Source organism: Uloborus diversus, chromosome 2, assembly GCF_026930045.1.
Source record: "Uloborus diversus isolate 005 chromosome 2, Udiv.v.3.1, whole genome shotgun sequence".
NCBI classification, from domain to species: Eukaryota; Metazoa; Arthropoda; class Arachnida; order Araneae; family Uloboridae; genus Uloborus; species Uloborus diversus.
This window is the reverse complement of record NC_072732.1, coordinates 156,662,821-156,806,999: the sequence shown is the minus strand read 5'-3', so window position 1 is coordinate 156,806,999 and position 144,179 is coordinate 156,662,821. Positions and strand designations below refer to the sequence as shown.

General features: G+C 33.6%; 1 protein-coding gene across 1 annotated transcript; it reads right to left on the bottom strand.

Annotated features, from left to right (window-relative positions):
* Positions 1–25,347: 25,347 nt before the first annotated feature.
* On the bottom strand, positions 25,348–103,837 carry LOC129216615 (tolloid-like protein 2). Its single transcript, XM_054850831.1, has 6 exons — positions 103,703–103,837; positions 56,537–56,567; positions 55,394–55,645; positions 52,403–52,555; positions 42,106–42,369; positions 25,348–25,595 (listed from the first exon to the last, which is right to left on the bottom strand). Exons 1-6 carry the CDS (start codon positions 103,799–103,801, stop codon positions 25,348–25,350), a joined length of 1,047 nt encoding a protein of 348 aa, XP_054706806.1. The 5' UTR covers positions 103,802–103,837.
* Positions 103,838–144,179: the final 40,342 nt, after the last annotated feature.

Sequence of the window (144,179 nt, the reverse complement as noted above, 5' to 3'; positions counted from 1 at the left end):
AGAAACAATAGTAAGTTGCTTTAATCGCGTTGGATTCAAAAAGGATCTGCCACAGAGGAAATTGACAACGAAGTTGATTGTGACAATGATGGATCCGATTTGCAGTCGCTTAATGCAACAAGCAGGGTTCACAAATGTGACCGCTGAAGACTATGCTCCCATCGACGACCAAGTTTTCACTGAAGAAAGCGAAACAGAAATTGCAAGCATAGTGCGCGAAATTAACGAAGATCATACAGTTGAGGATGACGATATTGATGAAGATGAACTGTCCGTAAAAGAAGACGTTAAAACAATTAAAAATGTTAACGAAGCTTTAAGCGTATTAGATGGACTCAGGGAATTTTCAATTAAACACAACGATCCCTAAAGGACTAGATTTGGTACAAGAACTTAAGATATATTTCGAAAATGAAAGACTTTCATCGATCAAAACATATCAACAGACATCAATCGAACAATTTTTTAAAAGTATAAATTAGGTATGTAATTTTTATGCGAACCTGTTATTTAAATCTCTTTGAGTGTGCAAAACTGTAATATTTGAATTTAACCTGATAAAATAATTGTTTATTATGTATATGTTGGTAAAAACTAGTAAATTAAAAAAAATCTATGCATATGAAAGAGTAGAATTCACACATATTTCATTTAAGATTTCAAAAAACAAACAAATAACTAAAGTTAATTAAATTAAAAAAACCTCTGTAAAGCGGACACCCCTCTCTTACGGACAAAAAAGTTTGTCCCGTTAGTGTCCGTAATAGAGGGGTTTCACTGTATTTGGAAACACTCATGGGCGGATTTATGGGGGGCAGAGGGGGGGCAGTGCCCTCCCAATTTCGGGATGACTTCTTGTCGTAACAACACATCTTCCAAAAATTAAAAAAAATATATTATTATTTTCTTTTATGAATAGTTCAGAAGGGCATGGGTGGATTTATAGGGGCATAGGGGGAAATGCCCCCCCAGTTTTGGGAGGACTTTATATAGTATCAACACATCTTCCAAAATCTTAAAACAAAAAAATCATGACTTTTTCTTTTTTGAATAGTTCAATGAAAATGAAGAGAAAAGCGAATGTCCTTTTCTGATGGGAGAAAAGAAAAGGAAAAAAAAACAAACATTAAATATACAAATAGTACAGCTGTCACTGGGGTGCTGAAAATGTGTCTAAATTCACTATTTTGGACTGAAAACCATTTGGGCAAGTATGTGAATGAAAATATAGGCTAAACGAGCTATACATTAAGCTGCAACACTTATAATAATTGACGATTATTTTAACAAATTGGAACCTAAAACAAAGGAGAAAAAACTCCCCACCCCATTTGCGCTAACAGAACGATATACTCGATCTACTCGTTATGATTTGTGTCCACATTTAAAGCATATTTGTGCATAATATTTATGTTCTTAGTAGATTAATTGGCCTTTTGAGAAATTCTAAAAAACACAGTTTTTTTCCTTCTCCCCCCTAGCTCTCCCTCCTCTCCCTCTCAAAAAGAGAGAGAGAGAAAATAAATACTATCGCAAACTGAATAAATTTCACTTATCAGAGTGTTTTGATTAAATGAATCTTTTTACTTAGAGGGAGAGTACAATTTTACCTACTTTATAAATACTGTTTAAAAAAGTAAGGTAAGTCATAATCATCTAAGTCTAAGTGAATCAGTCCTTGTCATTATGGAAACATAAATAATTGAGTCATCAAAAGTTTTGGAAAAATTTACTGAAATTTTATAAAAGTCTATAAAAGCCTAACAAAGATTGGTAAAATCGTAAAAATCCTTTAACCGTAAAAACTGACGAAATTTCGTAAAAATTACAAAAAAAATCAAGCAGAAATTCGCAGGTAAGAGTTACAAATGGGACCGAATTTGCCTATAAGATAAATAAGCTATTGCTTAGGTCCTCTGCTTTGAAGTGGGTCCCTAACTCCCAAAAAATTTCATGATTCGTTCCTTAAAAAATGGAAATTGCTTGAAAAAATTAATTTCATTTTTAAGTGCTTGAAAACCTTGAATATTTGGAAACGTGTGGCTACAAACCTTAAATTTTAAAATTTCAAACAAATGGTAGAGGGGGGAGGAATGCCAAAATATGTCAAATTCAGCTCATTGCCACATCCAGTATTAAAAATGTAAAAATCATGGTCATCATGTTATGGTAACATATTATTTCAAGTAAATTTTTGTGACTCACATATTTCATATCTTGCTATTGATTCAATCCCGAATGCAGTATTTTGGAAATTCTTTTGTATTGATTGCTTTTATCTTACTTCTTCTGCATATTGTCTATCTGTTTAGAACGGAAAAAAAGACACACACCTTCTATTTCTATTCGTTTTCCACTTGCAACTGAAGAAAAGTTGTTATGAGAAATCTATGGTTTCTTTTTTCTTTTAAATTTAAAATAGCTATTTCTCACAAAGTTAGAACAGGATTGTAAAAATTTACAATCAAGTACTAAAATATCAGAGACTGGAAAGTACAAATGAAGTGCATTAAATAATTTTATTTATTCTAAAGTCCTTGAAAATAATTAGATAAGTCTTTGAAAATCCTAAGCAAAATGGGCTCCAATTACTTCTACTGCATATTGTTAATCTGTTTAGCCAGGAAAAAAAAATGTTACACTACTTCTATTCCTTTTCGTTTTCTGCACTACTTATAATTAAAAAAAGGTTGTTGTAATGAGAAATCTGTAATTTATTTCTTCTTTCAAACTTAAAATGGCTGTTTCTTACAAAGTTTGAACAATACTGTACAACTGTATAATCTAGTTATCAATTGCTATGTCGATCCAGTTAACCTTTATAAATCTTCAAAATGCAGAATTTTATATCCATTTTACAAAATTTTCTCCGGGGAAGAAGCCCCTGGCCCCTTAAAATTGGAGATATTCTATTTCCCACTTAAAAGGGATCCCTGCTTCAATCTCTTGATACCAACTCCCTCTCTTAAGGTCAATTCAAAAAGGACAGCATGAAAACACACATTAATGAAAACGACACACAAAAAAAGTAAAAACATGGACTTATGCAGCACACGAAACAGACAAAAACATGGGAGTGGGGGGGCAATAAAAATGTTGCTAAAAAAAAATCCTGCCCCCCCAGGAACTCAGTCCTAAATCCGCCTATGGAAACACTACTTTTTGCACCCTTAAAGAAACATAGTCGAGAGCTTTTTTTCTTTTGTGTGTGTGCTATTTAATTAAATAAAGCGCACGGTTCTTTTTAGTGCTCTTTGCTTTTGTTAGTTCTTATTTTGAAAATTCTTCAAATTTTTATGTGCTTAATTCGTGCTTCCGTTTCTAAATGAATATTCGTTCGTTCTTTATACTTATTGCTATTTATCTTTTATGGGTAAGGAAGAAGCTCTATTTTTAATCATGTCAAAGCGGTGTGTTTTGAGTTCTTTCAGTTAAAACAGAAAACGAAAGAAAGTAACGATTGTTTCTTACAATGGGGTGGTTTCCTTCAGTCAAAAGTAGTACTTTTAGTCACTAAAATTGATAGAATAAGCAAAAATAAATAAATAAATAAATAAATAAATAAAATAACTTGGACCTGGAAATAATTTCATTTTCTCAACGGTTATTTTTTAATTAATTTTTTAAATTGTCAGATTTTTCAAACAAGGCGTGTTCTTAATGACGTCACAAATGATGCACTTTGCCGCATCTTTCACCACGTTTCCACGTTATGATAAGCAAGAAGCGAATTAAAATTGCGCTCTACGCTTGCAATTAACCATATCGTTGCCAATACACGTGAGTAAAGATGCGAATTGAATATTTAGCTCTGTGAGAGTGGCAACACTAAATGACATTTCATCATTTGTGATGTCATCCGGCAGAAGTATAAACCATGAAAGCGCACCGATCTAAGTAATTTTTTAAAAGCATTAAACGTGAACAAATTATTTAAAAAATGTTCGGATCTTATGTTTTTAAGCATGCTCTTTCAGAAAAAAATACTTTCAAAATTTTGTAAACGACCCCATTATTACTGACCCAGGCAACGCCGGGTATTTTTGCTAGTATATTAGATATGAGGATGGCAAAACTAATTTGCCATATTTATATTGTTTATTGCTTTAGGATATTTAATTCTAATTTGTGCGAGAACTTTTTTCGTCCTCATATTAGAGGATTTTTGTAAAAGTGTTGATTAAAATTGGAATAAAATAATAATTAATGTTTAATTAATTAATTTTATTATAGAACATTGCGTACAAAATTTCAAAAGAATCAATCACATGGAAGTGAATGAAAATCGAGTTGCAAGATTCCACCCGCACATACACCAAACCAAGTTAATAAATTTTGAATAAACAAATAATTAATCAAATTGGTTAACTAATTAATTTGATTGTAGGATATTGCATTGCCTTTAAGTTTGAGGGCGCATACTAAGTTTTAAAAGAATCCGATCACAGGAAGTGGGTGAGAATTTAGTTGCAAAATTCCACCCGAACAGACATAATAAAAACATGGTAACAAAATAAATCGTAACCATCACGTTCTTCCAATTTTTATTTCAAATGAATTTTTTTTAAAGCTTTTAAGCATAAAGAGAGACATCATTGAATTGAATCGTTCTAAAGTGCAGGAGACCCAACTCCGCGCAGTTGAACAAAATGTAATTACTTTATTTATTTATTTAATGGGGTTGTTTTCAAAATTTTAAAAGTATTTTTTTTCTGAAAAAACATGCTTAAAAACATAGGATTTGACCAAAATAATTTGGCAAAGTTTAATATTTAAAAAATTATTTTAACCGGTGCGAAGATTCAAGTTCCTTTTCTGCGCTTCTGCACATGACATCACAAGTTATGAAGTCACTCATTGATGCCATTAGCGCAGAGCGAAAAATGTTAATGCGCTTCTTTACTCACATTTACTGGCAACGATATGATTGATAGCAAGCGTAGAGCGCAACATTTAATTCGCTTCTGAATTATCATAATATGAAAATGTGGTAGAGAGCAAGCGTAGGCATTCAGCGCGCCAGTGGAAATGCGCCAAAGTACATCACTTTCGACTACGCCTTATTTTCAAAATCGAACATTAAAAAGAAAAATAAAATAAAAATTAAGCGTTGGGAAAATGAAGATTTTTTCTCGCTCCATGTTAGTTTTTTTTGTTGCTTATTTTATCAATTTCAGTGACTAAAAGTAGAACTTTTGAATGAAGGAAACAACCTCATTTGTGATGTCTGGTTTTTAACGTAGCTGGTAGAATTTAAATTAAAAAAAAAAAAAAAATACGAAAGCGAAAAAGAAATATTTTCTCAGAAAAGCAGTACCGGAACCTGCCTAATTGGCATTCAAGGCTTGTTGTTCAGCAAAAATTTTGCCACTAGGAAAAGTCTTAAGAATTCAGAAGATCAAAATCTTTCCGAAGATGTAAGCGAAAACATTACCAAATTTTTGAGAAATATTACGTAATCAGTGCAAAGATGGAAAGTGAAACATTGAAGTGAAACCTAAGCTGTTCGGGCACTTTCGAATCAGCTCTTAGCAATGAACCCTGAAGCGATGTTTTGTGAGAAATCGCGGTTTTGCTTGAACTAACTTGTAAACAAGTCTTCATCTCCGCTTATCTTTTGTCACAAATGATTTCCGAAAAGTTTAAAGCAAAGTTTGTTTTTATTGTTAGAGGCTGAGCAAATTGGTAGTTTCTATTCAAATCTATTATCTATTCAAATCTATATTGGTAGTTTCTAATTCAGCGGGGGATAGGGGGTGTATTCGTTATTTTTCACGCAATAGATTCACGTAAGTAAGATCTAATCTCGGGCTTTTAAGAGCCATAAAATAAAATGCAATGTAATAAGCATAAAATTCAATAATAAAAACTAAATACAGATGCTTCTATGTTTCAGGAACCCATTTTGCTTTTTTTTACGAAGTAAAGAAAGTTTTGTTGTAAAAAAAAAAAAAAATCGCAAAAGCATTGGTCAAAATTTCATACTTACTCCATCCCCAAATTAATGCTCTTCAGCAGGGCCAAGGAGAAGCCATGTCAGCCTAGTCGGAAACTAGGAGCCCAGCTCTTGTGAGGCCCTGCTCAGAAACGGAGTAATATGAATTTGATCATTTTAATGGGAGGAGGGGGGTCAGGGTGATCAAACTGACAAGGGACACGCCATGGCTCTCGGAGGCCCTGCTCTTTAGTTTTTTTCGGCGCGTCTGTTTGAAAATGCACCTTCGAATATAATGAACAGCCGAAATATCCATTTTGTCCATCCCGTTCCCCGAGATAACTATCAAGAATTTTCAAGTGACGTCTATATGTGTGCAAATCAGGGTTTGCAAAACCCCGGGTTTTTTTAAAAAAAAGCCCATGGACCCAGGGTTTTTTTTTTTTTTTTTTTTTTTAAATAACCCCCCCCCCCCCAAAAAAAACCCAACTAAAGATGGGTTTTCAAAAAAGAAATGTTTTTTTTGTCTTTTTTTTAGGGAAAATGTGGGGTACTTGTAGCACATTGTAGCGTAAGTATATGGACAAAGCGCAAAAATTGTCTTGGGGTAAAAAAAGTTGAAAAACTAGTTAAAATTCAGCATTTTCTGAAGAAAAGTATAAAAGACGACGGAACCCAAGAATGGTGAAGTTTCAGATTTTTTTAGTTTCCATGATTACCAACAGTTAAGGTAAAGTTACTTCCCGAGTGATAAAATCTATTGTTTGTTTCTAATTACTACATTTTTATTTTATTCATTTATTTTATTTTATTTATTTATTTATTTATTTATTTATTTATTTTTATTTTTTGCATTTTACTTTATATTTCATTTTGTTATGCAAAACTACTGTAGAACCTGAAGTAGTTTAAATCCCTTTTTACTGAATTCCAGCTTAAGAGATTTCTTTGAATTTTATGTTGCATGTTTTTCTATTTCTGTGTACAGAGTAAGAAATATTAAACTTTTTCGTAAGATAATGAAAATACTGTACTCCTATTCTATTTTCTGTCCAACCGTTTGTAAAACCTGTTAATTTCTAAAAAAATACCTTGTTTATTCGAGATTTGTGACGTGTTGGTTTGCAGAAAATAACTCACATGAAAGCCTTTTTAGCTAGAGTTTTCTCTGTACAATCTACAAATATTAAGAAAATCAGACGTGACAGGGCTTAGTCAAGATAATTTGAGTTATTTATTGATAGTTAAAGAAAAAAGTTAAATATATTTATTTAAAATCTTTGAAGTATTTTTTTAATGCCGTTAAAAGTTAAGAAATACTATTAAAGTTCAAAATTCATTTTTTATGTCCATTTTCTGTGGTGAAGAACAAATAAAAAAGAAGTTTAAATTGTGAAAGTATTTAAATTAATTAATTTTTTTAAAAACTTCTCAGAAAATTTAAAAAAAAAACCAAAAGTGGGATAAGTAATGGGTTTTTTTAAAATGGGGTTTTTCAAAAAAAAAAAAAAAAAACCCGTTGGGTCCAACCCAATTGGGTCCAATCCGGCCAACCCTGGTGCAAATGCTTGTTTTTTTTTATGTAGGGTCTGTATGGGGTCTAATTTTGCATCTTTCTCTCTGCAATCGCATGATCTAAAAGGATAGTTAACTTGCTTTTTTTTTTTTTTTTTTTTTTTTTTCGCAGTAAATTAATGTGTTTTTGCAGTAAGTCAATTTCGTTGCAAAGTGAAGTAACGCCATAGATTGGCCGCCACTTGACGATATATCGCCGAATTTGCCGTGTAACGGGTGATATATCGCTAAGTTCGTGATAAATTTGGCGACAAAACTGGAATGGTGAATCCTGTGTTATATAGTTTGTCGATATTTCTGTAGAACCAACGTTGAAATTGCCGGTAGTGTAGTAATGTGAATCTACACTAATCGCATCTATACTACATCTAATGTGTAAAATAGTCTTTTCTGCATCGGATCTCAGCAAATCTATATATATAAAAATGGATGTATGTTTGAGGGTATGTGTGTATGTTCCTTATACAAATCCACAGTTTTCGTTGGATTTCTTCCAAATTTGGCACAAAGGTAAATTGTTGCTCAGGAATTCATATAGGCGGGTTTTTGGAATTTTAAAACGACCCAAAAAGGTCTAATTTCATATTTTGAGTCATAAAATTACTCTTTTCTGCACGAACGAATTTTTGTATAGTTATAAAGTTAGTCTAAATGAAAAGCCAGTAAAAAACTGCCCTGGATGATGTTTTTTCAATGATTAACTTTAATCGTTAAATTTGTGAACCTTGGTTCAAAGCAAATGAAAACGGTTGTCAACATCTAACCACCAGGAGCTATTTTAAATGCAATCAACACAAAATGTATCCTGAACGATTGCCGTCAATGCTCTTTAGCGAGAGCGTTAAAGCATGTTTGGTGAGAAAGCCGTAGATATAGGAAATGATGCTGTACATCGTTTCTTAAACTGCGACCTACGAAGCCCCAGGGGTCCATTGGTGCTACTTGATTTGAATGCTACCGTTAAATTATAATTTTTAAATATTGTTTTACTATAAAATCCACAACAGTAAGGGTTGCGTGTAATTTTTGAATAGTGTTTTTCCCGTTAATAGCAGAGAAAATACGAACATGAGTAAGGTAGTAATATTGCATTCAATATTGACGTATAATCTTCGAATGTTTCAGCATTAGACTACTTCTATTAAAACCACATCTATTTCATCCTTACAACAGAAATTTAATTTAATCTTCTATATATATAAAAATGGATGTATGTTTGTGGGTATGTGTGTATGTTCCTTATACAAATCCACAGTTTTTGTCGGATTTCTTCCAAATTTGACACAAAGGTAAATTGTTGCTCAAGAATTTATACAGGCGGGTTTTTGGAATTTTAAAAAGACCCAAAGAGGTCTAATTTTATATTTTGAGTCATAAAATTGCTCTTTTCTGTACGAACGAATTTGTGTGTAGTTATAAATTTAGTCTAAATGAAAAGCCCGTAAATAACTGCCCTAGATGAAGTTTCTTCGAAGATTAACTTTAATTGTTAAATTTGCGAACCATGGTTCAAAGCAAATGAAAACGGTTATCAACATATAACCACCAGGAGCTATTTTAAATGCAATCAACACAAAATGTATCCTGAACGATTGCCGTCAATGCTATTTAGCGAGAGCGTTAAAGCATGTTTGGCGAGAAAGCCGTAGATATAAGAAATGATGATGTACATCGTTTCTTAAACTGCGACCTGCGAAGCCCCAGGGATCCATTGGTGCTACTTGATTTGAATGCTACCGTTAAATTATAATTTTTAAATATTGTTTTACTATAAAATCCACAACAGTAAGGGTTGCGTGTAATTTTTGAATAGTGTTTTTCCCGTTAATAGCAGAGAAAATGCGAACATGAGTAAGGTAGTAATATTGCATTCAATATTGACGTACAATCTTCGAATGTTTCAGCATTAGACTACTTCTATTAAAACCACATCTATTTCATCCTTACCACAGAAAATTAATTTAATGTTCTATAATCTTTATGAAACCAATTTGCAATATATAAATTTTCTTTATACTATTCCTTGATTTACGTCGAATCTTTAAGTAATTCGGTTCAACTATAACCGATAACTTAATTCGGTTTAATAGATGTCACTCCAGCCGGTCAAAGAACAGGGGTACCAATAAAGCAAATAAGTTGCAAAATAATCATAGTAAGGCACAATAGCACATTCCGAATTTATCTTTCAAAGGAGAGGGATGTGGTCGTGGTCAAGGCTTTCCTTACATGCATCTATATATATATAAATGGATGTATGTTTGTGGGTGTGTGTGTGTCCTTATACAAATCCACAGTTTTAGTCGAATTTCTTCCAAATTCGGCGCAGAGGTAAATTATTGTTGAGGACTTCATATAGGCTGGTTTTTGGAATTTAAACGAGCTGATGTGTGCCTCACATGACTTCCTTTTACTCCATTTTAATGTCATTTTCCCATTATTGGCAATTTTAATGTGATTCAATAGTTTAATCTCTAAATATTAAAAACGATGGCCAAATTAAAACCAGATAAAAAAAATCGCCAAATTTTCCGCCAAGTTGGCGACAAAACTTGGCGACCAAAAGACTGGCGATATATCGCCAAGTGTCCGCCAAATTGTAACACCACTTAAGTTTGCATTGATATTAACAATGATTTCCCCCCAAAAAGGTGCAAAAGACCCCCTTAGGAACATCCGAAAGCAACCAAAAGGGGAGGTGCACAACTAGACCCCACTACGAGTCTATGTACCAAATTTCAACTTTCTAGGACATACCATTTTTGAGTTATGCGAGATACATACGCACATATACGCACATACGCACATACACACATACGCACATACATACAGACGTCACGAGAAAAGTCGTTGTAATTACCTCGGTGATGGTCAAAATGGATATTTCGCGTGTCTATACATTCTTAGGCACTTTTCCGCATGTGGTCGAATCGAAAAAAAAACTCAACATTCATTTGGGGGTGAGCAAAATGGAAATTAAGGGCGATTTTTGAGTGAAAATTTTTTCGCGAATACAATACTTCCTTTTTTGTAAAAGGAAGTTAAAAGATCCAAAGAGGTTAAAGTTTATATTTTTAATCATAAAAAGGCTGTTTTTGATGCAACGAATTTTCATATCTTTATGAGTTTGGTCTGAATGAAAAGCCTGTAAAAAATGCCCTAAATGAAGTCTCTTCAAAGATTAACTGTAATCTTTAAGCTCGTGAACCTTGGCTCAAATCAAATGAAAATGTTCAGCAACATATAACCACCAGGAGATATTTTAAATGCAATCAACACAAAAGGTATACTTAACAGTGGCCGTTAAGTCGATCAGCGACAAGCGCAAAGCATGTTTGGCAAGAAAGCCGAACGGAAAAGAAATGCTGCTGTTAAGTGTTTTTTTAATAGCATCCTGCAAAGCAGGAATGCATTGCGATCTCCGACGGTTCTACTTGCTTTGGTATTTCCGTAGCAGTAATGGTGGAGCGAAATTATAGATCAGTATTTTCCACAAGAACAGCCCAGAAAATACCAAAATTAGTTCGGTATCAACAATTCATTCATTATCTATGTACAAGCTTCAACAATTTAATGTTGGATGGTCCTTAAAATTAATATGCATTTGTGCTTTATACTATTCCATGATTTACGTCGGATCTTTACATAATTCGGTTCAACTAAGTTTAATCGCTGCAGGCTAACAAAGAACAGAGGTAAAAAATACTAATTTCTCAAATAAATTGCAAAATAATCATATTTGTGCGTAGTAGCGTATCTGGAATTTGTTTTTCAAGGAGGAGGGGGGATGGTCATAACGTTTCTTACATGCACATAAACTACCATACTAGGATTGCCAATGTGTGCTAAAACTAAAGGTTGTGCACCTTTTTTATCCGCAAAACCACGCGGAAATATAATTCGGCGGAATTCTTACAGTTTGGGAGGGTTGGAGTTTTAAGTTTGGAAAAAATGCAAATAATTATTAATTTAAATTTAAACTGTATTAAACTGCAAAAAATTGCTACGTTTTTATGTAAACAAATTTCTTCATTTGAAATTTTATATTACCTTAACGCTCGAGTAATAATACACCTGATGAAGCATCTTCGCCGACTAGCAATAATTTTAAATCTGTTAGCTGGTATGATGCAACTTTTGACAGAGGTTACTATTGAAAAAGGCATGATGAAATATTGCTCCACAATATGAAGTTTTTTCTTCGTGAAATAAACTGAACAAAGCTACATTCGCAATTACAAAGCTCAGTTCGATAACTGCTATTGTAAACAATCGAAAAATATTGGAAGTTTGTAGCTACCTCTAAGCATTTCAACCGTCTTTGAAAAAGTGCTGTGAGATATGAATGGAAAATTATCACTGTAATAGCTTAAATTCTCTTTAACAATATAGGGATAAGGTGAAACACTTTGTATCTCACGTGTAACCACAATGAACCTTTTTTAAACTTCAAGAGATTGTAATCTTCAGTTAGACTTTCGTTTTCTATCATGAACAACAAGTCATAAGAGTAGTCGATTAAGTGCTGTAGATGCATTTGAGATGTAACTATTTTCGATATAGATAGCTTTATGTTACTTGCTCGGTTGGTTTCACTCACAAATGTAATTCTTCTTGCTGTTTGGGAGGGGGGACTAAGAACAATATTTAGGAGAAAGTTTTGAGTTAAATTTATGGATCAGAACAAATTTGAATCATTTAAGTTTTAAATCTTTAGACTACGTTTCAAAACAGAAAATACATTTCGTTTACTTTTAAGCTGTAGATAAGGGGAACAAAATATGCAACAAGATTCTGTAAAATATAAACAAAAGATTTGTCTATTAGGCAGTTATAAGTACAAACAAGACGTTTCTTTTTAATTTCATGGACTGCACATAATATTTTTAAAAAAAATCTAACAAGGATATTGACCAAAAAGCGTACGCCTACTTCTTTCTCTATAACGCAGTTTAATTAACGGTTTTTAAATAGTTGGTTCAATAAGTTCACGTCCACTTACTTCTATTTTTATTGTTTTAAATACTTAAAATAATAACTGTAATGTAGTTAATGGACCCATTCCCACCTCTCACGACCACTGTCTCTCAATAAATTAAAATTATGGTGTTCTCTAAGGAATACTCTGTCTAAAGCAACAAAACTTAAACACGTGCTCTCTCTACCTGCATCAGTGTGAGATATCATGTATAACATTTACGGCAAGTATTAGGTTTTAAAAATTTGAACAAGAACTTATATCTTGACAAATTTCAAATCGTTACAAGACATTAATATTACTGTCTAACTATCATTTTTACTTACGAAAATAGAAATTTGACGTCAATATAAGAAAATAAAATGTAGCTGACGTGCGTCTTTTTAGGCAAGTTACACCTATCCAATTTTACTCTAATGCATGGCACTAAATCACCATGGAAAGAGCGAGCATACACATTTTGTAAGCAGACTTTTTCTGCGAAATGTGCTTGCCTGAAAACATACAAAATAACCTATCACTTGGTCGCTTCATTCGAAAAACATCGCCAAAAAATCCGTGAAAGGGAGTGTTATCGTCTTTTAACAACACAGACTGAATTCTTAATTTTGGACATTGAGGATGATTTTAAATTAATCTGAAAATATTGTAACTGTGTCCAAGAAGACTATTTTGTATATATTTGTGCCTGATAATAGGGATTGACTTTTTTTTTCAAGCTCACGATTCTTTCTAAGGAAACATTTAATGATTTATTTCCGAAAAAAATGTATGTGAAAAGAACTGTTGTATTTTTTGATGTATTGGGGAAAACAAAACCTACAAAGGCAGCACAACGCTTTTCTTTCGAAGCATCACGTAAAAGATTTTTCCACAAGATGTGCGAAAGACAATCATTTGTCTTTGCATTAAGACAATTTATGTACCGCCCGTCTGATTTAACATCAGACAACGTACCAGTGGACAACTACAGAGCCCAAAAAATATTCCTCATACTTTTTTGCTTTAAGTTGATGTTACTTTTTCGGCAAATGCTTAATATTCTGTGTTATTTAAAGTATTTTAAAGATTTGAACCTAGAAAGCGGTGTGAATGTAATTTTTTACGTTCATTCAGAAAGAATTCATTCATTTGATTATCCAAAAGATATGTTGCATTGAAAAACACCCGGGCAACGCCGGGTAATAAGCTAGTTATGAAATAAGTAATAATTTTAAATGTTATCCTTATATATTATTTCTGTAGCCTGTTTTTGGTTTCTACGCGAGATTTTCCTCAATTCTTGATCGATTTCTTTGATTTACACCTTATTTTAAAGCTTATCGTGCAGGCTACTGACGAAAAATAGACCCACGGTTTAAAAATTGTTTTTTCTCCCAAAAAGACCTATTTTAAAGAACCAGAATGAGGTTTTCGGTTAAATTTATAATTTTAACTTGCACTGTTATCGACAGAGCTGAATTGCTTGATCGGCACAGCGTTCGCCAGGTAATCAGGAGAACGCGTGTTCGGGCCCACGTCCGGACAATCTGCATCAAAAAATCAGAAAAATATAGCGTTACATGAAATGAATAACAAATATGAGGGAATACATGAGGTAGAAACGCTCCTAGCTGTTATGAAAACTTGATGCAACTCGGAGCTGAATTGATACTGAATTGCAAGGTTTTTTTTTTTTTTTTAAGCTTTGGCTCCAGGAATCAAATTAAAGCATAATGTAAGCGAAAATATAAGTATCAGGTTTAAGATTTCAGACTACATTGGAATTGTTTTTTGTTTAGTAAAATATAATAAATTATATGTTGAAATATAGATTCTTCTAATGAGTTTTTGACTCTTTGTACAAATAAAAAAAATACTACCTCAATTTAAAGGGTATATATATTTTTCTTCTTTTTGCAAAAAAACAAATAGCGTATTACATTTTTACTACATTTGAAAAGTTACGCTTAAAAAAGAACTTAGTTCAAATTATTTTGTATTTTGACCGTGCTGTTAAATGATGAACACGTGCTGCCATCTAAGTCATAACGGTTCAAACAGCCTGCGGTAAAAAATTGTAAAAATTTTTAAAAATAAAAACGCTTGTCGGCAAGAAAAAAATTTAAAACTACCTGTGGTTTTTTTTTTTCGGTAGAGCGTTCGGCTATAAACTGTTTGAACTTCGGGCGAGTTCGAGTTATCAGACATAATGGCAAATTTACAGTAATATTACGCATTACATGTACTCATAACATACAACAGATAACACACGTAATAAATGCAGTGGGAATGCTATTTGGTGTTCCGACTCCTTTATGCAGGCTACAGTTATCATTCAGATAAGTTGACTGCTAATCGAAGGTTGTTCATCCCCTTTTTTACGCTTTGACTCCGTCCAGACCACTGAGCATAATGTAAGCATAAAAAAAAGTATTAGATATACCTCAAGGGAATCCTTTTTGTGCAGAAAAATATTTTCATTGTATGCTGAAATGTAGATTTTTCTAATAGCAGTGTTCGAACTTTTGCACAAATGAAAAAATACTACGCCAAATTAAAACTACGAGTTTCAACCAGTAAATCTTTAATTATTTATTCGAATAAGATATAAAACATTAAACTTATTATCAACTTCATTTGTAAGAAATCATTTTCTTCTCCTCTGCTTTCGGCTGAAAAAAAAAACGAAAAATTACACTTAAAAAACGGACTCAGTTCAACTGGTTTTGGTTTTGAGTTTTAAGTGTTCGATTAAAAGAAAAACAAGTGCGGGCTTTTAAGCCGTACAGGTTAAAGAAGCCTGCTATGGAAAATTGTTGAATATTCAAAAATAAAAACACTTATTTTTTCAACCGAATTTATTACTTCTCTAGAATGTTTGTTTCAATCGCTACGTGAGATCTTCCTCATTCTTTAATCAAATTCCATGTCTTACGAATAATTTTAAATCGTATCATGCTGGCTAATGACAAAACATAGACGCATGATCTTATTATAATTTTTTTTTTGGCGAAAATTTTTTTACTGTGTTTTATTACGCATTCCTTCAATGAATAGCATTCGAAAAGAAAGACACAGTTGCTAGGTTTGTTGGAGCGTCGTACTGTTAGTCAGTACGGCGCCAGTTCGAATCCGTGCCACTAAATATCTCTTTAATGTTTCTATTTTTTCCGTCAGATTCTCACATGGGCTGGACTGTATTTGCCACAACCTGTTTTTTCACATGCAAAATTACTGATTTTTCACGTGTCACTCAGCCACACTTTAATGATATTTATATTTGCATTGAAAATACGTACAACCAAAAGGGGAGCGTGTATTTAACGAGGTTTTGTTACTGATGTCTTCAAATTACATGCCTTCTCTTGTGCGTTTACTTTTTTCCGTTTACTTTTTTCGGTTTTTCTTCATAATATTCTTTCTTTGAAATTTTTAAAGAGCGAAATGCCTTATGAAACGATTCGAAGTACAGTGCGGAGTTCCGCACGGGTCGACTAGTTCTGCTTATTTTAAAACACTAATGTGATAATTTTTTGTCCTTCTTACACGTTCCATTTTGTTTTTGTTGTTGCAATTTCACATCTCTAATGCCAAAAACATCAAATTTCTTTGAATTTAAAAGAGACATTCTAAATGTTTACTTTCTTTTCTTTTATAGGTTTCAAAATTATATTCCAAGAAATTTTAAGATCCAATAGATGGCGCTCTCCCCTCCTCTGAATTAAAATTTCTATGTTTTAGTTCTAACCAGGGAATCACACGAATAAAAAACTATTTAACTAGGTAGCAACCAAAAGGGCATATTGAGACATTAAATGAAAAATTATCATATAAGCTTTGTGCTACAATATGATTAAGGTGAAAAAACAACGTAAATAAAGCACAAATATTCGAGAAAAATGCAGCATATAGCATTTCAAGGCTACAATGGAGCCTCTTCATCAGTGCAAAAAGCTCACCAACACAACCAGAAGTTGCGAGAGAACAGCATTCTGCATTCGAGAAAATGCAGCTATATGCTGCATTTTCTCGAACATTTGTGATTTATTTACGTTATTTTTTCACCTTAATCATATTGAGACATTACTTTGATACAAAAATTATTTGCTCTCGTCCCCTAGTCGAGGTCTGAAAGTCTGTCGAAATTTTAAGAAAAGCGTTAAATTTAAAGACTTGGCGGGAAATTAAAAGCACCATGCGATTTCACCGATTGCATGTGGCAATACATCCGTATGCAAAGCGTGTGAAAGATGCTTTATATTACTAACCGAAATTTGCTAAATTTGGCAACTTTTCTTAAAATTTCGGCAGACTTTAATACCTCTTATTTCGATAACAGGGGGATGGGGGACGAGAGCAAATAATATTATGCGCAAAACATGTTTTGCTATGCTTTTTTGATTGCTACTTACTTATATTTTTTTCTGTTTTACCCAATCGTACGATTTCTGGTAAGCAGTATGGATTCTGCTTTTTGTACTTTATCGTCTGCTGTGTTTTACATTGAATTTTGCTGCTAGAAAATTGTCTGCAATATTTATAATGCTTTTTATGTATTTTATTCTTTTATGATTTGCGCTATCTATTTTTTTTTTTTTTTTGTAATGGCAACGGCAAAAGAAATGAGATGGAACAGTAGAAATATGTATTATAATGGAATATGAATGTTGTGTTTTTTCTCGCCCTTTTGTTGGCGGAGAACATAATTTAAGTCTTCTTTTAGTAAAAAAAAAGAAAGAAAGAAAGAAAAAAAGATGAAGGATTTGATTTATTTTTTGAAGTGCAGAAATACATTTCTTATTTAAATTTCCTAAGAAGTGAAAAGGAAGAAACACAGTTCTGTCGTGCATGTAATGTATAGTTTCATGTATTAAATGTGAATGTCTTAATTATATGTTTGTGATATTTCTCGATGGATTGTTATTATTATTATTTTTTTTTTTTTCATTATTGAAGTTTTATCTCAGACGCTCCAAACCGAAAATTCAGGTAGGCATATTCAAGTTTTATTAATTTATTGATTCCTATTGAAACAGTAATAATGATGTATGAATTATATTCACCATAGATTCAGGAAAGTTTCTGAAATTGATGCAGTTAAAATGTACTATTACTTTTAAAAATACATGCATATTCTTTTGAACAATTTTTAAAAATCATCGATTTTTTAATAGCCGAATCGGGAAATAGTGTGATGTCTTTATCAGATTTTTTTCGTGCAAAATGATGTGAGCTTACAGATGAATACATATCCGACAAAATCCCAAAAGTTCCCGATAAACATTTTTACAGGATGGTTTTTTAACTACAGTGGCTCCCAAAAGTGTTCGTACACCTACGACTTTCAATGAAATTGGCCATTATCCATTGCTTAGAATTAATATTTCGGAATAATTATTTTATTATAAGATCTATGATCTATTTTTAACAAAACTGCATGAAAATTTTTAATAAAACATTAAAACATAATTTTTAAAAAATCAAAAACCAAAAATTGCCGGAAATTTTATCTCACAAAAGTCTTCGTACACTTTAAAAAATGTCTATATATTATCGAATAATCTAACTTTTTATTAAGTTATTATTTAGCAGAATATCATGCAGTATCAACAACACCTTTTAAACGTCTTGGAATAGATTTCATTGTTTTTTCTTTCTTTTTTTATGCAATTTCTGAGTAAGTGTTCAGCCGCTCTTCGAGTCTTACTCTTTCTAGTTCGCTTTTCGTTTCAATGGTGTATTTTCGTAATCTAGCCGCCAGATATCTCCAAATATGCTCCATTAAGTTTAAATCTGGCGATTTAGAAGATATTTCTAAGTTTAAGGACAATTTTTGAGGCATCAATCGCAAACGTGTACTTCTTATCGTTATATTGATAAAAAGAAAGTTGTTTCCGATTACCAAATTTTGGACTAATAGTTTAAAATTGTTTTTTTAAATATTAAAATGAACAGCATGATTCATTATTTCCTCAAAAATTCCAAACATCCAAGTCCTGATGCTGATATGCACCCTCACACAAAAACACCTTCACCGTCCTGATTAACTGATCCAGCTAAGTTCTTAAGATTAAATTCCTCATTTTTTCTTCTATTAACAATTCTACAACAATTGAACCCAAAATATTGAATATATTTTCATCTATAAGTAAGACATTGTTCCAAACGTTTTGAGCTTATTTATCATTGATTTTAAGACGAAAAGCGTATGCTTACTATTTTTCGCACGAAAAAGAAAAAAAAAGGTTCCCTTTAATCCAGCTAATCATAAAACTTGGCGAACAATTTTAGGTGAATTTTAAAAGTAAAATGTTTCATTCAATTCTGCAGAAACTTTTTCAGCGCTCAAATGTGTATTTTTCATAATTTTTTTAACTGTAAACCTCCGATCACGCTTTGTTAATTTTACCAGTTGACCTTTTCTTACCTTGTTTTCGATCCGATTCTTGTCTTTAAATCATTTTATCAAGCACTTCACTATAGAATGGTATAAATTAACTAATTTAGAGACATTTTAAACCAATTTATGTCTACTTCGATGGGAAAAACTCAAATTTCGAATCGTGTTTGTTGTTTTCTACGCATACCTGCCATTTAAAAATAATAAGCAGAATATTAGGGAATAAATAAACAAAAAATTAAAGGCAAATGACTTTACAGTGTCATTAGAATGCAAAAACAATAAAATAACCACATATAATAATTTTAATCATGAATTTATTAGAAAATATTTCAGTGTACGATGACTTTTGTGGCGTATTTTTTCTCTGTCTCTTCGTTTTTTGACAAATTTCTGAAATAAAATCTGGCAATATTTTGAAAAAAACTGCTGGTTTTTATTCAGAATGGCATAGGAATGATGTGAAAAAAAACTGGACTTCATATTCTAATTCAGTTTTGCGTTATTTTGGTTTTACTACAAAATTTCATGGTGTACGAACACTTTTGGGAGCCACTGTATAAGCTCACAAAATTTTGTATTGAAAAAATGGTTCTTTGTAATATACAGTCAATTCGCGATAACTCGAATCTCAAGGGACCGATGAAAAACTTCGACTTTTCAGAAGTTCAACTTACCGCTAGTTTGGTTTTCGACATTTTAATATTAAAAACCATCGAATATTTTAATTAATATGTACTATAAGACAAAATTACAGAACTTAAAAGTTTTTAAGCACAATATGTGCAGTTTAAACAAAAATATTAAGAAAAAAAATCAAAAGCATGGCTTTGATTACGATACTGCTGGAACCACTTGACTAGAGCTGATTCTACTTCATTAAAGGTGAACATATTCATTCGTTTCAAATTCGGATTCTTGGATTCTACCGCTTTAGAAGTTTCTCTTTTTCTTTTTATATCATTGACAGATTACGTGCTTAGATATCTGTAATAGTAAAGAAAACTCACTCTGTCTCTCAGGAACTTATCAGCAAATCATCAAACTAAAGAATGAAGGGGAACGCATCTTAACTTAGGTCAGCCTTTGAATGAAGGTACAGTCAGTTGACTTGACAATTTGAGAGCTTAAAAGCAAATTCGCAGTCCAGTAACATGTCAAAGTGTAAACAGTACAGTACAACAAAAGAAAACAAGCTAACTCATTTCCGCACGTGTTACTCCTTTATCGCACATTGGTTGGTCAGGTGCTCTTCTTGCTTTAGAGGCCTATTTTGCAGGAATTGCAAGTGAAAGTGAATTGATTTTTCTCTCATAGTCACTTGTTTCTTTCCTTTTTTTTTTGTTCTTTCGAAATAAATTTCGTGTCATCTTTGAAAAAACTTCGAGTTAAAGGAAGTTAACTTCGAAATATTGAGAAGAATTAGCATGGAATTAAAGACAAAGGGATCGGAACTTGATAAAAACTTCGAGTTATTGTAATATTCGAGTTATCGGATTTCGAGTGATTGCGAATTGACTGTATGTAGTTTTCTATCGCTATTTTGTGCTTTTAAAGTTAAACAACATTAAATTAGCATAAATATGACCAAAAAAACTTGAACATTAATGTTTCCTTGAAAAATAGCTGTTTTGAAACTCCTGACAGGCCATATCCTTTCAGTGTATGTATATCACACTTACCGCACCGGAAAAAGCATGCGAAATTATCAAAGGTCGAAATCCAACAATATCCCTCGTTGTCAGACAGGGATATTGACATCCTGATCTTGCAAAACCAACAATGTTTTTTTGTAAGAATATGTTTATGACAGGGGACATCCTGATCTTGCCAAACCTACAATGTCTCAAAAACGAACATATTTGAGGGTGATCTCGTTGCGTAGTCGTTTGACATTCGCATTTCCTCTTGATTAATTCAAAGTTCGTCGCTTATGCAATATACATTGTTGTAATGGCTTCTACTGCAAAATAATGGTTCAGATGCGATAGGTATTAGAGAATGTAAAAAGAATAGTATATTTTTCGTGTTTTAGCTTTGAGTTCTCCCTCCTCCCACCTCTTCTATTCCTAGCGGCAGCAAGAATTTTCCCCGCGATTTGGCGGGGAAAATTCTTGTGATTCTTGTGAAATTTTTGTGACTACCTTGTGATATGAATTTTCGATACTTCCCCTTGTGATCTGATTTTGGGAATTTTTCTCTGTAATCGATGCAAATTCATAAGCTGGCTGTCTATAAATATGTCACAATTTTTTTTACAAACATTTTACCCCTCTCATCCCTTTTTGTCTCAAAGTGTCAAACTTCACCATACTCTCTCTCTCTCCACCCTTTGTCACATGTCAGGCTATTTTTCATTAACATATTCTTACAAAAAAGGCGGGATGTCGCACTTTTTGTTAATTCATCCTTCCTCCTTGTAACAAACTGTCCCAATTCACCCCCCCCCCATTCATCAAAGGACCATCTTTCATCATTTGTGGATAGCCGCAAATCTTTTTTAACGCTGTAATATTACATGCATAAATTTCTGATGTCTAAACTGAAATATAGATCATTTTTAAAACACTGTTTTTAAAGTAAAGCTCTTAACTTTTTCATGAGAGTCTTATACTATTTAAAATTCTGAACTGTTTAATAAAATTTCATTGCATAAAATTATAAACCGTTGTAATATTTTAAATTCTTTTTTCAATCCTCAGAAACTATTTTCTTGTTTTCCCTTGTATAATTTTTTTATTTCGTATTGAGTGCTTTTAACAGCGGTTTTTATACATTCTTAATTATCTTGTTTAATTTTAATGAGCTAATTAAAACTTGAGCGCTTATCGTGAGCTTGCTAATGAATTAATAATATGCTTTTTGATTTTAAGTATTTCGCATTCCTGCTGCAATGTTGTCGTAAATCCAAAAATATGAATAGTGAATTACCAACTTCAGTTAGAAACAGCATCGCTTCCATGGGGTATAGAAATTTCCACATCCGGTATTGTAACGGAGAGTTTTCATCACAGTTTGTAAGAGAAGAACAAATGAAACAAGAAGAGAAGAGAAGAATAGAAGTTTATTACAGCAAGAAAAGAATTTATATTTCATAACAGAATGACTTGAATTTATCAATGACAACCTGTTGGTGATTTATTTACACAGAAGTAGGAAAACCAATTGATTTCCCGATTTCTCGTGAGTTAATGACACAATGAGTTATGGTGCTTAGCAGTAGTAGTTGAAATATATTATACAATTTACATTAGGATTTTTAAAGCAAACAAACAACTTTTTCTGATTCAGTCTTGAGTTAAGTACTTTGCTTGCAATTTTCAAACCTAAATTTTCTTGGAGTTCATTTACTTTTTTTCCTAAAATTATTCACTTACTTTTAAACGTATTTTTTACGCTAATTTTCTAAATTTAGGGCTAGGTGATAAAATAATGGCCATATTCAGAAAAGGGAAAAGAAAGAATGAAGTATGTATATATGTTACCGTGAAAGATTGAAATAGGCGAAAATGGACTTTGATCCGGTAAACATCGGTGGTTCACCGAAAATATTCATTTCTTCATCGATGTCTTTAATGTGTGAATGTTGATATTCACCGGTTAATATCGATGTTTACCAGACTTCCGATTTTCACAGTGTATTTTATTTAATACTGTTTCAATAGTACAAACTAGAAATTGTAGTTTTATAATTCTATTAATTTCTTGATCATCTTTTTTCCTTATTCGGTCGGGAAATTTGCCTACTTTGAGCATACATCTTTTTCCATCATGATGTGGACAGTTGACATGCTGAACATATGCTAGGAGCGGACAATAACATTTGGGATGGAAAAAAAATCGATGTTTAAAAAGCTTAACCAGAGAAATGAAACAAAAAAAGGGGGGGGAGGGTTCAGTGATACCAGCTCATTTTGTTGATAAGTAAATTTCGTTCTTTTGTCAATCCATAAGCAAGAAAACTAAGCATTCCAAATAGCACTTCAATTACGTCGATTAGTGCGAAGACATTGTCGTTTAACGTCGTTGACAAGACTATTGATTTAATATAAACACAGCTTCTTGGACTGGAACGTTGGTTCATCGACAACTGAATGAATACATAGTTAGGTTTGTCGTTCGCCGACCTCGTTATCTATTTTATGTAGCAAAACATTTCTTCGACTGTACATTGGATCGTCAACATAGCAAATCAACTTCGTCGGCAAATACTTTGTTTGTTAACTTTGTAAACAAACTCATTTAATTCTTGTTCGTACAGTTTTCTCGATCAGCGAACAATGATCTTATTTATAGATTGACTACTTTTTCTGACATTTCTGATCATTGGTAAGATTTAAAACATTTTCAGAATGATTAAAATGATTTAAAGAATGAGCTAGTTGACTAGAAGCAGTTACCAAACCAGAAGTGGTTACTTATCACAATTTACACATCGGTTACAGAATGAACTTGGTAGCCAGAAGCAGAATTTGATAGTCACTGAACCAATATGTAATTTTTCAAAAAAATATTTCATGGATGCACTAGCTTAGACTCTATTTGTTTTTCTTTTTCTTTAAAGTGTTCTGATTTTCATAAATTTTTCGACTTTTGATTTTCTTTTCGTAAATTAGATGGGCATTTTTATCTAACTCTGATATCAGATTTGAGCCGCTGACCAAACATTACAACTTTATTACGGCATAGCAACCAGATTAGCAGACACGACACTAGGCCGTTAAAATGGCTCTCCTTAACCGGCAAAGTAAAAAAAAAAGAAAATCTTTGCCAATATGTTCTTTTGCTCATCAGATTAACTCAAAAATAGAATATGTGTTTGAACAGCTTTTTCGGCGATAGCAGTTTTTTTCGTGGTTGGATTATTTCATTGAGAGATATGCCATTTACTTGACACCTGGCCTATTTTTATCAAAAAAGAAGCTATACTTCTGTAGAGAGTTTTGTAAATTGTACAACATATTTTAAAGTTGCAATTATATCATATCCTGGGAAGATTAAATAATTGTCTTAATTTGCATTTGGATCTTGAAAAATCATAAGCCAAATGTTTCTGTTAAATGCAACGATGTTGTCTGTCAGTGAAATGCAACTTTTAGTAAAATGGTCTGTAAGTAAAAAAAAAAAGTTTCGACGAAACGATATCTATACAAAAAAAAAAAAAAAAAAAGTCTCCTACAAAGGTTTTGGCTACAAAACTATTCAGTCGATGAAATATTTTGTAATCAAATGTATAAAAAGCAAAAGAACTGACGTAATGATTTTTTAGCTTTTTGGCACAAAATGATCTGTCAACGGAATGTTTCATCTTATGGAATGATTAGTAAACGAAAATTAACTATCGCCGAAATGATCAGTTATTTGTTGTTGCATTCAACTTTTTAGGAATGAGGAAACGAGCTGATGGTGAAATGCGTTTGAAGACAAATAGAGCTGGCGACGAAAAGATCAGTCAATAGAACATATCTGGCAGTGAAAATGATTAGTAGACCAATACTGCTGTGCTAAGCACCAAAGTCGTACCTACAGCTGAGCTCAAAATGAGAAAGTCCTCTTTAAAGATTTACGTCTCCATATATTATGTTCAAATTTCACTTTTTAAGATTTTTTTTAAAAATATTTCCCATTCACAAAAACCATAAAAAAATGCATTTCGGTAAAATACGTTACAAAGAAGCACCTCGTGACAATAACTCAATTTTGGTAAAAGGTACAGGTATGACTTTTGTGCTTAGCACGGCAGAATAGTACTAATCGAGAAAATGTTCACTTCAGTGGCTGTGTATCTTTGAGGAAATGATTGATTTGACGAAGATACATAAATTCAGGACAGAATGAAGAGTTGAAGAAACATATGTCTTGTTGATAACGGGGACATAGTGATTTGAAGCCCAAATAAATAACGAAGCTTTTCAGTTGATGGAAATATCATGCAGCGTCCTGACTAGTCGATGAAATTATTCAACAGTGAAGTAATCAGTTGACGAAGCATACATGTATACGCAGCGCTCAATCGACGTATGCAATCCATCGACAAAACTATTGGTGGATGAAAAGTAAAAACTCTTAAAAGAGGACAAAACAGACTATCAAGAAGCCATCATGTATACTAAGCTATCACCAACCCACCAACTGATTTAGTTTTTTGTTCGAAAAGAACAAGTAAGTCAATGCTATGATAATTAATTTGTCTTTGAGAATCTTAGGAATTTTTTCATCAGATGAACGATATCGTACTACACTTCAATTCAGTTAAAATACTATTCAAATCATGAAAATGAAATTTTTATGTATTATTCAATCATTATGTATTATTCAACCATGTGGTTATCCTTCACATGTCAATCAGGAAATGCTTTGCGATGACGGAACAGCTTGACGACATCCTAAATTTGTTGTTGGCAAGTCCAAGAAATTCAGGAATATGCATGATATAAAATACAAAACAACAAAAGGCACATTTTTATGAATTCACATTTAAGTGGTCAATAAATGAGAATCAAATTTTTCGATGGTGTTTAACTCATCTTTGTTATCGTGAATTTCTGTTGCATTTGCATTCAAAGTCAAGTTTTGGTCATAAGTACCTGTTGCATTCAGTCCGAGAAAATTGTCGCACGGACCAGGCAGTTGCACCACTTGTATGTCGAACGAATTTAAATTACCCTTTGTTGAGGTAAAAGTGATCACAATTTCGTTTTGTCCAGCTGGATACTGAAAAGTTTCTGGAAAAGAAAAGTTTAAAACAAACTTGTCAAATATGTAATTAAAGATATAAATCAAATATAATAAATAGATAAATAAATAATTGAATCAAACCAATTAAATTTTTTAACGCTTTTTTGTTAAAAAATTTTTTAAAAAAAATATATATACATCAAGCAAATATTCCTGGCATTTATTTGAATTTTGGAGTCCTGAATTCTCTCAATTTATGTTTTTCGCCATCACGAACTGCAATGGGACCCAACTCGTCGTGTTTCTTCTGTCTACAAATGGAATGAAATGGAGACGAAATTCGCACCCAACATATCATGACTTGTTACTTTCTAGATAAAGTAATAAGAGTTTGTTCTACTTGATAGTTTGAAATTTTATATTTCTTATGGCAATGGTTAAGGCAACTTACTCAATAATAGTAGACTTTTTATGAGGAATGTTATTTATAAAGCAGTTTTGCTTACAAATTGGTTTCTGCTTTATCATTTCATTCATTCATTTTGAGAATTACATACAAAAAGCAAAATTTGAATAAATTATTACTGTTTTGTACTGTAAGTAGGGGAGATTGGGGATACTTGATTCCCACTTTAGTTTTCAATTTTTTTCTCTGCTGTAGAAAGGTAATTTTTTCCTCTTTCTGACAGTATTTTTTTTAGTTGAAATTAAACAGATAGTCTTGGTAAAAAAAATTTTTTTTTCAATAATTTCATAAAGGAGTCATATATCCCCACATCAAGGGATACATGATCCCTTCATGGGGGATACTTGATCCCACTGAGAAAATACATAGACTTTTCATTAGCTCAGTAATTTATCTATGCATTTTAGTTTTCTACATAATGCTTCTAAAAAATAGCACAATTTCTAATTTGCTTTATTAAATTATAATAAGGTGAACACAGAATATCATTGTTTTAAATTTCACTAGGAGCGACATTTGTAAAAAAAAATGTACACAACTTTAGTGAACTTATGATGTTTTTGATCAGTTACTTATTCTCCAATACAGTTATGAACAATATATTTAATATATTTTATAAATAAAACTAACATTTTTTTAAAAGTAGAGTAATGAAACTAAAATTACAACAAATAAAATTATTAAATAAAAACAAAAAACCCTACTGCGTAAAAGCCAAAAATACTAAAAAGAAAAATGTATAAGCCCAGTAGTTTAGAATGCTATTAAGTACTACTGAATAACTGCACCATTGAAATAGTTTTATATTCGTACACAAATAAGAGAAATTATAAATTCAAAAGCAGAATAGAAGGATCAACAGTCGGGGCCCATTCAAATTTTATAGGGTTCCTTGATTGAAAAAGGAATGGGCCCCGACTGTTGATCCTTCTATTCTGTTTTTGAATTTATGATATGTCTTATTTATGTACGAATATAAAACTATTTCAATGGTGCAGTTATTCAGTAGTACTTAATAGCATTCTAAACTACTGGGCTTATACATTTTTCTTTTTAGTTTTTTTGGTTTTTACGCAGTCGGGTTTTTTGTTTTTATTTAATAATTGTTTTTATTTTACACTTTTTAGTTAATTTTCATTGACTTAGTCATTATGATTATAAGACTCGCAATCTTGTCATTTCATTGAGAGAGTTTGTATCGTGAGGTTAATTAAGTAACTTGCGGTGGTTTAAACTACAGATAATTAGTCCCTCTAGGGACCTAACTCGGCTTAAAGCTACGTGTGCTTGAAATACATGAAATACACCGCCAGCTCAGTCACTTCCAGCCGATTACTGCAGTTTCGTGCTTATTAGCACTCATCAGCCCGGCATAGGAAAGTGACTGAGCTGGAGATGGAAAACCTCTTAAGGAAGCCAAGAGTGCGAAACAAACTGTACAAGTATTTTTGTGCGATTTTCACAATTGAACTTGTTCCACTATTAACAATAAGTGGCAATTTACTAAAAATATGCCTCAAATATTTAAGACTGTCTATACTTTAACATAACACTTAGGTATTTTTTGTTTAATTGTATATAAACGGACAGTGTAAACTTCAGAATGCTTTCCTAAAAAAAAAAAGTTTCCCTTGACACATTCAGACAATCATTTCTTGAGCTAAAATAAAATGTTTGGGGAAAAACAAAGTGTTGCCAGTTTTTATGTACAAGTACAACTTTAACATATTGTCAGGTTTCAAATCTCTACTTAAGGATTTTGGTACATTTTTGACTGTGGGATCATGTATCCCCAGGGATCAAGAATCCCCAGTCTCCCCTACATTTTGAATTATAAAATCCTAGATGTACAATAAAATAGGACTCGACCGATGCACAGGGCCCGACTAACTAAATGTGAGGCCCAACGCCCACAATGCTTTGGAGGCCCTCCTCTTTATTCTATTACAATTAGTCAATGCAGAATAATATTTAACAATATTTTAGAGGTATGTTTTCAATCGTTAATTTTCATTATTTTCACACAAATGCATGATTTTTTAATGCTATGTATAAGTTTTTTAAAAAATCGGGGCCCCTGAGGAAGATGGGGCCCCAGGCCCAGGCCTAGTTGGCCTGTGCGGTAACCAGGCCCTGCCGATGCATCGGCGCCGATGGTTCAGCAATTTAGCCATCGGCATCGATTGGAGGAAACATCGGCCCATCGGACTTAAAATACTTCAAAAAGCCGATGGAATTGGCCGATGTTTAAAAAAAAAAAAAAAGACCTTTGCTGTTTCACTTTTTAATACAAAGTAAAGGGAGCTATTGTTTTCATATAAAATTGCGTTTACTTAAATTTTAGTATGAATTTCTATTTTAGTCACCCCTGAAAGAGTTTTTAATACTGCATTCATGTACCAAACAAGTTAATTATTGCGTTGTTTCTTGCAACTGGATGTACGTATATCTCTCTCATAGTCATCTCAAGTCATAACCCAACTAGTATGTTGTGGCCATCACGAAACTTTCTTCTATACTTTTCCTTTTTCTGATCCCTCCCCATGCTTGACGAGGAAGCAATATTCCTAACAAAAACAAAATTACACATGCAAAAACTTGACGACCATCCCAATGTCTGAATTATTCGCAACTCCAACGAACTATAGGGGGCACTGAAGTCACTGTCTAATGGCGGAATTGAAAACTAAAACAAACGCACATAGAAACGAATAAAATGCTAAAAATGTTGTGATTTTTGTTCGTACGTATGATTTTTTCGCTTTATTCTTTTAAAATTAATTTTCAAAGTCTTGTGCATATTCTGAATCACTCTGAAAATGATTCTGAGCTTTGAAAGGCGTCGTGAAATTTTGTTCTATGTACATATGATTTTTCTTCACCCGCTAGTGTTAAAACCTAGTTTCATTTATTTTTTAAGTTCACAGGAAGTTATTTTAGTATTGTGACTCCTAATCCTATGAGAGTTAAGAATGAGTAACGTTGGTGAAAATCATTCTGAAATTTTGAAGCCTGAAAATGAACAGATGGATGCAACGAACATGAAAATGAACATTGAGGCTTCTCCACAACCTGATGATATGATACACTTGGGTGATTGTATTTTCACTTTAGTGAATACTTTTCGAAAACGTACACGCGTGCATATTAGAAGATATACGTGTGGGAAAGATGGTATTCTTCGACCAACTAAGGATGGTATTTCCTTAGAACCAGATGTGTGGGGATCACTTATTTCAAGCCTACGTAAAAATATAAATAAAAAATTAATCGAAGACCGTGATTTCGCTTTTGTTATAAAAAAGGACTTATGTGTATTCGTCGAGAGTGCGAATGGTAGCATCTGTGTTAGTGTGCAATGATTGTTCAAACTGAAACGAGAAGTGTTCCAGTTGATGCCTGATAGAGTTCTACTTTTGGAAAGCCAGATTGACAAATTGTGCTACGCGTCCCCTTGTATCTCACGTAGTGTCAAAGACAAACTTATGACTTATACTCTAAAAGAGTACATCCTTTCGGAAATTAAGAAAAAATATCCCTGTGATTGTCGATGTGATAAAATCAGCACATATACATCACAAGAAGTTGGTAAATTGGCTGATTCTCTACGTAAGTGTCTATTTGATGAGCTCATATGCAACATAAACTACCTTTCTAAAAAAGAATGTGTGGATTGTAAAAATGGATTCATTTTTTACATGAGAGTGCATGAATGTGAATCATTAACAAGGGGTCGAAAGTTCGACACTTTTTTCGAACAGACTCTTTTTAATGTTAATTGGGAAAACTTGACTCGTGACTTCGTTACATTGAATGTTGATAGTCCATGTTTAAAATGTCATGTGTCTGATTTATTTGATGCAATCGATGTTAAAAATATGCTTGAAAGTTTTGAAGTTTTACTTAAAGATGTAAGTTTATTTAATTGTCTTTTACTGTGTGTGTGAATAAATTGTGTTTATCATTTTAAAAGAGACTTGTGTTTTTATTGAGTTGTTGAATATGGTTGATAGATTATACTTTGAAATCACTCTTACATATATTTTTTATATGCACTTTCTTGTAAGTAATCTTTATACTATCGGTGTTGTCTTCATCTTATTGTATGGTTTTGTAATTAAGACTGAATGAAAATATAATTTTTGTGATATTTCTATAGTTTAATACATGCGAAGGACTTCGACTAATGCTAAGTGGAAAGTCAAAATTAGAATCGTAAAGCTTAAACATGTCAATGGTTTGAAAACAATACACAGTTATATTCACATACACAAACTCGTACTTATCAATACACTTACATTAAAGAGAAATATTAAAGACTTATAAATTCTCATATGAGATAAGAACGCTCTTTCTTAACTTAGTTGGTCACATTATCGATAAAAGACTCTCACCTATTTGTGATTTGTCATGAAATAATATACATCGATAGATATATTACTAAGTGTGTAATAGTTTTTATTTTTCTTAAATTCAAAGTTAAAACCAATTTGTTAATTGTAGGATTATATTAAGTGCTAAAAATGTGATATTTTCGCGCATAATTTCGGTTGATGAGTAAAGTTTAATTACAAGTTCCCTCACACGAATGAACAATAACATGCTAGATGGATATTTGAAAGCTTGAGTGGATGATTTCTAAGTATCATAAACATTATTATTATTATTATTTGTAATGCGTGTCTGTTAATTAATACTTAGAGTTATTAATACTAAGAGTAAAGTGTTATTGAGTTTTAAATTTAATTAAATCATTGTGCTTGAAGATTCAGTTGAGGAAATTTATTTTATTTTTTTTAAATTATGAAAAAAAAAATTGATTTTATTTTTTATTAGTAGAAAAATATTAGAAGTATGAGAAATTATTTCTTTAAAACATTTAATATGATTGAAGGAAAAAAAAATTGATTTCATATTTATAAGTAGAAAAATATTACCAGTTTGAAAAAATACTGTTTTGAATCAAAAATCTGTTTTTGAAAGAAATATTCTTACAAGCTGGATTTTTTTTTTTTTTTTTTCTTTTTATAAGTTTGAAATGAAAAAGAAATTAATTCGAAACTACGAATTAAAATCTAAAATTCTGTTTGGAAAACCTGACATCAGGCTATTGTCAATCTATGTGCTTGATATTTGAGAAACGTGAACTAATTTTAATGGATCAGAAACAGTGACGACACTTGAAAGACGTAGGCTAGGGGGGTGAAGAATACTCGCACGTGGGGTTTGTTATCTGTTATCGGTAAAGGGGTAGATAGCAATATTGATAAAGTCATTTTCTCAATTCGAATCGGTGTGGGTGGACGATCCGAAGTGCTGTAGGATGAGGGAAGCTTTTTTCAACAACCGCGTTGATTCGCCGATGGGCAGCCAGCCGTATGCAGCGATTTCAAATAAAACATGCGTGTAGTTGTAATTTGTGAGATTGAGTTATAATTAACAATCCACTTATTACAATTTCATTCATTGTTTTTAAATAACTTCGCGATAGCTGGTACTTGAGGGATTTCACCCCAAAAAGGTTAGTCTTTTGTACTTAATTTTAGTCAGTATTTAGCTATAACTTAATTTGTCAAATTTTAGATTAAGTTTCTTAATTTAACATATAGCTGTCCATTTGAATGTATCGTTCGAAAAGGATAAAGACTAAAATAAATGATATCGATTTTGTTAAAGAAATTAGTTGTTAAAGTAAAATATTATTGGGAAAATGAAATAGTCAAAGTGATTCTAATTCATGAAGGTTGAAAATTTTTGTTTTATTCTAACAAGAGTGCTTGTATGAAAAAAAAATAATAATAAAGTAAAATACTATGCGATAAAATGACTAAGTTAAATACTAATAAAAAAAATAATTAATAGAGTTGATTAAATAAAATGTGATAAATTAAATGAAACTCTTGAAAAGCATATAAAGTGATGAAATGTAACTTGAGTGCGAAATTTGCTTACTGGAAAAAAATTAAATAAGTTGATTTTTTAAAATTCGTGAAAATTTGTTAATGATAAGTGTTAATTACTACTTAGAGTAAATTGATTGCAAGTTTTTAAATTAAATTAGTTGGATGAAAATTGTAGACCTGATAATGTTTCGAAAAATTTGTGGGTTCGATTCCTGTCACTAATTGTGAAAAATTTCTAAGTTTAAAAATATCGGGGGAAAAAAAACGATAAAGTAAAAACAAGCAAGAAAATGATTAAGTTAAATACTAAGCGATAAAATGACTAAGTTTAATACTAATCAAAAATAATTAAATAAAATGTGATAAATTCAATAAAACTCTTGAAAAGCATATGTAGTGATAAAATGTAACTTGAGCGCGAAATTTGCTTACATGAAAAAATTATTTAAGATGATTTTTAAAATCCATGAAAATTTCTTAATGATAAGTGTTTATTAATGCTAAGAGTAAATTGATTGTAAGTTTTGAAATGAATTTCAGTAGAAGTTATTTTTCGGTGAGTCTATTTTTAAAATTTGCTGACATGAAGTTTTGATACTCGACTTATAATTTTAACATTTCTTGGGTTCTTCATTGATGTTTAACATTTTTATGTGATGTGTTTTATTTTACCGTAGGTAAAAATAATTAAATAAAACTGAAATTTATAAATTGTAATGAAAATTCTGTTAATGAAATTAGTTGGTTGTAAAGTAATATTTTGGAAAAGCTGTAATGAATGATAAATAGTAAAACGCAGTAAGTAAAATAGTAAAGTATGGTAAAATAAAATAAAATATTATTGGGAAAATGAAATAGTCAAAGTGAATCTACTTCGTGAAAATTTTGTTTTATTCTAACAAGAGTGCTTGTATGAAAAAAAAAAAAATAAATAAAGTAAAGTAAAATACTATACGATGAAATGACTAAGTTAAATACTAATCAAAAAAGAATTATTAGAGTTGATTAAATAAAATGTGATAAATAAAATGAAACTCTTGAAAAGCATATAAAGTGATGAAATGTAACTTGAGTGCAAAATTTGCTTACATGAAAAAATTATTTAAGATGATTTTTAAAATCCATGAAAATTTGATAATGATAAGTGTTAATTACTACTAAGAGTAAATTGATTGCAAGTTTTTAAATTAAAATAGTTGGATGAAAATTGTAGACCTGATAATGTTTCGAAAAATTTGAAGGTTCGATTCCTGTCACTAATTGTGAAAAATTTCTAAGTTTAAAAATATCGGGGAAAAAAAACGATAAAGGTAAAACAGGCGAGAAAATGATCAAACTCTAAAATATACTAAAAAAAAAAAAATCAAAATCATGAAAAAAATAATCTAAGCCTGAAATGCTTGAAATTAGTTAAAGACTAAAATGTAAAAAAAATAGTTAAAGACTGAAAATAATTGAAAAACGCTAAAATAGTGAAAAAAAAAATCAAAGTGGTAAATGACAGGAAAAAACGTTAAAGTTCAAAATGTATGAAAGAATATTTAAGTTAATTATTTCTTCGAAAATTTAACAAGTAAGAAAAAATATTTTGTTGTATGAAAGTAAAAAAAAAAAAAAATTAGTTAAGAAAATTATTTCTTGGAAATTTTTACAAGTTAGAAAAATTATTTTTTAAATTTGACAAAGAAAAAAAAATAGTTAAGAAAATTTAACAAGTTAGAAAAAATATTTTGCTGTATAAAATTAAAAAAAGAAAAAAAAAACATATTTAAGATGATTTTTAAAAAAAATTCCGTGAAAATTTGTTAATGATAAGTGTTAATTAATGCTAAGAGTAAATTGATTGCAAGTTTTGAAATTCATGCAAAGAATCAATGTTGTAAAAAAAAAAAAAATGATAAAGTTTGAAATGCATGAAAAAGAAAATCAAAGTTTAAAATATATTTCAAGTCCACAAAGCATTGAAATAAATCTAAAATCTCGAATGGGTTGTATTTAAATAAATCTTAACTTAAGTGAAAAACTGTGTTATTATGAAAAATAATAATAATGATGAGTTTCAATTATGAGCTGAAATTTAGTTAATGATGCGTCTTGATTAGTACTAAAGAGTAAATTAATTGATGGTTTTAAAATTAATTTAATTGTAATATTCGTTGTCATGGTACAGATTCAAATTAAGACTGAAAGAGTAATGGAAAATATAGCATAGTGGTTATCATACGTTTTTGCTAACTCAAAGTTTGGGTGTTCGATTCCTGACACTCTAAAAATAAAAATAATTAAATTCAGGGAAATATTCTAAGTCCGGAAAAAAATACTCAAAGTCACGATAGATGGCGCCATGTGCATTTACCTCATGTGAAAATTATATTGAGTTTCATTTTAACTTCCTCTAGATAGAAAGCATTGGTGGCTTAATTGGCATGCGCGCGTCAATTAAAGCGTCAATGCTTTTTGGTGGACGCGTGTTCGATTCCCGGCCGCGACATTCTGTAAAAATAAAAATAATTAAATTCGCAGAAATATTCAAAGTCCGGAAATAAAAAATCAACCTCTCAATAGATGGCGCCAGGAGCATTGCAAAAATAAAATCTTCAAAGTTCGCGTAAAAATATTCACATCCGAAACTTCTACGTTGAGTGTTGCCAACTTAAAACTCTGCACAACCAAAACGTGTTGCCATCCCAAAACTCGTAAAAGGTTACGAAAAACAAGTGTTGCCATCCGAAAACTTCTACGAAGTGTTGCCATCCCAAAACTCTGGTTGTCATGACAACCAGAAACCTCGTAATCTTTCACGAACAACTCAACTCACGCGGCGAGGGAAGGAACGGCTGGGGGAGGGAAGGAATGGCTGGGGGAGCGGCTCCCCACCTCCCCCGGCTGCAGCAGAACTCTCAATTTCTATCTACTGACGTTTTGAATGGTGACATAATTTGGAAATAAAGGGACTTATGAATTTTTTCTTCGGAAGTGCTGAAGTAGATTTAGAAACTCTTCCGAGGCGTTGGTGGTAGCGGTTCTGTACTAAAAAAATGAAGCCGAAGTTGGGGCCTAAGTATGATTTAATCCAAAATCAGAGGGTGACCCCCCCCCCCCTAACCCTCCTTCGTCGTTTGAAGCATTTCTTAAATATTTACCAATTATTTATTTTGGTCGAGAAATGTCATTTTGCATATTTCTCATACTTGTTTCACCTATATTTCGTAATGTACCTTTTTTTTTTTGCATCATTAATAGCAATCGATTTTTTTTTTCTGTTGTAAGTAACTATTTTTATGTATTTATATAAAATCAATGAATAAGTTATTTTCGTTTTTTATAGAAAAGTTTCAAGGATTTTCTATTATGCAATTTTTTAAATTTCAGAAAATTATTGTTAAATTGAAAAATTTAATTCGAACTTGTTTGTAAAGCTTCATAAAAGATTAAATAATCAAATTATTCAATATTATATGTGCAAACATCAGATCAAGTAGTATATGTATTCAGTTATTAACTTGGTGTAAGTATTGAGTTTGTTTATTGTAGCTGCGTTTTAAGAACCTCGCTCTTTTCATGGCTATTTCTTTTTTCAGCAAAATTTATGTCACTGTTATAGTTTTTATGAAAAATGCAAACTTTTCTATTCATAAATTTTAAATAAGCACAAAAATATTCCTATTATGATTTAATATTGTAATTTATCTGTTACATTTTTTGTTTAATTTGATGACTAAAAAATGTCTACGTGCAATCTTTCCATTTTAATTGCGTAATTTGTTGACGGTTTCATAGTTCTATTCTTATTTTTTTTTTCAATGATTAAACAACGTAATTTAATTTTTTTTAATTATGTTTAGTGTACCTAAATCCATACATTATTATAATATTACTGAAATCTTAGTTATATGTTCAATTAAAAAAAAATCAAAAACAAAACAAATCAATTGGTTATTAAAGTCTCTTTTTTTTCCACTTTTTTTTTCTTTCTGACTGTTGTTCTTTATCTTTCATCGTACAGCACTCAAAAAAGGAGAAGCATAACTACACCTATACCAGGGCTGTGGAGTCGGAGTCGGAATCGAAGAGTCGGAGTTGGACTGATTTTGGGGTAAAGGAGTCGGAATCGGAGTTGTTAGAAAACATGCCGACTCCGACTCCGGGCTTCTTTTTTTCTTTCCTTTTCACTGACTCTCCTTGAATTTTTTAAAAACTGACTACCTATTTGTTCGATTACATGTATTAAAAGATACTAATGAGAAAGTAACTGCCATTATGGCAATCAGCTAGCTTGAGTGCTTAGCGAACTTTCTGTAGCCGTCCATTAGTTTGATTGCTTTTCGACTTAACTAATAGCAACTGTCAGCAAACGGTTTTGTTGCCTAACGTTTTCAAGTAATTACTTTCAAATAAAAATAGAAATATAGTGTTTTGTTAGATCTCAGTTATAAAATAGAAAAGAAACGTAACAAATTAGTAAGTCGAGGCCCGTAGCTAAGGTTGAAACGTTTAAGGGTGATCGGCAATTCTGGCGCGAAAGCACGAATCCAAATGATCCGATGAAATAATCTAATGTTTTTCTATTTCTGTAAGCTTGGTTCTCACTAAAAAGTGTGGAACAAATTAAGTGTAAATGATTTCTTGATTACAACACTTAATAATTGCAGTTAATCTTAAAATCTTCATATTAAGGTTAATTCTAAAGCAGCCAACAAAATTTAAATTAAAAATTTAGCGAAGAAGAAATATAGGTATTGTAAAGGCCATTCGTACAAATTTGTATACCTACGCATTTTGTGTAAAATTAGCTCTTGACGTATATGTGCCCGATTTTCGTTGAAATTTTATTGATGAAATATAATTTAAAATATATTCGCAAAAATTTTCTGAATTAAAATATTTATATTTTTTATAACTCTGAAATTAACTTTGGGTGTCATCTACCAGATGGGTGTCACCCGGAGCAAACCACTCCCTCTCAATAACTTGGATTTAGAAAAAATGCTTTTTTTTCCCCACATGTTACAGTTTTCAAAAATTGAAAGCACACGATTTGATCAATATCTATTTGTTAAACATTAAACGGGGGCAAATTACAGATAATCCTTTTTAAATTTTTTAAAAGGGATGTTTAAGTCATCTCACTTTTTAACTCGTAACTATTGTTAAATTTGATTTTTAAATTGAATTTCTAACGTTGTATGCGTCTTGGGTTTACAATAAAAAACAAAATGCGAAATTGTCATAAAAAGGAATTAATATTTCAATCTCTGTTTAGAGGTTTTCCCCCTTCCCCTGAAGGGAGAGAGGGAGTTGAAAAAATACAATTAAAAAAAATCTGGAGTCGAAGTCGGAGTTGGAGTCGGGCGTTTCAAAATCCAGGAGTCGGGATCGGAGTCGGCCATTTTCCTTCCGACTCCGCAGCCCTGCCCTTTACAGATTGTACGTAGTACGATCCAAAAGTTCGGGGACAAGCTGTATAAAACCTTACCCGGAATAGTTCACATTACCGAAGCATATCCATCTTCAAAAGGTCACCTTGAGGGACTATGTACGTCTGCCAATGTTCAATTAACTTCTGGAAGTGTTGTTTGGTCAATTACTTTATATACTTGTCATCCAAAGGTTATTTTAAACTTTTTAGTTCATTTTGCTACTAATGCTTGTTTTTTTAGTTTTTAAACTATTATTTAATTTTATTTAAATTTTAGGAATTTTAACGTAAATTTTATACACAAGCTGAAGGCGGGCGAAAAGAGGTTGAGAAACGCTAATTCGTCTTAAGATCAGCTCCTGCAGAACACGGCTCCGTAGCTTAGGTCCGACAAAGAAAATTGCCTCAAACTCTAACACATACGCACTCACACACACACACACACACACACACACACACACAAAAAAAAAAAAAAAAAAAAAAACTACAAATATCTACTAATGTTTGACATGATTTTAAGCCAACAACAACAATTAAAGAAAAAAGTCATTAATGTGCTTGTTGTTGACAAAGCTCTACGAATCCTTACTTACACGAGAGCTCCACTGTTAGAAAAAGATGAGACATAAATCCGTTCATTACCTGGAGGGTACAAGAACTTTGGTAGCCATTTTTAAGTATCGTAGTCAAACGATGTTTATCGATATCATACGCGAAAAACAAAGGATAACGTGAAAAAAAAAGAAAGAAAAAGAAAAAGTCTCAGGAATCAAGACGATTCACTTTCAAAGTCGAGCAACTATGCGCGACGGAAAGACATAATCGTACGAGGACAGCACGAACTGTCGTTAGAAGGTGGTTGATCGATTCGGCGGATTTGGTTGGTGGGCCAAGGCCAAATGATTCGATGATGAACTGGAATACAAAGAGCATTAACCGACTACTTAATCAAAGTGAAAATTCCTTTCAATAAGTGCGAGCCCTTGAATTTTAGCAATATTTTAAGAGCTATTGGCAGGCCCGTCATTTCGAATTTTCCCGATTTCCCAACAACAAGCAGGGCCGTCGACAGGATTTGTGGGCCCCTATGCAACTTTCTACAGGGCCCCTAACTTTTCATTTTAACCTTTAGCCTCCTCCTTCTAGGCTCCATTTTCACATAAATATCCCCCCCCCCCCAAATTTTTTTTTTAATTAATCTAATAAAAAGGTGTTTTTTCTCAGTTAAAATTCATTTGCGATTTCATATATGGGGAACCCTTCTTGGAGCTCGGACAACTTTATGTCAATAGCAAAACAGACCATTTTATAATTGTTTTTCCCTCACGACGTGTTTTTTCCTCCGCGTGTGTGTGCTTAACGAAAAAAATAAAAAATAAAATAAACAATTCTGCAGTGCTCTTTTTTTTTTTACCTTGGAGGAGGAGGGATATCAGAAGAGTGATGTAGCGACCTCCTTTGGGTTTAGAGTAGAATATCTCCAATTTTAGAGGGTCCGGGGGGTTTCTCCCCCGGGAAAATTTTTGAAGAATACATTAAAAAAAATCTGCATTTTGATGCCCTATACGGGATAATAGAAACTGCAAAAACATCAGGGGGGAAAAAAAGAAAAAAAAATCTTAAACTTTATACTATTTTGCAGACTAAGACAATACAAAATACCAATTGCTCTTGGTTCGACAGTGAGGGAGGAGAAACGATGACGCATTGCCACTTGCTCACATCGACTCTCGGTGTTATTAGTTTTTGATCATCCCTTCAACTCATCAACAAACAGAACACTGAATTTACTGAAAAACGATCAAGATTTTAAAATGCTTTAAAAGAAATTGTGGACTTATTTAAAAATTAGGTAATGAGAAAATAACACCCTAACCATTCGGACAGTTCCTACTTTATGCACATGATAGGAAATAAAATTGAAGCACTTTTCAAGCAGTTTCAGAAACTTTTTAAGTTATTTTCAAAGCCTCTAGAACAATTAAAGTTTTTCAAAGCAGTTCATTTGTACTTTCTTATCTCTGATATTTTAATATGATTGTATAGTTTTACATTCTAACTTAGTAAGAAACCCCTATTATTCTGCACTACTTGTAGTTTTCAATAACAAGATAAATAGCAAATGTGAACATGCCAGTCACGAAAATATATCTCAAGTTATCAATGTGTAACAGGAACGTCATAACTAGTCTTGCCAGACGTTCCAGTTTGACCGGGACAATCCCGGTTTTTAGACAAAATTCCGGTGTCCCGGCCGGTTTACTTCACGTCCCGGAAAATGATAAATTTGACTTTAGATGACCAAAACAGTCTGTGAAGGATAATTTAGAATAATTATTTTGTCATTGGCAACATTAATATGTAAAGTTGATATTGAATTAGCTTGTGAAGGTTTTTAGAACAATATTAAAAAAAAAGAATTCTAGCTAATGAAAAGTACATGTAAATAGTGTTTATTTTTTTTTTATTTAAAGTGTTTCTCCTTTCTTAAGTAACTTTAAAATATTAACATGTAGAAAATAAAATGTTTAAATTTTTCTGCTGAGGTCGTGTATTATTACTCCTGGTTTTAGTTCACAATTTAGTAACCATTTATTTATAGCATTAAGAATGAACTACCGTCTAAAATACTCTAAACCAGCCAAGGGTGTGAACCCTTTTCAATACCCGCGAACACTGGGTGAGGGGGGAGGCAGGTTTCTCTTCCAGTGTTCCGGTTAAACATTTCAGAAATCTGGCAAGCCTAGTCATAACCTTTTTTTTTACAGTTTTAATGCAGAATGTAGCAAGGAGATGAATTTGGCACATTTTGGCATCCCCTCCCCCCTCCTCGCATTTGAAGAAGTTTAAAATGTCCCTAGTTGACAAGATCTCAATGTTTTCAAGCACGTGAAAATGAAATTAACATTTTAAAGTATTTTTCCTTGTTTTAGGATCGAATCATGCAATGTTTTCTAGAGTTGGGAGCCACCAAAGAAGCGGGGGACCTAATTTATTTTAGCTTGTTTAGCTTATAAGTGAATCCAGCACTGATTCTAATTAATGGTGACATAACTGTGCCCCTTTTAGACATGTAAAGGCGTTCTATACACTTAGATGAGGAATGCTTTTTCAAAAGGCCCCCTCCCCGCATGTTTTTTGTTCTAGAAACAACACTAGAAATAGTTTCAATTTGTATCACTGCACCCAAAATTCAGATCAACTCATATTTTAAAATCTTTTCATCAAACTGCGTCTCCTGCCTTGTTTTGAGTTTCGAACGCTAAAAATGCAAGCGCTTATTTAAAAATCTTTTTTTTTTTTTTTGCCTCTTGTCCATTTCAGTAAAGTTCTGTTTATCTTTCAAAAAAAAGCGATTTCTTTTTGCTTTGAATTCACACAAAAAATAAATAGATAATAAATAAAAATAATAATAATTCTTTTTGGTTAATGGCGTCGATAGGGGGACTCACTTCGAACATGATCACTTTCACTAAACTTACTTCGATTCGCAACTCCAATAAACTATAGGGGGCGCTGCAGCCACTCTCTAATGGCGGATGAAAAAGGTAAAACAAACACATGTCGTAACTTATAACTTGCTTTGACGCTTTGTGAATGACAGTAATTTTTCATCGTGCTTGTAGGAAGCTTTCTTTTCTATTCTGAAATTACATTACACCACAAACTGTCTGAAGCTTGTAATTTACCCCCAAAAAACACGTGGAATGGAATGTTTTACCTTTTTCGGTAGTATTGTTAATTACCGTAAGGTAGCGTATTCGAACTCTGGAGTCGCGAATTGAAAACTTTTAATCTTAACTCTAGGAGAATAACTACTTTCAAACTAAAGTTTTCCAAAAAAAAAAGAGGGGGGGGGGGGTGGGCTGGTATCTTTTCTTAGGCCCGCTTCGCGGGCCCCCCAATTTCTCACGGGCCCCTGTGCAATGCATAGGCTTGCCCCCCCCCCCCTCTCGACGGCCTTGACAACAAGAACCTCGCCCATTGAAAGGAAAAAACATTTTTTCGAAGCCAGGGGGACGGAGGGCTATTGATACCCCATGAGCATCTAGGTTGACGGGCCTGCTTTTTGTGTTACTGGAAGTCTTCAGTTCGCTTCGAATTTTTCTGTTAATGCACAAATGCACTAACAAACATTAGGGGATTTTTATCATTTGCAATTTATGCATTGAAAAATATTGCTACGTCCCGAACTTAAATTTTCAAGAAGGGAAAATCTTCAATTTACCGAATTACTTAGCCTCGATTTTTCCCCAGTGATAAAATACAAATATGCACAAATACATCGCATAGAAATATTAGGATTCAAAAAGAAGAACAAAAATTGCAACCTTGCAATAATGTCTCCGAATTTGCCGAATCGCCAGGTAAAATTTGCACAATGAGGAATTGTTTAGGAGATCACAATGTCCTTCTCTAGGGGCGCCCTTGGAGGGGCAGATCAGTCAAATTATGTAGAATCAATAACATGTGTCGTAGATTGCGTCGCTGTCGCAATCGAAGGGTGACCGCCATAAAGTTCTCACATGAACCAACATACTTCAGCAAGCAATGCTCTAAATTTATTCATACTTTAGCCAGCAGTTTGTTTTGCACTATCAGCTTCAATGAGAGGACATTTGCTCCCAGCTCGGTTATTATCAATTCCAGACTGATGAGTCAATAACAAGGACGAAACTGCAGTCTCTGGAGGGCGCAATCGGACTGTTTGTATATTGCTGCCTTAACCCTGGCTTAAGGGTGGTAACTTACTGCTTTAAACAACTTACTTCTGCTTCCGCCCAGAGTCCCGCACAGTCTGCGACCACTGGGTATGAGGAGATAGTCCGTCGTGCAGTCCAGGCTCCGGTACACGTCGAAGGCGGCGAAGTCCAGTTGTACCACGCAGGCTCGGGGCTCAGACTTCCGGATGCGGTACGTGCAGGTCTTGGAATCGGCGCCTTTGCCCTCCTGAAAGGACAGGCGGCCTATGCGACTGTCGATAACCTTGTCGCAGGAAGGGGGTGCGGGCGGCGTCACTGCGACACGGAAAACTGCAAAGGGAAGAAAAAAAATTTCTGTAATGCAAGGTGTTGTCCATAAATGTCACACTTTTTCTCGCTTGATTCCCTCTCCCCTCACTCTGTCTTTTTCCACAAAGCATCACTTTACCTCCCCTCCCCCCCCCCATCTCCTTGTCGCATGTTACGTTCTTTTTCATCTTTTTTAAAAAATGTAATGTTTCACTTCTTGGTACCTTTCTCTCCCTCGTCACAAACTGCCATAATGTTTCGAACCCCCCTCCCCATCCTTATTCTCTCAATGTGTGCCATAATTTGTGGACGACCTCTAACGAAATAAGTCATATCATAAAAAACTTTTCATACTCTGAAATTTTTTCGACTTGGAGGAAAAAAATTAATAAGTTTCAATGATTCGTGAACATTTGTACACCATGTGAGGAAAAAAGTGCCGCTGACTACCGACTCCAGTTGTAATCTTACAGCATGTAGAATTTCCCCTATCTATACCATTGAAGCCTGATCACGCCTGTCTATGTATCTCCTCTGGACTGTCAATGTCGACCAGATCAATATTGGTACCGTTGGATTCTAGACTTTCAGGGAAAGCTATTCCACACTGTCTCATCCCTCCAATATTCTTTGCCGTAAGGAGCAGGAGATATTAATTGATAAAACGGTTTACAGGACACGCAAGAAATCTACCGGACACACTGGGGAAAAAGCATTTAAATTTTCTATTGTTACCCGCCGCTAGAGGTATTAAGCCAATGCAGGTGGTAAACGGGATTTGTGAGTAAAACGAGCAGGGGGCGGAGCACCCTAGTTGTAATGAAGCTTTACTAATGAGACAACTCAGTAACACGCTGCCTGATTCTCTACGTATTACCTTAGATTTTTCGCTATCGTTTTCGACTCAGTCACTTGATGAATCAGATTAATGAATCGGATGCGCTTTAGTTCACGTGATTGGTCGAAAACGACGCAGGAAGTAGTTCAGGCGAGATAAACCAAGGCCTTGGATAAACTATGTGAACATAAAGTTTAGTTGCGCACTTCACCTTTTGGTTGTATTTGGATGTTCCGAAAGGGATCATTTACACGCTTTTGGAGGCAAATCAATGTTAATTTTGATGTTGACTGAAGTGGCGTCGTAAAAGTGGCGACCATTTGGCAACATATCGCTAAACTCCCTCCGAATTGCTTCTGCTTATTGCGAGAATGCACTAAATTCATATAAAAAAACGCATAAAGGTGTAATTCACACAAAAATTTAGTGTTCCAAAAACCGGAAAATGAAAAACTAACTTGCTTCCATTTTTCCTATGGTATAGGATTTATAGGGTAAATGGAAACACCTAATGTGCATATCAAAAATTGCTGAGAAAATGAAGGTCATAAATAACTAAAAGTTCGTAATAACCGGTTACTTCGCATTATTTGTAAACCTCCTGGAGAGAAAAATGTAAGATCAGTCAACTTTAAAAAATAACTTTTTCCGTTGCATTATCTTCAAACAATGAGGACGACTACACAATTCGTCGCTAAAAAGACGAATGGACGTATCTCAAAAAAAAAAAAAAAAATCGAAAAATGAGTTATGACCCCACAGAAATACAGTGGCTCCCAAAAGTGTTCGTACACCTTGAAATTTTGCAGTAAAACCAAAATAACGCAAAACTGAATTTGAATATGAAGTCCAATTTTTTTCACACCATTCTTATGCCATTTTGAATAAAACCCAGTAGTTTTTTCAAAATATTGCCAGATTTTATTTTTGAAATTTGTCAAAAAATGAAGAGACGGAGAAATAATACGCCACAAAAGTCATCGTACACTCAAATTTTTTCGAATAAATTCATGATTAAAACTATCATATGTCATTTTTTTATTATTTTTGCATTGTTTCGACCCTTAAAAGTCATTTGGCTTAAATGTTTTGTTTATTTATTCATTAATATTGTGCTTATTACTTTAAAATGACTGGTATTTGAAAAGCACCGCACACTGAAATTTGAATTGTTTCCTCACAGTAGCGGTAAAATGGTTTGAAATGTCTCTAAATTAGGTAATTTATACCATTCTATAGTGAAGTGCTTGATAAAATGCTTTAAAGACAAGAATCGGATCGAAAACACGGTAAGAAAAGGTCAACTGGCAAAGTTAACAATGCGTGATCGGAGGTTTGCAGTTAAAAACAATTATGAAAAATACACATTTGAGTGCTGAAAAAATTTCTGCAGAATTGAATGAAACATTTTACGTTTAATTTTCACATAAAATTGTTCGCCAAGTTCTCTGATTAGCTGAATTAAATGGGACCTCTTCCTGCAGAAATTTCCTTATTCGTGCGAATAACAGTAAGCTTACACTTTCCGTCGCAAAATCAATGATAAAAAAGCTCAAAACGTTTTGGAACAACGTCTTACTTATAGATGAAAATAAATTCAACATTTTGGGTTAAATTGTTGTATAATTGTAAATAGAAGAAAAAATGGGGAATTTAATCTGAAGAACTTAGTTGGATCAGTTAATCAGGACGGTGAAGGTGTTTTAGTGTGAGGGTGCATTACAGCATCAGGACTTGGAAATTTGGAATTTTTTGATTAAATAATGAATCATGCTGTTCATTTAAATATTTTAAAAAGCAATTTTAAACTATTAGCCCCGAATTTGGTAATCGGAAACAACTTTGATTTTTATCGAGAGAACGATAAGAAGCACACGTTTGTGTTTGGTGCGTCAAAAATTGTCCTTAAGCTTAGAAATACCCCCTCAATCTCCAGATTTGAACTTAATGTAACATATTTAGAGATATCTGGGGGCTAGATTACGAAAATACAGCTTTGAAAACGAAAATAGAGCTAGAAACAGTAAGACTCGAAGTGTGGTTGAACAGTTACTCAGAAATTACGCAAAAAAAGAAAGAAAAAACAATGAAATCTATTCCCAGATGTTTAAAAGCTCTTGTTGATACTGCATGATGTTCTAATAAATAATAACTTTGTAAAAAGTTAGATTATTTACTAATTTTTTGATATTTTTTCAAAGTGTACGAAGACTTTTGTGTGTGACAATTTCCGGTAATTTTTGGTTTTTGATTTTTTAAAAATTATGTTTTAATGTTTTGTTAAAAATTTTCATGTAGTTTTGTTAAATATGGATCATAGATCTTATAATAAAATACCTATTCCGAAATATTAATTCTAACCAATGGATAATGACCTATTTCATTGAAAATCGTAGGTGCACGAACACTTTTGGGAGCCACTGTATAAGAAGTCGATTTTATAACCTGACCAATGGGCGCATCTCTACAATAAATAGTAAAAAAAGGTATAGACCCTCACACTGGTCGCGGTTCCCAAGCGATACAGTAAACTAGAAATCTTTAAATCAGTTTTCTGCAAAATGGGGACTCAAAAGTGAGATACATCCATTCGTCTTTTTAGCGACGAATTGTTTGAAAACACGTAGAGCTCTCAGGATGTCTTCTATATGTCACCTAGTCATCACTCACCAAAAATTTAGTTCCAAAAGTTACTGCAAATGTGGAAATAGAATTTGTTACATTGTACTCCATATGACGGAATGAGAAGTAAAGGGATGTAAGTATACATTTTCAAGTTTTGAGTAAATAGTCCAGTCATCTGGTAGTTTTACCTGGAAAGTTTTCCGGGAGTTTTGAAAATTGGTAATTTTATAGATTTTGATGGGCTCTTTTCGAATTTCCACCACTTTGCCACCACGTATCTTTGCCGCTTGCGCCACACAGTGGTTCAAGGGCGGAAAAAATAGCCATTTTTAAGTTTTAAGGTAAAAAATATTTCATGCCGTAATTACTTAGCACTTGAGTTGTAGGAACTCATAAGAGTTTTTTGAAAAAAAAATTCGTTTTTTTAAACTACTAAAATTTAACTACTAACTTACTAAAATTTAATAAAAGTCATTTCTGATTGGTTTTTCACACTTATAGGATGCATATTACATCGTAGTTAAAAATTAAAAATTCATGAAAATTGAGAACTACCTGAAATAAAAAACATTATTTTCTAGAAAATATATTGAAAAATATTGTGGAATATACTTTTATCGGCGGCTTCCGGTGGGCTAAAATTTACATATATCAATAGTTTAATTCTCCTTGTAAATAAACAACAACATTTTAGCTGCGACCACTTGCGACTGCACTCGTGGCAGATGTTTTTGTTTGATTTTCGCTATTTACAAACACCAATATAGTAAGCTAGAAAATAACCCGTAATGTTATGACGGGGCTAAATTGCTTTTTTATCAAAGAAATTGGTCATCAAACTTGACATGGTCTAGGTCAACTTATGTCACAGTTTCACTACTTTGCACGAGAGTCTAAAAACGTTTGTTTACTGTTTCCGAAAGTTGGGGCTCTTGAAACATTCATCAATAAATACAGAGGATTTTTTTAAACAGATTTACGTTGTTATGGCTTAATGCGGAGCATTATTCTACATGCAATGCAGTAGTAACCTGATAATAACAATTTTCGGACCCGTTTAGTATGGCTTTAAAGAAGATACATATGAGAAAGAAATTTTTAAAACTCATACAGAATTCAATAGAAAAAGTTAAATAACCATTCTGTTCTCAGCAATGTCTCAGCAATGAAATTAGAAAATCCTCAAACGCTTGAAATTTCTGATTTCCTTTTCGAAATCATTCTAGTGCTATTCTCAGTTCGTCAACATTACCTGAAAATATTGTTCGAGGGTATCAATTGCAATAAATAAACCTTGCGTGTGGCATACAACTGATTTAATTTATATTTTTCGCTAAACCCAGAAATGAATTTGAATTATAGAGAAACCCCGATTTCACGTTTCTCAGTGGCCTGAATCAAACATAAAACGCATAAAATATGGGAATTGTACAGAAAGCAAAAATCAGATAAGGAAACGAAAATAATAATAGAGGTTGCTACGATGACGCTTATAAAAGGTAAAAACGCGGTATTTTACGAAAAGAACATTATTGTACATATCAATTTAAAGCATTCTAACACATTAAGTTACGAATCCAGGCGTTTAAGTTGAAAATAGTCAGTAATAATGAATAATGAGTCATTGAATCCAAAGTAAATTCAGCATCTTCCAGGATTGAAATACTTTGCAAAGTTTTTTCCTGGTCTTTATGATAAAGAAAATAGTTTTTCACTATTAGTAAGCTCTTAAATGCAGTATGGAAAGAAGAGACGAGTTGTGTTTCCTTTTCTTGTTCATCTTCATTGGCGGCCGAAGGGTCCAACAAGGTCGGCTACCGGATGGAGCAGTAGCATTTCTGTTTTCATGGATTAATTTTCAACGGAGTGGATTATGTTTAAAAATGTACAAAAGGAAACACGTTGCTTAATTTTAAAACATTTTTTTTTCTTTTTTTTAACTGCCAAGGGAAAACGTAAAATGCGGGAAATTCATATATAACAAACTTTCCATCCGGGTTAAATTAATATTATTAGTACACGGAAAAACTGGGAACTGATAATAAAATCGTAAAACGTGGGGAAACCGTTGATTCGGGGGACGTAAAATCGGGGTTTCGCAGTGAATACGATCAGCCAGCCGGAAGATAAATATTACCATACAACAACTTTAACAACTTTCCATAGCATTTTTTGAGAGTATTCAAAGTTATTGAATTTTTTCCACTTTTTTGTCGTTTTGAACCATTGTGCGCTGCCATATTGAAAAAAAGGCGTCTAAAAGCGGTATTTGGATGATATCTCCGTTCTGACTTATTTTACGATAAAAACATATTTTACAATATTAAACTAGAGAAAATTTCCTACAATTTAAGTCACAACAATTTTTTCGTAAAATAAATAGCTTCGGCGTACGAGCGCCGCAAAGTATTATTTAACACGCGTTATCGCAGAATAAGTCGTTCCACACTACTTTGAGGTTTAGTTATCATAACACATCGCGGAAACGCAGAGTTTAATTAATAAGCATATAGTACAAACACAAATTCAATTGATTTACAAGTTAATTTTCTAACTGCATAAAAACTCACAATCCACAAATTAAAATTCTTTTTGTGGTATAAATGAGCGAGAGGAAAAAGGCAATACGGAAACCAAATTCCATTTCAGTTATTTCTTTCTATCTGCACTAAAACACCGAAATAGACTCTTCCAACCAGGCGCCACGTGGGATTCCCCCCTCTCTCCCTTTCCGAAATTTTTACCGGTAGAACTCAGTAAAATATTTTAGTCTGCGTCATCAGTATACTTGTTACGAAAAAAGTATTGAAAAAATGGCGTCTAAAAGCGGTATTTTGACGATATCTCCTTTCTGACTTATTTTATGACAAAAAAATCATATACAAAATTAATTTATGCATTATATATATTAATTTGCATACAAAATTAAACAAGAAAAATTTCCTACAATTTATATCATATATATTTTTTTTTTTTTTTTTAATATTGTGGTCAAACAAGCCACAGAAGATGCAGACACTTTAATAATCAATACTGCGATAAGTGTTTCTTCAGCATTCGATTCCGTAATTGCTGTAGGTGAAGATGTAGATCTTCTTATTCTTTTGACAGCTCTATCTAAGCGATCAAACATATATATGCTCAAACCAGGAAAAGGAAAAAAAAATTTTGAAAAAAAAAAAAAAAAAAAAAAAAATAGAACCGACTTCAAAATTGCTCTAAAAAGTGAAAATTAATTTTATTCTTTAAACACCATCGATAATACTTTTAAACATAATTTTTGAAGTTGGCGCAAAAACGATCGATAAAATCATTCACAGCCATAACTCAACTACAAGTATAAATTTAACCAGGTCCAGTTTCTTCACTACCACATGCATTACGCATTGATGACAGCATATTTGAGTAACGATATAAATGTTTCGTTCCTAACTTTGGATGATTTTTTGATAAAAATATGAACGAAGCATGGTTACAATGGATTTTACTTTTTGTTTTTGCGCCAACTTCAAAAATTATGTTTAAAAGTATCATCGATGGTGTTTAAAGAATAAAATTAATTTTCACTTTTTAGAGCAATTTTGAAGTCGGTTCTATTTTTTTTTTTTTTTTCAAAATTTTTTTATTTCATTCTTTTTAGTGTAAATGCAGATATTTCAGTAAAAGTAAGAAGTTACCTAGTAAGAAGTTCGGCTCTATATCACTGTATTGCTTTAGAAAAGCCTTTATTCAAAATTATCATTACAATTACTATTAATGTTACTGTTATATGGCACCAAACTTTTATAACAATGAGTTTCATATTGTCACGTAGATGAAGATAGCGAAGACAATGTGAAAGCCAAATGAAGTGAATACTCGTTAGTCTCAACTCGAGATCTTTATTCAGAACCACGAATGAACGTTACATTTCCTTATATACAACTTGAGAAAGTGCTGGAACTTTCCAGACTTGGAAAGATACAGAAATTAATAGAACATTCGAGAAAATACGGGAAACAGTAGAAACGAAATTTTAGTAAAAATCACTTTGTCCTAGTCGGGATTTGAACCCGGGTCGCTCGTGTGGGAGGCGAGAATTCTACCACTGAGCCACCGTTATCCGCGGATGAAAAGTGCGAACTTCGCTACAAAATCATTTAATAGGGAAATTGCATAAAAATTACTGTTTTTTGCCCATAACTTTTTTTCTAAAGAACAAATATGGTCAAACAAAGTAATGGGACCTAAGTTGAGCCATCCCCTATCCATTAAAAAAAGAATCATCAAAATCGGTTCACTAGGTAAGACGCTATGAGTGGACAAACAAAAAAAAAAAAAAACATACATACGGTATGAACTGATAATCGCCTCCTTTTTGAAGTCGGTTAAAAATTTCGCAACAAATATATACAACGGACGGTATCATAGATAAGACAGCTGTAGATCATATTTTATTCTTGCATGCCTTTAGTGGCTGTGATACAACATGTGCCCTTTTCAATCAAGGAAAAACGAAATTTATTAACGTACTACGAAAAAATCCAAATTTAAGTGAGTCTATTAAAGCGTTTAAAAATCCAAATGCTGATCCAGAGATCATTGCTAAAGCTGGAGAAGACTTCCTTCTTGACTTATACGGTTTCAGTGGAGTGAAAAGTAAAAAAAGCAAGAAAAACATGACTTGAAACGCCTACAGATATGAGTGCTTTGTAAAATCTGCATATAAAAGTAAATTTAATATTTCGTCGCTACCTCCAACAGAAGCAGCAGCAAGACAACATTCTTTTCGATCTTATCACCAGATTCAGCTGTGGTGTAGGAATGAAAAAAACCCAGAACAGTGGGGGTAGAATAGAAATAAGAATGGGTTAATTCCTGTTATGACGCTTGACCCTCCAGCTCCGCAAACCTTACTAAGACTTATTTCTTGCAAATGCAAAAAAGGATGTCAAAAAGCCTGTGGATGCAGAAAAGCCGGGTTAAAATGCTCCGTTATGTGTACTAATCGTACAGGTGGTAATTGTGAGAATTCGCTAAGTTTGTCACATGTTAGCGAAACGGAGACGGTTTTCGAGCAAACTTTTGATGGAATAGAAAATGAAAAAAACTCATGATGAATTTGATGATCCCATCGCAGATGATGTCGAAGAAATTGCATGACGTCTCAATCGATACTGAAGACGGTGAACCAGTAACTCTTGGTCGATCAAAAATATCTACGAGAAAATGCTGTTAAATAACACTTTTCGGCGCTCGTACGCATAAATTATTTATTTTGCCAAAAAAAAAAAAAAAACTTTATGATATGAATTGTAGGAAATTTTTCTTGTTTAATTTTGTATGTAAATTAATATATATAATGCCTAAATTAATTTTGTATATGATTTTTTTGTCGTAAAATAAGTCAGAAAGGACATATCGTCAAAATACCGCTTTTAGACGCCATTTTTTCAATAATTATTTCGTAACAAGTATACTGATGACGCAGACTAGAATAGTTTATTGAGTTCTACCGGTAGAATTTTCGGAAAGGGAGAGAGGGGGGAATCCACATGGCGCCTGGTTGGAAGAGTCTATTTCGGTGTTTTAGTGCAGATAGGAAGAAATAACTGAAATGGAATTTGGTTTCCGTATTGCCTTTTTCCTCTCGCTCATTTATACCACAAAAAGAATTTTAATTTGTGGATTGTGAGTTTTTATGCAGTTAGTAAATTAACTTGTAAATCGATTGAATTTGTGTTTGTACTATATGCTTATTAATTAAACTCTGCGTTTCCGCGATGTGTTATGATAACTAAACCTCAAAGTAGTGTGGAACGACTTATTCTGCGATCACGCGTGTTAAATAATACTTTGCGGCGCTCGTACGCCGAAGCTATTTATTTTACGAAAAAATTGTTGTGACATAAATTGTAGGAAATTTTCTCTAGTTTAATTTTGTAAATTATGTTTTTATCGTAAAATAAGTCAGAACAGAGATATCATCAAAGTACCTCTTTTAGGCGCCATTTTTTCAATATGGCGGCGCGAGCGACAAAGATACGAGGTGGCAAAGTGGAAATTCGAAAAGAGCACATCAAAATCTATAAAATTACCAATTTTCAAAACTCCCGGAAAACTTTCCAGGTAACCCCTTTTTTTCCGACCAAATGACTGAACTAAAAACACTTTTAAAGTTCCGGTCCTAATGTAGGCTGTCATTCAAAAGGTTTTCTAAATCATGCTGTATAGCAACACCTATTAAGGCCACTAGAACCATCTTTTGCCCCAAAACAGAAGAATAGTTCCCTTACGATTTGCACTGTTTTTTTTTTTTTTTTTCCAAATTTTTAAACGAACACCCCTTTGCTTCTCACTGCCTCATATCGTCGCCTCAGACAGAGCAACAGCAAGACATCTAATCCCAAGAATAACAGTAAGATATCCTACTGTTGTTTTGAGGTCCTTTCATCCAACTGACCCTACTAAACTTAGATTATTGCTTCAGCTTAAAAATAGTAAGTAACTGTCAAAAAAAGCGCCCAAGTTCTTAAACTGTAAAAATAAATAAAATTTTTCACATGTAGTATTGACAAAATTGCATATAACAGGAAGAAACAGCAACCTTACCATGAGGGGCGCTTTTCGAATGGGGCTTTATATTCCTCTTCCTACACGAGTTTCGATATTGTATCACTTGTATCGAGAAACCTCTTTTCTGATGAAAAGTGCTCTGGAAGCGGAAGATTAGTCTGTCTGAATTTTCCGGGAAAGATACAACTCCTGAAAAAAAAAAAAAAAAAAAAGAAGCACATCCCATTAATATCATAGTCAAGCTACTTTTATACTCTTTTTAAAGAATAGACCGTACAAAATATTTTCGATACAGTAGAACTTCGGTTTTCCGAAACTCTCTTAACCGGAACCACTTCTAACCGAAGAAGACAGATTCCTTAAATATAGTTAATTTCAGTAAGTAAATGATATCACTTCAATGTCATTGGCTCGTTCCTGCTGAAAGCGCAGAATTCTATCCGCGTATTTTTTTTTTTTTTTTTTTTTTTAATCATTTCTGCTTTTTTTCCAACTCCAGTATACTTTTAAGACGCTCTAAATAATACTGTTTTCTTTTTTTTAATTCTATTCAGGTCAAAAACGACCGAAACGGGAATTATTGTTTTATAACGTCACATTATTTTTGCATTCACTTATTTATTTTTTTTTTTTAAATTAAAGAACAAAAAAATGAAGCTCACTTATTAATAACTTAACAATTATTAAACTTTAATATGTTACGTTTTTCTAAATTAACACTGCATTTCATGAATTGTGTGACATTTATTGAGCAAGTTTATTGTTTATTATTCCAGTAATATAATTGAACAGATCCCATTTAATAGTTATTTTGGAAAAGTATACCTATTTAAATCCAAAGTTAGTTTTTGCCGAATGGAACTCCAAATTTCGCCGAATGATGGTAATTTTGCCGAATAGAACTCTAAATTTTGCAGAATAGTGAGACAAAATTTGCCGAATAAGGAAATTCGTGAAAGGTTACAGTGACTTCCCACTGGGGATCCCCTTGCTTGGTAATATCTTTCCATTAACGTTTATGGGTCATTCTCCAGAAAACGTAACTTTTGAATGTAAATGTTTTCCAATAAGTAGTACATACTAGAAGTAAACATAAACAATGGCCCAGCTAAGTTCCAATTAATTTACTCATAAATAAAAAAAATAATAATAAAAATGCCTTTTTCACGGAAATAAAAATAATAGGAAAAAAACTTTTACTGTTTAAAAATCGAGGTCAGTTTAATATCAAAGTAGTAATTTTGTTAATTGTGCAAACAATCGGCTATTTTAATGATTACTGGGAACATAATATTAAGCTCTCTTAATTAAAGTACGACTTAATTAGTAGTTTCAAATGTATGTTAAAAAATAGTATTTAGTAAATTTGAAGATATACTGGCAATTTATAAATTTGGTAGAATGCCTATTATTGATGTGTATTCCCCTCCATCATTTATTTTCGCCTCAGAAATAATAACATTGATAAGGTCTGTGACGGAGGTGAGATTCACAGAGGTGAGGAATTTATCATTAATATAGGCCTAATAGATACATTTTTCAGGGAAAACTTTTTTTTCTTCATTGGTACAATCTGCACATGTTAAGCATATGAAAACATGTTTACTTCTTTTTTTACATTCATTTACATCCCTGAAATTCAAGTTCACGAAGGTGAGAAGTCAGAATAACCACACTAAATTTTTAAAGCAAAATCTATCTTCTTGTTTTTCGACAAAAATCTCACAACTTCAACTACGGCTGAAAATAAACAAGGGTTATTCCCTTGTATCATGGAAAATAAAATTTGATGTCATTTCTGCCACGTGTGAATGAGGAATGGCATTTTTTGTTTAGGTAACGGAGGTGAGAATTTATTGTGTGACATGACTTCTTGTCTTACTAAAACGAACTAAAACACATTAAAAAATTAAGTATACTTAAACAATTAGTATTTGTGACTCTTGTGAAAGGAATGATAAACAAGTTAAGTGACATAAACAGTCACACAAGGTGTGTGACATGCCACGAAGGTGAGAACTCACATGTTGTGGACCAAAAATATGCTAAAATCAAAATTATTATTAAAAATTGTTGGCAAGTTTTAGATAGATACATTTTTGATGAAATTAAAAATTATTGTTAAAAGAATTGTTCCTTAACGTTTTTTCTGTAAAAGGTGTATGACAGAAAAGTTACACTTTTTGAAGAATGACCCTTATCAGGAATAGGTTCGGGCTGAGGTAACCCGATTGGTCACCGAGCTTACCAGGCACCGATCTTACTGAAGGCATGAGCTTTCCCGTGGGCATTGAGAAACAGGATCGTCACATAGCACAAGATATGTGAAAGATTCATTCTAATGACCCATTCTGATGAGTGTCAAACCCTTGGTGAAAGATGACCCTTGGTCTTGGTGCAAGACGACCCGGACCACATGGGACAAAGTTCATGCTCTAGCCAATATTTGAATCCTGACTCTCAAACACTTCTGTCAATGTCCTGGACGAAGTGATCTAGTTGGCCTGATCGGTAAGGCGTTGGACTCGTAGCTGGAAAGTCGCGGGATCTGTGCCTACGATCTGTGCCTAGAAGATCCTCCGTGTACGATAACGACGACTGGAGCACGTGAAATCTGTTGTAGTCACAAAGTCCTCCAAGTTCCCGTTCCAAATCAATTCCTCGTGGGGTGCTGAATCAGGGGTACCACGGCTACCGATCTTCTTTCATACAAAACAGAGTTGTCTTCAGCATTCAATTCAACTGGTTGAACCAATTGTACTAGTGGGTTAGGGGACACTCTAGAGTGTAGTTTACTGTCACTGGAAATTTTGATGGTCAGACAAATAGCATCGCTGTATATTAATTTCGTTGGTTGGTTCTATGAGCTGTAGTTGCGCAAGGGCCTTAATAGACCGCCAAACGGAGGACGAGTGGGTAAGTTTCATAAAATTCTACGTCTGACTTTTTGATTAATCGTCATAAAAAAAAAAAAAAATCCCCAATTTATGATAACCAGTGTACAATTTCATTGAGAGCAGTACTTACTTGTATATCCTGATCGCAATTCTCCGCATATCTTTTTGCGATTTTCTCTGTCTTGCACCTCGAAGAAGTCCGCAGAACAGTTGCTGAAGTACATCCGGGCCACGTCGAACCACTCGAATGTCAGCTGCACATCGCACACATTCTCGGCGAATTTCTGCACCACGTACTCGCAGCGCGTATACCGAGGATATTTCCCGGGATATCCGGGAGAGCGAATGAATGCGTTTTGACTGCGGATGGTCAAGTCACAATCTAGGGAAAGGGGGAAAAAAGTTGAATCGCACAGAGTTCATTAAAGTAATTTCTTACTACACTATTAATTTTAAAGACTACATTTATTGACATCACTTTGGATACACTAATTCTGAAAAGAATATGTAAATAAACCTATTATTTTAGATATGTGCAGTGTAGTAGCAGGTGGGAGGAAGGAGGGGGGTGGGGGTTCTCCCCGAAATACATTTTTTTACGGTAAAAATAATGCAAACGTAATGTAAATGGTTTCATATCGTTCCCCCTAAACCCCAAGATGAGTTTCTGCAAACATTTTTTTCCCAACTACAGCACTGGATGTATGTATAAGCAGTAATGTGAGTGATCGTTAACAAATCTTTTGAAATTAATTATTAATTAGTAATGAAGTTACTGTGTGTGTGTTTACCGATTCATAAATTTTGGACTGTTTCTCTCCCGATATTACTCCTCTCGATTTTTTCCATTGTGGATACATAAAGACAGAGTGACTAAAACGCTAGTTGAAGATATTGAACCACTCAACGTCAGAATCAGACATGCTGTGGCTGTGGCTAGCTAGTGTGACAGCCCAAATATTGAACAATGCGTCTTCGAGCTGCCAAGGATTTTTTGTTGACGCTAAAACTCTTTAACTGGAAACTTCTTCTATTTCTACTTCAATTAGAAACTTTATGAAAACCTTTATAAAGCATCAAAACAAGAAAATGTCTAATAAATAAGTGTGCTTTTTTTGCGAGTGAATAATACTACGAGAGTGAACATGAATTTAAACAAAATACTGCACAAAATTTCCTTATAATAATGATATTTTAAATCACGATACGACTGTAAAAAATTCAAATGCACAAAGAAATACATAAATTTTGAGTAATAACTGTAGCAACTCACCAAATGCTGCCGTTTTTTCCAAATTTTGTTCCTGGAAATAAAAACGCAAAATTATTTATTTATGAAAGCAAAATTATAGGATAACAGAAACAAGACAATAAAATGCACGAAAAAAAATTTTCTTAATAAATTTGTCATCTAAATGTTCAGTTACTAATCGTGCCATTCCGCAACCACGCCGTGTTTTAACACTATTTGCTTATGATCTCTCATTTGTTTTCAATCTAGAACCTTGTAGAAATCTTAGCTGTTTATAATTAAAATTTAGTTGATAAAAAATTTTAGTTGATTTAAAATGAGACTGATACTTGTTTATTTCAATAGTCTCACTCTCCAACGTTTTTGACTCAAGGCAAGGGCCATGTTGAAAAATTTTGGGGGATTCGCACACCAATAATCCAAAAATATTTCGGTTCAGAAGATCTAGTTTTGCGCTAGCTCCCCCCATACAACCACGAAGATTCTTTTATGAGTAATTAAGTGCTCAGTAGTGGTGGTTAAAATTTTCCGAGATTACGTGTTTTTTTTTTCTAATGCTAAAAAAGTATTACATTATCAAAAATGGATAAATAATAAAGTTTGTAAGCTTCCCGCGAGCCTGGGCAAAATTTGTTCGTGGGCCCTTGGTTAAAAGTTCCCTGCTGATTATGTTTGATAATATACATAACCATAAACAATGTATTTGACTCATTTTTCTCCCAGTTTCAGGTTGTAGGTACATTATTGCATAGAAAATTATTTTCTCTGAACTAGATTGCCATGATTGAAACAAAAACTAAGCCATATTCTTTTACTTGCGATGCAAGAGAACTTATGACATTGTAAAAGAAGGATATAGCCGCATAATTGACTCTAATCAAATGATAATAATTTTTAAAAAAATATGACGAAGTATATTACAAGTTGTTTAACTGGATGGTTCGAAAACACACATGCCATTTCCTCATCTAGAAGCTCGCTTTATGAGCTACATGACCATTAACCAGAGGCGATGACTGGGACTGAAAAGTGGGGATAGGGAATGAAAAACCATAGGATTTTTAGCGGCAGCAAAAAAAATGAAAGAAAAAAAAGTACAAAATTTTGCTAAGACTGGTTTTGAGAGCATATGAGTGGTAATTGATGCAAATCTAACAGCTTAACTTACATTTTTCTTAAGATTTTGATGAATTATGCACACAATAACTTTCCCCGAAAAAAGACTGACATGAATCAGACTTACATTATTTACCCCAAAGTATTTTGAGATGTCACAAACACTTGATAATAATGACATGAAGCAAGTATGGCTTACCTAAGTAACACAATTGATTTACTAATATTTAAACGATGAATACGTAAACTAAAATTTACTGCTTTTTCTAAATGTGTTTCGTAAACAAATATACAAAGTAAAACAAATAATTATGATCTGAAAATTTTGACACTTCCGCTTTTTTTACATTTTTTAGTTTGAATTTCTAAATTAAAAAATAAAATAATAAATAAACCATAAAAAGTGTGTGGGGTTGCCTCTTTGCCCCCCCCCCCCAAATCTCTGCCACTGCCATTAACCATAGTCATGTCAGCTGTGCGCTGAAACAAATACACCGTATTTTGAAATATGGACACATAGGCCCACGCCAAGCCTGATCGGCGCCGTCGTGCAAAAGTCTTTAGAGCGCATTTATGCAGTTCAGATATCGTTCTATCACGTAAAATGTATGCAAAAGAGAAAGAGAAAATATACGGGGTGATCCGGTTTAACCTGTGCAAAACCTCTATTTTCGCAACCCTTAGTCCTATATGCATACTTCCAATTGCAAAAATGTTCAAAATCAGATGCAGAGTTAGGATATTGAAAGTTTGAAGTAAAAATAGAAAAGAGTCAAAAAAATACAAAATTTAACCTTTTTATATGGGCCCTAGGTCCCTTAACTTATATTTAGGGAAATATTCTCCATTGAAAAATATTAACACAAAAAACTTGACATTTGCGCGACCAAAACTCAAGGAGACATTCGAGTTCAAATTTTAACGGACGATACAGAAAATGAGATTGGAACTTATAGTTCTTTCAAAAAAATGACAGGTTGTTGAAGTAAAAACAACAAAGTATTTATACTGGGTGATCAGGGACTAAACCCTGATTTCAAAATTAAATATCTCGACAACAAAGGTCGATATAATTATGCGGTAAACTGTACGTTTATTAGCAAAACTGTGCAAATAGTGCACAATAGTTTAGAAAATTTATTTACGAAAATCGGCAACAGATGACGCTCTCAACTGAAAACTCTTTCTTTAAAGGAATCAGAAAAAAAAATTCCCAATAAAGTGTAGCAGTATTTGAAATCTCAGTACAATTTTTTCAAAGTGTTAACCGTTCGAAGCAATAATATGGCGTAAAGGAACAATGAAATTTGACAAGACGTCTTGCAATGTCTCAACGGAAATGGAATCACATGCAACACCAATCAACGATTCAAACTCATCCCGCTAGAGTAGCGGGATTGTTTCCACATATACTTTCTTTTAATACGTCACACAGAAAGAAGTCACAAGGAGTCAGATCAAAAGAACATGGAGGTCAATCTCTTCCTGTGTCTGTAAAACCAGTCGATACCTAGTCAATCCTCCAACGCTAGTTGATTGCTGACAAATTGTTTCAAAATTTAATGTAACGTTCAGTAGAACGTTGAATCAGTTTTGAAAGCTGCGACGAGTCGGCGTAGGACGGTGTGGTAATCGGTGGAATTCCAGTACCAAAAACACACGTTCTTCAATGGAGTACATTATTTCACTTTCTTAGCTAGCCTCTTTTCATTATCCAACAGTCGTACTGATTGCTTTATACTTCCAATCACATTATAAAGGCTGTTGATAGGTCATTATGATTACAGCGCCACCTGTTAACGATTTTCGACACTAAATTTTCTAAAATTTGCACGATTTTTACAATTTTGCTAATAAACGTACAGTTTTCCGCATAATTCTATCGATTTTGTTATAGAGATATTTAACTTTGAAATCGCGGCTTATTCGCTGATCATCCTGTAGCTTTCATTGCTATTCAAAAATAAATGCCAATGTTATGCCATACTACGCAAAAAAAAAAAAAAAAAAAAAAACACTACAAAACCTCGAAATTTTGAAAAACCACTCTCTATGCACACATATTATTTGAAACCCTTGTTAACTACTATCCCCCCCCCCCCCCCAAAAAAAAAAGGCGTTATTGTCGGTGAGTGTAAAGTGGTGTAAGTCTCAAAACGCTGCGTTTCATATCTCAGTGAATGTTGGTCGTAGTAATGTAAAACTTTTTGGGTAGGAATTATTTTCTGATGGAGATTATTTCCCTAAATATAAGTTACGACACTGTATATAAAGTTGTTTTGTTTTTTTTTTTTGACACATTTGTATTTTTCTTCAAACTTTCCATACCTTAACTTCGCATCGAATTTCGAACATTTTTGCAATTGAAAGTATGCATCTATGACTAACGGTTATATATAACGGTTATATATATATATATATATATATATATATATATATATATATATATATATATATATATATATATATATATATATATTGTACGTTTATGAGGAGAAGAGACTTTGGAACGCCTTCCCGAAATCCCGAAAGCAAAGCTAAGTTTAGCGCGGGGGTGATCGCTACCGCTTTCAATTGAGACAACCCTAAATTTGGCGGGCATTTAAAATTGTAAAAATGTCTTTGTGTTCTTTCCTTTCGTTTCTAGCTTCGCGTAATTGTCGTCTACGGGGAATCTATACTTTTTAAACTGAAAATTTCAGAACAAAAATATTGTTTTTATAAAAAAAAAAGTAAGGTATTTTGTTTTCCGAATGAAACATTTCTATTAAGGATAGGCTTTCTGAATTTTGAACGATATCCTTTTAAACACTAACGTCCTATATTCGAAATTGCAAGTACGCTGATGAAAAAAAAGGGGGGGGGGGAGACAGGAAAACTTCATTGCCACACAGACTGTGGCATTGAAATGCTTAAGGGTTGCGTTCGTTTTGAAGACTTAATATCTCTCTCTATCTCCCTCTCCCTTTTCTTGAGGGGGGGGGGGTGACTCAGTAGCTCTTACGGGTTGGGTCTTTTTGATGGATCTGTATGGATTGTACAAAATTTCAGATCATATAGAGCGGATATACAGCCAGTAGATTTACAGTAGCAGTTATTTTTTTAAAAATGATGAAAACATTATTCGAACAAAAGTTGACCCCCCCCCCCTCTCCCCTTTCCCCCAAAAAAACTTGGTTGAACCAAAGGCGGGGACTGGGCAATTGTTCCAGAAAGGATTTACATGTGAAAAATAAAAGTAAATGAGAAAACAATAAAAAATCAATCTGAAATATTTAAAGCAATTGACTATTAAAATCAAGGCTATTTCTCTAAGTATTGCATGAATATTAATGTTTAGAAATATGTAATAATTTGCGAAGCGTTATAAAAAGTGTCTTTGGTTTGAATACTGTTTTAAAATTATAGGTTCATCGGTTGGGCCGGCTTAAGAGATGACGACTACCCCCAGGGCGAGTATTTTCAAGGCGGGGGGGGGGAGGTAACCAACTTCGTTTCTGGGGGGGGGGGGCAGAAACGAAGTTAGTTATAACACTTCAGTACACAGTAGCCTAACGTAAACACGGATTGTCCATAAAGGACGTTACACTTCACCTTAGCCTCTCCCCTCGTCACATCTCACGCAATGTTCGATGAACATATTGCTATAACGAACGCTTTTATTTGGACCAAAATATGTGAAGTCATATATTTCTTACAATCCCCTCCTTCCCCCTTGAGACTAACTGTCCGAAGTTCATGAACCCCGAACCCTCTCTCCCTACCCCTTTCAAGCGTGACATCATTTGTGAACGTCTGCTTAGGTTTGCTCTAAGTCACCAAAATCGCAGTAACAATTGTTTTAAGGGAAAAGACCGACTCCCCCCTCCTTCCTGGATAGCTCTAGTCACAATTTGTTTATGATCATGTATGTTTTTAATAAAGAATCATATCGCACTCCGGCAAGGAAAGTGACACAATTAAAAATCTGGGAAAACCGTACCGGCTATTGATTTAAAATCTAAATTTAGTGCTTTTTCTCGACACAAAAACCGCAAAGTTAGCTCACCTAAATGGTGCGGGGGGGGGGGGGGCGCAGAAACGATTTCATCAATAATGACACATCATTAAAATTTCATAATTTGGAAGAATATTTTTCGAGCTTAAAGTATGCATTATGTATCTATACTTCAAAAACTAATTAATAAACATCACATAATAAGTTGACTGCGCATATTGTAATGTTTGAGACTAAATCACTTAAAATTACAATTGCGTCAAACCTTAATTTTCTCCATTGCTGTTTTTTTTCCTTGTGGTTGAGTCAGTTTCCTTGCCAGTGTGGGATATGTTGAACAACTGAATAGGTTGACTATAGCAACGTTTCTTGATAAAAATAACGCATTTTACATTCAGAGCCAAGGACGGATCCAGAAACTATTCAAGGAGGGGGCGATTGATTTCACACCCTTACCCTTTTATAAATTCGCAAACCTCCGCCCCCCCCCCTTTCCAAACACCATGAAAGATCGTCTCATTTCAGTTATTTTGGGAAGGGGAGGGACTTCCTTTTCTACAAAATTGCGGAGGAGTGTACCAAACCCCATCCTTTACCTTAACGCCATCAAAGGTGTCCCATTAAAGTTCCTTTTTTTTTGGGGGGGGGGGGACTTCAATTTTCCAAACTTTCCTGAGAAGAGCCCTTGAACCCTATAACCCTATTTAATATCATCTAAAATCTTCTAAAATTGAGTTTCTGAAACTTTGAAATACTTCCTATACAAAGTTCAGTTCTCTATCAGTAATGTGTTAAGAATAAGATATGTGCTACACTTTCATTTTCCAGAGAGCAAGAGCTTCGTCAAACTATTGAAGATAGGCTAAAACAATTTTCAATTTCAGTATCAAAGACATGCCGTGGAAGAGTTCTGCATCTCGACTCAAGGAAGGGGCGGTCGCCCCATCGCCCCTCCCTTGTGTCCGTCCTTGTTCGGATCTGTATTAGAATACGGGCAACAAACTTTTGCCTATTTATGATCCCCACACGTAACGCTGTTCCGTAAAAGTACTGGAAGAACTGAATTACTTTTAGAGTAATCGAAAAAACTTGAATAAAAAAAAGCATGTCTATTTTTTTCGTATTTACAAAAATAAATAGGTTAAAACAGTAACATAAAACGTTGTTTCAGGCACTTATTCAATTATTCTGTAGATAACCATATTGGCATGTGAAAAGCTTTAATTTTTGTTTTGTTCCTTTTTTCATTTCTGAAGAATAAAAGCCATATTGGAAAAAAAAAAAATTAGTAATAAAGTATTGAAATGTGTCACAGAGTGCAACTTACCTACTGAGGCTTCCAAAATTGTTCGTAGGCTTTAAATGTGTATGATTAAAAATGAAGTGCCTAGGAATCGAAATAGTAGTTCAATACTTTTTTCATTCTGTCTCTACATGATTACATCAATTCAACATTTTTTTACAAAATATTGACTGTTTGAAATGGGCCAAAAATGAGGTGACAGAGAAATATTTTCAGAAAAATTCGAAATTAAAGTTATCGTCTGTCGCTTTCTTTCTTTCTTTTTTTTTTGTTATTTTTTCAATACGGTGATAGTTAAAAAAATCTTTGGCATTAATTTTTGCTTGTTCACTTTACAAATCTACGTATTATTTTAAAAATGACTCGTATTCGCAAAATAACAACGAACACAATTCGAAAACGCATTAATTCTTCATTATATTCGAAGTAAAACAGTTCGAAATATTGCGAAAGTAGTTCATTTATCCCTAAGCACTGTGTAATATTTAATAAACGCTTTTAAAGAAGAAAATCGGATTGAAAATAAGGTGAGAAATGGTTGACCAGCAAAGTTAACAATATGCGATTAGAGATTTATAATTAGAATACCTATGAAAAACCCACGTTTGAGAGTTTGTGAAAGTTTCAGCAGAATAGAAGGAAAAATTTCCTTCCAATTTCACCTGCAACTGTTCACCGTGTTTTCAGAAAATGTTTACTTAGCGTGAAAGACCGAAAGTTTAGGATTTCCTTCGCAAAATCAATGATAAATTAACCCAAAACGTATAGAAATACACTGCAAATCTTAAAATACTTTTAAGTCGAACAATTGTCTTAGTAGCACACCTTTTTTTCGGGAAAGAAGGTGGGAGGTAATTTCTTAGAAAATTATAGAACACTCGTCTTCTTACAGCGCGACAACGATGGCCAATTGCAACCTTTCTCAGTGTTGTTCTGAAGCCTCATCCCCAAAAGACGCATATAAAATCTTCCGATACCACGTGTTGGGGGCGTGGCCAAGTCTCAACTAGTGAAAAACGGACAATATATATATATACACACAATCCACGAGTGAGTGATGCAAGAACCACTTGAATGAAACCAGCTCCATCCGCAAGTTTCTTATAAAAGTTAATAACTTTTCTTAAACAATGGGCTCACGCACGTATTGCTTTCCTTTTTAAGGAATCGGAACATCGGAAACACATTACTTTTGTTCCATCCGTCTCAGAGACTACCTTCCAGAATTCGATGTCAAGGTACTCTCGAACACCGGGAGATGGGCAATGAATTCTTTGTCCCTGCTGGGTCAGATAGAAAACTGTTGGCACGAAACAATCTTTTGTCACTCTCTCTAAATGCCCCCATCCTCCCCAAAGAGGTGAATTCATCACCTGGATTGAATTAGGAAGTGGTTGACCGACTGCTGCTCATTATTTTGCCATTTTCCATTGTTACGTTCGGAGATGAACAATGGTACATATGTTTCATAAAGCAGGTAGATAAATCGCGTGTGGAATGGGTTCATCTATTTTTTCCCCTTTCAATCCCCATTTATCTCAAGTACAGGTGTGATGTAATCTGCATCAACGTACGAAAACTTCCCAACAACTTCTGTAATTCATACAAGGTGGTTACAATTATAGTTGGGCCATTCCACGAAAACGTCAACCCTTTGTCCCGTACGTGACGGCTCATATGTTTCATTAAAAAGTGATAATTTTTACGTTTTTTACTAAGATATCACACATAAGTTTATAATTTGTTAAGTTTTTTTTTTAACGAAATATATGAGGCGTCCAAGTGCGGGAAAATACAACCATTTTTCATGGAATAGCCCAGTTATCCGGTGTGGAATAAGACTAAATTAGATGTCAGCCATCTAAACTTGGTATATACTTTATACGGATTATCGGGAAACGAAATTTTCTCACTGTTTATTTATTCAAGTTCATTTTAACCTGCCAGAACTCGCTTCAAAATGAATAACCGAAGAACTCGGAGCGAGAAGTAACCATCATCTATTTCCATAAAATCCAACAACTAGAATATGTAAGGTTGTCATTCATTTATTTTAGTCCATTTTAGGTAGGTAGACCGGGGCACATTTACGAGGATTTTTTCAATGAATTTTCTAATTTTTATGTTTGAACCTACGACGTTTTAGACATTGTGGTCTTATGAAGCAGTTAATGGAGTTAAAAGTTATATATTCAGTTCTTGCTCAGCTTGTATTCTTAATCGTAAAAAAAAAAAAGAAGTTTTTTAAGTCCAAGTCGGTTGCGTAAACTTGCAACGAACGCGCGGCAAGTTTACGCATCGTGTGGAGCACGTTCACGCATATTAAAAACTAGCCGCCTGCGGCGACCAGCCGGTCCGCTTTCTTACGCCATTCGCCTTTCTATGCAAGCAGCCACCTACGACGGCTGGTTGGCTAACTTATCATTTAAATTTTTACTTCAAGTTTGGCCGCCCTTCGGTGGCTGTTTAAATAAATTCGGCAGCAGTATTAATCATATATCTGTATCTTTTGTAGTGCCATTCACATTTTTACGCCAAGATTGTCGCCTTCGGCGGCTATCTACCTTTACGATCTTTCTCTAAAGTTTCTTATCCATTTCTATTTATTTTAACCTCCCCTCCCATTTCCTAATAAAAACAAAGATCACTCAGAAAAACCCATCTTTTTTTTTATTTAAGTATAGCAAAGAAAAAAAAAGTTATCTTCAAAATTCCCCATAGTGTGCAAAAATAGCGTTTGACAAAGAAAAAAAAAATGTTATTATTGAATTAAATGTGCATAACTATGAAATGTAACGTAAAATAGATGCAGCAAAACGTTCCAGCTTGGGGGGGGGGGGGGGGAATGGAAAAAGAAATAAATGCAATCCCTAAATAAAACAATAAAAAAAAGGAAAGAAAAAAGCAAGCTCTGCCGTAAAACACATGGTCATCACGTCATAAAATGTAGAAGTAAGCTGTATAGTAAAAACAAGAGATAAACATTGTTTTGCGATTAAGATTCCATCGTAAATACCGAATCGAAATCCAAGTAGTGACGTCAGAGGCATAAAAGATTGAAGAACGCTTTTTTCGACCGATGCGTGGAAAGACATAATGTGTTCAGCATTAAAAAAATGTTTTTAAAAAAACTATTGCGTATTTTTAAGAACTTTTTTCTTCTGAAGAGGGCGAAATGGTTTTAATATTACAAACTTAAATTTTAGAAATGGGGCTTTGATACTTCTCGCAGGATGATATTTAAAAAAAAAACAAAACCCAGAAAAAATGCAAATTAAAGGTTTTTTGAAAAAATCATAAAAAATACAAAAATTCCTCTACTTTCAAAATTTTGTCATTCATCATATTTAAAATTAAATATTCTACTTTATAGTGCAAAAAATATTTGTGTGGCGCGATTGGTTCGGGGGTCTGTGAGGTAAAAAGTGCAAAAAAACACATAAAAAATTCAATAACTTTTTTTTCTAATTAAAATATCAAAAATCGAAGCCCGAGGTGCACATCTTCAGCAAAAACTGCACCTGTATACCAAATTTCATCTTTCTAGGTCTTACCGTTTTCTCGGGATGCGCGCCACACACACACACACAAACATCTTATTTTATTATATGTATAGATTTATACCAAATAGTAAGTGAAATAGATATTTAACCAAATTTAAATATTTTATTTATCTTAAAACCACTTTAAAAATAAGAAAATCACAAATAATTAATTAAGATCATAGGCTAAGTTAAATTATAGGACTTATTGCGAATTAAAAACAGAAACTATTTAGTCACATTCTAAATTTTACTAACCAAAAAAAAAAAAAAAACAGTATTTCTTTTCGCATACTTGTCATGGGACTGCGTTTTGACATCTAAGACGATGAACCCTGTCTTGTACTTTTTTCGATTGCTTGTGTGCTTTCAAACAATAGATGCAAGCGCAATTTTCTACTTCGTGAACAGAAGCGTTCATTAATTTCCTTTTTAACAGAGCGTACCAACTTTTCTCTGTCGCAGGTTTCGGTTTCATACCTTTTTTTTTTTCTTTGATATCTTCTATTTCTGCTTCAATAGAAACTTGTAAATATTAAAGTAATTTCTCCTTTTTGTTTTGTTCTGCACATTTTGTTTCTGTTTTTGTTAATTTAGAAGGAATTGTTATTTTAAAAATTAAATAACCTAAAAATCTTTAATACTAAAGGTTTGAAACAGTACTGAGCGAAAAAAGCGTCTGAGGTCCGTTTAGAAGTAAGACACAGTAAGAACGTGCGTAAATGTGCCCCTATGAAATGCGTAAAAGTGTCCGTCGTCAAGTTTGGAATTATTTTTACCGTGCAAAAAAATTTAATAACATTTCTGTCCATACAAATACAATTCTCAAAAAAGGATTAAAGTTCTGCTATTTTTTTATGAGTTTATTTGTTTTTAGCAAAGTATTATTCATTCACAATAATCTTCAAAGCGTTTAACTCAAAATTTACTTGGCTTGGTAGAAAACAGATTTTTTTTTATCTGCATGCTAAACCGAAGCTCGACTGATGCTCAAAAACTTGTGAGAATATTTGCTAGGGAGCCGCATCAATCTGCTATGACTGTTGGCTCTCCAGTTATAACTCGTTTTTGAAAAAGGCTCTGCGTAAACGTACCCAGTGCGTAAATGTGCCCCGGTCTACCCTACGTACTTTCTTTGATATGAAATGAAACAAAATAAAAGTAAGTTTTGGAAGAATTATGCAACACTCGCTTCATGAGAAAAACACTCCCCCCCCCCCCCTCCCCCCGCATCCTCCTAAAAAAAAAACTTGATTTAAGTCCACTCATTACAGCTCGTCAGAATTTACCTTCTTACAGGGCTGCAGGGTTAGGTCACAACAGTCCTTACGTGTCTTTTGAAATACCATACAAGGATTGGAAGTATGGCTTTGAAACCGGGGAGCAGTCACAAATGACGACGAAAACCGTTCTATTGCTTCACTTCTCCTTGGAATTGGCGGCAAAATTGAACCAGCACCTATATCCACTGAAGTTTTTCTATAGACCAATTTTCGTCTATTTTTTTTTCATTTTTTCTTGATATTATGTATATGATTGCATACACATATTGTGCATAACTAATTACTGGGAGTATATCCTCAGAAAAATTGATGGGAATATCACTGGCTGTATGTAAAGAAGAAAGGTTCGGGGATCCTCCCACGGGAATTTTCTGAAATAAAACTTGAAGCTATCTGTGCTTGAGAGGCGTGGGTGTGCTCTCCCAGAAAGTTATCAAAGACCTAGGAACGCAGTTTTTGGCTGCGTTTAAAGACCTTAAAAGAGTGTAGAGAAGAATATAGGTACCTTCTTCAGCTAAATTTGGAAATTCCGAAATTTTTTGACATTAAACTTCTGAAAACAATTTTAGGTTATATCTCGCTGGAATGGATTGTCTCCCAGGAAACGTTTCAAGCTTGAAGACCTAAAAATGCTCCTTTTTTCAGTCACGTTAAGGGAACGGAAAGTGTTCGGAGACTTTCTCTACAAGTTTTTGACATTTAGGCTCTTTAGACTAGAAAATTAATTTTAAGCATTTGAACGGTAATGTTAGGAAAGGAGTTGGAGATTCAGGAGCTACTCTCCTTTTTAAAAACATATTTTAAATCTCACTTAGGCGACGATAAAAATTGATATTGATGATCGAAAGAGAGATTGATGATCGAAAGAGAAGTCCTCCATCGGAGTAGTTTGAAATTGAAGCATCGAAAGTGCCATTTTATTCTATGTTTGGCCCAACTTAGGAGTGAAGGGTTGAGTAAATTTGGGGGGGGAAAAAAAGCTGCAAAATTTCCTCCTAAAATAATCGAAATTAGAGTGTTAAAAAAAGAAAGTTAGGTAATCTTCAGTGGCATAAGGGGAAAGCAGAGGCTCTCCCTTGAAAATTTTCCTAAATTAAAAGCCTAAAAACATTTTGGGTTTTCTTTATACCCGTCAAAGGGATCATGATTCCTTTTTGGATCTGTGTTTTAGCGGCACTTGAATTTTGCCGCCACCTCAGAAGTTGTCATGTGAGACATGGACCCCGACTAGGGTTTCCAATCCCGCGCCGAATTCGGTCCCACAGGATTTCGGAACTTGGAGGAGCCAATCCCGCGGGATTCACTTTATCCTTCTAAAAGTTAAATTTTACTGCCAAATAGAAAAACTTGTGATTTTTAGTAATGACTGCTTTTCTTCCATGAATAAATAACTTTTAGTTTTCTCGAATTCCGTACACAATTTGCAGAGTACTGCAAAGTAAGATAATAGTTAGCAACTATCGTTTGGTACGCAAAAGGGTGCCTATCGCTTCGTATGGGGATGGGAAGGGATTGTTCTTTAAAAAATAATGCGATTGATGAAAAAGTGTGCTATGACTCCACAGCAATTGGTTCTACAGAGTTTAAATAATTGTTGACATTTATCAAAAGATGTCCATAAAGCTCATGACCACTTAAAATAGATTTTTCTTTTCTATTGGAGTCATGCGTGGCTTTTTTTCTCAAGAACTGCAAATATCGGACAAAAACGATGCCTATTTGATTTGTGTATTGCTGTATCCAATTTAACTTGCATTGAGAATGGGATCGTTTCCAAAATTTTAAAAGTATTTTTTTCCGAAAGAGCATGTTTAAAAACATAGGATCTGACCATTTTTAAAATAATTTGTTTAAGTTAATATTTTTAAAAAATTACTTAAATCAGTGAGCTTTCATTGTTTACATTTTTTGGCGATGACATCACAAATGATTAAATGCTATTGAGTGTTGCCATTCACCGTGCAAAATATTTAATTCGCATCTTTACTCACGTGTATTGGCAACGATATGGTTGATAGCAAACGTAGAGTGCAATTTTAATTCGCTGCTTGATTATCATAACGTGGAAACGTAGTGGAAAGACGCGGCAAAGTGCATCAAGGTACTGCGAGTAATACTGTGTTTCATCCACGTTTCTGTCGTCACTTTTAGAGTCGTGCAGAGTGTATATATATATATATATATATATATTGAATATAAGTCATTTAATTCATCCAACATAATTTTCAAATCTCCGCCCAAATTTATATTATAAGCTTCCAGGTAACAAAGACATTGACAGGCACATTCTATATTTTAGAGAGTATATGAAGTTTTTCATTGCTTTCTTCTTCGGAAAAAATATTGTGTACTTTTAGTAAGTTAAAGAATTCGAGCGCATCCCTTAAGTTTACAGAAGCGTTCCAACCTTTGCTTTAGGCTACTGCAGTGGATTTTATACTCTGTTATACAGTAATCTCCTGATTATCCGCAGGCGGCTTATCCGCAAAACGAATTATAAGCGACCTTTCCAGTTTTCCTTAAAAAAAAAAAAAATGTGCTGTGATTAACTGAATTTAGACAAATGCACACAGTTGAACCTATTATGTACAAAATCTATTTTAAGACATTCCTATTTCTTTCTTCCATCTCCCTTCTATAGTCACCGAAACCTGACTAGTAGAAACCTTATTTTTAGATCTACACTACTTACTCACATGTACGAGTTACCAGACCATTCTTGGAAAAAATTTTACAGTTAATTTTTTGTGTAACCTAGCTTGATCTTGTTGTAGTTAATGTGTTTGTACGATTTGCTCACGTATGTGTGTAATCTATTAGCAGTAATGAGAGATCCTTGATTTTGTTTTTCTTTTTTGCGTTTATATGCATATTTTACATATACTATTTTTGTTTTTGCTATAATTTAAAAGTATGCGAGTGTGCTATTGCATACACTAGGATCTTTTTTATTATTGTTGCGAACTCTCCGTGAATTATCTTATGAACGATTACTGTGCACCCCATTCGGTGTTTCATCAGAAGTTTACTATACACTTTCTCAATTAAGGACTGCAATACCGGTATACCGAATACCGGTATTTCGAGCAATTTTGCAATTTCGTAAAACTGGTATTCGCTGAGGAAAATACTGGTATTTTCGGTATTAGCTGAAATAATAAACAGTTTTAATTCAAGAATTTTCAATTTAACTTAATAAATATCCACTTATATTTTAAATGTACATTTAATTTCCCATGATACAGAGCCGAAATCAATCTATTGATGTAAAAAGTTAGCTTCAAAAGCATGAACTAATAGAATATCATTAAACAAAAGTATTTTGTGCACCATGTATTTTTTTTCCCCCCCCATTTCCCTGATCGCTCATTTTCCCTTTTGGGAAAGTTAATTTCGAGTGTAATTTTGAATGCCCCCTCCCTTCTTTTGTCCGATGAACAATTTATTCAAACCATCAATTTCAGGAATGCTTATGATTTTTTTTTTCTTAAATGTTTGTCGCAACTGCACTAAATTTTGACAAAATTGTTTCTTGTTAGCATTACAAATGGCAATTTGTTGGCACCAGCATTGGTTTGTTGTGCGGTCTCGCTATTTGGCTTCATACTTGGCAAGATAATATTGAGAAATTACATATTGCCTTGAAAATTTGCATAGAGGAAAAGCATAAATATGTTCCACGAATTCAAAGACATTTTCAGATATTTACGTAATTATAATAGCAAAGAATTTTGAAAAGGAAGCTAAAATGAATAAGAGAAACCAACAAATGAAATTTGCTCAAGTTTATCGTAAATTTTAAACCAAAGAGCTAATAAAAAGTAAACACAAACCCCTCCCGTTGAGAAAATGATGTTAATATTGGAAAAGTATCGTCTCTCAGGAAAAACAACTAGATTTTCAACTAGCTTTAAATTAAAAAAATAATAGAAATACACACAATACAAAACACACACACACACACACACACAAAAGGGTTTATCCAAAAATGACATGCAACAGACCGAATTTTTTTGAAGATAAAATACTTTTAGGCAATTAAATTAGAGGAGGTGTATCACGCATTGTTAACAGTACCATCGTGAATTCAGAAAGAGTAGTTTCAACTGTAGTAAAGTTGAGCACTAAAATGAGTTCCAGGCTTAGAGACAATTCAATAGATGCCTTAAGTTTTTTACTAATATTGATTTTTTATTATGACATTTGAGGCAGTGAGAAGCAAAGGGATGTAAGTGGACATTTTCAAGTTTTGAGTAAAATGCGTTTAAAGATAACATCCTAGGTAGGCTTTCATTGATTTATTTTTCTAAATCATGCTGTATATCAGCAACTACCAGGGCTACTAGTACCATATCTTGCCCCAAGACAGTGGAGAGGTTCACTTACCATGTGTGCTAGTTATCTCCATTTTTTTAATTTTACCACTTACATCCCTTTGCTTCTAACTTCCTTCCAATTTATTCCTTCATTTTATATTTGCTCACAATACGTTTTCATAATAATACAATTTTTGTACAAAATTATGAAATGTGGCAACGAAACAATATGCTTTCAAGCAATTTTTAATAAATTTCAAATACCGGTATTAATACCGGTATTCCGGTATCACGTTTTAAAAATACCGAATACCGGTTATGAATTTTTGGTCCGGTATTGCAATGCCTATTCTCAATTTCGTCTAAAGCTCAATTTTCTAGATTTCAAAATTTAGTGTTGGTTTTTAAAAAGTCTTATTATTTTTACTCGTATTCGGCATTGCAGAACGTATGAGCACTGAAACCTCCGATGAGAATATCAATTCATTTTCGGAAAATTATACTCTACGTACTTTTATTGTTTTCTTGAAAGGTAATTCTACCGTTTATGATGTGAGACAAAGTTTTTCTTGCTCTTACTGCAGATACACAGAAGAGTGATTAAAACTTCAGATGATTCTTGCAAAAGTATTTGTTTTATGGATGGCAAAAGTTGGTAAATGTTTGCACAGAAAATATTTGCGGGATTGGAGATCAAGCGGGATTAATTCCAGTTAAATATCATGCGGGATTGCAGGATTATAAATCCTAGACACTACATGGCTCGTTCCTTTTGATTAGGCACTGTATTCTCTCCTGATCTGCCTGGAATCAAAACTAATGATTCTCAAAACATGTTGCTTTAGTGTAAAATTATTGGTTACTAGTGATACCCGCACGGCTTTGCCCGTAATAGAAAAATAAAAAGGTTTTTTGTTCGCCTGTATATTTACAAATAATGTATGGTGAATTTTCTCGCCAATTGGCTTGTACTCATGTTACAGTTCCACGTTATGATAATTTCGTATCTCGTCAATTGGCTTGTGCCCATGTAACGGTTCCACATTATGATAATTTCGTAATTTACTCGTCGAACTTATGATAATTTTGTTCTTGGAATTGGAATAGAAAAAGAACAAAATTGAATTTTCGAAAAATCGCTTCGAGGTGCACACCCCCATGCTACAAACTAACTTTGTGCCAAATTTCATGAAAATCGGTCGAACGGTCTAGGCGCTATGCGCGTCACAGACATCCTACAGACATCCAGACATCCAGACATCCTCCGGACAGAGAGACTTTCAGCTTTATTATTAGTAATAAAGATACTTAAATCGTTTGCTTTCCCCAAGTCGTAACATATTTTCTTTTCTTTTATGTAAGCAAGAACATCTTATCGAACTATGGTGTGTTAATTTTTATTTTTTACTATATTTTATTCTTATGAATTCTAATTTGTAGCAATTATTTATATGTATGGATAGCAGCTTTATATTCTTCGAGACCATCAATCCCCTTCTTTAATCCACCATTAATACGCAATTCTATCTATTTTGTATATATTTATTTAAATATACTAGGGGGATCTGCCCCCTGCTCTCTAACGCTCACTAACTCCCGAAGATTGCTTCGCAATCTTATTTGATTCGCAAAGATTTAAATCGTCAGTTTAAAAAAAAAAAAAACAGATTAAAAACTCCATTATGCGTTTTCTTTGGATCAAAAAGCACACCTTCCCCGGGTTTCAAAATAACTTGCACCAACTTGCAGAGCCGCAAGGGCTAAGGGGCTCCTGAGCATTGCAAAACTGCAGTTTTGTAGTTTTGTATATTCATGGTCTTAGTAATATATTATGCTCTTTAGCTCGGGAGAGAATTGAGTTGAGCCTAAGATTTTCCGTTAAAATCGAAACCGTTATAGTTTGTCAGTAAGGGAAAGAAGAAACATACGAATCGAAAAGACGTAACTATGGCAACTCCAAATAAAACATCAATAATTTTAATGGAGATGAGGATTATTCGAACTTGAATTTTAACGGCTTGTAACTTTTTTTTCCTTTGGAGGTAGAAGCTCAGTTTTTTTTGGACCATAGGTCGAGTTAGATCATTGAAACAAATTGCGTAGAATAAGAAAAATTCTACCCTTTCCAACCATATATAATTTTAATATGTACAAGTAATTTTTCACCCCTTTAATAGGCAATAATAGGCAATTTACACGAAATTTGAACTTAAAAAATTAATTACAAAAAAAACTAATGCGAATTTTAAAAAATAAAACCCCAAGTGCACTCCCACGGGGTTCGAAGTAATTTTGTACAAAATTTCAAGGCTGTAGGTGCTATGGGGTCTCCTGGACGCTCGCCCGCCACAGACTTACTTCCAGAATTTCTTTGAAATCATACTTCTATCTTCTTTACTAATAATAAAGATGAAAGTATCTGTCAGATCTTTCTCTCTCTGTGTGTCAGGATCTCTCTCTATCCGGATCTCTGTGACGCGCATAGCGCCTAGACCGTTCGGCCAATTTTCATGAAATCTGGCACAGAATTAGTTTATAGTACGGGGGTGTGCACCTCGAAGCGATTTTTCGAAAATTCGATTTTGTTCTTTTTCTATTCCAATTTTAAGAACTTTTCACTGAGCAAATTATCACAACGTGGGCGAATAAATTACCAAATGGTCATAACGTGGAACCGTAACATGGGCAAGCATAGCAAATTGGCGAGAACATAGCAAATTGGCGAGAAATTCATCACCCGTTATTTGTAAATATACAGACGAACCAAATGGCCTTTTCATTTTCTACTACAGGCAAAGCCGTGCGGGTACCACTAGTAGCAAATGAAATAGTTGACATTGATTTTTGAATAATATAAAGCTTTTAAAAGGATTTTCATTTTTCCCTCTTGATTCTACAGTTGCGACTCAGTCGGGGGTTTTTTTAAATTTTTAATTTTACCGTTGCTTGTTTACTATTAAGGGATAGCAAATTTAAATTCCTAATAGTGTTGTTGTATTTAAAATCTTCGAAATTTCGGTTTTATTAAGTGTGAATTCAGACTTCATGGGAAAGGGGGGGGGGGGAGCTATAAGCCCCTTTAGCCTGGGAACGAAGTAAAAACATATATGACTGTGTTAATTTGAATGAAATAACTTCAGATAGAAAAACTTCGATAGCAGAACGTAGCTATTTCCTCTAAGCCTTTCAATGTCATTGAAAATTACATTGTAATCTGTTGTAAGTTTTGACCAAATGGGAGAAGGGACTACATTCCCATAGCCCCCCCCCCCCCTTAATAAGCCATTTTACATAGTGTATATATTTATTTGCATAATGTCATGTATCCATATTCATATCCGTAGTTTCATTTAATTTATTACGCAATCGCTGTGAAAATATTCTAATCGCATTTATAAATTTGTTGCTCTGCTTAAATGTAAACAAACAACATGGAATCTTGAAACAGAAAGTCTAATGAGCTAAGTCCACGTGCAAGCGCAGATGCTGTGGCAAATTTGTGATATCTGTGATTTAACGTCTAGTCACAAAAATGGGGACAATGTTCCGCCGTCCCATAGAAGTTACCCTCCGCCGACTTGTTCGTATTATTTGAAAAAAAAAAAAGAAAGAAAGAAAGAAAGAAAAGCTCTAAAAATCTATTAAACTATGTTCGTTTTTGGCTCTACCTTGAAATTGCTATTGGGGGAATGGACACTTTCGCCCCCTGAGTATGAAAAGAAATATGCAAATTAATAAAGTTTGATTTCTTCAGAGCCACTAAAATCCTAAGCAAGCCTTTGTCGCAGTCACACATTTGAAGATTCATACTTAATAGTGTTCGCTCAGTGGTCGAAATTCAACCATAATCATAACTGAATACTTCAGAATGTTAATATTTCCACCATTTTTATTTCTACTTCTACTTTTTATTACTACTATTTACTTATGTTCTTTTTAATTAATATCTGCGTTAAATAGTATAAAAAGTAACGTGAAAGGAAGTCTGTGGTGGGACTTCCTTTGTCCAGGAGACCCCATAGCACCTACAACCTTGAAGTTTGGTACAAAATTACTTCGAGCCCCGAGGGTTTGCAACTGGGTTTTAACTTGCTTAATTTCAAATTACTTCTTTTGCAATTAATTTTTTATGCTAAAATTTCACATAAATTGCCAATTAAAGAGATAAAAGATTCCTCACACCCCCTTAACATTCTATGTCCATTCGAAAGAAATTTCTTTTCTGCATCAGAGAAAGGTTGCCCCAATTTTCTCAATTCGCAACTCCAGCGCTCAAATACGCTACCTTGTGGTGATTTACAAAATTAAAGAAAAAGGTAAAACAATGCGTTCTACGTGTGTCTGTTTGTAAACATAGGCAGTTTGTTATGAGTATTTAGTAACGCAATCGATGTGTCTTAGATTGCTTTCAGCTACAAAAATTGTTTCGTCCCTTAATAGTATTCTCGAGCTTCTCAAAATAATATTGGTTTTCCTTATTTCCTTCTAAAAAGTGAGTTGATTGAGAAATGGTGAAAGCGTAAACACAAGAAAACCGTGGATTAACAAACGTGGATACCGTTATACCAGGTAAAATTTTTTATTGTTTTGTGTGAATTTGTAAAAATGTGGGTTTTTACTAAATCTTAAAATAATTTAATTAACCATATTTTACAGCAGCATTTAGTTGGAATAGACAGTATGCAATATATTTTCTTGAATATATTATTGTATAACGGAATGAAAAATGTTTAACCGAGAAAGCATTTATTTTATTGCTTTTATTCTCAGCTGAAAGGTTTCGCTAAATTTGTTTAGGGTTATAGTTTTAGTATTGTGCGAACTAAGTTAAGGAAAAATTTTAAATTTACCGATTCGGTAATTTGAGAAAAATAACGCAGCTACAAATGCAAAACAATTAGCGCTAGCCAAGCAAGGCAAAGAAGTATCATCTTCTTTTGATAATAATTCGTAATGTCATATAATTAAATTTTCTAGCATTAATTGTTATTCTTGTTTGGCCACAATTAGGAGTTTTATCGAGAATTGATAATTATCGAATTCAACATCGTGGAACTGACTTCTTAGAACTACGAACTACGTAATTTGCATGAATTTCTAACGTTTAGTAGTGATTCTTGAATTTTCATTTCTTTCTACGTGGGCCCGAATATCAACAAGACTTTGAAAATTAATTTAAAAAGAATAAAGCGAAAAAATCATGCATACGAACAAAATTTAGTAGGCTTATGACCATTTTCTACGCTACGGCATGCGTTTGTTTTACCTTTTTCATCCGCCATTAGACAGTGGCTGCAGTGCCTCCTATAGTTTGTTGGAGTTCCTAATTAATTGGAACAGCACACATAAAAACTTCTATTTTAGCTAAAAGTCCTAGGCTAAACTCAAATCTTGAAGCGAAAGAGCAAATGTTACTGGAGACCGCGAATTTTATAACGACTTTTCAAACTTTCTTTTGCTATGGTCTTACAAAACACATACGACTGTATGCACAGGAGCCCTATTCGCATCTCCAGAGCTCGAATACGCTACCCTGCTCTGATTTACAATACTACCGAAAAAACGTAAAACATTCCATTCCACGTGTTTTCTTTGGGGTAAATTACAGGCTTCAGATAGTTTATAGTGTAATGTAATTTCAGAACAATAGAAAAGAAAGCTTCCTACAAACACTATGATAAATTACTGACATTCACTAATCTTCAAAGCAAGTTATAAGTTACAGCATTTGTTTACCTTTTTCATCCGCCATTGGACAGTGGTTGCAGCGCCTCCTATAGTATATTGTAGTTGCGAATAGCACCTGCAGCCCTAAAGTTTGGTACACATTTAATTATAGCTCGGGGACGTGCAATGCGATGCGTTGTTTCTGGTAGCTGCTCTCATCTGTTTCAAGGTTAAATCAGATCCAACACTTAAATTATATAGGACTACTTAGGGATTACAATACCGGACCAAAAATTCAATTCGCAACTCCAGCGCTCGAATACACTACCTTGCGGTGATTTATAAAACTGCCGCGAAAACTAAAACATTGCCACGTTGCGTTCCACGTATGTCTGCTGACGTAAACACAGGCAGTTTGTTCTGAGTATTTATTAACGCAATCGATGTGTCTTAGTTTGCTTTCAGCTACAGAAATTAATTCGTCCCTTAGTAGTATTCTCGAGCTTCTCAAAATAATGTTAGTTTTCATTATTTCCTTCTAAAATATGAGTTGACTGAGAAATGGTGAAAGCGAAAATTCTGGATTAACAAACTTGGATAACGTTATACAAGGTAAAAAATTTTTATTGTTTTGTATGAATTTGTAAGAATATGGGTTTATTTTTAATCTTAAATTAATGAAACTAACCATATTTTACAGCAGCATTTAGTTGGAATGGACACTATGCAAAATATTTTCTTGAATATATTATCGTAGAACAAAATGAAAAATGTTTAACTGAGAAAGAATTTACTTTATTCCTTTTATTCTCAGCTGAAAGGTTTCGCCAAATTTGTTTAGGGTTATAGTTTTAGTATAGTGCGAGCAAAGTAGCCTTGGCGAGATTTCGCGTTTTTAGTTAAACCATTTTTAATTTTTATCATGAGTGGAATAAAATGGTAGTAAGATTACAGAATTCGATAAGTGAAAAGAAATAATGGTCAATCAACTGAAAAGAAAACTACCACCATATATCCGTGAGACTTTTGTTGATGATTTGCATAACATGACACAATTAAATCGTAACTCAGAAATTAGAAAAATCGAAACAGAAAATTTTTAAATTAACCGATTCGGGAATTCGAGAGAAATAACTCAGCTACAAATGGAAAACAATAAGCGCTAGACAAGCAAGGCAAAAAAGTATCATCTTCTTTCGATAACAATTTGTAATGTCATATTGAATTTTCTAGCATTAATTGTTATTCTTGTCAGGCCACAATTATTATTTAGTTTTATCAGGAATTGATAAATATCGAATTCAACATCGTGGAAATAGCTGCTTAGAACTACGAACTACGTAGTTTGCATTAATCTTTGACGTTTAGTAATGCTTCTTGAATTCTCATTTCTTTCTACGTGGGCCATAATATCCACAAGACTTAGAAAATTAATTTAAAAAGAATAAAGCGAAAAAATCATACGTACGAATCAAAATCACAACACTTTTAGCATTTTCTTCGATACCATGTGCGTTTGTTTTAGTTTTTAAGTCCGCCATTAGACAGTGACTTCAGTGCCCCCTATAGTTCGTTGGAGTTGCGAATAAATATGAGATGGAAAGAGATAAAAATTAAAAATCACAAAGCTTTCTATGATTTAGTTTTTAGTCCTCGATAAAGATAGAGTTTTGCGTCTTAATTATCAATGGATTCGATGTCTGATTTTTCTGTCCCTTTTCAGGGCCAAATTTTTAACCTCAAAAGAGCGTACTAGAATTGCAGCATCTCTTCTATTACAAAGCTGAACCCTCAGCCTAAATAAAAATGTATGATACTAAGCTGTTTACGCCTAACGTAAAATATCCGCAAAAGACGGACATCTGTACTCATATTCCAATCATGTTTTAATTACACAACTTATTTTACCTTTATGTTAAATAAATATTTCCAAACCAATAAATACTGAGGTGTCATTTTTCTCTTTACATTATAAAGATTATCAGTTATTCATATCCGTAGTTTCATATAATATCACGAAATCGTTGAGAAAATATTCTAATCGCATTCATTAATTTGTTGGGACTCTAGCTCGGTCTAAATATAAACAAGCAACACGAAATCTTAAAACAGAAAGCCCAAAAAGCTAAGTTCGCGCGCAAGCGCAGTTGAAATGGCAAATTTGTGATAACCGGGATTTAACGTCTAGTACTAATCAGTACATTATTAAAAGAAAAGATGACGGAATTTAAAGACGAAACAAATTTTATTTTCGTCCAGATAAATTACAACAACAGGGTAGTTCTGTACACAAAAGATCAGTGCAGTCGTGGAAGATCCTTATCTTTGGTGGAAAGAATAAATTAGGCAATGTATGAAGTTTAAAAAGTTTTCGTTCAAAAGATCGAACCGCTAATCTTTCGGAGTTGGCTTCGCTCACTGATCGGCTGGATTACAGTAACTTGGTAACTTTGCGACTTTGGCCATAAATAATAGGGTTGGGGATTATTTGTTTGCATTTTAAAGCTACTGTTAATGTAATTTATTGTATTTTTTGTTTATTTGGCGAAATATTTCAAATTGCAAATAATTGTTTTTCGTTTTTAAAGAGTGTTATTTCTTTTTAGTTGAAGAATGTGTTTATTTTACATCGGGAGGGGGAGATAGGGATGAGTAATTTTCGCTTATTCAGAGAACTGTTTTTACCTTGATCATTTTTCTAAACGACATCCTTTCGATTGCTTTATTCATTTTCATATGGGGGGATGCTGCAGAGGGATTTCCCGTTTGTTCTAGATCGGTAGTTAGATTTTTACACTTAATATCTGAGGATGTTTTTTATCCTTTGAGTATGGGTGAAGAAACAAAGCATCAAGTACAGGAGAAAACATAGTTAATAAAACAACTGCTCAGTGGGTATTAGATAAATCAAGTTGTAATAAATATGCGCATTCTGGCACCATAGCAGCTTAAACCTTTTTTTTTTACTTATTTTTTTTCAACAGAACGGCTCAAACACTTGATAGTTTATTGAATTTTTTTAACTTTTCAATTTACAAAGTTTGAACAGAACGACGTCTGTCGGGTCCTCTAGTTTTGTACAAAAATTGTATTATCATGAAAACGTATTGTGAGCAAATATAAAATGAAGGAACAAATTGGAAGGAAGTTAGAAGCAAAGGGATGTAAGTGGTAAAATTTAAAAAATGGAGATAACGAGCACACATGGTAAGTGAACCTCTCCACTGTCTTGGGGCAAGATATGGTCTAGTAGCCCTGGTAGTTGCTGCTTTACAGCATGATTTAGAAAAATAAATCAATGAAAGCCTACCTAGGATGTTATCTTTAAACGCATTTTACTCAAAACTTGAAAATGTCCACTTACATCCCTTTGCTTCTCACTGCCTCAAATGTCATAATAAAAAATCAATACTAGTAAAAAACATAAGGCATCTATTGAATTGTCTCTAAGCCTGAAACTCATTTTAGTGTTCAACTTTCCTACAGTTGAAACTACTCTTTCTGAATTCACGATGGTACTGTTAACAATGCGTGATACACCTCCTCTAATTTAATTGCCTAAAAGTATTTTATCTTCAAAAAAATTCGGTTGTTGCATGTCATTTTTAAATAAACCCTTTTGTGTGTGTGTGTGTGTGTGTGTGTGTGTGTGTGTGTTTCGTATTGTGTGTATTTCTATTATTTTTTTTTAATTTAAAGCTAGTTGAAAATCTAGTTGTTTTTCCTGAGAGACGATACTTTTCCAATATTAACATCATTTTCTCAACAGCAGGGGTTTGTGTTTACTTTTTATTGACCCTTTGGTTTAAAATTTACGATAAACTTGAGTTAATTTCATCTTGTTGGTTACTCTTACTCTTTTTAGCTTCCTTTTCAAAATTCTTTGCTATTATAATTACATAAATATCTGAAAATGTCTTTGAATTCGTGGAACATATTTATGCTTTTCCTCTATGCAAATTTTCAAGACAATATGTAATTTCTCAATATTATCTTGCCAAGTATGAAGCCAAATAGCGACAGAAACAGTTTTGTCAAAATTTAGTGCAGTTGCGACAAATATTTAAGAAAAAAAAATCATAAAGCATTCCTGAAATTGATGGTTTGAATAAATTGTTCATCGGACAAAAGGGGGGTAGAATTACGGTAACACCGCGTCGCGTTGGCGGATTTTTTCAAAAACAGCCGAAGTTGGCACCTACGACTCAATATAAACATTTCCTTCAATGTAAACAAAGGAAATCCACAATAAGAATAGCCCCCCCCCCTCAAAAAAAAAAAAAAATGGGCGGAGCTCTCGATGATTTAAACTATCATTTTGGTTACAAACAGTCTGTTAACTTTTTTCTTTCCCTGATCGTAACCGCAAAGAAAAAAAAAATATTAAAATTCTTTTTCCTCTTTTAAATAATTATAATGTAACAAAATATACAAAGAAACATATTATTAAACCTAATTTAGGAAATCATAGAGTATAGCTAGCACTTTTTAAGAAAGGAAACAATTAAGTACTTAAAAGAAAAAAAGATTGTGGGGGGGGGGTGGATATTTGGAACAGATAATTAATAGCTTTCAAAAACATTTAATGCAAAAAAAATAATAATAATAAATAAATAAATAACTTAAGCTGTTTTTGGCTAGCGTGCACACATTTTATTCGAACAAAATACATAACTAGCAATGAGCGAAATGAGCAAAAAGGAAACGAACATTACATTGAACATAACATTAACATTGTATTAAAATTCAAAAAAATTGCGAAATAAATTAATAAAAAAAAAATTAAAAACATGCTTTAATTTTTTTATCCAAAAAAATTGAACTAAAAGGTTAAAAATAATTTTCTTTTATCACAAAATATTTATCCTATAGAACACATAAGTTAACATCCGACCTATTGTATTACGATACATTGAAATCATCATTTAAATTTCTGACTAAAAAGAAAAGCGTGGACGCCGTATCATAAAGTTATCGAAAATATTTTTGATTATCTTATAAGGATAATTAATAAATATATGCGAACATTAAAATTCAATTTTCAATCGACTATTACTTATTGTTCATATTTCTAAACTTACGTGTCAATAACCACTGTACCTTACAATAATGTTCTCTTTACAAGTTGAAACATTTTTTATAATCAGACATTCACTATTAGAATAGATTTTAAATTTATGATACTTCAGAGACGTAATACAATATAAATTAATTTTAGTTATCTTTACTAATACAGTAGAGAACCAATTATCCGGGAAGTTCCGGACCATCGCTATCCCGGATATCTGAATTTCCCGGTTTTCTGAATCGCTAAAAAACGCTATTGGACGATTGTTTGTAAAACTTAAATTACTATAATAAATAGTTATGCATATTAAAATAAGAAGAAAACAGTTCAGAAATGCTTATAAATATCGAAATATTAAAAACTACTAGTGAATGAATAATTTGAACACCAAAACACTACTAATCTCTCATAATGCCTAACTCATAATACCGGGGACCCTCACACTCTGTTTGGAAAAGAAAGGGAAAATCTTCCACTTTTCGATACTTTTAAACAAAAGAAAATGAAGGGAAGGGCAAAAAATAAGTTTTTGAACCTAAGTGTGCAAATTTTCTACTGTAGTATATAAAATAATTCACTTTCATGATCGCACTTTTTTTTTTTAAATTTTTTGTAAAGGTTTCGACTCGACGTTAAATCCCGGTTATCACAAATTTGCCATTTCAACTGCGCTTGCGCGTGGACTTAGCTGATTTCAAAACTCTTGCTAAATTAATTACAAACATTTTAAATTTGGTAATAAATATGAGATGGCAAAAGATAAAAATTAGAAATCACAAAGTTTTTTCTGATTTAGTTTTTAGGCCTCGGTAAAGATTGAATTTTGCGTCTTAATTATTAATGGATTCGGTGTCTGAATCGTCTGTCCTTTTTCAGGACCAAATTTTTAACCTCAGAAGAGCGTACTAGAATTTCAGCATCACTTCTAATACAAAGTCGAACCCTCAACCTAAATAAAAATTTATAATACTAAGTTGTTTACGCCTAACGTAAACTATCCGCAAAAGACTGATTTCTGTACTCATATTCCAATCATTTTTGAAGTAAACAACGTGTTTTACTTTTATGTTAAATAAATATTTCCAAACTAATAAATATTGAAGTGTCATTTTTCTCTTAAGATTATCAATTATTCATATCCGTAGTTTCGTATAATATATCACGAAGTCGCTGTGAGAATATTCTAATCGCATTCATTAATTTGGTGGGACTCTCGCTCAGCCTAAATATAAACAAGCAACACGAAATCTTAAAACAGAGAGCCCAAAAAGCTAAGTCCGCGCGCAAGCGCAGTTGAAATGGCAAATTTGTGATAACCGAGATTTAACGTCAAGTAGATTTAACGTCAAGTAAGGTTTCGTGTTTGCGATTACGGTAGCTATTGATAACTAATGCTTTTGCATTTGGTTAATATAACAGAAATTTGATTTATGAGTTCTTGCAGCCTTATTAGTCTTGCGTTTAATGGATTTCTAGATTTCACGATCAACTAACTATCCAAAAAAATCGCGAATCTGGTTTTCGGCGTTTCCCACACTTTTGAGACGTCACTTACGCCAAATGCCTTTAATTAGAGGCCATTCAATCAAATACTGCATTAGAATGCGACAATATTCATTTCCTTAGCTTTCAGTTGGAATAAAACACGAAAATTTCAGACTTACGAATGTACTTTTTAATTCAATAAAATCTTGCGGAAATTTTGCCCCGCATAAAGGATAACCATTTGAAGTTAGTGTTTGCAACAGTTTCTCGTCAGTTATATGGTGTTTATTAAGAAATCGTTCATATTCTTTTGGTATTGCAGAAAAAATGCTTCAATTTTCAAAAATTGTCAAAATGGCGTATTTTTAAAAGATGGCAGGAAAATCGGGGTAAAAGTTGCCGGTTTTCTGGTTTCCCGGTTTTTTGGTTCCCGGATAAAAGGTTCTGTACTGTATTATAAAGAGAGAGGGCGGATTTTTGTGTGTTTATATGTTCGAGGTAATCTCCGGAACCACTGCACCTATTTGAAAAATTCTTTCACTATATGAAAGGTGCTTTCTTCCTGAGTAACATAGGCTATAATTCGAAAAAATTCGATGAATAGTTCTTTTTTTTTATTCCAATTTAGGCCAAAATTTCACGTAAATTGCCTATTATTTGCTATTAAAGAGGTGAAAAAATACTTGCGCATATTAATATTATATATCGTTAAAAAGGGTAGAATTTTCTGCGTTCTAAACAATTTATTTCAATGCTCTAACTTAATTACGGCGGGAGTCATTTGCGTTTTTAGCTCTAACTTTTTTAGGCTTAGCTGAAATTTAGGCACTACTTTCTTTATTAAATCTATCAATAAAAAGTGAAGGAATTTTCCCAGTTTTCTTTTTGACAGCACTGGAAAAAACGACATTTTTTACTCCAGATCTCTCTCGACTTTTGGTCGAAAAAATTAACTTTTATCTTCAAAGGAAAAAAAGTTACAAGTGTTTTTAAACCAATTTCGAAATTTGTCATTTTGATTCAAGTTGTCAACCATTTTATTTTCGCGTTTCCACGGTTACAGTGGGGCCATGATCCATGGTATATTTTCTTATTTTGTATCTGATTTCTTAAACTTATTTTATTTCATGTTTACATGGTTACGCTTTTAAAATCCATCTTTCGCATTTTAATTTCTTAAAAGTATTTCAATATCTGTCGTCATTGTTTGGAAAGGTAATTTTGCATGTTGTTTCTTTTTCCTTTTATTTAAGTTATTCTTTAAGTTATTAAGTTATTCTTTTAATTAATTGTTGAATATATGTCACTTGACACAATTTTTGTTCTCAAGGTAGACCGGGCAACGCAGCTCCTAATATATAAAGATTTGAAAGCTGCTGTTAATATGATTTTATACCTTTTTGTTTGTTTGGCGAAACATTTATTATTGCCGAAGAAAAAACATCCGCTTCACTCGCAAAAGGGTTGGGTTTCGGTAGGCGCTGAGCAGTTCAGTCTAGGATCATTGTTTCAAGGCAACCGTTAATGTAATTCACTGTTTTGTCGATTTGTTTTGAAAGATAAGAAACTTTTGATTTGTTTTTATCTGAGTGAAATGTACGACATTTTCTTCTTTTTTTCTGACGATGATTTTTGAATGTTCCACAGGATGTTTTTTTTTTTTTTTCGTTAGACGGATGGATTATGATAGCGTGGTTGCTGGGCAAGTTTGGCGATAAACAATAGAGCTGCAGAATTATTTTTACATTTGAAAGATATTATTTGATACCTTTTTTTGTTTATTTGGGGAAATATTTTAAATTGCAGTAAAAACCGCTTCACTCGCTAAAGTTTTAAAGCAACTTTAAATCTAATTTAATGATTTGGCGAAAAGTTTTAAAGTGCAAAGGAACTTAAACAGTTTTTTTTTTTTTTTTTTTGAAAAGGTGTGTACGCATTTTATACAAAGAAAAACGATCATTTCACATCAGAGGCAGAGGGGGCGTCAATTCTTTTTATTCAACGAACTTCCATTAAATTTTTAGCACGTGCATAGCTGTGCGGGTACTGCTAGTTTATTATAATGCTGGTGTGTTTACTTATAACACTACTAATTTAATATTTTTTACTATAGTTTTATATGAATCTTGATCTATCTTAATGATTTAATCTTCATTTCAATGTTTATATTTAACTAGCATTCCCGTACCCGGCATTGCTCGGTCAATGGAAATAGCAGGCGATAACAGTGTTTGGTGTGTCGCGATCAAGGTTAGCCTTGAACTTTTATTTTTTGAACTTTTCCTTTCGCCCACCGCTTTCCTGATTTGAAGTGAACTGATTGAAATAAAAAATAAATAGAATCGTTAGAACAACGAAAATGATTTTTTAACATAGTCCGATTTGCAAAGCTTGTTCTTTGAATTTGTAAATATTGTTAATATATTGATTTTTTTTTCGTTTGATAGTACTGTGATTTTTTTAGTCAATTTTAGTAACTCTCCATGAAGTCAAAAGATGCAAACGCCCAAAAGAATCGGGAAATGGTAAGATTTTTACCTGAAATTTAAACTTAAGATACCGATTATTACATTTTTTGGCGCCCCCGGGTGGGCGTTTGCAATTATATTGAATTAAGTTAAAAAACTAATAGTATTTGATCAAGATAGTTTTTTCTTAATATAAATGATGGGGAGTTTGAAGAAATTACGCACTTCATTACGAAGTGGTTTTTCGAGAATCGCTAACCAACTGGAAGAATACTTAAAAGCTACAGATTGTAGTCATGATGAAATAGAAGTCTTAATTAACCAGTTGAGTGAGAAATGGTGTGCACTTGATATGAAAGAAAAAGAAATTCATGAAATATTAGCTAATGATTCTGATTGTGCTCAAGAGGATTTTGATGTTGAATATAATGTGTATGAGTCATACAAAGAAAAATTCATACGACTTAGAACGAAAGCTGATAAAATGCTGCCAGTTCAGAAAAATTCATGAAGACATAAATATAGCACCTGAAGATAAATTTATTTATTTAACTCAAGCTACTGTAGAAGGCTCCCGTGCCAGGGAACTCGTTGATTCGTTTCCCCCATCTGCGGAAAATTACGAACAAGCAATTGAATGCGTAACTGCTAGATTCGGTAGGGAAGACTTGCTCATTGAAGTTTATATAAGAGAATTATTGAGTCTAGTTTTGACGAATTCAATGGATCAAAAGAAGATGCACCTGGCCAAGTTATATGATAAAATAGAATCACATATTCGAGCATTAAATTCCCTGGGTGTTACTTCCGATAAATACTGTAACGGATTCGGTGCGACTTCCACTTTCTTGAAATGAAAACACAGTTCTTGATAAAAACACAGGAAATTTATTTACACTATGTACAGGAAAGATCGTCAACAACTGCTAAATTATTCATCAGCAATTAAGCAATTATCACAAAACACCGTAAACTCAACGTTTACACACGTATTTACTTCCCAATACGAAAACAACACAGCGAAAATGCCTCGCAATAAACAGAGCAAATATGCTCTCCGTTCGAAATCTCAATCGAAACTCCCCTGTTTATCACGTGGGACGCCTTTATAAACATCGAAAGAAATCTCTCAAATATTCCACACGCTTCTCGAAATGCGTTGACCGTTATCAAATTTTATCAATGAAAAGAAAAGGAAATAGGGGTCGTATACTTTAGCGGAATGAAAAGGGGTTGTATATTCATTACGGGAAACTATTTACAGGTTACGTTACTACAATTATTACTTTTTACAGGATTTGTAACATTGCCCCCTTCCTAAGGACTGCACGTCCCGGGCAGTACAATCCCCAGAAAGGGTGCCAAACTTCTATCACATGTTCACAAATACACACATTAAATAATAACCAATAATGCATAGGAAACACAATAATAACAAGAAATATTACTAAACATTAAAAGCAAAATTATCTACAACTTTTATGTTATCAACCATGGTTGTTTACGTAATAGTCATGAACTATGGCCATAGTATGGGGCTAACCGATCATAATGTACAAAACTAGGTTTTGCATTAGGTGATTTTTGGATCCTCACTACGACGTCATTCAGTCGGTTAAGGACTTTGTAGGGTCATCCCAATGCGACTGCAATTTGGGTGAAAGACCTTTCCATCGGATGGGATTCCATAACCAAACCTTGTCGCCTTCGTTGAATTCATGTCCAGTAGACCTTGTGTCGTATCGGGTCTTCATCTTCTCCGCCGCGATGTTGATTCGCTCTCGTGCGAAGTTATGAACGTCTTCCAACCGGGCCTGGAGATCCTGGATGTACTCCTCAGGCGATGCAGGCGCATCCGGAGGACGACCGAAGACGAGATCACAAGGTAGCCGAAGCTCTCGTCCGAAGAGCATCTGAGATGGGGCATATCCGGTAGTCTCGTGGACAGCACTGCGGTAGGCCAGCAGGAACAAAGGTAGCTTCTTGTCCCAATCCTGTTGATTTCTGGATACCATAAGTGAGAGATTATTCAGGATTGTGCGGTTAAATCTCTCCACCATGCCGTCCGATTGTGGGTGTAGTGGTGTTGTCCTAGTTTTCTCAATTCCGAAAATTTGACATAGGCCCTTAAACACAGCAGAGATGAAATTCCTCCCTTGATCGGAATGAATCTGCAAAGGTGTTCCATATCTCGAGATCCAATGTTGGACTAGAGTCTCTGCTACGGTGGTAGCTTCTTGATCTGGAATGGGATACGCTTCGGGCCATTTGGTGAAATAGTCGATGGAAACAAGAATGTATTTGTTCCCATCAGCAGTTCTTGGTAGAGGACCCAGGATGTCGATCCCAATTCGTTCGAAAGGAGCTCCAACGTTGTACAGATGTAGCTTCCCTCTGCTTCTCTTCTTCGGTCCTTTACGAGCAGCACAGGCGCCACAAGAATGGCACCACTTCTCCACGTCATCCTTCGCCTTGCTCCAGAAGAAGCGCTCCCGAACTTTATTGAGGGTTTTCAACACACCAAAATGTCCTCCAGTCGCACTACTATGTATTTCTTTCAGAACATCTGAAATCCTTGATCGGGGAAGTAGTAACTGCCACCTAGATGTCTTACCGTCGTCAGATTCCCATTTCCGGTGTAGCACGCCGTTCCGTAAATGGAGTGAGTTCCATAAAGCCCAGTATCTTTTTGTTGCAGAACTGAAGATGGAAACGTCCTGCCAGCTAGGTCGCCGACTGTCACTTTCCATGAACTCCAAAATTGGTTTTATGTCGGGGTCTTCAAGTTGATCTTTTCGAACTTGGTCGTCACTCCATGGATCAGGTTCTGATGATATTGGAGTCACTGTCACCTGATAGGCGGTAGGGCTAGTCGTTCCATACTGTTTCTCGATTCGGGAACAATAGTGGCAGTTCTCAGGACAGGGTCTCCTTGATAAAGCGTCTGCATTACCGTGAGACAACCCTTTTCGGTGCTTGATCTCCATCAGGGTTCGTACGCTCCGGGAATTCCGGGAAAACCGGGAATTGTCAGGGAAAATGACACTGTCAAAAATGTCAGGGAAAAGTCAGGGAGTTTTCAAATTTTGTCCTCCAAAAATTTTTTTTCCCAAGGAATTAAGTACCATGAGGTCTAGTCTTCGTTTTTATTGTGATTTCACGAAAAAAATTGTAAATTTTTATCTAAACCGACTGGCACTTAAAAACTGCAATCGAAAAATGAACGTTTTTTTCACAACGAAAAATGCGCCAAAAGAGCGAAGATTTTCTTGCATGGAGTCAGTGAGGGGAACGCATTTCTTTCTACTGCCTAAAGTTATAGATGGGTTGCCACAACATTCTATTCGGTTCAGGGTTCGTACGCTTCGGGAAAACTTAGAATTATCATTTAAAATGACATAGTCAAAAATGTCAGGGAGTTTTCCAAATGTGTCCTCATAATTTTTCTTTTCCCAATTTTTCCCCAGGGAATTTGGTTTTATGAAATCTAATCTTCATTTTTATCGATGTATTTAAAAAAAATTGTAACAATTTTAAAGCAATGAAAAAAGAGGGCGACCCAAAAAATCTTCAGCAGCCGCCATTTTTGGCTCTCAGTAGTTCCCAAGGGAAAAAAAATCAGGTGAACAGCAATTATGCACAAACTCAAAAGGAGAGAAGACAATTTACTGCTTCGGAAGCACAACCTGTAGATGGGAAGGTCGATCGGGGAAAATCGTTTTTATTTTATTTTATTATTTTTTTTTTTTGATCGAAAATCATTTCAGCTACGAGTGAAACGTAGTCGCCATCTTTGGTCATTCACAAGATGGAAGTAGATACGACCCTAAAATGCCTAAGTTTCTAAAAACAAAGCAGAATTGGATGTTTTCTTTAATTGAAAACTGATGAAAATAACAAAAAATGGTCCACAAATTGTTTTTCTATAGTTATTTAAAATAATTTTCTTGAGAAATGAAAAATTTTGTTCTTAAAACTTAATCTTATCCTCACTGCCTCGGACGCAAATGTGATAAAAACTTTTCAATGAATTGTAGTTTCATGAAGATTTATTATTTTTTAATTGTCTTCATGCGACAAATTAAAAAAGCTATTTCTTATTTTTGGGCATAGCCGCCATATTTGGTCATTCCCAAGATGGAAGTACACAAGACTTTTTAAGTGCCTAAGTTCCCGAAAACGGCATTGGATGTTAATTGCAATGCAAACGAAAACAACACAAATTGTGCCTTTTTTTTCCGGATAATTTGTAATCATTTTCTGGAAAAATGCAAAATTTAATCTTCATAACATTTTTTGTTTTAATTGATTTAGACTCTTATGTGCTAAATACTGACTATTTTGCTTTTATTGTAGCTTTTTAAGGATTATTAATTATTTATTACTACTTTTATACTACAAATCCAAAAATCTACTTATTATTTTAAATTTTTCACTTTGTCGCCATATTTGATCGTTTGCACAATGGAAGTAGACTTAAACTTCCAGAAACAGAATTGGATGTTTATATCAATGAGTAACATTGAAAATAACATTAAATGTGCAAAAAGTTATGAATTTTTGAAAATTAACTATTACTTTCTGGAAAAGAAAATTTGAAATTTTAATGTAAGCGTCCTTTAATATGTGAAAAAAAAAAAAAAAAAAAAGATTATTGGCATTGGCCTATGATTGGCGGATGTTGATTTTTGTTACTATGCATTACATGGTATGCCGATTGATGCAACAAGTTAACCATATTTATACTGAAATTTAGCTTTGAATTTTGCTCAATATGTTTTGTGTAACCTACTTATAAGAAAATAAAAAGTATTGTAAACCAAAAGCGGATGCTAAAAGGTTGTTGCAGGACTACAGCAAAACGCTATAATATTACGCGTGACATCAAAGAAACGCTAAAATAAGTTGAAAGTACTCTGTTTTCAACAAATAGTGAACAAATTAAAACAATTTTGAACAAAATGTTTAAAGAAAACTTAAAATTTTGACAGAGAAAACAAAGGAAAAAAAATCCTTTCTTTTTTTTTTTAAATCTAAGGGGAGAAGTTTCAGTTCTTCTGCATTGCTACTTTAAACAATTTTAATTATTTTGAAAATATTACTATTTAAACTTAAATTTTTAATGAAGCGAGTAACCTGGAATTTTCTAAAAAACAACCTGGAAAACCTGGAAAAGTCAGGGAACTTTTTTTAACCAAAAGTGTATGAACCCTGTCCATGTCATATTCCTGGAGCCGCTGTATCCACCTGGCTATCTGGCCTTCTGGATTCTTGAAGTTCAAAAGCCAAGTTAACGATGCATGATCTGTCCGAAGCAGAAATTTTCGGCCGTAGAGGTAATGATGGAAGTGTTCTACAGCTTTCACTATGGCCAGTAACTCCTTTCTGGTGACGCAGTAATTTCGCTCCGACTTTGATAAGCATTTGCTCCAGTAAGCGATGATATGTTCATTTCCGTCAATTTCTTGGGATAAAACAGCTCCGATGCCCTCGTGGCTCGCATCAGTGTCCAGGATGAAGGATTTTTCAGGCTGAGGATAGGCGAGGATAGGCGTTGATGTTAAAGCCTCCTTCAGTCGTAGAAATGCATCTTCGCATTCTTTGGACCATTCAAACTTTTGCTTGCTCTCCGTCAGCTTATGCAAAGGTCGTGCATTGTTGGAAAAACCCTTCACAAACTTCCTGTAGTATGTGCAGAGCCCCAGGAAACTTCGCAGCTGATGGATGTTTTCGGGACGACTCCAACTCTTGACCGCAGATACCTTTTCTGGATCGGTTTGTACACCTTCAGAAGAGATGATGTGACCAAGGTAGTTCACTTCCCGGCGGAACAAATTACATTTGGACGGGCTTAACTTCAGATTGACTTCCTTAAGCTTCTGCAGCACCTTCCTAAGATTTGCCAGATGTTCTTCGAAACTGCGTCCCACGATGATGATATCGTCTAAGTAGACCAGACAGGATTCGTAGGAAAGTCCTCTTAACACTGTCTCCATAAGACGCTCGAACGTAGCTGGTGCATTGCAGAGGCCGAAGGGCATCACTTTAAACTGCCATAAGCCTTGTCTTCTCTCGGTCATCAGGGTGTATCTCAACAAGCCAGTAGCCGCTCTTCAAGTCCAGGGTCGAAAACCACTTATGTCCGGAAAGAGTGTCCAAGGTGTCGTCTATCCGTGGAAGAGGGTAACTGTCTTTCTTGGTGATTTCACTCAGCCGTCGGTAATCGACACAAAATCTGGTGGAGCCATCTTTCTTTCAGACCAAGACGATGGGAGAGGCCCAAGGACTGGATGAGGGTTCGATTACATCATTTTCCTTCATCTCTTTCAGGAGGGTTTCATCCTCTTCCTTCTTAGCGAACGGTAGTCGTCTTGGATGCTGTTTAATAGGGGGGTGTTCTCCAGTGTAAATCCTATGCTGCGTTAAATTCGTACGGCCAACATCCTCCGATGTAGAGGAAAACAGATGCTTGAAGTCATCCACCAATTGTTCCGCAGCAGTTCTTTGATCTTTCGATAAGGGTGCACTCCCAATTAACTTCGATGTCAAGGACTCAGAAGACACAGTCTCGGGGGAATTGATTCTTCTAATGATGCAGTTTGCTGGAGTACAAGTTGCCAACACTTCACCTTTTCGGATATTCCTTGGCCTTTCACTCACGTTGGCGACTCTCACAGGAATTACATCCTTAGAAAGGTCCACAAGCGTAGATGCTACCAGCACTCCTTTTAGGCTATTGCTTAGGTTAGGGTATTCAATGAGTCCAAATCGAAAACTATTGGTTTCTTCAATGGAGCCAGGTATTAATGATTCTGACCTTGAGGGAATCGATAAATCTGTTTAGGCTATTATTTGATGAGCGGATTTTACATCACTTTCTGCAGGGAAAACGGCTATGTCTTCTCTCATCGAGTGCAGCTCATTAGTCTTGAAGTCGAGAGTGAAGTCATATTTCTTCAAAAAGTCCAATCCGAGAATGAAGGGGTCCGTGATATTAGCGACGAATGCCGTATGATGGTAGGTGGCATTCCCAAACACTATTTCCAAGTCCACTTTACCGTCAATCTCGATTTTGTCACCCGTCACAGTCTGGAGACTTACGCGTGACGATGTCCACAGCAGTTTCAATCCAAATTCACGAGCCATATCTGTCCTAATGATTGTCACATTGGCTCCAGTGTCGACAATCAGTCTGCAGGGGTTCCCATTTACATGTGCGTAAATGAAAAGTCCATCACTGCCACTACTAGAAGAGGAAATCTGCAGAGCTCTGGTGGTGGTGATTTCCTTCCTTCGCGTAGCTTGGCGAGCCGGACAACTCCTTCGCAGGTGTCCTTCACTACCGCATTTCCAGCACTTCTGCTCTTGTTTCTTTTGGGCTGTTATGGTGCTCAGATGTCTTGCCAAGTCACCGAGTTGTCTCTCAAGTTCAGCGAGGTGCGACGACCTGGAATCAGACTCATCAGCTTCCTGAGTCCGGATTAGATGGCGATCCACACGGGTTGCTTCTTGAACGGCCTCGTATCTCATCGCATACTCAACAGCAGAATTCAGGTCTTTGACATCCGCCATCCGTAGAGCTTTCTGGATTTCCGGATCTCGAACCCCGTCGATGTAGTAGTTGAGTGCCAGGTTGTCTCGAACATCCGCAGGACAGTCGCAAAAAGCAAGATGAGACAGTCTCTCGATGTCCGCCGCAAGCTCTTGCAGGGTTTCCCCGGTTTTCTGGAAACGGGACTTCAACTGGAGTCGGCTGAAATCTTTCTGGCACTTCTCACCGAAGCGAAGCTCCAACGCAGATGTGAGGGCGGCGAAATCCAGGCGCTGACCGTCCGGAAGGGTCTGAAGAATGTCCGCTGCGTCACCTCTCAGGGATGCTGCAAGATGGCAGGCCTTGGTAGCAGAGTCCCATCCGTTCGCTTCCGCCACTATCATGAACTGAGTTTTGTAAACCTGCCACGAAGTTTTCCCATCAAATGTGGCAAGTTTAATGGACGGTCGAGCAACCGATGTGGGAGCGCCAAACTGTACAGAGCTGCTTTCCGCGGTCGCCAATCTCCTTTCCAGGTCTTTAAAGATGTCTTCTTTAAATTGATGAAATTTTCTATCTTCTTCTTCCAGTTTATTTTCTACAGCATTGCATCGGCCTTCAACGGAACTTAATTTTTCTTCAAATTTCTCTTCGATTTTATTTTCCACTGCGATGAATCGGCCTTCAACTGCCTCAAACTTTCCTTCAATAGCATCAACTCGATGCTCTATCTCATTAAATTTATTTTCCATCACAGTCTTTACCGAAGTAAGATCGTTTTTAATTTCCTCTTGGTTAGAAACTAGGTCATTCTTCAGCACCGTTAAATAACTTTTCAATTGGTTTTGATTAGCCGCCATATCATTTTTCACAGAGGTGATTGCGTCAAGAAGTTGTTTTAATTGTTCATCCATTGCGCGAGTAATCACCATAAAAATAAAGTCCTAATTCAAAAGAAGTCTTTATGAAAAAATGTCCAAAGTCACACTTACTCCAAGAAAATCCAGAAGAAACCCCACGTTGGGCGCCAAATTGTAACGGATTCGGTGCGACTTCCACTTTCTTGAAATGAAAACACAGTTCTTGATAAAAACACAGGAAATTTATTTACACTATGTACAGGAAAGATCGTCAACAACTGCTAAATTATTCATCAGCAATTAAGCAATTATCACACAACACCGTAAACTCAATGTTTACACACGTATTTACTTCCAAATACGAAAACAACACAGCGAAAATGCCTCGCAATAAACAGAGCAAATATGCTCTCCGTTCGAAATCTCAATCGAAACTCCCCTGTTTATCACGTGGGACGCCTTTATAAACATCGAAAGAAATCTCTCAAATATTCCACACGCTTCTCGAAATGCGTTGACCGTTATCAAATTTTATCAATGAAAAGAAAAGGAAATAGGGGTCGTATACTTTAGCGGAATAAAAAGGGGTTGTATATTCATTACGGGAAACTATTTACAGGTTACGTTACTATAATTATTACTTTTTACAGGATTTGTAACATTACGCTTCGATTTTGTATCCATTAGTTGAAACTTGTTTACCAGAAGATATTATTAGAATATGGGAAAGAAGCATGACTTTAAAAAATGAAAATACTAAAGAATTAAATAAATTGATCTCTCTAATGAATTTTTTGAAAACAGAGGTTGAAGGGGAAGAAAGAATTAACTTAGCGAAAGAAAGTTTCAGCTTCGATTCGAAGCGAATGAAGAAACATTCCTCACTGTCTAGCCCGAGTAGAGGGGAAGAAGAGGAAGAAGAGAAAATTCCAACCGCAGTCGGGCTTTTTGGTTCCACAAATTCGAATACGTGTGTATTTTGTGAGAAGAAAATCATGAATCATCTGCTTGCCGATATGTGCTGAAAAGGAATTTAGATGATAAAAAGAAGATATTAATGAAAAAGGGCTGTTGTTTTTGCTGCCTTAAAGTGGGTCATAGAACTCGAACGTGTAAAGTTAGAATTAATTGTGAACGTTGTAATGGAAAACATGCAACTATAATGTGCAACGAAAATAAATACCAAGAGCGCGATAAATTGAAAACAGACGTGCTCAAAGAGAATGTCGGTCAAAATGCTATCAATGACACAGTGCTGAGTAACCGCACTTGTAGTCCGAACATTCTGTTGCAGAATTTATACGTCAGATTGCGAGGCAATCAGGGAGGGAAAATCGTTAGATGTCTTATTGATTCTGGCTCCCAACGATCATATCTGAGTAAACGAGTCGCTGAAGAAATGCAGTATGATCGTCTTAAAGAAGAGAAAGTTATACATAATTTGTTTGGTTGTAAAGAACACGTAGAAAAACATTACCGACACAGAGTATTAGTCAGCAGTATTAACAAAGAATATCACTGCAATTTTGAAGTACTTGACCAAGAAAAAATATGTTCTAAAATACCAACTTTGAAGTTAGATCCATGTGCGCAAGAATTGAATAAAGGAAATATAATTTTGACAGATCAATTGATTCCAAAAGAAACAGAATCTGAAGACATAGATTTATTAATTGGAGCTGATGTAGCAAGTAAGCTTCTCACTGGAAAAGTCATTGTTCTGCCATGTGGACTCGTAGCTGTCGGAACACATCTTGGATGGACCTTGATGGGGAGGATGTCAATTTGATGATTCTGATGACAATTCTACAATGGTGGTAACAAATTTATTTATGAAAGATTTTACCATTCCAGAAATGTGGAACTTAGATGAAATAGGTATTACTGGTCCGATCGCTAAAAAAGACATGGAAGAAAAAGAAATAAAAGATGACTCTGAATCTGAAAAAGATGAAAATGAAGTAAAAAAGACCACTAATGAAGATCCGGTGGAAGTTGATGACGTGCAATCAAATGAAGTGGATGCTTCAGAAGAAAGTGCAAAACCTGTTACTCCTGTCGAAGAATTGATGGATACTAAAACAGAAACAGATGTGAAAGAAGAAAATATAAATGAGAAAGAAGAAAAAGAAAATGATACACCTTCTAGAGATAAAATAGTTACATCTGTTGAGCAAGAAAATGATGCCAGTGTTGAGCATTTAGATGAAAATTTACCCATCTCTGATCCTGAACAAGAAGGCCGAGCTAACGAGTCGCTTTCTTCTGATTTAGAAGACTCTGAAGAAGCAAAAAGGGTTGAGAATCCAGACGACCTTCTTTCCAGGAGCTACCCAGCTAAACAGTTGCTGAAAATGAAATGGTGGGAGAACCCAATTCGGCTAAAGAAGAATGAAGACGAATGGTCACAATTTGATTTGGTTTTCAATGATGAAGAAATTTCTCGAGAAAAGCGAAGGAGTGCTGTGATAAATACCCAAGTCAATGTGGAAAGCGAAAATATGTTTCACAGATACTCAAATTATCCGAGACTCATTAGAATCATTGGATGGATTTATAGGTTCTACTTGAATTCGAAGTCTAAAATTTCTAAATAAAAAGGAAATCTAAGTGTACAGGAGATAAAAAAATGCGGAAAAAAGTTTACTTAGGATGGTAAAACGAGAATCATTTCCAGAAGGAACCAATGAACAAAGAATTAGACAACTTAATCCCGTGCTTGATAAAAGTGGTCTCCTAAGAGTAGAAACGAGAATTTTTAGAAACAAAGATAAAAAGAATTTTCGATTGCCAATAATTTTGCCATCGCAACACCGAATCGTGAACATGCTCATAGAAAGTAAACATCAAGAACTCAGACATGCTGGAGTTCAGGCGTTGATGAATCATCTCAGAGAGAACTATTGGATTCTCCAGAACCGGAAAACGGTTAGAAAAGCTATCTCGACATGTGTACGATGCCAACGATTCACTGTGACCCATTCAGAACCGAAATGCCCTCCTTTACCTGAGGATAGAGTTAGAGATGCAACAATATTCGAAATCACAGGCACAGATCTTGCTGGACCGTTATACTTGAGGGACGGAACGAAAGCCTGGATAGTTCTCTACACTTGTGCTGTGTATCGTGCGGTGCATATAGAACTGATAACCTCTTTAACAGCAGAAGCCTTTTTCCAAGCGTTAAGAAGATTTATTGCTAGACGAGGAAGGCCAGAAATTTTATATTCCGATAATGGAGGCAACTTCGTTAAAGTTCACAATGAATTAAGCAAACTAGATTGGGGAAAGATCGAATCACGGTTGTCGCTGAAGAAAATAACCTGGAGGTTCATACCACCTTTAGCCCCTTGGTGGGAGCGGTTGATAGGTACGATAAAGCAAATTCTGCGTCGAGTTTTAGGTCAAGCTTCACTGACTTACGAAGAACTGAACACAGTAATGTGTGATAACGAAAGCCTGATAAACTCGAGACCTTTAACGTACTTGTCAGAAGATGTAAATGATTTGGTTGCACTGTCTCCTTCCATGTTCCTCCAAAAAACCAGAGAATGTGGCGTACCTGATACCGATATGGTAGATGTCACCTACTTGCGAAAAAGATATTCATATCTACAACGAGTACGTGCAGACCTACGAAAGAGATTTCGGCAAGAATACCTTGGACAACTGAAACATGCAAGAAAATGTCCAAAGGAAGCTAAGCCTCCTTCTGTAGGCGAAATTGTTCTCATAGGATCAGACAACCTAAAACGGTTGCAATGGTCACTTGGACGAATTCTTGAAGTCCTACCAGGCAAGGATGGCATTGCCAGAGTTGTCCGCATAAAAACTAAGTCCGGAATTGTCACACGTCCTGTGCAACGTGTATACAGTTTAGAAATAACAGAAAACGATGAAGGTACCCTTTTGAGAGATAAAGCCACTACTCGGAAGATCCAGTAACCAGTGGTAACGCGAAGTGGACTAATAGTAAAAGAACCCAAGAGACTAGGCTTCACAGCAGATTGAGTTCTTCATTGGTGAAGAGCTCAAGGTGGGAGGATGTCGCGATCAAGGTTAGCCTTGAACTTTTATTTTTTGAACTTTTCCTTTCGCCCACCGCTTTCCTGATTTGAAGTGAACTGATTGAGATAAAAAATAAATAGAATCGTTAGAACAACGAAAATGATTTTTTAATACAGTCCGATTTGCAAAGCTTGTTCTTTGAATTTGTAAATATTGTTAATACATTGAATTTTTTTTCGTTTGATAGTACTGTGATTTTTTTAGTCAATTTTAGTAACTCTCCATGAAGTCAAAAGATGCAAACGCCCAAAAGAATCGGAAAATGGTAAGATTTTTACCTGAAATTTCAACTTAAGATACCGATTATTACATGGTGCACCTAGTTACGCAAATCCTCTATAATAATTACTTATTACCTATAACTTTTTCTAATTCTGAGTGGGTCCCAGGACCCCTGGACTCCTTCTATGTATGCCCTTGTCCTTAACCGATCTTTAACTGTTATTAACGATCCTTTTAAAATATTGTTTTTATTTGCAAGCGCCGGTCATCCACATTTTATTGATATACCTATGTTTAAGCAAGAACTGCTTTGCATAATTCATTTTTTTTTCTGGTGCTAATATTATTGAACTGATTGATGACTCTGGAGCAAGCTACATAAAATTGGCCGTGTGAAAAAGTCTTTTCTTAAATCGTCCCTACTACTTTTAATGTCTGTCCTTGTGATTTATTAACAGTTATTGCAAAGCAAACTTTTACGGGAAACTGCACTCTTCTAATGTTTTAGAAATTCGATCTTTTTAACTGTATTGCAGCATACTACATCGTATTGTCTTTCAGGAAACATTTTTTCTGTATTTTTCCAGCTAACCGTCTATTTTACAGGGCCGAAGACTGGAAAATTTACATTCTAAATCAGTACCATGCAAACTAATAATAAACAGCAAAAAATCACTCATTTGGTTTTACTATGTGAAATAAAACTTAAATGCTTTATCTATTTTATCTGTGACGATGTTCTCAGAAACTTCGTTGTCAGTTTTGCAAAAGTGAAAGCAAAAGACAGACACTGACTTGAGAAAAGCCTCGAAGAAGTACTGAATAATGATTTGAATGGAGGAAAGCCTTCGAGAAAATAAGGGATTTAAATTTAAATTTCTGATTTTAATTTCATAGAAATTAAGGAGTTTTAATTAATTTCTCCCGAACTAATTGATATTTAGAAAAATCCTTTCTTAGTGAATACTTTCGTAATCATGTGGACATGCCTGCCAAATTTCAAGTCTGAGCCTTCAGCGGTATTGGCTGTGCGTTGATATATGTATATATATTATCTCAGGACTTTGATTTTTATATATTACTAGCTGTACCCGACGCGCGTTGCTACGCCAACAAAAAAATACATCATTATACTGATTTTCATGCCAATCGGTTGAACGGGGCAGAAGTTGCTACTCTGCAGTGCCACCTGGTGGCGAGTGGCTTCAATGAGCATATTATGCACCTTCTCCGTGTAAAAATACATACATATACCAATTTTCATAATAATCGGTCCAGGTATCAAGTGAAGCCGTGACTATACTCAAATTCCTTACTCACGCAGTTTGCAAGATCAATCAATCGCTAAAAATATCAAATAAAAAAAGTTTTAAATCCCCCCGCTGTATGAAAAGCCATAAAACAATAAAGAAAGAATTTATTTGTTCAAACTCAAAGAAAAATGGCTACAGCTAACTTCTTATCAATGAGATCTTTCACGCGAATTAACTTCTGCAGCCGATAATTTTATTCGTATTTATCCAATGGATTGTGACTTAAATTGGAATAAAAAAGGAACTAGCGATCGGATTTTTTTTCGAACTGGTCTATAAACATTCCCAGTACCAAAAATAACAAACGGTGAAAGTTTCAGCCAAATCTGCCGGGTAGTTTTCGAGTTCATGGATGACATACAGACAAACATTCATTTTTATATATATAGAAGATTTTTAATGTGATTTTTTTTATAACTCTATTCTAATTTTTTAAAGTCTAATATTATAAACTAGTTTTTACCCGCGGCTTCGCTCACGTTGATGTAGTTTTTTTTTTTTTTTTTTTTCAATTGATTCAAGTTAATGGTTATTACAGGCAGAGGTCAAATAGTTATCAAAAATTTTTTTGTCTCTAGTTTCGCCGACATTTCAAATTACCTGCCCCCTTAAATGTATCAAAAGGTATGATTAAAACTGAAAATCAGGGGGAAAGGGAGTAAATGAAATGTCGGGAAAACTGGTAAGACACCCCGAAATCACAAAAAATATGGTAGTTATAAAATGATGCTACCTGAAATGTTTCCAATAAATAGTAAAAATTTGGCGCAATTGTTTGAAATTGTGTGCAAAGACAAATTAATGGAAGTTTTTGTGCTGTTTATGGATTTGCTTAATTTAGTTGGCGAATTATTTTACGTGTTAACAAATTAAAAGAAAGAAATACTAAAGAAATGGCGATATTTGGTTACATGGTGAAAATTGAGAAACAGTATTGCGTAGTTTTTAGCTTCCAAAATAGCGACAGTTGAAAAAAAATGCCTTATTCCCTAGCTATTGAAATGATTCCACAAAAAAACGTTATGCTAGATTTCCGCTGATCGATTAAATACCCAGTCAACACAAATAAAAAAACCCATTAATTGCCTCAAAGTTGCATTAAAATGGAAAATAATCAGCCAAATCCATGTATTATTTGCCAATCTTGTGCAAAAATCTTACTTCAAGATTTGACTTGAGAAAAGCCTTGAACAGTCATGAAAAGCAAAGATAGTCAACAATACAACAATTGTTGCTATCGACAGGGAGTTGAGATGATACACTAAATACTGTATTGAGTTGAGGAAAGCCTTAGAACATGGATCTAAAAAGCTCATAACTCGTTTTTTATTCTACTTAGAAATTTCGAACAGGTGCCATCTTCAGCAGAAAAATCAGAGCTTTCGATGGACATATAATGTAAATATGTGCAAGTATTTTTTCCTCCCAATATTAAAGAATTTATACAAAAATTGTGTTTCATTGCCCCCCTAAGGGGGTTTTGCCCCCCATAACTGGACGAAAACTACCCTATGTGTTATTTTGATGCATAAGCCATATTATTGTAAAGTTTCATCAAAATCCATTCAGTAGCTTTTGCGTGAAAGAGTAACAAACATCCATACATCCATACATCCATACAGACAAACTTTCGCATATATAATAGTAGTAAGATTAGTGTTTAACCAATTTGTTTCTTTAAATTTATTTCAACTCGTAATAATTGCTATTCCGTGTGTATGATGTTAAATGTTTAATTTTTAATTTTTATTAGTATAAAATGGGTTATACGGCGTCCACGGCACCGTATATTTTTTTTTAAATTTTGTGGCAACAATTTTTGGATTTCATATATGTTTTAGCGCCATTTCATTCATTCGCCATTTCTTTGTGAAGTGATCAAGCAGATTTCTGACTTGCTGCATTTTCCAATTATATTTTTTTTTCTATTAATTATTTTTATCTTTTAGCTTTCAATATGCCTACTGTATATAGTGTTGTTGAAAAGTTTCAGGGAATTTTGAGTCGGAAAATTGATAGTTGTTCTTCATTTTCGTCGGGTAGACCGACAGTTGGAAGGCCAGGTATTGTTAATTGTTCGTACTGTATATTTAGACAACAGTTGTCATACTATGTTATTCGAACAACAGTAACTGCGCATGCGCCGAAACTGTTGTGCGAGTTGCTATTCTGACAACTGTAGTCTGGTTATACACGGCCTTAATTGTTTATTTGGTGCATCATTTGGCTCAGGATATGCAGCTGTTAATTGATTTTTTGATGGAGGTTGGATTGTTGAAGGCTGCAATCTAGGGATCTGAAGGAGAAGAAAAAAAAGGCGCCAAAAACAGGTATTTTGCTTGGCGAGAAAAAAAAGTCGCCAAATTTCCGATTTGGGGGGGGGGGGGGGGGGGGTATATCAAAGTAGTTCCAAAGATTGTAAAAAGGAACAAAGTTGAATAAATTTCTAGGGGAATTATAATAAAGTGGAACAGACCGAATTTAGTTTTACATTTCGGGGAACTTTTCATTCCAGCAACTTCGTTTGGACGTTTTCTTTTTTATTTAGCGAATTATTTTATGTTTTATTGGCCTAGTTTAATTGTTTGGCGGGATTTTTTCCTTTTAATATAACTTTTAGTCTTATTTAATGGTTGGTTTTGTTTAAAATTAAACATTAAATTTTACATTTCAGTAGTACTGTTTTCGGCACCATTGACAAACAGATGAGCGCTTTGTTTTGACTAGTTTGGCAAAATGCGCCAAATATTCTCCGTTATGATAATTCCCCATTTTTATAATGATGATAAAAAGAACAAAATGAAATAAATCTCCGTTACCTAAAAAAAATATATATAAATCCTGAATTGCTTTTTAAATGTTGATATAATGTTTGGATCGTACACTTCACTGGATATGTGGCGTACATTCAGCTATTGCAATATTTATTAATTCGTACAAACACTAACCTGTAAATAATCTTGGAAACTTCCAACAGGTGAAACTCGCTCATACAAAGCACTCAAGCAAAAAATTAACAGCAAATATCCCATGCTCTGATACTCCATATCACTTGTCTATTAAATTCAAACCAGCGGTCTTTTTCTGCTGTTGCCAAATGTCATCTGCGGCGAAAAAAGAGAAAGTTCATTCAGACGTTTCTCCCGCGCTTCTGACGTCACGATGCGTGTCAGAGGACAGTAACTTGCTACTTTCAATATCACGTGTCACTTTCACCGAAACGATAGCAAACATCGGATGCGGCAAATTTAAAACAAATAAATCATTATTTCGCGTGCTTTTTCAAGGTCGTTTTGAGGGACAATTCAAGGAAGTTCAACGATTGACTGGGAAAAAAATCTCTCAATTCTTTTGTACTTCTTCAGGTTTTTACCTAGGTAAATCAAAAAGAAATTCTCGGAACAGTGAAATCTTAAACTGTTTTAATAAAATAAATCAAATCTGTCGGAGAATAAAATTGTGTGCCAGGTTAAAGATTCCCAACTTGTTGCATATCCTTGGGGATTCAACCTGAACTTAGTAGTCAGCATCAAAATGAAAATAAAATGTACTTATATCAGAAGGTCTAGAGTTTGAATACACGTCACCTTGTGCTGATGTAAGAAATCAAGCGAAGAGGTAAAAAATTTCAATTTTTAGCGGACAAGGCAGCTGTCTCATTCGACACTACTCAAGTGGGTCGGTCTTAGCGCTGGTTTTATCTAGAGCTAGGCTTGCTAGACGTTCCGGTTTGACCGGGGCAGTCCCGGTTTTCAGGCAAAATTCCGGTGTCCCGGCCGGTATATTTCAGGTCCCGGAAAAAGTTAATTTGATTAGATGACCAAAAAAGTCTAAAATAATTAACTCTGAAGGATTATTTTGATTGTCATCTGAAACACAGACTTGTAAAATGAATATCGAATAAGCTTGTGAGGGTTTTTATAATAGCATTAAAACCAAAAAGAACTTTCTAAAAAAAGTCCTAGCGAATGAAAAACACATGTAAATATATTCAAGTTTTTTATTCATCATTCAAAGTATTTCTTCATACATAAGTAACTAATAAATATTAACGTTGTAAAGAAATAAAATGTTCAAATTTATCTGCTTGTGTCATCTATTATTTCCCCGGTTTAGGTTCATAGTCCTCATAATTGGTATTTACTCATAGCATTGAGAATGAACTATCCTCTAAAACACTCTAAAAAACATCCAGGTGCGTGTTCCCTTCAGGGGTGTTTGTGATCCGAAATTTTCAAATAATTTGGGCTGACAACACATTCTAATGATGAAAAAGTATCTAAAAAAAAAAAGACACTTAACATGTTTATTTTCAATCATTTTTGTTTTCATATTTTAAAAGTTTTTACGGGGGGGGGGGAGTCGAGCTTCCTCATAGATTCTGAAAATTTCACACTGTATTGTCGTTTGTATTTCACTTGAGTCTTCTATCACCCCTGATACCCTTTCGAACACGCGCGACAGGGGTTGGGGGAGAGGGTACACCGGTGTCCCGGTTGAACGTTTCAGAAATCTGGCAAGCCTACCTAGAGCCATGCTATAAGACTATCTAGTCTATATTGTGGCCTTAGCTTTATCTCTTTCAGTTGCCATTAGTCAGAGATTCCAACCCCAACGCCTCCAATAGTTTGTTTTGATTGCGAATGTATGGTGATAAAATGCTTTTAAAAACACTTTTTAACTGCACTGCAAAACAATTGCGAAACGTTACTGGTTATTTCCGTGGAAAGTTTCGGGATTTCACAGGTTTTTAACAATTTCCCCGTAAAATCAAGTATCTTTGCGTAGAAGTTTTCTGAATTGCTACGAGTTACACAAATGCTGACTTTTCACTGTTGGGAAAAATATTTTTAGCTACCAGTTTAAAGATTGTATGAGCGTGTTTATTAAGTGTATCGGCTTTGGTTTGATTACGGCCCGTCCGAATTGACTAAGCTCCCGATGGGAACAAATAACTCAGTGGATAGCTACAGCTTTGCACGGCACGAATTGCAGGTAAGGAAGGTGCTTGGTTCTTACTTGCAATTCTTGTGTAGCTTTGCCATGGGTGCTCAAATGCTTTTGGAGCTTTCTTGCTAAATCAGTAATTGTGTAATCAAATACACATTAAGAGCCAGTTTTTATAGGAGTCAGGCAGATCAGATACATGCCATTTTTGATTTCGCTTAAATATTTTACAGTGGTTTCTTTGAATGATTTTAGGAAACACATATTTTTTCTTTTCTTCCAAAAAAAGTTTTGGGGACCTGTAAATATTCCTACCCGACGTAAGAGCGCAATGTAGAGGTTTTTCCAAATCAGCGTTTTTAAAAATGCGATTATTTCTGTGTATTAAGCATCAGCTTAAAAAAAATCTTGTGTTTACAATATGACATTTAGTACCTAAATTGAAATTTATCGTAAATTTTGTGGTTGATCTTCAGTACAGCCTTTAAGGGGTCGCCAAACTATGTCGAAAAAAACGAAAAAGTGCCATGTTTGAGGCCCTCTGATGCCCTGCATTCACGCTCAACCATGGTTTTTGTACGTAATTTGTTTAAGAAGATATATAAATAATTCAATACCCACATTAGTTGCATGGCTCACCCTCTGAGCTGCCAAAAAATGACTGTTTTTGTATTGAAAAATGCTAAAAGTGCAGTTTTTGTAAGCCTTTATCTCAGTGCACCGAGGGTCAGGGTAGAACTGTATGCTTGCATTTCAAACTAGAGTATGTGTATTTTCCCAAACAAATGACAGAACTATGGGCAAATTCTTTTCAAGAACGCAATAGGTATTTCAAAACAGTAAAATGAACTTCAATTCTGTCAACTTATCCGGGTTTAACTTTCTTCCAGGGACTTCCAGATACTATTTAAAAAACTAGTATGATCAAAAACGTATCATAAAAGTGATATAAACTTTCAAATAGACCGGTTATGCTTACTCGCATACTTTATAATATGATAACTAGAAGCAAAAGATAAGAAAAACATGAAAAAATTATAAAAAAAAAATGTACTTTTTATTGGCTTGTATCTCAGTGCGCTGAGGGTTAGTATAGAACTTGATGCCTATATTTCAAACCAGAGTGTATGTCTTTTCACAAACAAGTGACATAACTATGGTCAATGGTTCTGCAGGCACACAAAATGCACTTCAAGGTGAGGAAATTGCATAAGAGTTAACGACGCAACGAGTTAAAAAAAAAAAATTCTCCGCACTACACTACCATGATAGCAAACAATTACTTAGTCATATTTTATTGTTTATGATAAAAGCAATACTATGACATTATAAAACAAGGGTATAGTTGCCTAACTGACTAGTGGGACAATAAAAAAATGTGAGACAAAGCATTGTAGCTTGAGTACAACTCGTTAACTCTTATGCAATTTTCTCATCTTTAAGTGCATTCTATGAGCCTGCAGAACCATTGCCTATAGTTATGTCACTTGTTTGAGCAAAGACATTCACTCTAGTTTGAAATGTAGGTATCAAGTTCTATACTAACCCTCATGGCAGAACTAGTGCGGTGTGGGAACTTGCGTAGTCAGTGATGCTAATAAAAGGATGAAAGTACATTCATGGATTTGATATTTAGTAATCAACAACGAAGCCTATACGTAACACTAGGATTCCTTTCCAAATATTTTCGTGATATGAGCGAGGAATTCGCGTTTGCTCTAAAATTCGTTTCCCGTGAAAAACTCGCGTTATAACCATTTCGCGTAACTTGAATCGCGTTGTAGCGGGTGTCGACTGTATATCCGAACATCCCATTTCTGCCCGGTTCTTATAAAAACTGGCTCTTAAACCTGTGACTTATTCTAGAAGGTTTCCGAGACATGACTGGCTTTAACTGGGGAGATTTCTCAATTCTTCAGAAAGTTTTAAAGAACATTTATCTGCTGAACAGTTACGCCAAAAAATTGTTTTGGGTTATAGTTTTAGTATTGTGCAAGGAAAGAGCCTTTGGCAAGATTTCACTTTTCAATATAACCATTTTTTTTTATTATTTTTTTTTTTTTAGTGGATAAAAACGGTAGAAAGATGGAAGATTACAGAATTCGAAAAATTTAGAAAAATAATGGAGGATCAATGAAAAAGAAAACCACCACCATATGTCGGTGAGAATTTTATTGATGATTTGCATAGCATGACAGAATTAAATCATTTAATCGAGAAATTAAAAATTTACGGAACAGAAAACACTGAAAGAATTTACCGATTCAGCAATTTCAGAAGTAACTCAGCTACTAAAAAATACTTAGTACAAATGTAAAACAATTAGCACTTGCCAAACAAAACAAAGATATATCATCTTCCTCTTTTGATAATCAATCGTATTGTCTTATAAATAAATTATCTAGAATTAAATGTTGTTCTTGACAGTTTTATGGCCACAATGAAAGTAGCTCCATCAAGATCCTTGATGTAGTTCCATCAAGAATTGATGAATATTGAATTCAACACAGGAGAAATGGCTGCTTCAGAAATACGAACTAAGGGATTTGAATTTTTAAAGTTTAGTAATGCTTCTTGATTTCTCATTTCTTTCTACGTGGACCAGAATATCCACAGACCTTTAAAAAAAATTTCAAAAGAATAAAACAAAAAATCATACTACAAAAAAATTTATTAGACTCATTATCATTTTCTACGCTAGGACATGCGTTTGTTTAACTTTTTTCATCCGCCATTAGACGGTGGCTGCAGTGCCCCTATAGTTTATTTGAGTTGCGAATTGTTTTTACAATGTAATAACGTGGATCATGGAAAGCCTCAAAAACCTGCTGTAACCGAACTTAGATTTTTTTTTCGAGGCAGGACAAGAATTCGCAACTCCAATAAACTATAGGGAGCGCTGCAGTCACTGTCTAATGGCGAATGAAAAATGTAAAACAAACAAATGCCATAACTTATAACCTACTTTGAAACTTAATGAATGTCAGTAATTTTTCATCGTGTTTGTGGGAAGCTTTCTTTTCTATTCCTCTGAAATTACATTACACCACAAACTGTTTGAAGCCTGTAATTTACCCCAAAGAAAACACGTGAAATGTGTTACCTTTTTCAGCAATATTGTTAATCACAAGGTAGCGTATTCGAGCTCTGGAGTTGCGAATTTGAAAATGCCGCCCTTACGAGTTATTTTTCAAGTTTCAAAGAGAAATAACGCAGAAATGGCAAACTAAAAAGACCAAAATCCATTAATCTACGCTTAATTAAGCTCAGCAATGAATTTAATAAGTTGCTTTTATTAATAATTGAGTATTTAACTACCATTATTCATTTGTGTTCTTGGAATAGATTGAAAAGTCCCACCAACTAGCGAGACAGCAAGTTTAAAAAGTTGATTAAAAAAATACATAAATAAAAGCAAAAAAAAAAAGAATAAAAACAACAGAGGATGGATGAGATGATGCCCATTACCAGAGGGAGATTTTTCATGATAATGCGTGTATGAGTACACGCAGTCTTTCATTACAGTTATTAGAAGACATTGATTATTAACAGACGCATAAGGAAGTCTTGTGGTGCACATATCAGATTTTTACTTCCTTCTGCAAAATAAGAAAGTATTGTTGTCTAGAAATTTTTTTTCACTCAAATTTCGACCTTTACATTTTACTCACTCCCGATTGAATGTTGATTGACTCGTTTTTTTTTTTTTTTTTTTGCACGGTCGTATGCGTATGGTCGAACGTATGGAAAGCCGAAATATCCATTTTGACCATCCCTGAGTTATTAGCATACTTTTTCGCGTGAAGTATTAAGTATCTCGAAAACTCTAAAACGGTACGGCGTAGAAGGTTGCAATGTCGTAAGTGGACCTTTCTTTGTAGGACCCGATTGAGAAATTTAAGGACAGCAGGTCAGATGCATCTTTGGAATATAACTTAATATAATAACCCCAAATAAAGAAACCTAATTTAAAAGGAATTCAAGAGTGTTTTATACCTATCTATATTTAGAATTCAAAATGTGCTGAACGTAAGGATCCGTTTAAGATCCGTCAAAAACATAGCGGACACGGATACCGGTCATTATTTTCCCACGTATATTCGCGGATACGAATACAAATATCCGGCGCATCAGTACTTGGAACCATCGCTTTCTTATTTCTTCTTTCTTTTTAGCACGATTAGGAATCTTTTGTTTGGTGCCCGAAATGCAGTTGAAAGACATAGTGGTACGATGCAGTACTCATAAACTTTATTGTTCTGCTTTGAAACCCATCATCGAACGCACCGGCATATCTAATAAATATCATTTGCCCGGCAACGATGCTAGTCGACCTTGATTTTTGACGTCATATGCTTAGTGCCCCGATTTTGAAAACCTGGTTCATGCATCTACTTTAAGAATTAATTAAAGCTCATCAAAGTCGTAGCACTTTCGGGATTAAAAAAAACTTTTTAAATTCTATTTTAAGTGGGAAAAAATAAATTAAAAAATGGGAAATATCCCAATTGCTCACCTTTCTTTGTTCTAAAAATATTAATAGCATTTGAAATAACAGAATTAAAAATAAAAAAAAAAAAATACTAAGCACTTTTCATAATGCACTCAAAAGGACAAAATAACTTTTCTGAATCAGAAAGGACATTTTAAGTATATGACTCGCAAACGAAGAAAAGTGCGGTTCAAGTCATGTAGAGAACTTTTTATCATTATGTGGCTTTTCACTCATAAATTTGAGTGTTGAAACATGCATATTTTTCTGGGAAAGTTTGGCTTGAAATGACTTGAGTCGCACTTTTCTTCATTTGTGGGTCATTTTCTTGGAATAATTGAAAACTACAAGAATACTTAAAATGCCCTTTCTGACTCAGAAAAGTTATTTTGTCCTTTTGAGTGCATTATGAAAAGTGATTAGTATTTTTTAAAAAATTCTGTTATTTTATTCTTTTTGGTGTAAATGTATTTCAGAAATAGAATGATGTTACCATCACGAAACTTCACTTATTTTTTTCATATAAATACTCCGTACTAAAACGAAGAAAATCAATGTATGTGTCGAAAACTTTTACCTGCTTAAGCAGTTGGCACCAAAAATTAATCCTTGTTCCTCTCTAGGATTCATTTGTATGCTATCGATTATTTTCATAGATGAGAGCATTTCATGCTTGCTCCAGAGAAGCCTTGATTCACAATTTTCATTATGATTGCCATTAATATTTCTGTTGCAAGGCAACAAAATTTGTAACAATTCGCAACTCCAATAAACTATAGGGGGCGCTGCAGCCACGGTCTAATGGCGGACGAAAAAGGTAAAACAAACACACGCCAAAACTTATAACTTGCTTTGACGCTTTGTGAATGACAGTAATTTTTCATCGTGTTTGTGGGAAGCTTTCTTTTCTATTCTTCTGAATTTACATTACATCACAAACTGTCTGATGCCTGTAATTTACCCCAAAGAAAACACGTGGAATGGAATGTTTTACCTTTTTCTTTAGTATTGTTAATCTCCGCGAGGTAGCGTATTCGAGCTCTGGAGTTGCGAATAGGTCTTATACTAGTATTTAAACATTTAATGAAAAAATTACGTGAAATTTGCTGTTTTACATCCTAACCGAAATAATAAGTTTGTTTTAGAATTTTAATTTTTCAGCGTTAAGTTTAACCTTAAGATTAAGCAAATCATTCAGTGAAATCCCAAAGCCTCTAAGTGGTCTAATTGCTGAGATATTCGCGATTGCAGGCCTCAGATTTCTCCGTAACAATCATGCCAAGTATAATAAAAGCGCTTAAAAAAGAAATTTTTTTAAAAAATACCAAGTACTTTTCATATTATAATGCACTCAAAAGGACAAAATAACTTTTCTGGGCCAGCAAGGACAATATAAGAATTCCTGTGGCCTTCGAAAATTCCAAGAAAATTACACCACAAACGAAGAAAAGTGCGGCTCAAGTCATGAAGAGAATTTCTTATCATTATCTAGCTCTCAATCATAACTTTGAGTGTTGAAACCAGGGCTGCGGAGTCAGAAGGAAAATGGCCGACTCCGACCCCGACTCCGACTCCTGGAATTTGAAACGCCCGACTCCGACTCCAACTCCGACTCCGACTCCGGATGTTTTTGATTTTTTTAATTGTATTTTTTCAACTCCCTCTCTCCCTTCAGGGGAAGGGGGAAAACCTCTAAACAGAGATTGAAATACTGATTCCTTTTCATGAAAATTTCGCATTTTGTTTTTTATTGTAAACCCAAGACGCATACAATGTTAGAAATTCAATTTAAAAATCAAATTTTCCAACAGTTACGAGTTAAGAAGTGAGATGACTTAAAAATCCCTTTTAAAAAATTTGAAAAGGATTATCTGTAATTTGCCCCCCTTTAATGTTTAACAAATAGATATTGATCAAATCGTGTGCTTTCAATTTTTGAAAGCTGTAACTTGAGAGAAAAAAAGCTTTTTTTTTTTCTAAATCCAAGTTCTTGAGAGGGGGTGGTTTGCCCTGGGTGACACCCATCAGGTAGATGACACCCAAAGTTAATTTCAGAGTTTATAAATACTTTAATTCTGAAATTTTTCGCGAATATATTTTAAATTATATTTCATCAATCAAATTTCAACGAAAATAGGGCACATATACATCAGGAGCTAATTTTACACAAAATGCGGCGGTATACAAATTTGTACGAATAGCTTTTACTATACCTATATTTCTTCTTCGCTAAATTTTTAATTTAAATTTTATTGTCTGCTTTAGAATTAACCTTAATATTAAGATTTTAAGATTAGCTGCAATTATTGAGTGTTGCAATCAAGAAATCATTTACACTTATTTTGTTCCATACTTTTTAGTGAGTACCAAGCTTATAGAAATAGTCTTAATAAAGAAAAAACATTAGATTATTTTTCATCGGATCTTTTGGATTCGTGCTTTCGCGCCAGAACGTTTTTGAATTTGTCGATCATCCTTAAACGTTTCAACCTTAGCTACGGGCCTCGACTTATTAATTTGTTACGTTTCTTTCGCTATTTTATAACTGAGATCGAACAAAACACTATATTTCTATTTTTATTTGAAAGTGATTACTTGAAAATGTTAGGCAACAAAACCGTTTGCTGACAGTCGCTATTAGTTAAGTTAAAAAGCAAGCAAACTAGAGGACGGCTACAGTAAGTTCGGTAAGCATTCAGGCTAGCTGATTGCCATAATGGCAGTTATTTTCTCATTAGTATCTTTTTATACATGTAATTGAACCAATTGGTAGTCAGTTTTTAAAAAATGCAAGGAGAGTCAGTGAAAAGGAAAAAAAAAAAAGAAACCCGGAGTCGGAGTCGGAGTCGGCAAGTTTTCTAACAACTCCGACTCCGACTCCTTTACCCCAAAATAAGTCCGACTCCGACTCTTCGACTCCGACTCCGACTCCGACTCCACAGCCCTGGTTGAAACATGCATGTTCTTCTTATTGGAAAAATTTGGTTTGAAATGAATAGAACCGCACTTTTCTTCGTTTGTGGTGTCATTTTCTTGGAATTTTCGAAAACTACAGGAATTCTTAAATTGTCCTTTCTGAACCAGAAAAGTTATTTTGTTCTTTTGAGTGCGTTATGAAAAGTGCTTAGTATTTTTTTAAAAAATATGTTAATTTATTCTTTTTAGTGTAAATGTATTTCAGAAATAGAATAATTTTACCCTCACGAAACTTCACCTTATTTTTTCTTATAAATACTCGGTACTAAAAGGGAAAAATTCTATATACGTGTCTAAAACTTTAAGCAGTTGGCACTGAAATTTAATCCTTGTTCCTCTCTAGGATTTATGCTTGCTAATTTCATGCTTGCTTCAGAGAAGCCTTGATTCAAAATTTTCATTATGATTGCTTTTAACATCACTGTTGCAAGGCAACAAAATTTGTAACAATGGGTTTTATATTTAATCATTTAATAAGGAAATTACATGGACTTTACTGTTTTCCATCCTAAATGAAATAATAATTTTATCCTAGAATTTTAATTTTTCAGCGCAAGTTGTACCTTAAGATTAAGCAAATTATTTAGGGAAATCCCGAAGTCTCTAAGTGGTCTAGTTGCAGAGATATAAGCAAAACCAGGCATCAGATTTCTCCATGACAATCAGGCCAATTATAATAAAAGTGCTTTAAAAAAGCCCTCATTTTAAAATTAATGCTCCTAATTTGCTATAATGTTTCTTGAAATTGCTTTTACTGTATCAATTACGAGTTTTTACATTTAAGTGTTGCCATTAAATTATAGTATCTTCAAAATTACAGTAGTCGTACAACTAGCCATTAGATGGTAGCATAAGTGAAGTCACAAGCACTTCGTCATGCTTGATCGCAAGTTCGTAGCCCGTAGCCTGTAACCTACGAGGATCAGCAGCTGCGAAAAGCACGGGTGCCCCCCCCCCTCCCTAAGAGCAAGGGCGCACCCCATCTCCCCCCAAGAAAAGTAAAATATGCCTCTCAACCCATCCTAAAAATTTCAATGTCAAATTTTGCGCCATGATGACCTCCCGTAGGTCCCCCTTGCGGAAAGCATCCCCCCCCCCGGAAAAAATCATAAAACTCTCCCCTCACCTCAAAAATTTCAATGACCACATCAGAGTTTAACTTTGTTAAAACAAAGCATTTCTCTGCTTGTCAAAGGTTGCCAAAAAATATCCAATTCATAAATAACGTACTGAATTTTAGGTGCTTCAACAGTGAAATAATGCCATCACATATATGCTATGGCGCGAGCGTGAGTTTCATTGTTTGTGACATCAGAGTGTTACTCGATCAGTGATTTTGGCAATTATATATATATGAGGATCTTTATAATATTTACTTGTAGTATATCTGTGTTTTATGAGTAAAGCGTGTTAATTTTAGTAACTATCATGTTGAATAGAATTTTTCTTACGTAACAAAAAGAAATATGTAGTACCAAAAAGCTGACTAATTACAAAAATACAGTACAAATGATTTTAACAGCACGTTAATAAAACAAATATTATCTGAAACTGGGTCAAAAATATGCAGCGTTATAAAATACTACTAAACAGAGGCGTACCTAGCATTGGTGACACCTAGGGCAGTCATTTTGGGTGTCACCCCCCTCCCCCCCCCCTACAAACGCAAAAGAAAACACTTTTTATGTAAGCATTAGGGCTGGGCGATATATCGATATATCGTCATTTTTCGATGTATAACTATTACCGCGGTAACGATATTTAGATTTCTATCCGTCCGATATAACGGTTGAAACGGAAATACGGGATATAATTACGGAGAAATTGAAATACTGACTCAAAAATACATAACTTTTTATAGTTCTGTATGATGGATGAGTTCTTGAAATTTCAAGAAATTAACTGCATTCTTCAATCAGTTATTTTATTTTTAATTATAGTACAAGGGAAAATTAACAGAGCCGCCGAAGGTCAAGGTGGACCCATTGTCAGATTGGTCTCCAGATCCCATCCCCTTAAAAAGTTTTCAAGAGCGGGGCCCTTCTAAGGAGCGCGCCCCTAGTTTCTGACAAGGCTGATATGGCCTCTCGTGGGCCCTGAAAAGGGAATGCGGGAGTATCAGCATAATTCTAATTAAACGTAAACCATTGATATTAAGCTGAATTAAAGGTTTGCGAAATATACTGAACAGAAACGTTTGTATTAAAAAAGAAATGAGAAACGAAAAAAAACCTTATAAGATTAAATAAAATATACCGCCAGCTCAATCCTTTCCATCCGAGCTGCCGTATCTCACTAAAGAGACCGGCAGACCGCAACTCATATAGCTGAATGATAATAGCTTTATCTTCGATAATAGAGGGAATTTTTTTTATTCCATTTATTCCATTCCACGACGCACCGCTTGAAGCGGTAATACAATTTTAAAACGTTATCGCCGGCAACCCTGATACTGAAACTGAAACTTTTGAACTTCTCGCCAGACATTACTGTTAATGCATTGACATATAGTGTTTGTTGTGAAAGTTGTACGCATTAACGTTAATGCGATGACATAGTCTTGTTTGTGAAAGTTCTACGCATTAACGAAGATGGAATTGAGTTCTACCATGCACGTGCATGGGTTCTTTGTGAAAGTTCTTCGCATTTTCGGAATAAATGAATAATACACAAAATTCGTGGATTTTAAAAATTATGAAAAATTTCATTGAAACAAAAAATGTCTCAATTTATTTAAAAACGCCAAAAAAAAAAAAGAAAAGAAATTCACTGCATTAATTTTGAGAATATTCAGATTCTTTCAAAAAAAAAAATAAATAAATAAATAAATAATTTTTTTTAATTTTAACTTTTTACTCTCGAATATATTTAAGTTACATATGAAATTGCAGTGCATTTATAGCTGCATTCTTGATATTAGTATTTTACTTAATCTTACTCAACTAAAAAGTAAAAAGTCTTAAAGCAAAAGCTATTAAATGACTAAAAACAAGCTATTTAAGACATCAATACGAAATATAGTTCAGAGTACATTCAAATCATTGAGACTGCTCAAATTGAAAGATTTAAACAAAATATTGAATTGAATATTTAAAACTTTTCCGTTGCGAAGCACTTTTCTCATGCATTGAGCTATACCATTGAGCATGCCCTCCTCCCCCACCCCTCCAAGAAAATTTTGAATTAGAGAAATAATATTATACTAGTGTTCGCCCAGTGGTCGAAATTCGACCATATTCATGAATGAATATTTGACAAAACTTGTATGAATTTAATTGTTTCCAACATTTTTATTTCTCCTCTTACTCGTGTTAACTGTATGTTCATGCATGTATGAAAACATACAATTTTTATACGGACAACACAATACTACAGTAATAATTTATTCCAATTTTGCTATTAATCTGTTAATCTCAAAATAAATGGATGAAAGGGGATATTTCGGTAATGGGGTCGTTTCTGAAGTTTTCAAAGTATTTTTTAATGAAAGAGGATGCTTAAAAACAATGGTTTTAACCATTTTTAAAATAATTTGAAAAAATTTAATATTTTTTAACAACTATTTTAGTCGGTGCGCAGATTGAAATTAATTTTTTGCATCAAAAGCGATAAAATGCCACTCATTGATGCCATTAGCGCACAGCGCAAATTATCATAACCCGGAAACGCGGTTAAGAGCAAACCGTAAATATTTAGCGCGGCAATGGAGTCGCACGCCAAAGTACATCACTTATAACGTCATAAAGACCCCGCCTTTTTTCCAAAATCGGACATTCAAAAAAGTTTTTAAAAAACAACTGTTGAGAAAATAAAAGTTTTTTCTGAATCAACATGTTATTTTTTTCTTATTCTATATTTCAGTGACTAAAAGTAGTACTGTTGATTGAAGGAAACAACCCCATTGAGAAATTGGTGTGGTCGACAAATTGCTGACTTAAATAATTTTATTTTGGATATCATGTTGCTTTGTGCTTACCCTGTGCAAATAAATATTTCCCTACTCTTTGTTTACATATGCAAAGGAAAAAGCATTTTTCGCGCTGCTATTGGAAACAAAAAAATTGACGCCAATGGAATGATTTCCTTCAGTCAAAAGTACTACTTTTAGTCATTGAAACTGATAGAAAGAGCAAAAAGAAATAACATGGGTTCAGAAAATACTTTCATTTTCCCAACAGTTATAATTAATTTTTTTAAATGTCCAATTTTTCAAACAATGCGTGGTTTGATGACTTCACAAATGATGCTCTTAGGCGCATCTTTTTAGCGTTTCCACGTTATGATAATCAAGAAGCGAATTAAAATTGCACTCTACGCTTGCTATCAGTAATATCGTTGCCAATACACGTGAGTAAAGATGAGAATTGAATATTTAGCTCTGTGTTTGGCAACACTGAATGGCATTTCATCATTTGTGATGTCATCCGGCTGAAGCGTAAATAATAAAAGCGAGCCGATTTAAGTATTTTTTTAAAAATATTAAACAGGGTGGCGACAGGAACTGTGAAAAAAAGTTCCCCGACTTTTCCCTGATTTCCCTGATTAAGTTCACCAAATTTCCCTGATTTACGTTACCAATAACAATGGTTTTCTTTCTTTGCTCTTCTTGAAATCCACTGTATGTTTGTATAAAATGCAGTATTTTAAACGTTTTAAGCTGTGTAAAGTTATTGAAGTAAAGATATATTTTTAAAAAATACTACTTTTTTAATAAAATGGTTAAAAAAAACATATGAAGTCAATGTTTTTGGGAAAAAAACCTACAAAACAATATATTAAATTTTTCTGCATGGAAAGATTAGAGAAAAAAAAAAAAAAAAAAAAAAAAAAAACTTTACTTCCATAAACCACGTATCATAAGAATTTTACGAAACTATTAATAATTACTCTTAAAAACATGTGTATATTTATGATAGAACTAAAAAGTAATTGAAATTGTTTTGAACTAAGTTTTTAAACCGTATAATTAATTGTTGCAAGAATATCAAGTAATAGTGAAAGAATAGAAGTAATATAGTTATTCTTACATAACTAATTGATATATTTATGCAAAACAGATGAAATCATTTGACATCCATTCATGGGGAGCTTTTCTCTAATCAAGAACATAGGTTTTAATGAATGAATACAGCATTTTAACAATAAAAAAATAAAGATATTTAAGTAAGTACACAAGTTAAGTTTATTTCAAATGATTTCAGTATGTAACGGGAAAAAAAATCTTAGTTTGCTTTTGTAACAAATAACTTTGAAATGCAAGAAAAAAGAAAAAGAAAAAAAAAAAAGAAAAGCAATTAGTTAATTTCAAAATATATAAAAGAAGAATACAACTTGGTTATAAAATTAAAGAATTACTTAAGTCTGAAGAAAAGAAAACCTTTATAATCTGCGGTGACAACAAATAGTATAACGGCAAAAAACCAAGTTTTTATATTGAAAGTTCAATTTTAGCAATTAAATTAAAAACGCGAAGAAGTAATGACTTTTAAGCTTTTATAGTATTAATTCAAAAACCAAATATTTCTTCTTGAAATCGTGATTACAGTACGCTAATTACTTCGAAACAATGGAATAAAGGCAAAGGAGCTAAGACATTAATGAAGGTTTCCTCTTTGCCTGTATGGTTGTTTATTTTACGTAGCATTGAAAGCGTTAAAGGAAATTTCAAGCTAGGTGAAAAAAACAACCTAACAGACACAGAAGCAATCTTAGGAAGTTCATCCTGTGGTTAATAAGTAAGATTCAATACTTTGACGTTGAGGAAAAAAGATGCAGAAATATACGGCAGTGTATAATCGCACCTCATTAATTTTACTTTTTTTTTTAACAGATAATTTGCGGAAAATGCGTAGGGAATCAGAGTACTTAATTTTGTAAAGCAAAAAAAAAAATTTTTTTTTCTTCATAAAATCAATTTTCCCTGTTTTTTTTGTAATTTTTTCAAAATTCCCTGATATTTCCCTGACTTTTCCCTGATCTTCCTGATCTGTCGCCACCCTGTTAAACTTAAACAAATGATTTAAAAAATGGTCAGATCCTATGATTTTAGCATGCTCTTTCAGAAAAAAAAATACTTTTAAAATTTCGGAAACGACCCCATTATCCAATTTTTGAAATCTTCCCGTATGAAATGAAGCATCAAAACTCAATTTATACGTAAAACTTCTGTGTGAACAATGTTACTTATGAAACGTCTACTATTATTGAGTAAGTTGCTTCTTCGTTATTAGAAATATAAGTTTCCAAGTATCAGATGAACGATTTCTACTCGTGTCAACATATAACTGTCCATTCAAAAGCACTAGACGTCGTAATAATAGTACAATTTTAAAAAAAGGTCGAATTTGTGATTTGTTTATGGTTAAGGGCGATGCATAACTGATGTCACACTTTTCAATATTTTCGACCCTCTTTTCCCTTTGTCCCAAAGTTTCACACTTCACCATACCCCCTTTTCCCTTTGTCACATGTCACGCTGTTTTTCATAAACGTTCCTATTAAAAAAAGGCTTGTTGTCACGTTCACCCCATTGTATGCCCCTCTTGTCATGTGTTTCCTCTCCCTTGTCACAAACTGTTACTATTTCGTGAACCCCACTTTAAACCGGGACTTGATTCGTGGACATCCCCTATTTTGTGGCAACCGTATGCAAATATACATTTCCCTACTCTTTGTTTTCGTATGCAAAGTAAAAACATTTCTCGAGCTGCAATTGGTGACAAAAATGTGACGCCAATAGATGAAGAGCGCCCGCCAATTTAACAATAGTCGAAATCTTCCCAAATGAAATGATCCTGCAAAACTCTGATTATACGTAAAACTTCTGAATGAACATTGCTTCTTTTAATAAGTTTAATATTATTGAGTAAGTTGTTTTGAACTCTGCCGTTAGAACTATTAAATTCCAAACAAATGAATGAATCCTACTTGCTACATTTAAAATTGTCCATTCAAAAACACTGGACGTCGCGATAACAGTGTATTTTTTAAAAAAATCGTGTTTGTGATTTGTTAACCGTTTAGGGGAAAACTGACAAATGCACTTTTCAAAATTTTTGATCTCTCTCCCCTTTGTCGCAAAGTTTCACATTTCACCATAACACCTCTTCCCTTTGCCACATATCACATTGTTTTTCATAAACGTTCTTATCAAAAAAAAAAAAAAAAGCTTGATGTCCCATTCTCCCCATTGTATGTTCCTCTTTTCATTTATTTCCTCCGCCTTGTCACGAACGGTTACAATTTAATGAACCCCACCTTAAACAGGGACTTGATTCGTTGTCAGTTCCTTGCAAATAGACATTTCTGTATTCATTTTTTACGAATGCAAAAGAAAAATATTTCTCGTCCTAACATTGGTGCCAAAATGGATAAAGTTCTCCAAATTCACAATTATGGAAGTCGTTCTGAATGAAATGATGCCGCAAACTCCCTTAATACGTAAAACTTCTGTGCAAACAATATTTTTTGTAAAAGTAGGCATGATCTTGCCGTTAAATAGGAAATTTCCAACAGTCAAACGAACGAACTCTACTCAAGGTAACATAGTATAATTATCCATGCGAAAGCATTGGACGTCGTAATAATAAGCCAATTTTATCAAAAGTTTCACTTTGAGAGCTGTTTGTGGTGATTGCAAATGCAGGTATTAGTGGGAGCTGGAACTGAAAGTCGTCCTTCACTCCGTAAAATAATTTATTTAAATATTCGGAACTCCAGCGCTCGAATACGCTACCTTATGGTGATTTACAAAACTGCAAATGAAACTAAAACATTGCCACGTTGCGTTCCACGTGTGTCTGTTGACGTAAACACAGGCAGTTTGTTCTGAGTATTTATTAACGCAATCGATGTGTCTTAGTTTGCTTTCAGCTACAGAAATTAATTCGTCCCTTAGTAGTATTCTCGAGCTTCTCAAAATAATGTTAGTTTTCATTATTTCCTTAATAATTGGTGAAAGCGAAAATTTTGGATTAACAAACTTGGATAACGTTATACAAGGTAAAAAATTTTATTGTTTTGTATGAATTTGTAAGAATATGGGGTTTTTTTTAAATCTTAAATTAATTAAACTTACCATATTTTACAGCAGCATTTAGTTGGAATGGACAGTATGCAAAATATTTTCTTGAATATATTATCGTAGAACAAAATGAAAAATGTATAGCCGAGAAAGAATTTACTTTATTCCTTTTATTCTCAGCTGAAAGGTTTCGCCAAATTTGTTTAGGGTTATAGTTTTAGTATTGTGCGAGCAAAGTAGCCTTGGCGAGATTTCGCGTTTTTAGTTAAACCATTTTTAATTTTTATCATGAGTGGAATAAAATGGTAGTAAGATTACAGAATTCGATAAGTGAAAAGAAATAATGGTCAATCAACTGAAAAGAAAACTACCACCATATATCCGTGAGAATTTTTTTGATGATTTGCATAACATGACACAATTAAATCGTAACTCAGAAATTAGAAAAATCGAAACAGAAAATTTTTAAATTAACCGATTCGGGAATTCGAGAGAAATAACTCAACTATACAAATGGAAAACAATAAGCGCTAGCCAAGCAAGGCAAAAAAGTATCATCTTCTTTCGATAACAATTTGTAATGTCATATTGAATTTTCTAACATTAATTGTTATTCTTGTCAGGCCACAATTATTATTTAGTTTTATCAAGAATTGATAAATATCGAATTCAACATCGTGGAAATAGCTGCTTAGAACTACGAACTACGTAGTTTGCATTAATCTTTGACGTTTAGTAATGCTTCTTGAATTCTCATTTCTTTCTACGTGGACCAGAATATCCACAAAACTTTGAAAATTAATTTAAAAAGAATAAAGCGAAAAAAATCCTACGTACGAACAAAAATCACAACACTTTTAGCACTTTCTTCGTTACCATGTGCGTTTGTTTTAGTTTTTAAGTCCGCCATTAGACAGTGACTTCAGTGCCCCCTATAGTTCGTTGGAGTTGCGAATTAAAATCGCGAAAACATAATCAAAATGAAAATATTTTAAATGCCCGTAGTTACTCAAAAAGCCTCAATAATAATATTAAAAAAATGCAAGTATTTCATTTCTTTATACTGAAGCGAGAATTGGCAACACCACAATATTTTCCAGCAATTTCTTCACGCTAACTATGTCGCGTGAAAAAGCAAATAAAAATGAATTTTCATTAACTTTTAATTGCTTCTAGCGCTGTTTCTAGCCAACATAGCGGTTTCGTTTTTCGCGCGGTAAAACTGGGTAAAACGTGTTTTTTAAAGCATTTTTCGCGAGCTTTCCAACTATACCAAGCTCGAAGCATTAAAATGCATTTTTCGTGTAGAAAAAGCGGTTTACAAAATGAATGAAAACTTAATGTTTCACGCTTCCAACAGTGCATTTCAACAATGGAAAAGAGGCAAAATTAAAATTTTTGAGATTCGCTAACTAAAAAACGCTTATAACTTTTTTTTCTAGTGGATTTAGGCTATTGAACCTTGGGCGCCCTGACAATTTTTTCGTTAGGAGTGTTTTTTAAAGACCTTTCCAACCATATCAAATTCGAAAAAATTGGATCATCCTTGCGCGTAGAAAGAGCCATTTAGGACGAAAATGCGTTTTTTATTAATATCTCCGTTAATTAGCGTTCGATTTCAGGAATTTTAATTCATGACACTAAAACTCGGCAATAGCTACCGAACAAAAAAAGAATGAAGGAAATCGGTTCACAAACATAGGAGGAATCGGTACCGAAAGAAAACAGCTTGCCTATTAATATATAAAGATTTGGAAATGTTTTTTGTTGTTTTCCGATCCTTTGTACCCCCTCCCCTCCAAGAATGTATCGATATATAGAAAATATCGATATTTGGAGAGCGATATATCGCGGTATTAAAATTCTGATATCGCCCAGTCCTAGTAAGCATGAAATTCATGCAATTTTCAGAAACAACTACATTTGTATTATAACGAAACTTTGAGTGGGCTAATGTACAAAAAACAAGTACAAGTGAGAAGTCTGGGGGTTTTCTCGGGGAAAATTTTCAAATTTGTTACCTTAAAAATACATTTTAGCTTCATATTTTTCAAAAAATTGCAATTCCACTTTGGGTGTCACCGTCCAGAAACATACGTCATCAAAATGACAGCAGCAAGCTGAAGCAAGGTTAAAAAAATCAAATAACATTTTTTTAAAAATACGAAGAACTTAAAGCGAATCTCAGTCTAAAAACTTCATCTTTATCAAAAGATAGTTTGAAATTATTCAGTACACAAAAAAAGCCTCACAAAAAAAAAGCCACAAAAGAAAAAAAAAAGCCTAGAAGGTACGCGACTTTCTTGCAAGCCAGCCGATTTCCATACATTCATAGCAACGCTGAAAAAAAACTGAAACGGCGATTTAAAAAAAAAAAAAAAAAAAAACTCGTTTTTAGCGAAATCCCCCCCCCCACCCGTTCCTACCTTCTTCCATGAAAAAAACCTATAAATTGGCAATAATAAGCATCGAATTGAAAATATCAGTGATTTCTTTTAATTTAATGTAAAATGTGAAGAAAAAGCAATTTAATCCAATCACTCTCGAATAAAAAATAAATAAAATAAAAGTTCCTTTTTACGCTCTTTTTTCCCTTCTTTCTTTTGTAACTGAAAATTTGAAAGTCATAAACTTGAGGATGAATAATGAAATACAGTAAAACTTCGCTACAACGCTATCCGATACAACGATAATCCCTCAACAACGATAATATTTCGTGTACCCGGTGAACTCGCATAGGAATTAATATTATCTTCCTCTCAATATTGCGATATTCTCTACAGCAATAAATCCCTGTAAAACGATGTTTTTTAAATTTTTCAACCCCCTTTTATTACGATAATTTGGTTTTCAAATAATGAAAAATAACCTATTTTATCAACTTTTGCACTTTTCTTCCGTTTTTTCTGACAAGAGAAGATTTACTGCTAATTGTGTACTTATTCCTTTTCACCACTGTAAAGTTTATTGAAAATGTTACATACCCATTTTTGAACTTCAAAGTTTTAGTAAAAACAGCAGACTAATCATATTAACAAAATGCTCAAAGAATCTAACAAAGTGGTGATAATAAACAGGGTTGTAGTACAACAAATTAAAAATTCCTTGTTTAAATCTATAATAGTTGAACTCATTCCTAGGACAGGAGAACGACATGAAACCAGGAGACAAACTTTAAAATGGCGTACCTTGATTATTTAAATACTAATTAAATTTAGTTCAAGGACGTTATTTTAATCCTTTAAGTATGCTTAATTTAGTACTACAAATTAAATTTGTGAAATGTTGATATAACATTTTAAAGCATATTTCAGAAGTATTTTAAGTATATTTCAGAAATGAATGGGGACACACCAAAAGAATGACTTTCTGGTTTTTCAAAATTTTTTGTAGTTACTATTAAAAAAAAAAGAAAAAGAAAAAAATCCAGGCTAAACAGTCCTTGTGTTAAGGCGAGACCCACGTGATAACAGGCCAGACAACTCCTTTCCCCGCCGCTTCGTTACGTCACCAGTCGTCGATCCTCGTACCGGAATGTAGAGGCAATTAAAAATATATATAATTAAGTATTGCAACTGTCTGCCGAATGAAAGTGAGTCAGCGATTTCAGCTTCTGAACAACCTGCATGCGAAGAAAAAAGTTGGACTTCTCATGGAATAAATTTTAAAGTTCGGAGGTAAGTACTTTTCTCAGATAAACAAATTTACATTTTATGCTTTTAAGTTCATGCAGTTAAGGTTACTTAATTTTTCCTCTATTACACAAACAATTGTCAGTTTCCTTTCTGATATCTTTGTCTGTAATTTGTAATTTCAGCGTACTGCTTTAATATTTGAAATGGTTAACTTGCAACTTTTTATTTCTTTATTTTTTTCAACCTTGTGCACGCATTTATTCGAAATGGATTTTTCAAGCTGACAATATACATATGTCAAAATTTTCTGCAAATATACTTGTTGCTATCAGAAGCAACGTAACTTGGTGTCTATATTCAGTTATTATGTATGTAAACAAGTTTATTGAAACAGGCTTTTAACTGAACTAATCTTATATTTTCGGTTTCGATTAAATTGTTTCATACTCTAGCATGTGTTATTTTGACCAAAAAATATTCATTGTTGGGCTTCCGTAGTTCTGAGGTAGAAGATTAGCTTTGAACGCCGGAGGTCGTGGGTTCGATTCTCAAACATTTCCCCCCAACTACGCCCCTGCAATGTTATTCAAACAAGCTGGTTCTGTGCGTAAATTAAAAAAAAATATGTTTTTTTTCCACTGTTGTCTCTAAGTTTTATGATATTTATGCACAAATTGTGGTTGAGTTAAAGGTATTCATAATTACTGAACTTACGAAAGATTACTTTTGAGCAGTGGATACACAACGTGTTTTTCCAAATGCTCTATGCTTGTTTGTTTATGCTTAAAAAGGGCAAAATGTCTTGAACTAAATATTTTTTGAACTCCTTGGGTTTTCTGTTAATAAGCTTTCAGGAACTCTGAAACTGTAACATATTGAATTGAATTAATGGGCTGTCCATAAAGTATGTTGCAAAATTTTGAAAAAATGCCCCCCCCCCTCCTTGTTACACGTAACGCTGTTCAACATGAGCATATTGTTATAAACAACGCGTGATGTCATACTTCTTGTTATCCCCTCCCTTCCCCCTGTCACAAAACTGTCACACTAAATTCCTAAAAGAGCATACTCAGCAAAATGTTGATCTAAATTTAACATATATGAAGTTTTAAGTATTGAAGAAAGTTGCTAAAATGATCATTCTATGAAATGTTTTTTGAAAAAGGTTACTTTGTCATCAATTAATGCTTTTTAAAACAATTTTTCAAAAGCCTAAAATGATGAACTATTGAAGCCCCCCCCCCACACACACATGAATCATTAGCAGCAGAAAAAGCTGAAAATGGAAAAGTAGCCAAATTCCAAAAAAAAAAAAAAAAGTCTGCTTAGATATTGAATACATTTTTTTGATGTACAACATTACAACATACAGTATTCATGATGTTGTATAATTCCTTCTTTAATTAACGTTTTTCAAGTTGAATTCCTGTGTAATTTTTTGAGAGTGCCCACCGAAGGGGGGGAGGTCGGAATCATAGTCTCATAGTAATGGTAGCTTTTCAACGGCTATAGTTAAATAACTGTGCCCTTGAAATTTTAAGGGAGATGTGGGAGATGTTTTTGGGGTATTTTTCTTGAAGTTTTCATAAGTGAAGGGGGTAGGGCTGTGTTTACTTTGGGGGATGGCACCCAAGCATTCATGTCTTTTTAAAAGCATAAATTTACTCAGCTAAGATAACATTAATAATCTGGTATTATGTACTTTAATTTGATGTTATGTCTTTGAAACATATTGCAGTCATATTTCCCATTTACTTAAGTAAAAATGTTTATTTATTTTTTAAAATTTCATTTAATTCTTATTCATATACAAAGGTAAAATTATTTTTTGATTTGATGTAATTGTAAAATGAAAGTTCATTTATTTATTTGAATACTTCTTGAGAGTTAATGTTTCAATACAATATACAAGTAGTTAAAATGCGATTAGGTTAAAAAAAAAATTAAAATGAAAAATAAAACAGTGTTATACTTTGTAAGACTTATAAATGTTTTTATGTAAAATACTATGAATTAAACTCAGTGTATTTTTCAGTATATGATTATCGGTTCCTTTTTATGTTTTCAAATGAAAAAATAGAACTTTTAATGCTACTAAAATAATAGAAGACAATAATAAATAAACCAAATAGTTTAATTAAACCAAAATACTAATCGAAGTGCTCACTTCCCAATATCATTGTGGATCCACGAACGATGACGTCATTTGCTAGTTGGATGGCCTTCCTATCTCGAAGGCCTCGGTTAAGGCTCCGGGGACATAATATTGTTAGGATTTTGGAAAACACACCCAAATACATTTATACCTAGGTAGTGCATATACTGTAACATTAAAATAAAAAAAATTCTATTGTATTCCCAAAATATGTAGCCCTCGATATAACAATATTTCTCTCTACAACAATATATATCTTTGGTCTCCAAAATATCGTTGCAGAGAGGTTTTACTGTATTTTGTTAAGGCATCACTCCGAAGCAACTTTTACATACATAGTTACAAAAGATATATAGTAGGGGAATGTAGCGCAAAGTGAAACAGTTAAGATTCGATTTTTTCGAAATGAGCAAATCAGAAATTTGTCTTGAAAATTGCAATACATAAAGAAAAACTTTGTATTTTATAATAAAACTAGTATTGTAACTTTTTTTTTTTTTTTTTTTTTTTTTGGCCGTAAAATTTAGTACAGTGCAATTAGACATGAACCTCAACATCCAAAGTAAAAGTTTCCTGTCAACTCCAAATTGTTGTATACAGTCCACATATTGTTTGGTAAAAAGTTACACCGTTTTCAGCGTCGGGTTTTTTTTTGGGGGGGGGGGGGGAGTTGGTAAATTAGTAATTTTTATCAGTTTTTCCGAAATATTTAGAAAACTATGGTGTTTAGCGCGAAAAGTGCAGTATACAAAATAAGCTACACTAAATTACGAACAAAATGGTCCTAAACATTATTTTGTTAAGTGAACGATTCCAGAGTTACGGCGGGTGTAAAAGTAGAAAATTTTCGCATTTTTAAGATTTTTTGGAAGTGCAATTCTAACTACTACGTAAACAGAAATAACTAAATAATTTTATTAAAAAGTAATATTGTACAATCGTATTCTAGTCAAAAAGAAACTAAGAGGCACCACATGGGGTTAAAACGTAGAAATACTGGGAACGAGAACCGGTTTTCTGCGATTTGCGTGAACTGTGATAAAGCACTTGAAGTTTTAGACTACTAGCTTCAAAAAAGATTGAGAACAAAACATTCATAGATACTCTTGAAAAGAAAGTTGGCTGTTCAGTCTCTAGCCTCTATTACCAAGTCTATAATAATTAACAACACCACTGTATGTGTGGACACTAATACCAGGGGTGTTTGTGATCCGAAACTTCAGAAATTTCCAAAACTTATAGGTTGACAACACATTCTAAACCTGAAAAATTATTTCAAAAAATAAAAAAATAAATAAACTTTAAAAATAATTTTCATTAATGATTTAAATGATTTTTGTATGCATATTTGAAGAGTTTTTACTGGGGAGGGAGAAAAGTCTAGCTTCCTCATAGTTTCAGGAAATTTCACACTGCCTTCAAAAAATTTTACTTGAGTCCACGTGCACCTCTGCCTAATACTCTCTCACATGATGGTGTGCACTGTAAGAAAATATGAGAGACTTTAAGAAATACTGTCGAACCAGCTTAAGTGAATAGCCATTTTGCCACGAAAAAATATTCTAATAAGCGGGATATTTCAAAAACCAGGATAAAAATAACACATTACATTGGTTTGGTACATTGAAAATGTATTATATTAAGCGGGATATTCTTTTAACCGATATTCTAATAAACGGGCTTGACTATTTTAATTCGAATTACGTGCATATCATCCACCCTTGTTCGACGAATCTGGCTTGATAAGGAAGGGGAGCAAATCTCCAATGGTGTCTGTTGTGATTCCTGATTCAAATGAATCATCGATCACCCCTTATTTAGAAAAAGTGTCCTATATCATTAATGAAGATCACCTTCTTCAACGTGTTTTCTGACGTTTCCCAGCTACCTTCAGACAGATTTGCGAGCAATACATAAATTACGTAATTGCTCATTATAGGCCAGCAACTTGTTTTTGATGAATACGAGCAAGGAACTACAAAAGATGAAGAACAATTATGTTAGATCACGTTCTACGACTAACATTGAAGTCAAAGTTGAAGACTCAATCGATGTAACTATCAACCAACGTGAATTTCTAGCTAACACTAAGAACAAAATGGGCCTAATTTCTCTCCTGACAATGTACTTGCAAAGAGGCGGTTGCACAGTTCATCAAGCATCGCGGGTGACGATGACTTATTTATAGTTTTAACAGCGATTGATAAAGCTAAGAATGGAGTTGAAGCTTGTGTTATCGGTGATGACATGGACTTACTAGTCCTGTTGAATGTTCACACACCATCAGAAAACAAACTGAAAATGGTGGTACCAAAGAAAGGCAATCAGCAGGAAAAGGTATGCACTGTTTCGGACATTCAGCGAAGCATTGGAGACATGAAGGGTGTACTCTTTGCAATATACGCCTTCACAGGATGTGAAAATGTACCATCTTTCTACAAGAAGGGAAACATTTCACCGTATAGGAAAGTGTAAGCCAACAACGCTCTTCGTACGAAGCTTCTAAGTCCTTAACGATTCCGAAGCTGACCCCAGTGCGGTGGCTGACACAGGAAAGTATTTCTTTCTTGCGATGTTTGGAGCAAAGAATACTGAAGATCTAGATAGTTTTCGCTACCAGTGTAACTTGCAGGATATTGCAACGCAGCCCATTCATTGTTCAAGTTGGCTTACCCTCACTTCTACAGCTACCAGGCAGCATTCATATACCACCAGGTTCAGCAGCAGCTGGATGAAGAAAAGAATTTACCTCCAGTGGGGGTGGAAGAAGATTGGTGAATACCTGAGACCAATTACAACAATGCCTTCTGTACCTCCCTAGGAATTACTCTCCCTCATAGTGCGCGTTTAAAAAGCCGAATGCGTCCATAACTGCGAGTGAAGAAGTAGTGGTCTAAACTGCTCAAGCATGTGCAGTAATTGCTCAGGTCTAGGAAGTAATAACAGGGGCACTAATATCATAGACGAAGATCTAGAAGAGGACTGTGGTATGCTTGAAGAGGACTGAATCCTGATGAATACTTTACATCACAATATGTCGCATTCAACGTTCTACATTTTTATTAAATATTAGTATTGAACTCAGTGTACGAACGTCAAAAAGTTTGATGAAATATGGTTGCAATATGCAGGCGAATATGCCTATTTTCTGAAGAAAAAACTTCAAAAGCTGCACTTATAAAAATGTTATTATTAAAAATGATATAACTATAAATCATAATTGTTATGAATTTTTATAATTCAAAATCATCTATGTTTAAAATATATTTATTCTTATTGCGGCATTGTCTAGAGAAAGTTTGGGTCTCTCCGTGCAGCAGATTTATATAACCACGGTCCATGAATGCTTCTTTTCCCTTAAAAGTAGAGCCCATTGAGTAGGTGGTGAGGTTGTCGTTCCTTCAAGGGCTAATCACAAACATACCACCGGCCCCATAAATCGCAATTTGCTTTTAAAAAACACTCCTCATACAAAAAATTAGTTTCCTGAGTGATAAGGAATTTTTTTCCGAAAAATCTAAAAAAATACGAAAAATTTCTATTTTTCACCTATCGTAACTCTGGAACCGTTTACTTAACAAAATAATGTTTAGGACCATTTTGTTCGTAATTTAGTGTAGATTATTTTGTATATTGCACTTTTCGCGCTAAACACCATAGTTTTCTAAATATTTCGGAAAAACTGATAAAAACTACTAATTTACCAACTTCTTCCCCCCCCCTCCCCCAAAACCCGACTCTGAAAACGGTGTAACTTTTTACCAAACAATATGTGGACAGTATACAACAATTTGGAGTTGACGGGAAACTTTTACTTTGGACGTTGGGTTTCATGTCTAATTGCACTGTACTAAATTTTACGGCCAAAAAAAAGAGAGCAAATATCGTTCAAGTTCGTTTACCAATCTTAGGGACTACGTGAACTTGCTTGAAATCTATTATAAATGATGAACACAATAGAAAAATGCAATGTTCACAAGCTGGAATTGTCTCATTAAGTTTTAATATGTAATTGAAATAGGAACTATGTTCCGTGGACTATTAGCACTTACACAAATAAATTTGTCTCCAGATGGCGCTATTAGACGCAATATTTATTATCAAAAAATTAATTCAACAGTTTTTCAACCGTATATTTACATTTTTACTTGTTTTTTTGTTGAAAAATATATTAATACGTTTTAAATTATTTACTATATTTGTTTTGTGATTACATACAAAAAGGAAACCGAAAATTGTATCCATCCGCAAGTCTGCGTGCTCTTCATCTCGTGGTTTCGGTTATTACTCTAGCGCAAGCGTAGAAAAACATTAGTAGGGAAATAATGAGAGTTCTGCAACAGGAGGCGGTGTTGCGGTGTTAACACCGCCTCCCCCTCCCACTCTTCCTCCCACCGCCTCCTCCACTTCCTCCCCACCCCCTCCCGACCTTGGGGTTGACCCTCCCCACGACCGGGGCCGCCGCGAGAACCCGTAGAAGGTGACGAGGGTTTTTCCCGCGTTTTAGATATTTTTCCCGCGTTTTCGGACTTAGAATATTTTGAACTTGTTGTCATGGTATCCACAAAGTTTTTACTTTTTGGATGGCAACACTTGTTTGAGTTTCGGTTTTGGAATGGCAACACTTGTTGTCATGACAACCAGAGTTTTTAGTTTTCGGTTGGCAACACCTGTTGCTATGCTTTAACTTATGCGGTGTTTTACGTTCATGGCGCCATCTATTGAGAGGTTTATTTTTTATTTCCGGACTTTGAATATTTCTGCGAATTTAATTATTTTTATTTTTACAGAGTGTTGAAGTTGGGAATCGAACACCCAAACTTTGAGTTAGCAAAAACGTATGCTAACCACTATGCTATATTTTTCATTACTCTTTCAGTCTTAATGTGAATCTGTACCATGACAACGAATATTACAATTAAATTAATTTTAAAACCATCAGTTAATTTACTCTTTAGTACTAATCATGGCATATCATTAACTGAATTTCAGCTCATAATTGAAACTATCATCATTATTATTATTATTTTTCATAATAACAAAGTTTTCACTTAAGTAAAGATTTATTTAAATACAACCCATTCGAGATTTTAGATTTATTTCAATGCTTTGTGGACTTGAAATATATTTTAAACTTTGATTTTCTTTTTCATGCATTTCAAACTTTATCCTTTTTTATTTTTTCTAACTTGTTAAATTTTCTTTTTTCTTTGTCAAATTTACAAATAATTTTTCTAACTTGTAAAAATTTCGAAGAAATAATTTTCTTAACTAATTTTTTTTTTTTTTTTTTTGACTTTCATACAACAAAATATTTTTTCTTATTTGTTAAATTTTCTAAGAAATAATTAACTTAAATATTCTTTCATACATTTTGAACTTTAACGTTTTTTCCTGTCATTTAGCACTTTGATTTTTTTTTTCACTATTTTAGCGTTTTTCAATTATTTTCAGTCTTTAACTATTTTCTTAACTTTTTAGTCTTTAACTAATTTCAAGCATTTCAGACTTAGATTATTTTTTCGTGATTTCGATTTTTTTTTAGTATATTTTAGAGTTTGATCATTTTCTCGCTTGTTTTTACTTTATCGTTTTTTTTTTTCCCCGATATTTTTAAACTTAGAAATTTTTCACAAGTAGTGACAGGAATCGAACCTTCAAATTTTTCAAAACGTTATCATGTCTTCAATTTTTGCAATCATGTCAAACTTGCAATCAATTTACTCGTAGTAGTAATTAACACTTATCATTAACAAATTTTCTCAGATTTTAAAAAATCAACTTAATTAATTTTTTCCAGTAAGCAAATTGCGCACTCAAGTTACATTCCAACACTGCATATATGTTTCAAGAGTTTCATTGAATTTATCACATTCCATTTAATTAACTCTAATAATTACTTTTTCATTAATACTTAACTTAATCATTTTATCATACATTTATTCCAGTTACAAAATTATGCTTAAAAGTTATTTATTTTTCTTAGCACAAGAGATTTTAACATGTTCCTACTAAAATGCTTTTCACTCTAGTTTGAGTTTACTAAAATAGCAACTCATTTACGATTTAGATTCATTTAATCGTCTTTGATTCTTTTTTCATTGTTAATATTTTACATTATCACATACGTTATTATTTTTATACATTTATCCATTTAATTTTCCAAAATCTACAATCAATTTACTCTTCGTATTAATTAACACTTATCACTATCAAATATTTTCATGAATTTTAAAAATTATCTTCTTAAATAATTTTTTACTGTAACCAAATTTCCCACTCAAGTTATATTTCATCACTACATATGCTTTTCATGAGTTTCATTTAATTTATCGCATTTCATTTAATTAACTCTAATAATTATTTTTTATCATCGATATTTAAGTTAATCATATTTTCCTTTATTTATTTTTCATGCAAACACTCTTGATGGAATAAAACAAATTTTTAAACTTTCATGAATTAAATCCCCTCTGACTATTTTATTTTACTTTACCATACTTTACTATTTTACTTACTGCGTTTTACTATTTATCATTCATTACAGCTTTTCCAAAATATTACTTTACAACCAACTAATTTCATTAACAGAATTTTCATTACAATTTATAAATTTCACTTTTATTTAATTATTTTTACCTACGCTAAAATAAAACACATGCAAATTGACATGATCAATTACACGTGATTGATCATGTCATGCGTGAGATGCGAAACCGTCATCGACATTCGGTGTGATGTGAAAACCTGCTACCATCTTAAAATTACTCGTAGTAGGTCAGGATGAATTTGGAAGTCAAAGTGTTGGCATTTTCTAAAAATCTGAATACTGTGTAAAACAACACAATTCTGCTCAAAAGTTCATGTGATATTCTATGACGTCAGTAGCAAGAGATTTATGTACACTTCTCATTGGTTAAAGTGAATATTCATTGGTTTATAGTGGATGTTTGGAGAATCATTTTCAGGGTGATTCTGAGCTTTGAAAGAGATCGTGAAATTTTATTCTATGTACTTAGGATTTTTCTTCACCAGCTAGTGTTAAAACCTAGTTTGATTTATTTTTTAAGTTCACAGGAAGTTGTTTTAGTATTGTGACTCCTAATCCTATGAGAGTTAAGAATGACTAACGCTGGTGAAAATCATTCTGAAACTTTGAAGCCTGAAGATGAACAGATGGGATGCAACGAACATGAAAATGAACATTGAGGCTTCTCCACAGCCTGATGATATGATACACTTGGGTGATTGTATTTTCACTTTAGGTGAATGCTTTTCGGAAACGTACACGCGTGCATATTAGAAGATATACGTGTGGGAAAGATGGTATTTTTCGACCAACTATGGATGGTATTTCCTTAGAACCAGATGTGTGGAGATCAGTTATTTCAAGCCTACGTAAAAATATAAATCAAAAATTAATCGAAGACCGTGATTTCGTTTTTGTTATAAAAAAGGAGAGTCGAGTGCGAATGGTAACATCTGTGTTAGTGTGCAAAGATTGTTCAAACTGAAACGAGAAGTGTTCCAGTTGATGCCTGATAGAGTTCTACTTTTGGAAAGCCAGATTGACAAATTGTGCTACGCGTCCCCTTGTATCTCACGTAGTGTCAAAGACAAACTTATGACTTATACTCTAAAAGAGTACATCCTTTCGGAAATTGAGAAAAAATATCCCTGTGATTGTCGATGTGATAAAATCAGCACATATACATCACAAGAAGTTCGTAAACTGGCTGATTCTCTACGTAAGTGACTATTTGATGAGCTCATATGCAACATAAACTACCTTTCTAAAAAAGAATGTGTGGATTGTAAAAATGGATTCATTTTTTACATGAGAGTGCATGAATGTGAATCATTAACAAGGGGTCGAAAGTTCGACACTTTTTTCGAACGGGTTCTTTTTAATGTTAATTGGGAAAACTTGACTCGTGACTTCGTTACTTTGAATGTTGATAGTCCATGTTTAAAATGTCATGTGTCTGATTTATTTGATGCAATCGATGTTAAAAATACGCTTGAAAGTTTTGAAGAGTTTTACTTAAGGATGAAAGTTTTTTTAATTGTCTTTTACTGTGTGTGTGAATAAATTGTGTTTATCATTTTAAAAGAGACTTGTGTTTTGATTGAGTTGTTGAATATGGTTGATGGATTATACTTTGAAATCACTCTTACATATATTTTTTATATGCACTTTATTGTAAGTAATCTTTATACTATCGGTGTTGTCTTCATCTTATTGTATGGTTTTGTAATTAAGACTGAATGAAAATATAATTTTTGTAATATTTCTATAGTTTAATGCATGCGAAGGACTTCAAATAATGCTAAGTGGAAAGTCAAAATTAGAACCGTAAAGCTTAAACATGACAATGGTTTGAAAACAATACACAGTTATATTCACATACACAAACTCGTACGTATCAATACACTTACATTAAAGAGAAATATTAAAGACTTATAAATTCTCATATGAGATAAGAACGCTCTTTCTTAACTTAGTTGGTCACATGATCGATAAAAGATCCTCACCTATTTGTGATTTGTCATGAAATAATATACATCGATAGATATGTTACTAAGTGTGTAATAGTTTTTATTTTTCTTAAATTCAAAGTTAAAACCAATTTGTTAATTGTAGGATTATATTAAGTGCTAAAAAAATGCGATATTTTCGCTTATAATTTCGGTTGATAAGTAAAGTTTTATTACAAGTTCCCTCACACGAATGAACAATAACATGCTAGATGGATATTTGAAAGCTTGAGTGGATGATTTGTAAGTATCTTAAACATTATTATTATTATTTGTAATGCGTGTGTGTTAATTAATACTTAGAGTGCAAAGAGTAAATGGTTAAGTGCTATTGGTTATTAATACTAAGAGTAAAGTGATATTGAGTTTTAAATTTAATTAAATCATTTCGTTTGAAGATTTAGTTGAAAAAATTTTATTTTGTAAGTTTGAAAATTTTTGAAAAAAAAAAAAAAAAAGATTGAAAGGAAAAAAAAGCAATATGTTACAAAAATATTATTATTATTATTATTTTGATTTGAAAAAAATATTTTTGCGGAAAAATTTATTGTTGTAAGAATAAAAATTTATTTTTATATGATTGAAAAAAAAAAATTGATTTTTTTTTTTAATTAGTGGAAAAATATTACAAGTTTGAGAAATTATTTCTTAAAAAACATTTTATATGATTAAAGAAAACAAAAATTTTTGATTTCATTTTCTAAGTAGAAAAATATTACAAGTTTGAAAAAATACTGTTTTGAATCAAAAATCTGTTTTTGAAAGAAATATTCTTACAAGCTGGAAATTTTTTTTTATAAGTTTGAAATGAAAAAGAAATTAATTCGAAACTACGAATTAAAATCTAAAATTTTGTTTGGAAAACCAGACATCAGGCTATTGCCGATCTATGTGCTTGATATTTGAGAAACGTGAACTAATTTTAATTGGTCAGAAACAGTGACATCACTTGAAAGACGTAGGCCAGGTGGTGAATAATACTCGCACGTGGGGTTTGTTATCTGTTATCGGTAAAGGGGTAGATAGCAATATTGATAAAGTCATTTTCTCAATTCGTCTCGGTGAGTGTGGACGATCCGAAGTGCTGTAGCATTACGGTAGTTTTTTTCAACAGCCGAGTTGATTTGCGATATCACGGCATGCGTTCTGCAAATCGACGATGGGCAGCCAGCCGTATGCAGTGATTTCAAATAAAACATGCGTGTAATTGTAATTTTGTGAGATTGAGTTATAATTAACAATCCACTTATTACAATTTCATTCACTGTTTTTAAATAACTTCGCGATAGCTGGTACTTGAGGGATTTCACCCCAAAAAGGTTAGTCTTTTGTACTTAATTTTAGTCAGTATTTAGCTATAACTTAATTTGTCAAAATTTAGATTAAGTTTCTTAATTTAACGTATAGCTGTCCATTTGAATGTATCGTTCGAAAAGGATAAAGACTAAAATAAATGATATCGATTTTGTTAAAGAAATTAGTTGTTAAAGTAAAATATTATTGGGAAAATGAAATAGCCAAAGTGATTCTAATTCATGAAGGTTGAAAATTTTGTTTTATTCTAACAAGAGTGCTTGTATGAAAAAAAAAATAATAATAATAAAGTAAAACACTATGCAATAAAATGACTTAAGTTAAATACTAATCAAAAATAATTAATAGAGTTGATTAAATAAAATGTGATAAATTAAATGAAACTCTTGAAAAGCATATAAAGTGATGAAATGTAACTTGAGTGCGAAATTTTCTTACTGGAAAAAATTAAATAAGTTGATTTTTAAAATCCATGAAAATTTCTTAATGATAAGTGTTTATTAATGCTAAGAGTAAATTGATTCCAAGTTTTGAAATGAATTTCAGTAGAAGTTATTTTTCGGTAAGTCTATTTTTAAAATTTGCTGACATGAAGTTTTGATACTTGACTTATAATTTTAACATTTCTCGGGTTCTTCATTGATGTTTAACTTTTTTATGTGATGTGTTTTATTTTAGCGTAGGTAAAAATAATTAAATAAAAGTGAAATTTATAAATTGTAATGAAAATTCTGTTAATGAAATTAGTTGGTTGTAAAGTAATATTTTGGAAAAGCTGTAATGAATGATAAATAGTAAAACGCAGTAAGTAAAATAGTAAAGTATGGTAAAGTAAAATAAAATAGTCAGAGGGGATTTAATTCATGAAAGTTTAAAAATTTGTTTTATTCCATCAAGAGTGTTTGCATGAAAAATAAATAAAGGAAAATATGATTAACTTAAATATCGATGATAAAAAATAATTATTAGAGTTAATTAAATGAAATGCGATAAATTAAATGAAACTCATGAAAAGCATATGTAGTGATGAAATATAACTTGAGTGGGAAATTTGGTTACAGTAAAAAATTATTTAAGAAGATAATTTTTAAAATTCATGAAAATATTTGATAGTGATAAGTGTTAATTAATACGAAGAGTAAATTGATTGTAGATTTTGGAAAATTAAATGGATAAATGTATAAAAATAATAACGTATGTGATAATGTAAAATATTAACAATGAAAAAAGAATCAAAGACGATTAAATGAATCTAAATCGTAAATGAGTTGCTATTTTAGTAAACTCAAACTAGAGTGAAAAGCATTTTAGTAGGAACATGTTAAAATCTCTTGTGCTAAGAAAAATAAATAACTTTTAAGCATAATTTTGTAACTGGAATAAATGTATGATAAAATGATTAAGTTAAGTATTAATGAAAAAGTAATTATTAGAGTTAATTAAATGGAATGTGATAAATTCAATGAAACTCTTGAAACATATATGCAGTGTTGGAATGTAACTTGAGTGCGCAATTTGCTTACTGGAAAAAATTAATTAAGTTGATTTTTTAAAATCTGAGAAAATTTGTTAATGATAAGTGTTAATTACTACTACGAGTAAATTGATTGCAAGTTTGACATGATTGCAAAAATTGAAGACATGATAACGTTTTGAAAAATTTGAAGGTTCGATTCCTGTCACTACTTGTGAAAAATTTCTAAGTTTAAAAATATCGGGGAAAAAAAAAAAACGATAAAGTAAAAACAAGCGAGAAAATGATCAAACTCTAAAATATACTAAAAAAAAATCGAAATCACGAAAAAATAATCTAAGTCTGAAATGCTTGAAATTAGTTAAAGACTAAAAAGTTAAGAAAATAGTTAAAGACTGAAAATAATTGAAAAACGCTAAAATAGTGAAAAAAAAAATCAAAGTGCTAAATGACAGGAAAAAACGTTAAAGTTCAAAATGTATGAAAGAATATTTAAGTTAATTATTTCTTAGAAAATTTAACAAATAAGAAAAAATATTTTGTTGTATGAAAGTCAAAAAAAAAAAAAAAAAAAAAATTAGTTAAGAAAATTATTTCTTCGAAATTTTTACAAGTTAGAAAAATTATTTGTAAATTTGACAAAGAAAAAAGAAAATTTAACAAGTTAGAAAAAATAAAAAAGGATAAAGTTTGAAATGCATGAAAAAGAAAATCAAAGTTTAAAATATATTTCAAGTCCACAAAGCATTGAAATAAATCTAAAATCTCGAATGGGTTGTATTTAAATAAATCTTTACTTAAGTGAAAACTTTGTTATTATGAAAAATAATAATAATAATGATGATAGTTTCAATTATGAGCTGAAATTCAGTTAATGATATGCCATGATTAGTACTAAAGAGTAAATTAACTGATGGTTTTAAAATTAATTTAATTGTAATATTCGTTGACATGGTACAGATTCACATTAAGACTGAAAGAGTAATGAAAAATATAGCATAGTGGTTAGCATACGTTTTTGCTAACTCAAAGTTTGGGTGTTCGATTCCCAACTTCAACACTCTGTAAAAATAAAAATAATTAAATTCGCAGAAATATTCAAAGTCCGGAAATAAAAAATAAACCTCTCAATAGATGGCGCCATGAACGTAAAACACCGCATAAGTTAAAGCATAGCAACAGGTGTTGCCAACCGAAAACTAAAAACTCTGGTTGTCATGACAACAAGTGTTGCCATTCCAAAACCGAAACTCAAACAAGTGTTGCCATCCAAAAAGTAAAAACTTTGTGGATACCATGACAACAAGTTCAAAATATTCTAAGTCCGAAAACGCGGGAAAAATATCTAAAACGCGGGAAAAACCCTCGTCACCTTCTACGGGTTCTCGCGGCGGCCCCGGTCGTGGGGAGGGTCAACCCCAAGGTCGGGAGGGGGTGGGGAGGAAGTGGAGGAGGCGGTGGGAGGAAGAGTGGGAGGGGGAGGCGGTGTTAACACCGCAACACCGCCTCCTGTTGCAGAACTCTCATTATTTCCCTACTAACATTGCAAAGTACAAAAACGTTACTGCACAAAAAACATATTTGTAGATCGCCGAATAGCAGAAACCGACGTACAAAATCTTTAGAATATAAACAAAACTCTAATCGATGCCAAGACATGTTTAGGAAATATAAAATTAAACATTAGCAGACGATAAAATTAAAAATTAAAAAGCATATTTCATTGTCTTATCAATTTGTTTTATACCTTTCTTTTCTAACAATATTGCTTTTTAGCAATAGACGATATTTCATGTTCATTTTTATGACTGTTTTACAAGTTCACATACAATTCTATTTGACATTAACACCAAATACACAATTAAATGGTTTTAGTTTACACCATTTTTGGTTGGATTTGAGCTGTTTGTTTCATTGGATTACAATCATGGATGATGAATTACCTTTATTTTGTTGTATTCATGTCACGGAAGACACGAATGAAGGTATGATTCTTATTTCAAAAAAAAGTTTTGAGAAAATAAGAGAGTACATGCATAAATGGATAAGTGCATAAATGAATGCAAAGAGAAAGATGCAGCAGAGCAGTTGAAGGAGTTGGAAGGATTTCGTGGAGATGCATGCTATGAAAGATGTTATCGCTACTCTTACCACCGAAAATGTTACATGCGATTTACAGATAAAACTAGAATAGAAAGATTCGAAAAGAAACCCTGTGAAGGTGAAGTTCAACCACCAAAAATACCGAATCGTCCAAAACGGCTAAGAGTTAAGACTGCTGACCGAAGAGACATTTTCCCCGATCTCTGCCTGATCTGCAGTAAAGAACAATATTTCTCTAAGAAATGTTCTGGGAAAAAATGCAAGGAAGTGTGTGCCAGACATTCATTGCAAGTAAGTCTTTACTGGAAAATGCTTTGAAGAAAAATGATCAAAGACTTCTTATTCAAATTCAAGATACTGATCTAATTGCAAAAGGAACAAAATATCATAAGAGTTGCTACAAATCTTACACTAAATTGAGCGTTCAGACCGCTTCTAAAGTTGACCACCAGCAGCATATTCTGCTTTCTGTGACATAGTAGAGAAAAGAATCGTAAGTAATTCTGAAATTCTTTCTATGAACAAACTATCACAGATATATTTAAGCACTGCAGAAAGTTTAAATACAGAAGAGCAAAATATAAGTAACAGGCAGCTGAAAAGATGGTTACAGAGGGACTTTCCTCAACTAGTGTTTGTGAAGCCAAAGCAACGAAATCTTCCTGAATTAGTTTTGTGCAACAAATATAAGCAACCTGTACTAATTGAAAAAAGTTCATTCTCCAATGACTCAACAGATACCGATGAAGATATAATTGAACCATCAAATGATTTAATAAATGGTAACAGTACAGAAATTAATATTCTGTATAAAGCAGCATTAATTCTACATAATATAAAAAAGAACTCACCGGCTCTTCAATGCACATGGCCTCCTACTGCAGAAGATTTAAATGAAGCTTCTGTTGAACGCAAGATTCATCCAGTGTTATTTAATTTCTTAGCATGGTGTGTTGGTGAAAGCGAAGATTTAGAAACTGTCGAATTTATTAGTGTATCAGAAAAGGTTAAACGTAAACTTTTTTCTATTTCTCAAGATTTGATATATGTTACATCAGCAGGAAGAAAACAGACTCCGAAGCACATATCACTGGCAATGGAAATGAGGCATATAACTGGATCAGCACGTGTAATCAACATTTTTAATGGGTTCGGCCACTGCATTTCACATTCAGCTGTACATGAGTATGACACTCAACTAGCAGAAATGCAGTTAAACACAACAAATAGTCTTCCCATAGGTATTGTTCCAAAAATGTTTGCAACTCTGGTTTGGGATAATATTGACTTTTACAAAGAAACAGTAACTGGACACGGGACTACTCATAGCACTAATGGTATAATTGTACAAACAGAAGCACAAGATTCCTCCGAAAGTCCACAAATGTATATTAAAACTGGGAAAAAATCGAAGAAAAGGAAAATTGATCCACCAGTAATATATTTATCTAATTATTCCATTGGACAACGTTGTTCCCCTCAAATCTCTCAAACCCTCTCATGCAACAATAAAAGAGTAAAATTAGATAATGCAAGACTTGCAGATGCTGCTTACATTTTTTCGAAACTCCCTATGAAGGATAAAGAAATTTTACCGGCTTGGACTGGTTACAATTGCACATTGAATAAAGAAAATATACCTTCTCAATCAACAATACGATATCTCCCTGTGTTAGAAGCAAACCCAACAGAATTTTCTACAGTTAATGCAATTCTGGAAGAAAGCTCGTATTTGTGCCAAAAACTAGAATTACAAGAAAATGTTCTAGTATTTGATCAGGCAATTTATTCTAAGGCACAACAAATAATTTGGAAGGAGGAAAATTTCAAACATTTAGTAATACGTCTTGGTGAATTTCATACTTCACTGTCTTTTCTCTCTGTGCAAACGTTTCAAGAATGGAGGACTTTGCAATATTATGATTGAGTCTGGAATCATTGCTGAAGGATCAATAAATGGTGTTCTGAGTGGTAAGCACTATAATCGTAGCATACGCTACCACAAAATAATCTTTGAAGCATTATGTAGACTTCTATGGTCTGAATTTCTAAATTCATTATCAGTCAAAGAGCAGCTTGATTGTTTGAAGATATCTTTTCATCTCTATCAAAGTTTTAAACTGAAAAATTTAAAAGAAAACCAGTTTCCTGAAGATTTCCTTCTGACTATGAAGAAGTTTAATGAGTTTGTTGTTGAAAACTGTGAAAACAACATGACATTTGCATTTTGGATATCATACTTGGAGATGGTTGGCTGTCTGTTGAGATTTTTACGAGCAACAAGAAACGCCGACTGGGATTTACATCTTGTTACTGTTGAAGAATTAATACCTTGGTTTTTCAGTTATGATCATATCAACTATGCTCGTTATTTACCTGTTTATTTACATGAGATGCTGAATTTGCCTGAGACACATCCATGTGCACACAATGAGCTAACTGCTGGTAAATTTGTGGCTCAAAGACAAACAAGCTATGGATTTTGTGGCATAGCCATGGATCAAGTAATAGAGCAAACAGCTAACCGAGACTCAAAAACAAAAGGTGGGTTGACAGGATTTACCAGAAATCCAGCTGCTGTGCATCGTTGGATGCTATCGCACCATTTGAGGGCTCATGTCTCTTCATCTTGTGAGCAACTCGCTGGGAGAACAACAAAGGAGTTCATGAAAAAAGATTTGCAACCCGCACAAATTCAAAAACATGAGGCGATGGTAAATAGTGCTATAAATAATATAACTTCGATGATAAATCCCTTTACGTGGAGCGAAGAAGCATTAGTGAATATTTCAAGTGGAGCATATGCATCTAACTCTGTACAATCTGATCTCACTAAAGCAAAGTTTATAGGAAAAGAAGCTTATGAAAAATACTGCAAAGAACGTCTTTTTGAAGAATGTGATTCAGTCATATACTCTCCAATTAAGCTGCAAAAGCTGTTGACATTTTCAGATTCGAAAAAAAACCATACATTAAAAGAGCAGTCTGAGAAAAAGTTTCTTAAAAGTTCCACAGATCTTTTAGCTCGCATAATTGTAATGGGACAATCGTCAGAGCTCGACATGAGAAGTATCATGAAGTATAACTTAACTCCACTCCACACCCACCGGCAATTGCAAATATTGACGGATGCCTTGTTAAAACAAACAAGGCATCCTTGGACCAAACGGTACTGGATCTGGCTGACAGAAATGCCGACCTAAATCAAATTCCAAGAAATGGAGTAATAATATTGGATGGGATGGCAGTGCTGCAGCAAATGAAAGATATACCAAATACAATGGGAGAATTAGCAGTCACTCTTATCGAATATGTCTTCAATATACGCATAAAATATAATTGTACAGCTGTACATTTTGTAACAGATACATACCCTCCGATTAGCATTAAAGCAAGTGAAAGAGAAAGAAAAAATTTTGGTAGCGAAATTTTTATTAACATCAGAAACCCTAATCAAAAAACATCGAAACAGTTTAAGAAGTTCCTTGCACATGGTCTTAACAAAGAAGCCCTAGTGAATTTCCTTTTCAACAAATGGACATCCTACGATTCTGCTGTCCTTAAAGGCGTGTCTATTTTTCTTTCACATGGACAGGAATGTCACCGTCTAACTCCTACAGAGAGCAAACTAGATGTGAGAGAAGTTACAGAATTAAGGTCTGACCATGAAGAGGCTGACACCAGACTTCTTTTGCACGCTTTTTATGCATCGAAAAGCTCTGCTGCTACTGTTTTGATAAAGATTTCAGACACAGATGTTTTCATTCT

What these genes read in the sequence shown, in the direction of transcription:
- LOC129216615 (XM_054850831.1), bottom strand. Translation starts at nt 103,801, where the DNA reads ATGGAGTATCAGAGCATGGGATATTTGCTGTTAATTTTTTGCTTGAGT. An exon ending in GTTTCCAAGATTATTTACAG is followed by an intron (nt 56,568 to 103,702) that starts GTTAGTGTTTGT and finishes TTTTATTTCCAG; the next exon opens with GAACAAAATTTGGAAAAAAC. An exon ending in GACTCTGGGCGGAAGCAGAA is followed by an intron (nt 25,596 to 42,105) that starts GTAAGTTGTTTA and finishes TTTCTTTTCCAG; the next exon opens with AAACTTTTCAGTATCCAGCT.